The sequence below is a fragment of the Phascolarctos cinereus genome, unplaced genomic scaffold, assembly GCF_003287225.1.
Source record: "Phascolarctos cinereus isolate Bilbo 61053 unplaced genomic scaffold, phaCin_HiC Scaffold_4;HRSCAF=312, whole genome shotgun sequence".
NCBI lineage: Eukaryota > Metazoa > Chordata > Mammalia > Diprotodontia > Phascolarctidae > Phascolarctos > Phascolarctos cinereus.
Genome location: NW_027555847.1, coordinates 295233475 through 295377653, shown reverse-complemented (window position 1 = coordinate 295377653; position 144179 = coordinate 295233475). Strand labels below are relative to the sequence as shown.

The 144179-nt window shown below is 38.5% G+C and overlaps 1 protein-coding gene and 3 long non-coding RNA genes across 8 annotated transcripts in view; 2 read left to right on the top strand and 2 right to left on the bottom strand.

Annotated features, from left to right (window-relative positions):
- Positions 1 to 7373: 7373 nt before the first annotated feature.
- On the bottom strand, positions 7374 to 22284 carry LOC144456668 (uncharacterized). The gene is made up of 3 exons (XR_013485682.1): positions 22195 to 22284; positions 21878 to 22016; positions 7374 to 8010 (listed from the first exon to the last, which is right to left on the bottom strand). It is a non-coding gene; the product is annotated as an uncharacterized LOC144456668 (long non-coding RNA).
- A 29744-nt stretch (positions 22285 to 52028) lies between these two features.
- LOC110223112 (uncharacterized) lies at positions 52029 to 100056 on the bottom strand. Of its 2 annotated transcripts, XR_002328596.2 has the most exons (10): positions 99950 to 100056; positions 99474 to 99677; positions 96384 to 96913; positions 91969 to 92078; positions 91416 to 91681; positions 88503 to 88624; positions 65929 to 66001; positions 59757 to 59832; positions 54462 to 54568; positions 52029 to 52467 (listed from the first exon to the last, which is right to left on the bottom strand). It is a non-coding gene; the product is annotated as an uncharacterized LOC110223112 (long non-coding RNA). The 2 variants fall into 2 exon arrangements; XR_013486103.1 differs by lacking the exons at positions 99474 to 99677; positions 99950 to 100056 and adding an exon at positions 99153 to 99241.
- A 16293-nt stretch (positions 100057 to 116349) lies between these two features.
- NR2F1 (nuclear receptor subfamily 2 group F member 1) lies at positions 116350 to 126654 on the top strand. Of its 3 annotated transcripts, none has more exons than XM_021008476.2 (3): positions 116350 to 117373; positions 119893 to 120420; positions 125592 to 126654. In XM_021008476.2, exons 1-3 carry the CDS (start codon positions 116932 to 116934, stop codon positions 125870 to 125872), a joined length of 1251 nt encoding a protein of 416 aa, XP_020864135.1. In that variant the 5' UTR covers positions 116350 to 116931; the 3' UTR covers positions 125873 to 126654. The 3 variants fall into 3 exon arrangements, with proteins under 3 accessions (XP_020864135.1, XP_020864153.1, XP_020864160.1); XM_021008494.2 differs by lacking the exon at positions 116350 to 117373 and adding an exon at positions 118774 to 119131; XM_021008501.2 differs by lacking the exon at positions 116350 to 117373 and adding an exon at positions 119192 to 119693.
- Positions 126655 to 133399: 6745 nt separating this feature from the next.
- LOC110223193 (uncharacterized) overlaps positions 133400 to 144179 on the top strand; it is a 70310-nt gene continuing 59530 nt past the window's right edge. The window contains exons 1-2 of one of the 2 annotated variants that reach the window (XR_002328617.2): positions 133400 to 133588; positions 135544 to 135606. This is a non-coding gene — a long non-coding RNA (uncharacterized LOC110223193). The remainder of the gene's footprint in view (positions 133589 to 135543; positions 135607 to 144179) is intronic. The other variant, XR_002328615.2, reaches the window with a different exon arrangement.

Below are 144179 nucleotides of genomic sequence, written 5' to 3'. Positions count from 1 at the left end.
GGGTCTAGTGGGTCCAACCAAACTGAAAAGGCCTTGAGTATAGGCCTAATCATGTGTTTCTGCTGTCTGAGGAACAAGAGAGCTAAATTCAGAGATGATTCTCACCATGTTGGCTACAGGGTGACAAAATTTTTAGCCACAGTAACACTTGAATATCATGTAAGAAGGCATAGAAGGGATTCCATCAATGTCATTGAAGAGAATACCTGCAATGATGAAACCATTGATCTTTAAAGGACTGAAATAATAAAGGACTGACATGTTTGACTAATTCCACATAAGAATAACCTAAAGCCTAGAAAAGAACATGAGAATGAGCACCTATTGAAGCTACCAGAAAATTTAAAAATAGGTGACTGAGGGGAAAAGTAAAGGTGGAATATATCCAGAGCAGCAGGACTATTACACATATGTACAAATACATACACACACGTGCACGGAGGCCCAGACTTTTAAGCAACCAAGCAATCAACCAATAAATGTTTATTAAGAATCTATTATGCATTCTTTCTTATAATACTCTGAAAGATGGCATGTCCAACAACAGCGTTTTACCCAATGCTGTGATATATGTGATTTAGAAGTGAAATATATCTATATCTATATACTTATATTTTATCTATATCTATATCTATGCCTAGATATAGATATAGATATAGATATATAGATATTCTAAATCTGTGATTTAGAAGTGATATATGGGGAAAAAGCAACTACCTTAGGAAAACACCAAAACTAGACAATGCAGTAATATTTACCAGGTCTAACGTTCTCTCTGCTTTGAATCCTTTTGAGGCCACTGCCCAAATATCCATGATTATAGAAATTCCCTCTATATTTAACATATCTTTTAAAACTCTCACCATCCTGCTGCTGATACCCTTTATAAAAAGTAATCACTGGTGTTTCTCAAGAAACTGCAATGTTTTCTGCTCTACTGCTTCGAAGCCAGCAGAGTAAACACATGTTAAGTATGGAATTCTATTTCCAGAGCTATGCTGACATCATTGATTATTGTTTTGCATAAACAAGGAAATATCTATTAGGGCTGTGTACTGAGGCCAAATATTAGATTCAAGAGATGGGGTGGGGGTAATAATATAAACCATCAGTATTCAAAAACAGTTTCTCCCACTGCTGCCTCATCATCAAAACTTAATGCAAAACCAACACTGTGTGTATTATTCTAGAATATAAAAATTATTCTAGAAGAATAATATTATAACTTGTTTTTCTATAGGTAAGCCTGTTATTGTTATTTGATGGACCATTATAAAGTGAACTCAAAGAACCTGCATTCTAGCACATTAAGATTAGTTAAGTTCCTTCTAAATTCAATTGTTCATTTTCTTGGTCTTCACTGGAATTTTAAATTAGGGATGAGTGAGTCTGCTTGCATTTGGGGATCACTTCACATCCTGAACTTCTTAGTGTTTGAATTCAACAAAACCCAAAACACATTTTGCCAAAACACTTTTCCTGCTCTTTCAGACTTTGAATCCATGTGTATTTCAAAGGCTATTTAATTCATGTGTTTCTGATTCATTTACACTTAACTCATCAAAAGGTTGTGTCATATGAGTGAGTTAATATCCAAGACATTTTATGAAGTTTGGTTTTATAAGCCTCTTTGAGAGTCTCTGCATTGAAACAGGAAGTCACATTCAGCATTCCTAAAAACTTGCTTCCCAAAAATTAAAATTTGGTTTGAGTCTAGTCTATTCTTGGAAAAAAATATTTCTATTCCTCCACTTAATTATGTTTCATCCATATGTTTCTTACAGTCTCTAAAGCCCATATGCAGCTACAATGTAAATAAACATTATATAGGCCATCTCAGTTTTTTTCCCTATCCCTTTCCTCTTCCCTCCCTTTCCCTATTCCCTCCCTTTCTCTATTCCCCTTCAGATTCTTTTCTTCTTCCCTCCCCAGCTCCACACATCACCACTGAGGAAGTCTCCAAAGTTTAATGAATAGATGCTTTATATAGTTAGTTATAGTTATAGTTATAGTTATAGTTTAGTTATAGTTATAGTTTTATATATGTATATATACATACATATATTTCCTTTTCTCTCTAGCTATGCCTATCTTTATCAGTGTAGGAGTGTATCTAATAAACACATAAATTTAAAAATTCTCCCAATTAGGACTCAGTGAATTCAGTTCAACTCAATTTCAACAAACATTTATTAACCCACTATGTACAAGATATTAACTCAGACACTAGGGATACAAAAGTAAAAATAAAACAATCCCACCTGCCGTCAGGGAGCTTACATTCTTCTGGAGGGATACAATTACATAAAAAATTAAAAGAATATACAGAGAAATATAAAATAACTTCAAGGAGGAAAGCATGTCACTAACAGGAAAAACCTGCAGTCAGAGATGGCACCTGACCTGTGCCTTGAAGAAAGCCTGAGAAAGTATGTGGTACAGTGGAAAGAACATTGAACATTGACCCAGTTGTGGTATAGAATAGATATCATATAGAACTCTTAAGAGAGAAGAAGAAGGACAGACCAAAGATATGAACCAGGGTAAACACAAATTCAAAACCTATGTTGGTATGAATCAGACAATCTAATAAACATCTTAGTATGAAGTAGCCGAGTACGATCCACAAAAGAATTTTGGAGGCACTAATGGACTTCTAAATTACATAAATTGTAAAGAAGACAGTGTTCTTAATGAACTAAAAATCATGGGTCATAGCTGGGTGGTTTTATTATTATTATTATTATTATTATTATTATCCTTATATGAAATATCAACAGGCTGGCTTTTCTCTTCCAGTTAGCATACTTTGGGGTCACTTCTCCCACCATCAACTAGTATGTATTCAGAGAATACATACTAATTTCAATATTACCCTAAGCAAAGCTTTACCCTAAGTAAGTCTGTTGGGGATTTGGAGACAGAATATTGTTCTAAAGCCCATTGTAAATGAATGTTGAAATTATCTGGTGTTCATAAGCAAATTAGAAGAGCAAAGAATAGTCTACCTGTAAGATCTGTGGGGAGGGGAAGAATTCATGAGCAAACAAGATAGAGAGCATTACAAAATGTAAAATAGATAATTTTGATTATATTAAGTTAAAAAGCTTTTGAACAAACAAAACCAATGCAACCAAGATTAGAAGAAAAACAGGAAGATAGGAAATAATCTTTAGGGCAAGTATCTCTGATAAAGCCCTAATTTCTCAGATATATAGAGAATTGAGCCAAATCTGCAAGAATACAAGCCATTCCCCAATTTATAAAAGGTCAAAGAACATAAATGGGCAGTTTTCAGATGAAAAAATCAAAGCTAATTATAGGCATATGAAGAAGTGTTCTAAATCACTTTTGATTAAAGATTTGATTAGAGAAATTTGATTAAAGAAATGCAAATTAAAACAACTCTGAGGTACCACTTCACACCTATAAGACTGGCTAATATGACAGAAAAGGAAAATGATAAATGCTGAAGAAGATGAGGGAAAATTGGGACACTAATGGTGTTGGTGGAGTTGTGAACTGATCCAACCATGCTGGAGAGCAAACTGGAACTATTTCTAAAGGGCAACCAAATTGTGCATACCCTTTGATCCAGCATTCATTTTACTAGGTCTGTATCCCAAAGAGATCATAAAAAAGGGGAAAGGACCTACATTGAAAAAAATTTATAGCAGTTCTTTTTGTGGTGGCAAAACATTGGAAACTGAGGGGATGCCCATCAATTAAGGAATGGCTGAACAAGCTATAGTATAGGAATGGAAAGGAATACTATTGTGCAATAAGAAATGATGAACAGGCAGATTTCAGAAAAATCTGGAAAGTCTTGTAAGAACTGATACAAAGTGAAATGAGCAGAACCAGGAAAACATTGTGTACTGCAACATTGTGTAATGGTCAACTGTGAAAGACTCAGCTCTTCTCAACAACACAATGATCCAAGACAAGTACAAAGGACTCAAGAAGGAAAATGTTATCCACATCTAGATAAAGAACTGATGGACTCTGAATGCAGATTAAAGCATATTTTTTTCTACTTTATTCTTTTTTGTGTTTTTTCCCCCTTTGATCTATTTCTTCTTGCACAATTGTGATCAATATGGAAATATGTTTTACATGATAGCATATACATATATACACACATATATACATATATATACATATATATATGTATATACGTATATATATATATATACATATATATATAAAACCTGTATCAAATTACCTACCATTTTCAGAAGAGGGGAGGTGAGAGAGGGAGGGAGAAAATTGGAACTCAAAATCTTGTAAAAATTGAATGCTAAAAATTGTCTTGACATGCAATTGGGAAAAAATAAAATATTATTTAAAAATTTTTAAAAGAAATTTCCTGGTGTTTTGTATAATCCATGGCATACCGTTCTTCATCATTACTGTAGATAATTGAGATTTCATCTTTGTATACTGTGGATAATTGAGATTCATCCATGTAGAAATTATTACACTTGGGGATTCCTTTATCTTTTCCTACAGGGAAAAAGAAGAGTTGTAATAGAATAGAGGACTTTCTATTCTATGAAAAGACCAGAACCTAGTGAAAACTTTGAAATGTAAACAAAGGAGGCAAGAGAAATTTTAAAAGGTAAATATATTTGAGAAATTGGAAATAGCAAAATGATAAAATGCTTATATCCTCATAGAATGAGAAAAGTGCTCCCATCAGAATCTAATTGTCAATGATTATAGATATAGGTAAATAATACAAATACAGCACCAGGATTTGGGTATTCTCAGTTTTGTTGGGTTTAAGAAAGGAAAGAAATGGACGTGGAAATGAGAGAGAGCAGTATAAGACAGAAAATGGAGTTGGAAAAGGAATAATAACAAACAAAACAAATCTTCATCTTGGATGGTTAATCATAAAGAAGGATTATAGAGTGTAAGAAATAGAAATTAAGGTTGGATTTTTTTGGGGAGGAAAGAGGCACAAAGGAGTAGGAACAGGTAATTTCAATTATATATTATTGATATTGTTCTAATTCCTTCTCTTTCTCCACCCCTTTCTTTTTGATGATGAAATGGTAGGTAGTGAAGAGGGAAAAGTATAAGAAATTGTGATAGAAGAAAATACACAATAAGTTAATGTAAATGGGATGAATTGACCCATAAAATAGAGGAATGTAGTAGAATGAATTAGAAAGAAGACTCCAATAATATGTTGTTTATGAAAAAGCATTTGCAACATAAATGTTCACAAAGTGTTAAATGAAAGCTGGGCCACAATTTATCATTCTTTAGGCAAATTTTTAAAAAGCAGGGGTAATAATCATGATCTCAGACAAGATCATAGGAAAAGAAGAATTAGTCTTAGTTAAAAAAGATAAGCAGGGAAACATGTTGTTTGTACTTCATTCTCAATGTGGAACAGTGACATCACCAATGACATCATCTTGACTTGCACACAAATTGGATTTAAGTGAGGCAGAGCTGTACAAAGTCATCAGCCTCACTCTGTCCTCCAGAGTCCAGCAGAAAAAAACTGTATTATACTTAAAGGCGCCATAGATAATCAAATAGTATCAATGCTTCATATATATGGATCAAATGGCATAGCCTTTGAGTTCTTTAAGGAAAAGTTTGTCAAATTACAGGAAGAAATAGTCAGTAAAAAACAAAATAATTGATCACCTCAATGTGCTCCCTTTTTAGACCTAAGCAAATCTTTAAAAATATAAATAATTTCCATAGTGAATATCAACACAAAATATTGAATGAGATATTTAAAAGGGGTGATTTTTTTAAAAAATGATACACTAACTAGATTGGATTTGCATCAAGAAATTATCTTAGAATCTTAGAAAGAAATCTTAGAAGACTTACACGAACTGATGCAGAATGAAATGAGCAGAACCAGGAGAACTATCTATAGAATAACCACATCAATGTAAATGTAAGAAATTTTGAGTGACTTAAGAACTCTGAACAATGCAGTGAATGACCAAATACAACTACAGAAGACTGATGGGGAAGTATGTCTCCTAAGTCATGGGAGATGATGAACTGTGGGTGTAAAATGAGACATGCTTTTTCAGGTATCGCCAATATACCACCAATTTGTTTTCCTCAACTATACTGATTTGTCACAAGGGTGCGGTGTTGGAAGAGCAGCAGAAATGTTGGAGGGATAGTAGAAGGCAATGACAGCAATGCCAAAAAAAAAAAGAAGAAGGAGAAGAAAGTAGAGTATCAATAAAGCTAAAAATACACAGAAAAGAATAGAAGTTCAGAAGATAACACAGACATGCAGAGCAAAGCAGTATTACTATATTAAATTGTTGTTGTTTGTCCTTTGTTCTCGAAGAGGACCATGATATCAGGAAGGTGATGCCGTGACTTGCAAGTGAATTGGATTTAAGTGAGGGAGGGCTGTGCAAAGTCAGCAGCCTCACTTTCTCCTCTGGAGCCATCTGGTTCCAATGGCAAGATATATATTAGGAAAACTGGAAATGGCCCCCACGTTAAATTATATGCATACATACAGTATGTATTTTTTTTTCAAACATGCATGCAATAGATTAATGACTTCAGATGTGATTTCTCTCTACTTCAATTTTGGAATTCAAATAGACATCAGACTTTAGTCTACCCCATACCTGAAAAAGCATCTGCTGCTGAATATACCAGACAAATAGTCATTCTGTCTTTGCTAAAAGACCTCATATAAAACAAATGATACTCCACCCTGAGGCAATCTATTCCAGTTCTGAACAGTCCTAATTGTTAGAAAGGATTTTTTTTCCCTTACAGTAAGCCTAAGTTTTCTTCTTTTCAACTTCCACTTTTTTCTCCTATTTCATCACCACTTAGGAAATGCAGCCACAAAGCCAAATTCTGACCTATTGTGAGAACAAATTGGGAGACATATTTAAACTATGACTGGTTAACTCAGTTGTCATTGGGTTGATCTCCATATGGACCACTTTTCATTGCTCTGCTCCATACTCAAGTTTGACTCCTTAATCTTGATAAAGGTGTGTTGAAGGTATGACCATTGGTCACTAAAAGAACCTCAGGCAGGTAAAAAAAAAATCTTAAACTATTGGAAAAAGGAATCAATGTTCTTTGAAAAAAATAAACTTTTGCCATTACCTTAAATTTACCTTGCAGCTATCTTGTATGAAAATTAACTCCCTCATTAGAATGTAAATTCCTTGAGGGTAGGAACCATGTTTTTGCCTCTGGCACAGTGCCTGGAAAATAGTTGATGTTTAATATATATTTGTTGACTCACTGTTTATTGACTTGACTCACTGTTCAATGAGTAAAACAATGTTATGTTGAATTCAAAGTGGATTGTTATTTATAAGAATTAATGTACATATAAAAATATAAGATGAATATTTCTTGAAATTTTATTGAGTTTTTTTGCATCCCATATGCTAACAAGGGGAAAGGAAACTGAAAAGTGACAGGTTTCCTCTCCCACCACTGCTCAAACAGAATAGAATGCTTCAGAAATCAGTTTCTCAGAGTAACTGTTCAATTTCTGTAATACATGTTTTTACGAAATGATGTTAGTCCAGATACACTGTAGGAAAAGAGTTTTACTATAAATTCATAATCCTATGGGCTAGAGTACTGGAAATCCATCTTATTGCTCTTCAGTGGGATGTTCATCTGATCCTCTTAGATTGTCTTTGAAAAACTTTTGCCAGACAACTGGAGTTGTCAAACATGTCCATTTAGTTTTCCAAAGTCATTCACAAGTGATCAATTTCAGTGTGTAGTTACCAACATGGGCAAGTCTGTACAGGGCAAATAAAACAGCTATTTCATCTATATCCAAATAAATACAGTTATTAGTAACTTGAGAACATATGGGCTTCAACTTGAAAGAACTCAGTCAAGTGTGCTATAATGAAAAGAACATTGGATGTGAAGTCAGAAGACCTGATTTCCAGCCCAAGCTCATCCACTTCCTAGTCACATGACCTTGGGCAAGGCATCCTCTCTGAGTATGAGCTTCCTCATCTGTGAAATAGAAAGAAACATATTATCTACTTTAGGGGTAATCATAAAGATCAAAGAGCTGGTGAGTTTCAGATCTCCTGAAAAGTATCAGATGTCATACCATTCAACAATCCTTTATCAAGCATCTACTATGGGGACTAGATGTGGATACAAAAGCAGAAACAAAAACAAGTCCTGTTCTCAACAGGCTGACATTCAACATTACTGTCTGATGTAACAACCCTCTATCCCAGAGAATAAAGAGCATCCTTTAGACCCTAATGGGCCCCATCTTTGGACTCAGCACCTAGTTCAGTCCTGTGGTTGCCTGGACCCAAAGGGAGTGGTGGAGATTTTTCTTGTTGCCTCTAGTTCATTACATTCCTACCCAGAACTCCAGGCAAAGTTTCTTAAAGCTTAGGTTTGGCTCATGGCTATCATATCCCCCAAAGGGATTAATAAACTTCCTTCAAATAATAATTAGTAATAGTAGCTAGAATTTATATGGCATTTTAAGATTTGGGGGGAAAAAACACTTTATGTATGTCATCTCATTTGATCCTCTATGAGATAGATACCACTGTTATTCCCATTTTACAGATGAGGAAACTAAGGTAGAAAGTGGTTAAGTAACTTGCTCAGGGTTACAACAGCTAGTAAGTATCTGAGACAGAATTCAAACTCTGGTATTCCTGAGTCCAAGCCCAGTGCTCTATCCACTATGCCCCCTAGCTGCCTAGAAAGGTACTCAATGTACAAAGTAGATCAGGTATCAGAGAGCTATTTATTTCAAAACTCCACCACAAAAGAAACGCTGAAAATACAAGATTCATATGCATGCATTGACAAACACTCAAAGCAGGAAAGAATAACCCACAACTTCTATTATACTTAAAACACTATAATGTGGCGCTGCTGAAGAAGAATTTACCTTCATCTCACCTTTGTACTGTCTAAGTAACTCATCCAAGGTACCTATCTTCTCCAAGCCATGGACATGTCATTGAATCACTCTGAGAAGTTCCTTTCAGAATGCAGAGGGAAGAAATAGTCATGATGCTAGAGAAAAGTTCCCAGCTAATGGCTTTGGGCAAAAGAATGGGTAGTGAAGAAAACGGTGACAGTGATAATGGTCATAATATTCAAGTTACCAAATGCAGAAGAGAAGAATAATCTACTAGTGGGCAGGAGGTAGAATGGGATTATAAAAAGGCAAAACAGAACTATTTGATGGGAGTGGGAGACAAGGAGGAGATATTAGCTGGGAAATAAATGTTGGCTTTTTTTTTTAACCTGCTCTCCATTCCCTCTCTCCAGTATTCTTTTTTTATTCTTTGCCTCTTTTTCCCTCTCAAACTCTACCTTTCCCTATTTCTTTCCCCTTTCCTTCATCTCTTTTTGTTCTCCCTCCCATTATTTTAAATCTCTTCCTCTCTCTTTCCTCTTACCACTTTTCCCCTTAATGACCAATAATATGGAACAAAAGAATTGGTTTTATTATTTCTTGTATTTGTCAAATAAAGCTTTATATTCCCTTTTGATGATAAAACTTTTTTAAATTATTTTTACTTATTTCATTAATATTTCTTATTTGCATGTAAAAAATTTCTTTTTTTGTTTGTTTGTTTGTTTTGGCAAGGCAATTGGGGTTAAGTAACTTGCCCAGGGTCACACAGCTAATGAGTATTATGTGTCTGAGGTCAGATTTGAATTCAGGTCCTCCTGACTCCAGGGCCACTCCAAGCTTCCCCCATGTAAAAAAATTTTAACAATCTTTTTTTTTTAATTCTGAGTTCCAAATTCTCTGCCTCTTTCCTATCCCTCCTCCCTTCTTGAGGAGACAAGCAACTTGATAGATGATAAAGCTTTATTCAATTTATACAAGAAATAATAAAAGCAATTCTTTAGTTCCATATAATCAGATGCAAATGAGTTGAACATTTAGTTTCTCTCTCTCAAGAAGAAGCACTTTAATACAATGATAAGAACATTTGGTTTCTCCTCTGGAGCCTAGACTCAAATCCCAGTTTGGACACCTGATACCTATGTGACTTTAGTTAAGTCATGTCATATTTCTGGGCCTACATTTCCCCATCTGAAAAATGAGAGGGTTGGACTGCATCAGAAGCATCAAATGCATGGCCCAGGGTCCACATGGAGCCCACCTCGCTGCTGAGTACAGCCTGAACCAGATTAAAATACAATTGGGGAAATAGTTAACAAAATGAATAAAAATACAATAAAACATTGATAATACTGCATTTTAAAACTAAGTCAATATGGGACCCACAGAGATCCTTATGTATGGATTAGTGGTCCCAATTTCTATTTGAGTTGACCCTACAGGACTAGTTGACCTCTGAGGTCCCTTTTAGCTCTAAGGCTATAAGAATATAATTAGGTGACCTCTTAGATCCTTGGGCCTCTAAATCCTATGATTGCCACTATCAAAAAACCCTGAAGTAGATTGCACTTTACTTTTAAGTGTTACTCATTGAATTTTCCTCTTTGGATTCAAGAGCCTCAATAGAAAATAGATTCTCTATCCTGGCACAGAACATCACTTGTGGATTTCCCCCATTCCATTCCTTTTCATTCAGAAATAGTTATTAAGTGCCTACTGCATTCAGAATACAGTGCTAGGCACTCCTAACAAATACAGCATCAATATTGTCATGTATTTACTATAAATAATAAAAATGTGAATAGGAATCATTTGGCTATTCCTTTTTGCATCTCATATTAAAGTTATAGCTAATTTTATGCCTCTTCTAGAAGAGTATCTTTTCCTTTATGTTCCCCAAACATTTTTTAAGCAAACCCGAAATATCTTTGATTCTTGATTTCATCCAAAAGGTCAGGAAATAGCAAGTAAACAATCTCAACTAAAATTTCAAGCCTAGGAATGCCCTGCACCTCTGGCTACCTATAGCACTTTTATTGAAGGTAAGAAAGATTAAAATGGTCTGGCAACTCTTGACAGAATGCGGATGTTCATGCACATACACGTTTTTGTTTTCTTTTGTTTTAATAAATGAGTATTAGCCTCTGTGGTAAATGTGTACCATGACTCTTTGATGGACTTGTCTAACAAACCAGCCAAAGCTAATTAATGATCACTCTGAGTTTGTGGGAAGAACCTCAAAATATTTATTTTGGAATTCTTCAAAACCTATAAAATGAAAATTATGGGTATGTAGCATGGTTCACTGGAAAGGGTGCTGGACTTTCAGTCAAATGACCCAAGTTCAAATGCTAACTCTAGCACTATCTGTGTGAACTTGGACCGACTACTTTACCTTTACCACTTTATGTCTGATCTTCATTGTCTTCATCTAGAAAATGAGGTGTTCAGACTAGATAACCTTTAAGGTTTATTCCAGCTCTAAACTTATGAGCATATGATCCTACAAAAGCTATCCGGGGAAGTTGGCTGGGGATTAAAGCTAAAGTAAAATTCATGAAGTTTAAGATTTCTCTCACCCACTGATTTTGAAGAGTACAGACATAGCTATCAAAACATAGAGAGAGGATTTTCTTTTGAAAGAACACCCACAAATGACAAACCATTAAAATGGCCTAAGCATTTCAAATAATAGGACCTATTTTTGCCTAGCTAATGTTCTTAGTCATAGACTATATCCATCCTTACTTCAGGGATGTGTGATTTCATCACAATCTTTTCTGCAATATAGTGAATGAGTACTTTAAAAAGTTGCTTTGGGGTAAAAAATTCTTACTTCTAATTCTGTAGTGATGAACTTTACACAAAGGATATTCTTTCACCAGACCCATAACCAAAGCCTTTACAGCTTGATAATCAGTCAACAAGCATTTATTGAGCACTCACTATGTGCCTTAAAGAGCTTGTGCTCCACTGGCATAAGCTTTAGGAACATAGAATCATTTCTAAAGCATGAGAAGACATCAGACTAAGACTTTGGTGGAGTAAAAAAAAACCAACTAAATAATGAATAATTATAATCACTAGTTATACTTACATATAACTCAGATTAAACCCATAGGTGCAAGTAAATCACATTCATCTGAAAAAAGTCTACATGACTCCATATTCAACACTCTATCCTTTATAACATATTCACTAAGTTGCAAAATCTTACTTATTCCTCCAACAAAAGATCGTTCTCATTTGTTCCTTTCTCTCCAGACGTAATCTTAGTTCAATTGTGACCACTCTTGTGCATGGTTGCATGAGACTACTGACAGGTCATGAGAGTTAATGATGCTAAGTAACTAGACCAGTGATTTCAATGGAGTCAGTGGTTGTGTTGAAAAAGACCAATTACTGAGTATTGAACTTGTTGTGAAGAAGGGAAAGTGAATTAGAAGTCTATATGAAAACAAGGATCCAGACAGGAATAAGTAAGATTTAAAGAAGGAAAGATGGCTTCTTCAAGATGGTAGGAAAAGGAAGGTGTGAAAGTGGCACGAGGAAGCAAGGCAGGCCTAATTCTTCCTCCTGACCTGTACGTCTGTGGCTGTGAGAGAAGGAGCAACCAGTATGAGAGAAGGTTCTGAGAGATGTGATGTCTTCAGGAGAAAGCTCAGTTTCAGGGAGAATCTGAAGATCAAAAAAGAACATGGGAGCAAAAGACCTAGGGTGAATGGGGATTTATTTTAAAATGAAGAAGGGTTCCAGAGGGCAGCAGAAATTAGAAGGTCCTGGATAGGGAAGAGAATGGTAGGGAGAGGTAGTGGAGAAAAAGAGGCTTTGAAAGCACAGAGGAGGCAAGCTGGCCCAACCGAGACAGGCTTATCTGATATTGTCATAGGGGTCAAAGGGTGGTCTACCCCATATGGGGTCATGACCCATAGTTTAAGAAGTGCTGGATACTACCCCATACTCCATTGACCTCTACCATCAATAACCTTGATCCCTCCTTATTTTCTCCCAGAGTGTTCTTCCCTCCACCCAACCCCAACTCCCGCAGGGATATGAGCTGAAGAAAGCCCATAAGATATGAGAAACAAGCAATACCATCTATGGACCACATCAGGGAGCAAGATGCAGCTCTCTAGGATTAAGACCTGACTGCCACATCCTAGTTGCAACTCTAATCTATCCTAAAAACATGCTCAGGTCTCCTCTATGCTAGGAAAAAAAATCCTTTTATTCTGTCATCTCCTTCAGCTATCTCTCCTACACTTCACTGATAAGCTTCTAGAAAAATTGAGTCTATTCAGTACAATTTTTTTTCTCATTTTCAATCACTTCCTAACCCCTTGCCAACTGGCTTCCAGTTTCACTTCTCTCCTCAAGCTGATCTCTAAAAATTACCTCTTAATTCTTAAACAAAATGGACTTGCCCCAATTTCTCATGCTCTTAGACTTTCATGAAGTATTTGACACTAGTGACTACCTCTCCTCCTACATATTCTCTTTCTTTTGCTTCTATAGCATTGGTCTCTGCAAATTTCCTTCCTTCTTATCTGACCAGTCTTCCTTCTCTCACTCACTATTTTGAATGACCCTGTAAGACTATGTCCTCTCTTCTCTTCCCTCTCCAAAGTCTCTCCATTGTGACCTTGTCCACTCCTAAGGCAGATGACTCCCACATCTAAATGTCCCTGTAATTCCTGCCTCCCCAAATCTAAATGTCCATATAATCTCTCCTCTGGGCTCCAGTTCCGCATCTTTAATAACCTGCTGGACATCTCCACCCAGATTTTACAACAGCACTGATATTCAACACGTGCAAAATCGAAAGCTTCCTTCCATAAACTGAGCCTTCTTCTCAATTTTGCTGGGTCTGTTAATGATATTACCAACTTCCTAAGCATCTAGTCTCAAAAATGCTGTCATCTTTGACTCTTCCTTCTCCCTCAGGATTTACCTTCAATCAGTTGCCAAGTTAACTCAATTGTAATATCTCTCCTATATGAAACCTCTTCTGTACTCAAGCTACCATCATTGCTCTAGTTTGAACATAGTTGCATGAATTCCAACTGCATCTCTGATCATTTGGTCTTCCCTTCTGAGTACTACATTTTAGGAAGGGTATTGAAAATCTAGAAAATATCCAGAAGAAAATCAGGATGGTGAATGGTTCATGCCATATAAAGATAATCTGAAAAAAAAGTGATGGTGTTAGGCCCAGAAATGAGAACACTCAGAGGAGACATGAAGTTGTCTTAAGGTATTTGAAGGACTGCCACCTAAAAGAGATATTAGACCTGACCTGCTTGACTCCAAAAGACAAACCTAGAATAGGGAAATAACAGGGAAGTAAACTTGAGCTTAATATAAGGCCAAACTTCCTAACAATCAGAGTTATCAAAAAATGGAATGGGCTGCCAGAAGCAGTGAGTACCCATCAACCAAGGTCCTTATGTCCAAAGAATACTTTTTATGTATAAAGTGGACTAGATGGCTTCTGTTGTACATTCTAACTTTGAAATTTTATATGTAACTTATTCTTCCTGCAAGGCTCAGGCCAGACGCCACCTTTTCTATGATCTTGCCTAATCCCCAGCTGAGACTGATTCCCACCTCCTCAAATTGTCCTAGAGTACTTGGTCTGAATTTTTCCTTTTACGTTCCTATCACATTCTACCATATTGGAGTGCTATTATACTCCATCCCCAATTGGATTATAAACTTCCTGTCATTAGGAACTGTTATTTTTCATCACTTTGTCTCCAGCACCTAGCACAATGCTTTGCATATGGTAGGCACTTAATAAATGTTTCTTGAATTTTAAATTTCTAATTCAGAAACCCCTTACAGATTTGTGTTGGAAGAAGGGCCTATATCACTGAAATAAAACAGACTTGGAAGAGTAAGTATGGATGTTTGACAACCAGGATGAGAACTAAACAAAAAAGCAAAGCAGATGAAATCTGTTGCTCATGTCTACTCCTTCCACTCTCCTCTGCCTTTGACCTCCCCTGCCAGAAGATGCCTAGGACTGAAATGTTGATAGCAAACCAGGGTGCTCTGCTCCAGCCTGGCCTCACCAGGCAGTACACTGTCTTCCTAACCTGCCACCCCATCTACCCTCTTCAAAACTGACCTGTCCTTTCTCCTACTTCCTTAATCTCTACTTTCTTTTTTAACTTCTGTTTTATTTTACTGTTGTAGAGTCTGGCACATCGTAAGCACTTAATAATGCTTGTTACCTTCCTTCTTTCCTTTTCAATGACTGAACATCAATTTCCTCTTGCTCCTACTTCCTTACATTGAAAAGAAAAAGCAGGAGGAGGATAAAGAGGAGGAGGAAAAGGAGGAGGAGAAGGAGAAGGAGAAGAAGAAGAAGGACACAACCCTTGAAACAAATATACCTAAACAAGCAAAACAAATTCCATCATTGGCCATGACAAAAAAAAAAAGGAAGGTCCCTTTTTGCATCTTGAATACATCACCTCTCTGTCAAGAGGTGGGTAGGATGCTTCATCAACAGTCATCCAGAATTAACAGTTGGCCATTGCATTGATCAGCATAATTCCTACTTTCTCAAGGAACTAAAACAATGTTTGTCAATTGATTATTAACTAGATGTGTGGCTTAGACAAGTTACTTGTCTTCTCTAGGCCTCCATTTTCCTAACTATAAAATAAAAGAGGAATGAATAAAGGAAAATCTCTAAGGTACCTCCATATTCTGCTGTCCTGGAACTTTAAGTGTCAGTTAGCTAGCCTGATAAATTATTCTATCCTAAGGTATTAATAGGTGCTAATGGGTTCATGTATTATGCATCCCAGGCAACATATCTGTATTTTAACATAGTACTTCTGTGGACAATACCTCAACTCAAAGAAATGAGTAAGGATAGGAATTTCAAGTAGGTTAGATTATGTAGAGGGTACCCCTCAAAATATGTCATGATAATGGCTATTTATTCTTGTTCAGGTCAGCCCAGGACACAGCCATATGGCTGTACTGCTCCACCTTAGTTTCAGACTAGTAGACCTAATGAAAAATGTTTAACACAAGATAACTATGAGCAAATTTATTTTATTAATATCTGTCATGGTTCTAGAACTAAGCACTGAAGATATTAGTACCTTCCCCAAAGGCCCAGCCCAAATGCCACTTGATGCAGGAAATCTTCTCTGGTCCACCCCAGCTAAACCTAAGATAATCATTCCACCTAAACACTAGCATGGTGTAGAGGAAAGAGCATTGAATTTTGAATCAGAGAAACTAGATTCAAATCCTGTCTCTGCTACTTACTGCCTATGTGACCCTAGGCAAGCCACTTTACATCTGGAACTCTACTCATCTATACATGAGGGGGTTGAACCTAGTGATTTCTATGGTCCCTCCAAACTTTAAATCACATAATGTATAACACTTTGTATTTCTCATGCATTCATTACATTCTCTTCATATTACAATCATGTGGGGGTTTTTTTTGTTTCTTTCCCTCAGTCCTTATGTTAACCTAGGACCTTAGCTCCCTGTGTTAACATATGACCTTACACACAGCTTTGGTATTTTGAAAGGTCTGTGATTTCATTATTGGGAATACTCCTTCCACTTGCTCAAATCATAACCCCTCCAAGTCTTCATAGAATCTTTATGAATTACTGCGGCCAAAAAAAATCATTACCTGGTAGCCAACCTTCTGGAGATGAGACTTTCCAAATTTAGCTATGCTGTTCCTAAGGTGACAGACGTACAATATGTTGCTGGGGCATATTCAGAACCTTGGTAGAAACTGTCAGAGCTTGTGTTCATCTGGCACTGGCTTCAAGCACCTAGCTAGGGTCACCGCCACTATCAAGACATGGCATCAGACATTAGTGGACATCTCACATGTGCTAGGCTTTAAATAAACACTCCTTGAATTTGAATTTTGTAGAATTGGAGATTACAGAGCAACTGAGAGGTGCAAGGCAGAGAGCATTGGACACATATAGTCGGACACATGCCAGCTGCCTGACCCTGGACAAATCACCAAACCTCTCATTCTCAGTTTGCTTATGTGTAAAATGAAGATGGTAATTCTGTCATCTACCTTTAAGAGTTGCGCTTTTGCTGATCTTAAAGCACTATATAAATGTTAACTATCATTATTATTATTATTATTATTATTGTTATTACAGCTAGAATGGACTTCAGAAATCATTTAGACTTATTCCCTCAATTTACACATGAAGGCTACTGAGGCCGCTAGAGGAAAAGTAACTTACTCAAGGCCACAAAGTCAGGCCTTGAAACTCCAAATTCAGTAAGCTTTCCACCATGTCACACTGGCCCTAATTGGAAAGGAGGCTTTTCCAACCCATGTATACTAAGAGCTGACCTCAGGGCAACCCAAGGGAAATCACCATCCTTATGACTAAACTATACTATTTCTTTAAGGTACACTATTCTGACGGTCCCTGAAACATGGCAGCTCAGGTTACCAACCAATCTGCTAAGGCTCTTGGTTGGTCTCCATATATTCAATAGAAAAGATGGCAAGGCTAGAGAAGGATAGTTTGAGTTTATTATTTCCTTGACCAGTTGGTCATAAAAGAGTTTCCAATGCTAGTCAACTGACCTATTTACCCTCACATAGCCCAGGAAGCACGCAAAATCACAGGTCAAAGCCCAAGTGAGTAGCTAATTTGGCTAAAAAAGCCACATTGTTTTCTAATGCATTCCCCTATTGAAATAACTTGTCGCCATAAAAAATAAGTATCTACAGGACAGAAATCTTGAACAACAGTAATAGCAGCAAAATATTCTGCTTTTCTTTTTTACTAACTTGGTGTTAACTTAATGAAATGTGACATTGCTCTCAGTGCAATGCAATAAAAATGAAATGGTGCCCAATGTGCAAAGACACTGTGGAAATTTCAAATGACAATAGCAACAACAAAAATTGTATGTTTCTCTTTCCATTTCTTATGCCCTTTGAATTAACTTAAGAGTATGTGACTTTGCTATTCATGCATTGCAATGAAAATGAAATTGGTTGCCAATGTGCCTAGACGGAGACTTCAGAAACAACTAAAATGAAATTAGGTTTCTTTGCATCATGTAAAAGGTACATAACTTGGGCCCTAGTTTACCTTGCTCCTACATCAAAAGCTGTATAAAATGCAATCACCATCTGACTCACGGGAGTAGCATGTACAGAGTCAGAGTGTGAGAAGTGGAAGGGGCCTTCGAGATCATCTAATAAAATCCTCCCTCATTTGACAGGAGGTGAAACAGAGGCCCACAGAGGGGAAATGGTATATTTACAAACCATACTGCATGCTTTTTAAAATTACAGTTCTTTTCACATTTTAAACCTTAAAATCCATTTCAAAAACAGATTTTTTGCCATTAAATTCATATTGTGTTTTTCCATTCTTTTAAGTGGAATATATTTTTGGTAACATGTTTGTTTCTAATGTTACTCATATAAACAAAAGAATTCAGTCCTTTGGGGGATTAATAGACAGACATCTGCATACAACATTTCTCTCATTAGATATTATTATATTGATGTATTTTTCCAATTTTTAAATCTTTGCTACAAAATAAAACAAGCCCGTTTTTGCCCCCTCTCAAGTTACCTGTAATTTATTTTCCCAACAATATAAATCACCTAATGATCCTATTGCCTTCCAATTGCTAGAAGAAAATAGACCTAAGAAACAAAATCAGTATCTTCAAAATGAAGGTGGAAGTTATTGTTGAACTAGCACACCGGTTACTATTTATACCATGAACATGACTTCTCACCAGAAGATTAAAAATTGTACTGTTGAAAATTGCAGGTGAGATTGTCAATGGAAGCCTTTTTTGCAATCCTTTTCCTAAACTGAGTGCTAAATCAGATGAGTAGCCACTGGGAAAACAAACCATAAACTAATCAACCATTCTAAATAGTCAAGTTGCTTATTTAGAGAGCATATCACCATCCTGTCAGAAAGTCCTACCTCATTAGCTAATCATTACAAAATACAGCATGAAGTAAGGACTGTTGGCAATAAGAGCTTTCGATCACATTGTCACAATAAGAAAATTATCATTAAGGGTCATCTTCAAGCATGCAGGACAATAATATAATGAATCTTTTAATATGCATCAAGCATTTGCAAAGTGTATTTTGCCTGTGTTGACATTTTTATTCTCAACCAAGAGAGGTGTTTACTTAACAGATGGATTCCTACCTGACATGACATTGTTGGCTCATGAAAACAGTGTTTAAATGAACAAAGTGATAAATTATAATCATGTTTAATCTTTTGATCCCATGGTTAATTTAAACAGCCTTTTGATGTGCTAAGGGTCTGTAATGTAGATCCTGGAATCAGTTAAGTCAGAAAAGAACTAGATTGTCAACAGATGTGTCAATACATACAACCTGCTAATTAGTAAACTACTTTTAAGGTATTCTCAAGATCTGTTGCAATCTTCAGAAATTACATCCTCAGGAGAATTCAGATTTCTTATTGAATGTGCCAGTTGATTCATTACTTTATACTGTGGAAGCTAAAATTCATTCTGAATGTTGCTGATGGACATTGGTGGTTCATAAAAGTTAGACGAGGTGGGCATTCAGAAGATGAGCAGGGGGTCCGCCACTACATGGCTATGAGGTCTTGGCCAAGTCATTTTAACTCTCCCTACCTTTGTATCTTAATCTGTAAAATTAAGGGGCTTGGGTTAGAGGATCCCAAGGTCTTTTACAACTCTAACATTCTTTGAAGCTATACGGTACAGTTAATTGTTGGGCAGCAGACTGGTGTTGAATATTAACCTGAAGGTCTGGATAATATTCAATGAGAAACAAAATAAAAGAATCTCCCTCAACACACTCATTCTTGAAATGGGGAGAGTTTAATTTACCAAGTCAATCATGCAATATACATGAAATGTTGGGCATTCAGCCTGTTGTTGAGCATTAGCTAGAAAATATGTGTTTGTACAATTACATATACACATACATAGAATAGACTAAAAATTCATGTACTCACACACAATTTTATTTTGCCCAATAATTCCATTCATATAAAAGATTTAGGAGAGAATGAAAGAGCATTTCTCCATTTTAAAAATTCTTCAACAACCCAGCAATAGAATGAGTTTTAATCCAAAATTTACTTTCCTTGCAAGGGTGTCTTCTGTGGCTCACTGGAGTCTTTCTGTTTGGATATAAATTATTTGAAATCATAGCTACAGTGATTTAAATAATCTGCTAAAAAAAAAAGCTATTAAGTTTCCCTAATGCTAGCCATTTTTAAATGACTCTTGGCTTGATTCACAAACAATGCATGATCAGCACAGGATTCATGTGACCAATCAGTAAAAATGCAATTTTATTAAGAACCTCAGCTGTAAAAGAATATCAAGTTAAGTCAAATCCGTGTGTCTTGTAGCCTTTAAAATAATTTTTTTAATAGTCATGCCTCGGGGGTCAGCTTTTCATAGACTAAAATGGGCAAGGGCCTCAGCATTTCTACAGAAGATCAAGGAGCTAAAATATTATGGAGCTCATTCTGGTGATCCCACTACTGTTAATGCACATGCCTTTGACATTCAGTAATGAGTTAGTATTATCAAAATCCCTAATTCTATTAAAAATATTTATCTGAAAAAATTATGTGATCTAAAATAAATACAAAATCTTTTTTTAAAGGGAATTTACATATATGATTTGTGGGGCCCATAGTGCTGAATAGTAAATAAATCTTAGAATCTCTCTTCTTTATATGTGTTGCTATTGTAATTTGTTACATATAGGCTTATCTAGTGCATACATGTACATGTTGCTTCTAAGAGTTAGGGGAGAGTGTGGCATCATTAAATTACAAACACTGATGTCTGCAGAAGGAAACAAAATCAGGATGATAGATACAGAGCTAGAAGGAACTTTAGAAATTACTGAGGCCAGCCCTCTTGTTTTACAGAAGAAGAGACTGAGGCCAAGAGAGGCTAAGTGACTTACCCAGAGACATACATCCAGTAAGTGTTTGAGACAGGATTTGAACATGTCTTCCTGACTCCATAGTCCAGAGTTCTCTCAAAACTAGCATCAGATCATTACTGTCGATGCAAAACCTTTATTCATTTGAACAAAAAAGTCGTGGCTCCATATTTATGGGTATGCATAGTGCCAGTGTACCAGACCACCTGGTCCATGCTCCCCTTCACACCTATGATAATTAAAGAATCAGGAAGTGCATAGCTACAGCTCCTTTCAAACAGGATATTGCCCTGTTGCATTAGGGATCCGGGTTCAGTCAATATCTTCATGTAATGACAGATTAAATGAGACCCTCTATCTTGATTTTAGTTAACAAATTCTTATTCTTCATGAGAGAACTATAAGCAAACCCAATTCCTGAATGTATTAATTTTTTATCACTCCTGAAGACACCAGCTTCTGTTTGGACTTCAGCTTTAACATATCCTTCTCAGGCATCAGAGAATAGTTCTAAAATGTTTGATCTATTTTCAAGTGTTTGCTGAAAAATCAAATACTTGCAGTCCAGTCAAATCTTAATCATCCAGTCAGCCCTGGGGACAAATTGTGAAGTAGATGAAGCTTGTCTTTAGAGCTCTCCTATCTTCCCCCATCAATGCCCCTTTCCCCCTGGCACCCTAGACAAATACTCTTGTCCCAGGTGCAGATCCTGGTAGCTATTCTTCTTCATCTCTGCTAAACTGTTAACAGGTGACTGAAGCATTACTTAGGGTGGTGGGAGGGGATGCATTTAGTAGAGGACTCTTGCAGAGCAAAAGCTTTCAAGACTTAGAAAAATTAAAGTTATAATGGTAAACTGAGAGCCAGTGGAATTTGGCTAATATTTGGAGAAAGAAGGACCTGCCCAAAATACCCAAAATATCTAAATAGTCAAATGGAAACACTGGCACCGAAATCCGCAAATGGAGACTAGGAAGAATATTTGCATTTGGCTTTGGAATGCACTTCATACTTACATTTTGGTATGGATTTGTCTGGCAGCTGTGAATTCACGATGCTGTAAATGAAATAATGAAGCCATACTATGAAGGCCCACTTGGGAGGCTTGAGAAAGCTGTTGGGATTTCTTCTTCTATCCCTCTACTCATGTCCGCCCTGCTTAGTCAACAGAGGTTTGAGAGAAATGCAAGTGTTCAATCATAGTCCTTTGCCAATATGAGCTTAAAGATTTATCAGGTAAGTCACAAGAAAGCAGTACAGCATATGAGGCGAAGAGGTAGTGTAATATTATATACATATACATATATATGTAATATTTTTTTAAACCACCAACCTGGAGTCAGAGGAGTCTAGGTTCAATTCTCAGCTACTCCTCTGATGACCTGAATGACTCTGGGCAGGTCACTTAACTGAGTTCCAGTTCCTTCACCTATAAAATAGAGACGATAACACCTGCACCACCAATTTTGTGGGGTTGCTAGTGAAGTTTCAGTGATAGAGTGGATATAAAATTTATCTGTTGGGACTGTAAGATATTATATAAATAATAAATTTCCTAGTGAATTTCTAATACTTTTTTCTAATCATACTTAATTTAATAATGTGACAATCATGGATATGTTATCTAAAACCATAAGCATTATTTCTTTTTGTGGCATAAAGATGGGGGATTAGGTAGTTTTGTGTCAACACTCCTTATGTCTTCTGTAAAAATATTTTCAAGTGGTGATATTTAAACTTATGAGCAAAACTTCAAACAAGACCACAATAACATTATTTATTAATGTATATATGACAGGGTTGTGCCAAAATAGAGTTGTGAATAGGTCATATGGAACATATTAAGTTGTTAACTTATTGTCACAGTAGGCAAGATGAACTATACTAATATCTCAATAAATGGCTTCTTCAAAGGCCAATGTTGTACAAGATTACTAATCTTGTCATTGCTACAGGCTTGTACAAGATTTGTGAATAAGTGTGGATCAAAATGTAGCCATGGTAGTCACCAGGAGAGATAAAACAACAGAATAATATGTGGGGAAAGCTTACTGGTATCAGATTGCTCAGGTGCTGTCAAGATCTGTAATGAGAAATGAAATCCTTCAATAAAGTTCAAATTGATTGGACTTGTTGACACATTTAGTTAACATGAAGAGGGTTTACTCCCTTCCACAGTGGTAGCTGAAGGGTTTTTTGGAGAAATTTTATTGTTTATCTAAAATTCTCCTATTCAACAACTTATCTGAGTCCTCAACCTTTCCTGAAGAAAGAGTTAACTGAAGGTTGTGTTTACCCTAAATGAAGTAGAAAATTAAAACATAGTTGTAAGAGAGAAATATGGTTGTATAAATACATAGAGAGTTGTAAGAGAGGGGAGCAATGAAGGAACCTGCTATTGAGGGGAAAGATGGGGTTGGAAGGGCAGGTTGTCAATGAAATATGTCTTCCTTTTTAAGGTTTTTGGACTTCCTTGAATTACTTTGGGAGTTACATGAATCAGCCAGTGCAAATACTTTTGTGGATCAAATTCACCCAATGCATATAATTCTACATTTCACTTTGTTGGCATATATACAGCTACCACCACTAGTGGCATATCTTACTCTGGAAAAGGATGCTATCTTCAGAGTCGAGTTAATCAGCCCTATAGGAGGAGGAACAAGGTATCAGGATACATAAAACATCTTACTAGATAATCCTCTTTGGAATCCACAGTTGAGCTATTAAGTATTCCTTTCACTAATCTCTGTAATCCTCACTTGATATAGGTCAGTAAAACAGTGACTAATGCTCACATGACAAAACGAAGCTAGACTTCTCATTAATTCTTTTTTTTTTTTCCCAGTGATATCTCTCTTAATTCTGTTCTCTTACTGAAGCACACCCACACTTCAGGTGAAACCCTGGACTTATCCAATGTGTAGGCCCCAGGGCAACTCCTCCCTCATGACAGTCATGGCTAAGACCCTGTAATTTCACATCACTACATTAGGCAAGAGCCAAGATTCAGATTTCACACTGTCTGATTACCAATATTACATTAGCTCACTAGTGGTTTCAGTCACTGTATCAACTATTTGGTATTAAATCTTTAGAAGCAATGAAAGTTAACAATGCTGTTTTTATGTTGTGCAAAAAAAAAATCATTCAGACTGTTTTCCCTTTTTGATTACAGTTCATTTAAGGGAAAAATGTTGCTGTATGGTTTGACAATGTTTTATGTGTCTTTGGCTGACAGAACACACAAAATGTTTGAATAGGCCCATTTATTTGAGCAGACATATTAAATAATACTTTAAATGTGAACATGCATGTCATAAATTTTGTAGTCTCTTTAAAGTAGGATAAATCTGTGTATTTAAAATAGTCTTTGTTCAAAGTCATTTTTTTTTCAAACAGTCATAAAGGGACTCTGATTTGTGCTGCATGAACAATGCCAGCATCATCATTTTAATGTTATCCATATGGGCTTCTAATAATAGATAAGAGACTACATTTGTATTGTATGTCTTAGAGACATTTAAAATCTTGATAAGGAAAGGCTGATTTCATTGGCCCCACAGTTAAAGGAAAGCAGACCCTAATTAAAAGAATTCTGTTCTGAATTAACTAGTTTGACATGTGCTAATTGACAGTTCCTGTGAAATGGTTCTAATTAAAGTCAATATGTCTTTTTCAATTAAAAGGAAATTAAGAATATACTAATATACATTAACAACTTAATCTGCCTTCAATATCCCATACATCAGCTGCTTTTTTTTTTCTAATGTTATTGGAGAACCATCTGACATGAATCTTCCACTGTTTGCTTATGGTATCTCATTATTACTTCACATGAACACAGCAGTGTTGTACGTCCCCTTGAGCAAGAAGATAACCTGCATATGCATGCTTTAATTTGCAGAGCTTCCAAACTCTTAGTTCATTAAAGATAAACCCACCTTTTTTGCAGGAAAAAAATAGGGACATTTCTTAATAAGAGGATATCCTTGCTAATTGCAAGCAAAAGCAAGTGTTCTCAATTAGCCAGGGCTTTTTACTAGGGGCCTTCAAGGTAATTGCACACTCCTGGAAAGGAGGCTGGACTATGTTTGCATCATTTAGCCCAAGTAAAGGCAAAACTGGGTTTGAGCAATGTGCAACTGGAAACATATTTCTAATCATGTTCTGTTTCCCAAGTGAAACTTTAGGGGAGATCTCAGGTGGGAATGTTTTTCTTTGTATATACAACAGGAAAGTAGACAGCATGATTGCTCGAGATGCCAGCCCTGGAAGAAGGCCCATCATTGTCGATGAGAACATGGCATTAGAGTGGCTGTTTATAGCAACATAATTAAGTATTCAAATTTACATTTCCAAAGCTATGGTGTTAGCAATTTTAATGATAGAGAAAGCAATATTAAACTCGGGCATCAATACTAATGTACAGAGCACTAACATCATATGGAGAACTATGGAAAAGATTAAAACTATTTGTTTTTAGTAGATCATTATAATTTAGGCATTTTAATTATAACGAATAAACAAAGATTTTTAAAGAAAGTTTTTAAGCCATCAAGATGCTATTTAATAACAGCTTTTTTCATATAGCTATAGTTAATATTTTGACAGGAGTTTCATTATAAACCCCGATTTCCAGAGGTTTATAATTCAACCATAAAATTTGACTGTTTATACAAAGAGAGAATTGTTTTACTTAATTTCACCAAAATTGGATTGTTGGGTCTTAACATCTATCAGGAAAGAAGGAAAAGTCATTTAAGGTTTCTTCCACTTATGCTTATGATTTGAATTTTAAAAGGATAAAATTTGTAACCCCACCTGTGGAATTTTAAATGTACATGTATTATGCACAGAGTAGCCATATTGGAATGAACTCCAGGAACTACCTTTTGCAAGAAGGCATTTCAAATGAACCTTACTATACTTTCCGGAGTGGTCATCAAGAACCTTAATGAAAAACATTTTCATCCAGTCTCTAAAAAGAGAGTATACTCTAATGCATTTCCAGAATGAATAAATGCATATTAACCATTCTTTGAAAAAAAAATCACCTCTTCTTCAAATTCCCAACATGATCAGTGCCTCTAGCCAAAATGTTGTGCTGTTCATTGCCATGTGGAGCCTCCGGTTTGGTTTCCAATCCTAGGCTCTTGCTCCTCAGGCTGGCATAGACTGGAAGTGCTGCAGTCACAGCATGTACTCAGCTTTTTGAAATGGGAGAGAATCCAATGCAATAACTTTTGGGGCCAATTCAAAGATCATTGTCTACAACAGAACTACATGACACACGCCTGCAGGCTGCACACAGCCCAGGGAGCAGTTATCCGTGATCCACCCTCAGCAGATTTGGGGAGGACAAGAGGGCAGAATGAAAGCCAATGTGCCACCCAGGAGGTTGTCCTGCAAAATCTTCCCCTTCAATTTGCATTCATAGTAATATCCAAGGGATCCACAAGAACTGCTGACTGGAAAACAGATCTTTACCCTAGCTTGAGGTATCCATAATGCTCCCCAACCCTACCCAGTGCATGGGTCCCCCAAGGGCAGAGACTACGTGTAAACACAACTTTGTTAACTTCACTGGGCTTAGCTCATTGTCAAATGTGCCCCAATCAACAGTCAATAATAATCAACAGATCTCATAGTTTATGGGTTTTCCCAAGAGCTTATTTTCACCTTCCTCACTCACCCTTTTCACTCATCTATAAGAGTCAAGCAAGCCAAGCTCACGTTCATGAGCCCTGCCCCTTGACTCCAGACCCAAGAGAAGCAAAGCATTCAGAGACGGCAAGGAACGTAGATAACCAGAGGACAAGGTATAATTTTGTTCTGTACACTTCAAGCCAAAAGTGGTAAATAATTTTAAGGGATCCCATTATTGTGTCAATTTTTTTTAACTTGGTCTAAGGTACTTGAAAATCAAGAAGGGGATGTAGCAGGGTGGGAAGAATCCTGAACTTGGAGTTATAAGACCCAAGCCCATATCCCAGATCTGGCCCCTTGCTATCTTTGTGAAATTCACTTAACCTCTCTAGGCCTCAGCTTCCTCATCTGTGAAAAGAAGGGGGTTGGATTAGATGGTCTCCAAATTCAGGGATGTGCTTGGGAAGTCAGATCTCTCCTGACTATCTATGAAACATGCTGCCCTCAAATACTGGGACTTTCCATTTTAAATGCCCATATTCTCAGGTTCTTCCCTCTTTTTGCGTTATATAAATTTACATGTGTCTCTAGATGACTCTTGAACCATTCTTGTCCTTTTTATGTGTATATGTTCTACATATCTGGCCAGATGTGAAATTGTAAGCCATATATTCTGCTAATTCTCTAGCTTCCCTTAAGAAATAGTTTAGTCCTCTGAACACAGTAGATATTCAATGAACCATTTATCGGACCAACTGACTGAGAAACAGCATTCCCTTCAGCCTGGATATTGGGAAATCTGAAGTTGGAAGCATTTTCAGCTAAGTTTGTCTAATACCAGAATGGGTCACTATTCCCTAACTGCTCTCCACATCCCTTTTCATAATAAATATCTGTCATACACATGGGCCCTCTTCTCTTCATTTCTGATATCAGGCAAACCAGGCCTCTTCAGACTGAATCAATCAATAAGTATTTACTGAGCACTTACAGTGCACAGATAACTCATGGATTCCAGCACAGCTGTCCTAAGAATGGTTGACCCCATCCACTAGTGGACACCTCACAGAAGTACTTACAGAAACCAAGGTGAAAATTCCACATTTACAAAAATGGTCTGCTTTCCTTTCCAATATTTTTTCCCTTTTCCTTGAGATTCCATTTTTTGTTCTTCTGCATTAAGGAAAAAGGGAAATTAGGATTATAATTGCCCCTAGCCTAGGCTACTGCAATATCAACTTTCCAAACTATTAAGTTTTAAAAGATCAAAAAAATCAGGTCAATCATAAGGGAAGAAGGAGAGGTCTTTGTGACAGAACACATTTTCCAAGTTGGTGCTTCCAACACTGTTCCAAACTATGTACAATGAGCCAGCCAAGTCTATAGTGTGGCCCAGATGCCTTTCACCTAGAGAAATGAGACCCTAAGTAGAAGTCCAATTAGGCCCAGGATATGCAAATTGGGGGTTACCAATGTTAAAAGCAACCTGAATTCAGCTTGTTTATTTCCATTTTGAAAAATTAATTTATGACTTCAACTGATCTCCATAGATATATGTGATTATCCATGAAAATCTTATTCTAACGTTCTCTTCTCTGTACACAAAGCTGCGTACTAAATGATGGGTGCCTTTTTGTGATAATTTTTAAATATGAAAATCAACTCCTTTCAAAGACCCCTGTATTGTGCTGATCTGCAGAACTCTTCCTGACACCACTGTTAATCATGTAATTAATTTCCTGTTATGATATTCTGAAAATGCTCTCCTCCAGCCCTACTATAAGCTTTTCTCTCCCAATACTGTTTTACAACTTTGAAACGATGAAAAGGACATGCTGCTCTTACTCTGTCCTAAATACATATGTTTCTCAAATCTGAAGATAAAATCACTGCCCATTAGGGCTGTGATCTGAACATCAAGAAAAAAACTCACAACTATAAATACTGGAAGATTAGAAGAGGAAACAAATGAGTGAGTTACCTTTCCCAGGCTGCTATCCAATTGTTTTTCAAAGAACTTGCTGGGTAGCCCTGAAAGTTAGCAAAGTCAGAGGGAGACAAACAGAACGAAAATGTGCAGTTCCATCATTGACTCGTAGGCCAAGCAGTAACATGAAATAAACACAAGAGCCAGATTGCATCTCTCTGTGTCTTTATGTAAATAATTAGCAAAGCATCCTTTCCATTTATGTCTTGCCTCGCTCAAGAGGGCTTGTTTGTGAAGGGAAGAAACTGCTGGGTTCTTACTGCAAGCTAAGCACATCCTATAAATTCTAGAGTCCAGAGAGAATTTATCTTGGCAAGAGGTCTATTCAAAAAAATCAGTATGTGGGACATGGCACACCCTGGCCCTTGAAGAATTGCACTCTGCCAGGACAGCTTTTGATCAAGTACTTACTTCTCTCTTATTACTCCCGGTCTCCCTTTACCAAATTTCCCTGCCTCAAGTGATAGGAAATGGCTATGCATTCTCTCTTAATATATGCATTATGGAAATTGTTTGTTTTTTCTGTTAGAACAGATAAACATATTTTTAGCGTTTATTTGTTCATGAGTTGAAAACAAAGAAATACAGGGTATTTTTAATGTCGCACTGGCTTTGCCATCCAGAGTAATTGCTCCCAGGCATCCTTAATTTACACACCATGACTTTTGTGATTTTTTTTTTTTTGTTGTTCTTGTTAATTGAATATTCATATTTGGCATCTCTGAGCACAACAAACTTCTCTCCTAGTTCTGATCCCTTTTTAGCATTGAAGCTCCCTGGGTGCATGATAAAGAGGAAGCAACTTCCTTGCCAGGGACAGAAAGAAAGACATACTGTATGCAGCTACATGGGTCATTTGGTGAGTGGTTACTTTGGTACCCCTGCCTCTTTGCTGTGAACACAAGCATCTGCATTAATTGGTGCCAGCTTTCAATAAATCCACCCTTAAGTAGGAAAAATTGCATGGGAAGAAGTCCCAGGCTTCTTTCTGAAATGCCCTGCCCAAGTCTGATATCCAGCAAGTCAACAGGCTTCTAAAACTCGGGCCTTCCCAGGAGTTCTCAAACACGTTCATTCAGTAGAGTGCTTATTTGCTGAGACCAAACCCTTCCAAATGCCTCTGTGATTAGTGGTAACATTCCCTTGCCATCCCCAAAGGCTATTTATAAGGAGAAGTGATGTAAGATGACACAAGGCCTTGCATGTTGGTTGAGTTTTTAAAGTATGCAGCGCACAGGGAGTACATCAGGAATGCTAAAGCAGGAAGGGGCTTGGATAGCAGCGGAGACATTCTGCTGTGTTTGTTTGAGTTAGTGTGTGAAAGGCGAGCCCTCCCAGGCCGCCCATCACCAGGACTGTGATTAAAACACTGGCAGCCTAGATCGAAGAACGAGGTGTGCGTTCCCTTGGCCAGCTGTCAATCTTTCAGTTAGCTGGTTTGCAGGTTGTGAGAAAAGACATGCTCCTGTTTTCAGCATGTGAGTGAGACATCCTGCTTTGGCAAATTCGTCCTGGATGGAAAACTGAGCTTTTCCCATGTGTTTATACAATCCTCCTTCCTCTTTGAATTCTACATCCCCATGTGCAGGAATGACAAGCCAAAGGATCTGGGATTGTCATCCTGTTAAACTTTCATTTCTGCTGATTTATTTATATGTGTGTGATGATTTCAGTGTAAAAATACACATGTGGATTTACATTCTATGACAATTGGAAGGCTGGGAAAGGAGGATACAGACATGTGACTCCAGTGGGGTAGGGAACTCCCAGCATGGAAGCTCCCTCCACTGATGCAGTAACTTATCTGTAACTTAGAGTCTTGGGGAATTGCCCAGGGCACTGAGAGGCTAAGTGATCTGTCATACAGCCAGTGAGTGTTAGATGGGAGATTTGAACCCAGGTCCTTCCTGACTCTAATGTCAGTCCTCTAGCCACTCTATCACGCTGCCACTTATTAACTATACACATATAGATACTCAAGATCTAAATGTGCACGTTTGTAAAATGTGAACTCATAAAACTTTGATACAACTGATAAAATGCATGTGTAGGAAGACATGAGAGTTGGCAAAAGTCACCGCTTGAAAATCAGCAAAAGTTAACATCAAGGTTTCATTCAGTCCCTCCCATTCTTCAGGTTTTCAGTAAACACCTCCAATCAAGGGTGTACTGGAACAATGCTCAAGGGCCAGATGTTAAATTTTCAGTGTGAGCATTTACACCTCAGAGATCAGCAAAAGATACAAATCAGGGCTTGACTTAGTGTTTCGTTGATTGTTTTTGTCAATTTCTTACACTGAAGAAAGCAATGGCAAAAAATGTTAATAATCCAGATTCAACTTAAAAGTGCATAGCAGGTACTTTTTTGCTGGAGAACCCATTGTTAAACATTTACTAGCACACCACCGTCTACCATCCATTCTCTACAATAAAAAGGGGTTCTCTCATCATGAAGATTCTATTTCACATTTGCTAACCAATGTTTTACATTTGGTTTTCTAACTTATTAAATACAGAAATTTCTAACTTAATAAATATGGAAATTTCCTAAAATATATGTGTGTGTCTCCCTTATACATAAATGGTGAAGAAGATGGAGGAGAGGTAAAAAATGTGTATCTTGAGGGAAACATGAGACTTCAAAATATTTTAGAGAATTGGAAGGAAGGAATAAGCATGTATATAGCACCTACCATATGCTATATAAATGTGCTTTTGACAAATATGATCTCATTTGATCCTCCTAACAAACCTAAGAGGTAGATGCTATTATTACCCCAGTTTTACAGCATGAAAAACTGAGAAAAAAGGTTAAATGACTTCCTTAGAGTCACATAGCTAGTAAGTGTCTGAAGCCAGATTTGAATGCAGACCTTACCAACTCCAGCCCAGCATCCTAGCCACTGTGCCACCAGCTGCCGGGTCAATGAACTGCTTCCTAACTATAGCTTACTCAGTACCCTGAAATTAATTTATAATATTTTTAATGACCCTCAGTGTGCTTCTTCATATGGAGTTACATGGTATATAAATACTGCACATATTTTGTAAAACAAAACCAAATAGGAATTTGGAAGATTATGTTTACAGTAACTTCAGGGACTTGAAAATGGAATAACAATAATGATGATGATGATGATGATAAATTTCTCAAGGTCTGTTCATTCACCTTTGCTTAGAGATCAGAGGAGAATGATCATCCTGCAAAGCTGAATTTCTCTGAAAGCTAGAGACTGATCTAAATGGAGATTAGAAACATTAACTGTGCCTTGTACTTCCACAAACTTTCTAATATGCCAAGTCACAGAAATAATCCTGGCTATTGAATACTGACATTTACCTTCTTAAACCCACGCAAAAATATGTACTGCAAAATATCTGGTTTCCATTGATTTATGAAATACAAACGTTCCCTTACTTGGCATGCCAAAACCAAATGCAATTTTAATGAAACACCTGCACTACAAACAGGAGAAGAACCTGGAAAAACAAAAAGGAAAAGGGAAGAGGCAGGTAAAGGGGAGATATGAGAGTTAGTCAAATATGAAAAAAAAAATCAGTAAAGATCCTTTTCTTCCATGACTTAAAAGGTTAAATCTCCTTTAAAAGCCTCATAAAATACCCCAAACTAAGAGTGTATGTACTAGTCCCCCATATTATGCAAAGCTAGATTTTTTAAATTCTATCATAAGGAACAAAATTCACATTTTACATTATTAGGTAAGTGTCTTGAAACTGCCTTTATTCTATGCCATTCAAGTTCTCATAAATATTAGACTGGGTCCTTGTGTATTTGCTCTTTTATAAGGAAAACAGGGAAGAGAGAGAGAGGAAGAAAAGAAGAAAATATTCTGAAAAGTCTGAAAAATCACTCCAAAGAAATTTTTCAATTTCTGAAACTGAAGAATTCTTCTTAGCAAGATGGAAAGAGCAAAACTGGGGAGAAGAGAGAAAGGTTATCATTTTAGTTGTAGATGACTACAAGCTTGTAAAATTGCTATTAAGAACACCTTTGATTTTCCACTTTCCACAAGCATACAAGTACCTAAACTTCAGTAAAAGGGGGGAAAGTAAACATAAGAGATAGAAACTGTCCAAGGTATCTGAATTATCTATCTTCAAACACCAAAGGTTTTCAAAATTCTAAGAACCCTAGAAACCTAAACTCATTGACAATTGTAACCAGCCGAAACCAAGAAGGCTACACAATGGTGAAACAAGACAAGATGGGTCTTGCGCATGTGGTTCAGGTGGCTAGCATTTTTAAGGTCATTTTTAAATACTTCTATGAAAATAGGAGCCCTTTCTATGATCAATTATTATAATTATTATCTATTATTGTGATCTATGATCAATTATTATTATTATTATGGTGAGAATTGAGGGGCAGGAGGAAGAAGAGGAAAGGGGAGAAGAAAAAGGAGGAGAGAAGGGAGAGGAGGAAAGAAAGAAGGGGAGAAGAAAGAAGAGAAGAAGGTGGGAGAGGGCCTAAGTTCCAAAGCTGAGAGGCTTGCTTCCTCCAGTACATGGTCTCTGAAGGTTTGCTTCAGCGGGTGCAATAGGTTCCAATCCTGACTCTACTACTTACTGTGTGGCCTTGGACAAATCCCTTAAACACTCTGGACCTCAGTTCCTTATCTGGACTAGATGGTAGCAAATGTCCCTTCCAGTTCTAAATCTATGATTTTATAAGGATGTCTGAGATAGAGCAAGGCAGAGGGCCTATGAGAGTTTATACTTACACTCTCCTCAGTTAATACACACATTACAGGAGTTTGTGGTTTTCTGTATGACTTTTGTGTGTGTTGATTACAAGTCTAGAATTCTTTTTTAATTACAAAAAGTAAACTTTTCCAAATGGTGTCATTGTGCTTTGATTCTAAAGATGATATGTAGAGAATTGAATATGGTAGAAAGATAAGAATTAAGACTAAAAAGAAACCAGCTAAACCTTGGAGGTCAAGACACACAGTCACATGGAAGGGAAGAGCATGAGTCATTTTTTAAAAGACTAAAACTTAAAAGGTTTCATTTCCTTTTTTAAATGAATACTACATAAGCTATTTAGTATATCATTCTTATTAAAACAGATTTAATAATCCACACACCTAAAATCTAGACCCCCATAATCTGCATTTCTAAATCTCTCCTATCTCTTTTCTCTAGCTTTCCATATAGCATAGATGGGAATAAGCCCACGATAAAGTTTTATAATACTTGAAGCATCTTTCAATCATAGATCTCAAAGCACTTAATGTATTTGAGGCTCCTGTGTGATAGGAGGTTTTATTATACTACTCCTTTGCTGTTTATAAGCAGTCTTATTCAGTTCTTAAAGGTCTTGTAATTTCATTAGTATACATGTTCCTTCCAGTGACATAGAGCTCACCCTTCCAAAACTAACTAGTTCAATCTACTCAGATCAGTGAGTAGATTTTCTTTGAGTTGCCAATGCCACAAAAAAGAGAGAGAGATAGAAAGAAAGAAGAAAGGAATGAACGAATGAACAAACAAAAATCATCCATGGGTGCTAGATTTAGAGCTGAAAGGCATTGTAGAGATCATCTAATCTCAGAAGCATGAACCCTCTGGCAATTTGGTGGAACCAGTGTGTTCCTTCTCAGAATAGTGTTTTCGGGTTTTTTGTTTGTTTGTTTTTTAATTTTTTTTTTTTGGCAATTGGGGTTGAGTGACCTGCCCAGGGTCACACAGCTAATAAGAGTCAAGCGTTTGGTCTGAGACCTAATTTGAACTCAGGTCCTCCTGACCTCAGGGCCAGCGCCCTATCCACTGCACCATCTAGCTGCACCCCCCCCAGAATAATGTTTTTAAATGCACAAAAGAAAAAACAGAATTACAAAGGAAACCAATTATATTGAAACATAGTTATCATAATATTTTTGAAGTTCATCTACTGTGGGTTAAGCATTCCCTGGTTTAGCTCTTTTTTCTGGTGAAAAAGAATTGGAAATTGAGGGGATACCCATCAACTGAGGAATGGCCAAATAAGCCGTAACATGTAATTGTGATGAAATACAAATGTTCTGTAGGAAGTGACAAGCAGGATGATTTCAGAAAAACATGGGAAGATATATGAACTGCTGCAAAATGAAAGGAGCAGAACCAGGAGACCATTGTACACAGAAATGGCATTATTATAAATATGATCAACTGTAAAAGACTTAGCTATTCTGATCAATACAATGATTTTAAGACAATTCTGAAGGACTCATAATTTAAAAAAAAATTATTTCCATATACACAAAGAGAACTGTGAAGTCTGAGTACAGATTGAAGAACAATTTTTTTCACTTTATTTTTCTTGCTTGTTTTTGCAACATGGATGATATGAAAATATACTTTGCATGATTTCACATGTATAATTAACATCACATTTTTTGCCTTCTCAATGAGTGGAGAAGGGTTGGGAGGGAGAGAAAGAATTCAAAACTCAAATTTTTTTTGAATGAAAGTTAAGAATTCCCTGATATTACAGGTGAAAAAAATCAAAGCCCAAATAGGTAGAAGTGACCTTCCAAAGGTCACACAGGTACAAAATAAAAGCACTAAAATCATTCTTTAAATAGCTACAATGAATTGCTCTCTGAACAATTACAAGAAGGTAACAATACACAAAAGACACATCCAGTCCTTGGTCCATTATCATGTGTGTGTTTATATCACAAAACAATGTGAAGTTTAGGTTATGAAGAGCATATGGACTCATCACTGAGATCCCATATTTGTCTGCCTGAATACTTTTAATCCATAAAAATATAAAACCCATGCATGTTTCCCCAGTGTAGTTCAATGCTAGTTTCTATGATAATAATGAAAATCATGATGAAATAAGGGGGAAATATTAATCATATATATATATATATATATATATATATATATATATATAAAAAATAGATACCAAAAGTATTAAGTGTTTCAAAGATTTAAGATGCTTTCAAACAAATGGGCAATTTATTCACCCATAGAATTAACTTTACTTATGTCATCATTCCTCATAATTTTTCAATGTTTTTCTTTGGTAGGAGAATAGTATCAAATTTGTAGCCCAGACCAGAGAGAATTTTTTTACTCATGTTCTTGTCTAACGAGGACCATTCTATATCAACTGCTTGTCAAAATTGTGGTTATGCATAGGTTCTTACCTACTGGGGCCAAACCACACTTAATAGTGAATCAGTGATATAGTTCTCTAGCACGTTCCTCTGCATTTCTCATGTGACAAAATTGATTTGAGACATCCACGACCTCTATAGCCTTTGACAAAAGATAGGGAGCCCAAGCTAACAAATTCCTTCTGCAGTGAATTAACTTTGTAAACTTGATTTAAGATTAAAAAACAAACACAAGGAAAAAAACCCAAGGGCTTTTCTTATATGGCATAAGTATTCTATTAAAGAGTGGAAAATGTCAAGATGAGAAGACATAGATACGGGGCTAGAGGTGTTGGACGGAAAAGGAGAAAATTTTCTCTCCTCGAGGGCGGGGCGGGGGGGGTGGAAACACAAATGTGCATGTTTTATAAATTATCTCCATAAATTCCTAATTGAAGTAGTTGACCCTTAAGAAGAACACCATGACCCAAAAGTTGATAAAGAAGATTACAAAGTGTTTGAAGATATATTGACTGTGCAGTCTTTAGGACTCTGAACTCCTTTCCCCGCATTTCATCCCATATACAAGGCCATCATTTTATGGCTAAAAGTGAAAGGGAGGGCTACTTTGAGAGAAACTCAAAAAAGCCCAAGGAAAGAAAGGAAAAATATATATATTTTTTTTTTCTGCTTAGTACTTGCAATAACCCAGTACTGAATATTCAATACTGAATACTAAATTCTCAATAAATTGTTCTTCTTGTTTGATAAATCTAAATTGGAAATGGCCTAGCAAGGGAGAAAAATGAGTACAAGCCGCCCTACCAGTATGATTAAAATATACTGCCTGAGGGCACACATTTTTCTTTCCCCAGCTTCTAACTCACCAAACAAAGACTCTTTACTCACCCCCTAGCACCCATTTAAAAAATTCTGCACAAGGTAGTGTGAGATGTTTCCCTGAACCAAAGAGAGGAATGCTATTGTAAAGTGAGCCTGATCTCTGTTCGTGCCCAAGAAAAGTTGATGTTGAATATACTTTAATAGTACTTCATATTTTCTCATCTACATTTTCAATCATTTATACCCAACAAGAATTCAGATATTTTTTAAATATCTGTTCATTCCAACAATAGTCTGAGAAATAGAGATTCTTTCATTGCAGTGGTGATTTGTTAGGTAACAAATTATATGTCCAGGGGGAAAAAAAGGATATAGCATTATGTTACAGTATCTGAAAAGCCACAATTTTATGAAGAGCTGCTATTGAACAAGTTATGGTATATGAATGTGATGAATATTTTGCTGTAAAAAATTATGATGAGGATGGTTTCACAAAAATCTGGAAAGATGTTTATGGACTGATGCAAAGTGAAGTGAGCAGAACCATGAGAACAATTTATACAATAACAACGTCATGAGGGTGACCAATCATTAAAAATTTATGAACTTTGACCCACACAAAGACCAACCGCAATTCCAAACGCCTCATGATGAAACAGACTATCTGCCTGCAGAGAGAGAGGTGATATCCTGAGAGTACAGATCAAAGCCTATTTTCTTTTCTTTCTTTCTTTTTCTTTCTTGGACATGGCTACTGTTTTGCTTGACTATACATACTTGTAATCTTGTCTTCTCAAGGCAGGAGAGGGAGTCAAGGTGCATAGTGAAGGAGAGATTTTAGAACTGAGAATAAAATTAAATTGAAAAAAGAGACAGAGAAAAAAGGAAATGAAACTCTGGAATTGTCAGCACCAAAAAAATTAAAAAGAGCGACTATCAAGACCTTCTGGAAACCTATGCTAGGCTTGCACTTTTTCTTCTAAAGAGCACAGCAATTTTCTTTGTTTTTCAAGAAAATCGCAATCAATTAATTGAAAATTCCTCAAAAAAGTTCAAAGTCTGCAGTCCAAATGTTGCACAATAAAATTGATAGCTAAAAAGAAAGTGAAATAGATCAATGGTTTTCCTCTGTAGGTTGAATTCTACCAAAAGTAACTAAGTAAAATAATCAATGACCAAACTAATTTTCGAGAAAAAAATCATTTTACGTAACTTGTTTTTATTTCTTAATAGCTAGCATTTATAAAGATCTTTAGGATTTATAAAGTGCTTTATATGTGTCATCTCATTTGATTTTCATAACAACCCTGAGAGTTAGGTACTGCAGTTATCCATATCTTAAAGATCAGGAAACTGAGAGTGAAAGAAGTTCCATGATTTGCCCAGAGTTACATAGCTTCTAAGTATCTGAAGCAATATTTGAGCTCAAGTCCTCCTGACTTTAAGTTCAACACTTTATGTTGTTGTGCTGTGCCATCTGGCTGTCTCTATTCCATTTATTTAGTTTCTTAATATCTTTGGAAAAGAATCTGGTTTTGATCAATTCTGGACCAGGACTCAGAAAATCTGAGCATCAATCCCAGCTCTCCCATTTTCTACTTGTGTGACCTTGGACAAGTCACTTCATTCTCTGAGTCTCGTAAGTTGAGGATAATGGACTAGATGGTTTCTCAGGTCCCACTCAGCTCTAAAATTATATTTATCTCTGACTTTAATCATCATGCTTTGCCACAGAATAGAGATTTTAGAGGAAGCGCCATATGAGGAAAAGAAACATATGTGAAAAGGATACAACTAGGCCTGAGCCCATGATTTCTATAGATTTCTAGTGTATATTGCAAAATCACTTTTTTTTTCTAATGGCCAGGCCAGAACACTCAATTTCTATATTTCACACCATTTTCATAGTCTTTTTCTTTACTGGTCGAAACTGTTAAAAATCTAGATGATCAGAGAAATTATACTCTTCCGAATTTTATTACACACCTAAAAAAAAATTTGAATTCTGCTTGCAATTGCATTCTTTGGCATGAAATGTAAGACAGTTTTAACATTGTGAGAGGATATTAATAGTTGTGTCTCATTACTATTTTTATCATATGCACTAGTGGCCTTATCTGCTTCTGTCAAACATTAAGTAGACTATAGCAAACCAGAAGTCTAATAATGAAAATGTTCTGTCAGATAGAGGACAGGGATGAACTAAATGAGAACTTGCCATGTGTTACATTCAAACAGACATTAGTTCTCACTCCTGCTTTTAATAGCTCTCTACCTCTTAGTTTTACACTGATGGGGCCCTCAATAAATATTAAATTGAATACGCCCCATGACCCAGAGCTTTCATAAAGTGGGATGAGAAGTCTAAAGATGAAAAGTTGTTCACGTGCAACATTTTTGTCAGCTTACTCTGCGACTGCATGGACTGTCATTCAAATCCCACCTCTGACACTCACTACCTGTGCAACCTTGGGCCAATCACTTAAGCTTTCTGAGCCTTAGTTTCCCCATATATGAAAGGAAGAGTTTGGACCAGATGGCTTCTGAGATCCCTTGCCCTCTAAATCACCTTCCTAAAGCACAGGTATGACAATGTCACCACCATCCCCACTCAATAAACTCTAGTGGCCCCCTAGCACCTCCAGGATCAAATATAAATTCTTTGGTCTGCTGTTCAAGGCCATTCCTAACTTGCCCCGCACACACTTGGATACAGTCACATTTGCTGTTCCTAGAACAAAACACTCGATGCCCCAACTCCAGGCATTCTCACCGGCTATCCTCCATTCATGGAATGTTCTCCTTCTTCATCTCCACCTCCTGGCTACTCTGCACTTCCTGCAAGTCCGTTCTAAAATCCCACCTTCTATAGGAAGCTTTTCTTTTTTTGTTGTTGTTTCCTTTTTAGGCAATTGGGGTTAAGTGACTTGCCCAAGGTCATGCAGCTAGTAAGTGTCAAGTGTTTGGTCTGAGGCCAGATTCAAACTCAGGCACTCCTGACTTCAGGGCCAGTGCTCTATCCACTGCACCACCTAGCTGCCCCAAGAAGCTTTTCTTGATCCTCTTTAATTCTGGCATCTTCTCTCTGTTGGCTATTTACAAGCTATCATGACTATTAGCATGTACGTACATAGTTGTTTGCGTGCTATCTGCCCTATTAGATTGTGCAGACTTTATTGAGAACAGGGACTGTCTTTTGTTTTTTATTGTTGTTCAGTCATAACCAACTCTTAGTAACCCCACTTGGGGTTTTCTTGGCAAACCCGATACTGGAATGGTTTGCCATTTCCTTCTCCAGCTCATTTTGCAGATAAGGAAAGTGAGGCAAACAGGGTGAAGTGGCTTACCCAAGATCACACAGCTAGGAAGTGTCTGAGGCAAGATTTGAGCTCAGAAAGATGAGGCTTCCTGACTGTTGGCCTGGCACTCTATCCACTGGGCTTACCTGTCTTCATATCCCCAGCACTCAGTACAAGGTCTGGCACTCAATGGCCACAATAAAAGTTTATGGACTCACCAAATCAATGATCCTATTATCCTAAGCTTTCTGTAAAAGGCTTGAGATAATTAGCACATCCCCAATAACATCAACAACCACTGACAAGTTTAAAGTTCTGCATTTTAGAAATAATGGATACAAATAGGGATGTTGACTGAAAGAAGAATAAGAAAGAATTTTTTTTAATATGTTGACTAGAGGAAAAACAAACATGGGCCCAAATCTCCATGCGATACATGATCAACTGAAACCGGGAAAATAAGGTAATCCATAATTTCCTACTTTTGCTACCTAAGTACACTTTACATAGTGTGGAGATATGTTTATCATTTACTGACAGAACTATGGGTTGTGCAGAATTTATCAGCTCTTAGATACCCTTCTTGGTATGGTGAAGCTTTAAAAGCTCAAAACTGAGACACCCTATACTTTGTTGTGTGGTAGGTGCATGGCAATAATAAGGTAAATGTAGATGATACAGATAGAGGCAGAAGCTCAAGATTCAGTCAGAGTGAAGGGTGGATATTCTCACTACTGACAGACACCACAACCCTTCTGCAGCATAACAGACTGTCTTCCTGAGTTGCTATGGCCAAAATATTCATCACTGAGAGGCCAAAGTGGTGATGAGCCTCTTTGTACTTAGCTAGACCGGTCCTTGAACAACAGACATGCAATCTGTCACTAGGCTGATGTGCAAAACCCTTCAAGTTTTCTAGGACCTGCTAGAACCTTCAAGAACCCAGGGTCAGGGACAGCGAGGTGGCACAGGGAAATACAGCACCGGTCATGGATTCAGGAAGACCTGAGTTCAAATCTGGCATCGGACACATAACATTTACTAGCTGTGTGACCCTGGGCAAGTCCTTTAACCCCATTGCCTAAGCAAAAAAAAAAAAAAAAGAACCAGGATCCTTGGTGGAAGGTGATACACACACATACACACACACACACACACACACACACACACACACTTATGTCACAGAAAGTAGATATGGCTATACATATCAAAGAGGTCTGGATCTGTAATCACATTGTGATAGGGCACTCTCAATGAAGAACCTTCCTCTACCAATGCAGACTAGTGACTGTTCTGCAATTCATACTCCAGAGCACTGAAAAGTTAATTAATCTGCCCAGGGTGACACAACCAGTGTGTATATGTCAGAGGCAGATTTGAACCAGCTCTTCCTAACTCTGTAGCCAAACTTCCATTCGTTACACAATGCCTACCACTCAGGATAAAGTGCTGGGCCTGGAGTCAGGAAGACTCATCCTCAGTTCAAATCTGGCGTCAGACACTTATTAGCTGTGTGATCCTGGGCAAGTTATTTTACCTTGTTTGCCTCAGTTTCATCATCTGTAAAATGAGCTGGAGAAGGAAATGGCAAATCATTCCAGTATCTTTGCCAAAAAAAAAAAACCAATCCTAGATGTGGATCACATGGAGTCAGACAAGACTAAAAATGAATAACAATGTACATATTTGATACCTTTATCTAGATGTTTTAATGTTGTTGTTAAGTCATTCACTCATGTCCAGCTCTTCATTGTCCCATGGAGCATAGCATGCCAGGCCCTCCTATCCTCCACTATCTCTCAAAAGTCTGTCCAAGTTCATGTTCATTGTTTCCATAACACTATCCCTCCATCTCATCCTCTGCCATCTCCTTTTCTGTTTGCCTTATCTAGGTATACCCATAGAGAGACAGACAGACACCTAAAAAGCAAACAGCAACATCAAAAAAGTACAAGTATTTCTATGAATGAGAGTGTGTGTGTGTGTGTGTGTGTGTGTGTGTGTGTGTGTGTGTGTGTAGTCTAAAATCTATTTCTAACTTCTCTCCTGATTTGCTGTTGGATATTGGGCAAAGTACTTCATCTTTGGGGCAATTCCTCTATCTGGGGGAGAGACAGATATAGATATAGAAGATATAAACGTAACAGATATAAATAATGAATGTGATATAGACACAGATTAGACCGAACTATACATGTTACATATGTATATGCACATACTTTTCAGTATATTACGTGCTGATAGAGAAATAGACATGCACACAAAAGAGACAGCAACTTCGGGGAATAAAGTTTTAATAATTCTATGAATGGGCATAAACATTATCTGAGATTAGTTTCTCATGTGCCTCCCAACTTATTATTTTGGACACTGGAAAAAGTATTTAACCTTTCTGGGCTATTCCTTCATCTGAGTACAGTAAAATTTGCCTCTGTAAGATGCTTAAGATTAACAAAGTACTTGAAATAATCATGTCCTTTGATATTCATGAGAAGCCTGTAAAATAAACAGTACAAATTTTATAACCTCTCTGGGTCTCAATTTCCTCCTCCTTAAAATGAAGGAGTTATTAGATTATCTCCAAGCCTCTTTCCATCTTGAAATTCTATGGTCCCCATCTTACAGACATGGTAATTGATATCCAGAAAGCCTAAGCAACTTGTCCAAAACCACATGGCAAGCTAGTGGAAGAGCTGGGACTCACCCACCCACTAGTGTCCTGCCCCAGTAGGGTGCTCCTCCTCCAATGTTGTGTGGCCTATCTGGAAGGAGCCAAGCTTGTACAGTGCTTGGAGTTATTTGAAAAGTACAGAGTATTGAGCCAGCAACACTCTAGAAACTAAGATAGCCTAATCTGACTGCCGCAAAGCCCTATAAAGGGATCTGACTGCTTCATTTAGAATAATTGCATGATGCTCACTGGAAAATGGACTCCCTAAAATCAGAGAATAGGCACTTGCTTATCTCAAAAGGAGAGAAAGTTAGCACCAGATTCACTAGTTTACACATTTAATACCATCCACTCTGTATAGTTTTATTTATAGAATGTGATGGTCTTTTCCCTACATCCCTCACTGATGGAATTTCATCTTTCCAATTAAATTCATACTTTCCTATATTACACACTTTTCCAGAAAGGGATTTACCGCATCTTATTCTTTACCTCTCTCTTCCTCCTCCCCTCCCTAAACCTCTGGAAGCAAAAATCACTAATGTGGATCTAAAATGGAATAAGTAATTGCTTGATAGCTTCTTGCTCCCTCTTCAAAGCGCCGTGCAGCTGTTGGTGTGTGTGTTTGTGCTGGGACTGCAGAGAGGAGGCCTGGGAATACAGAATCTCATTTCTGAGAAATAGGAGCTAGCTTCAAAGGAGAGAGCACCTCTCCCCAGCTGATGGGACTTTTACTGAAAGAAAACAACAATGGAAGTAAGAAACACACGAGTCCTATCTCCTGCTACTCCTCGGCAGCCCTTCTCTAAACTTTCCCCTCGCTTATCTGATTATACCCTTCCGTCTCCAAACTCGCCCCTGTTTTGGTTTTACCTTTTTGTTAGTTTAGGTGTCTGATTGTGGGTGTCAGGGTGGAGACCATATTGCTTCAAAGCACATTATATGAGTTAGTTAAGAAAAAACAAGTCCTATAATTGCAGTGTATCCTCAGAGGTCTCATCAGGAAGGGAAACGAATTTAAGAAATTTGAGGCATGTATTTTTCTTACAGATTAGAAATATAATTAAACAATAATAATTAGGTAACCTAGAATTTGCTTTCACCCATGTCATGAAGTTCAAATGTGATAACTAATCCAATTTATATCCCCCTTTTCAGAGGAGATGAACGAAACAAATTGGTCCCCAAGACTTTCATGCCACAGACTAGAAATGATCTGGTTCATGTGGGAAGAATGAGGTTGTATGGGTGACCTATCACATACTCCTTTTGTGATTTAAAAGTTCACATAATAGCTAGTTTTTATATGGCACTTTACGTTTTGAAAAGCATTCTATACATGTTATCTCATTTGATTCTCACAAAAAAAACCTGGGAGATGGGTGTTATTATTATCTCCATTTTACAGATCAGGAAACTGAGGTTAAGTGACTTTTTCAGAGTTATGTAACTGGTGAGTATCATAGGTTGGATATGGACTCAAGTCTTCCTGACTCCAGACCCAGTGCTCTATCTAGCGGCCTCTAAAACGTTGATTAGCTGTGATTTTTTTTCTAAACTGTTATTATTCACAGGACTTCCAGAGTTCTTTGTGGACATAAAATGACCTTTAAAATGTGGCCTATAGGGGCAGCTAGGTGGCACAGTGGATAGAGCATTGGCCCTGAAGTCAGGAGGACCTGAGTTCAAATGTGACTTCAGACACATGATACTCACTAGCTGTGTGGCCCAGGGGCAAGTCATTTAATCCCGATTATCTTGCAAAAATAAATAATAGAATTTTTAAAAATGTGGCCTCTGAGAGCTTTCATAAGATTGTCTTTCTGTTCATATGATGTCACTGGCATAGCCATCCAGTTTTGGACCAGAAATTGGACTAGGTCAGAAAGAACTCTAATTAAAAGCTGAAAATGTTGTCCTGAGCACCTCCACCAACAAAGACAGCTAACCCTCTCTGACTTGGTAGATGGTCTTTGAGATTTCATCACCCTGAGGCCACCTTGAAGATCAGACTCCCCCACTTAAAAAGAGGGACTTTGGATGAAAGTCATGTAGTGTGTTCACCAGACCTGTACATGAAGTTTTTCCAGTCGAGGAGAAGCTAACGGTGCCTGAATTCCACTAGCAGTCTTAGGAGAGCTCAGGGTCACCAGCAGGTCATAACGAGGAATTGGAGCAGAAGGTAGAGAGACAGAATGTTAAAGAGCAGGCTGGTTGTTACGACTGTTCACTTTTAAATTCCCCCAAAAAATCTATCAGTTCCTAAAATATCAAATATGTGTATGTGTGTATACTCAAACTTGCATGCCCATACTGTTTGGAAATGGAATTTATGTAAGGGTCCTGCTTGCACCCTGGTTGATCCCAAAAGACCAAAAGTGGCTCAGTTTCACATTTCTACCAATAACTGTACTATTTACTATATTTTTTTAGGTCTTTCCTAGCATCTTCCCACAAAAAAACAAAAAAGCAAAAAAACCTTCCTTCACTCCAGTCATAGGTGTTTACATCACTTTCAAAAGGAGACCTCCCAAAATGATGCCTTCTATTCTCTCCAGAATGGTGTGGCTCCAACCTTTTATAAGAGGTGTTCATGTTACTTTTTTTCAGCTTTTCTGAATGCTCAATAAGCAAACTGTCCAAAGTGATTTAAAGAGAAGATGGGAACTTTTACAGGCAAGGGGACTGTGACAGGTGCTACTACAAGTTTATTTTGTCCAAACTGACCCTGTCAAAATATAATTTATTGCTTTTTAAAAATGAGACCAAAATAACATTTGAAAAGTCTAAAAAGGAACAGGGAAAAAAGAGAATTTCTAGAGTTATTACTCATCTATGATGACTAAATACAGTTGACATTTTTGCGAGCAGAGGTTTCGAGAGATCCTTGCTATTTATAGAAAGACGATTTGAGCATTACTCTGTCTGAAGATTTAATTCAGTGCAATGCTTTTTTGGTCTTAGTCACAACCAGTATCATCTTATTAACACCTCATAGCTCCCACTAAATTCTGTGGGAATTAGTAAGTATCAAAAAGAAAAATGTGGTCCTATCTATTTAAAACTATCCTGCAATATGCCAGTATTTTTAAAAGACACAGTCTCTTTGGTGTGGGTATTCCCACCAGCAACCCAGATCTCAACAGCTTCTTAATAGATGATTTTCATGAGTTGTTACAACCCAAAAACTTTGTCATCTGGCAGCTGGCCTTCTATTTGGGGGGATCTCACACACACACACACACACACACACACACACACACACAAAATCACTGAGCCCAAACATGAAGTCTTTCCAATGAAAGGGAAACCTTTCAAGGCCCACACTTTACAAGCCCAGACTCTGAGAACTCAGAGTTAGTTCTGTACCACATCAGGCATCATAGCCAGATTCTACTGGAGAACATTGCCAAGTAATTGTTATTATTATTCCTATAAGTGGTCAGAAATAAAGATTGCCTGAGATTTTCTTATTTTTGTACTTGACCTGATCATTTACTTTTACACATTTTTAGCTCTGATGCATAATATTTTGCTTAACCTTACTTTTAATTTAATGGTCAATTCCATTTTCTATTTCCCATGAGCTAGGACCGCCTCAAGAACTACCTCAAAAACTACCTGGTTAAAAACAGGACAATTTACTTCTTTTTTAGCATGATGTAGAAACATTTCTACTCAAATTAGAGGAACTATTAGAAAAGAAGAATGATCATTAAATTGGAAGAATAATAATCACTCAGGCAGTATCTAAGAATTTACAAAGTACATTCTTCACAGCTCTCAACAGTAGGTAGTACCCCCATTGTTACAGCCATTTTACAGCAGAGAAAACTGAGTTTCAGAGTGGTTGTATTTAGTCTGTGTCTAAAGTAGGATTCAAATTCAGGGTGTGTGTGTGTGTTGTGTGTGTGTGCGTGTGTGTGTGTGCTTAACTTCAAGCCTAACCCTCTTTCTACAATGCTGAAGTTCACTGTGATAAACAGAAAGAATACTAGACTTGGAATCAAATTTCTGGGTTCCAATTCTGGCTCAGACACTTATTAGCTGTATGAATCTGGGTACATCTCTCAACTCTGAGCATTAGGTTTCTTATCCATAGAAGGAACAATGATATTTGTGTTGCCTTCCTCATAGGGTTGGCAAGATGAAAGCATTTGCTAAAGTATAAAGCATGATATGGTTGTCACTGAACTCGTTCATTCAATGAGATTCTACAAGAATCCAATCCAATCCAACCTTCAACAAGAAGAAAAGCAGAGGTTTTCTGATTGGAAAGTGCATTAACCTAAATTAGGGGGCATTTATTCTAACATCTAGAGTCAGATTTTTATCTTATGGACTCTAGGGATATGCACTCATACTTAGACACTCATATAAGTCATATACTGTCCTGTAGCAAAACTCAGATATGTACACATCTCCCAATAAAAGCAAAAGAAAATTGCCTAAAAGAGGACATAGGTGAAACGCCAACTGCAGATATGCAAACAGCCTTCTGGGGAAATATGTAGTGGAAACTAACCTCTTCAGATTTCTCAGGAAACATGTATAAATAACTGCGATTTTCTATACCTCATAACTAAATGAAAGGCCCCAGTGAAAAACTGTGAATCTGGGGATGTCAGATTTGTGAATTACTCTAGGATATCTGGGGGCTATAAACAAGTGAATAGATTATTCTCACCCATATTTGTCATTTTACATTATTAAAGGATTCACTGTGGCCAATTTTGATTAAAGCAGCAAAAGGGGACATATTAGCTGTATTATATACTTCATTCGGCTATTTCAGGATTCAACATACAAGGAATAAAAAAAAGTACTTTCTCTGAGGAATGCTGAAAAATAACACCAGTAGTGAAATAAACAGTACGTCTGGGCAATCCATGCTTTTGGCTTAGAACAATTCAAAATAGGATGTGAGTAATGAAGAGGAAATTTTGTATACATATATTGTGTGTGTGTGTGTCTAACTGTAGTCTTGTTAGACATATGCTGGCTAGGCGGGTTTGGTGATGCTGAAGATTATTTATTTCTCACATAATGCAAATGACATTTGGTAAAACTGCTCTGTTATTACTGCTGGAGAAATAAGGAGGAAAGTCATTCTGAAACAGCCTTTTAAAACAAGGCATTTGGCTAACGGAACCTTTGGATGATGACAAGGGTTAATTGATGACTGAATTTGCCAGGATAAAAAGATAAAAAGTCAAGAAATAGCACTTCTATTGGGGCCCAACATTGACTCAGGCCAATTGGTCCTACTGTTACACAGTGAAAAACTAAGTAAGCAGTTATCCCAAGATTGAGCATATATTCACTGATTGAGGTGATTCAGATTACACCAGTAAAAACAAACAAAAACCCCTTCCTTTTTCCTTAATACATTTTTTTTGCCTGAATTATCAAAAAAGGCAAAAACAAAAACTATCTCAGTTCTCCTCTCCCCTTTCCTTAGGTAGTCAAAGCCAATGTGATCAAGTCAAATCAATAAGCATTTATTAAGCACCTACTATGTGCCCCATGCTGTGCTAAGAACAGGGGATGAAAAGAAAGGCAAAAAGGAACTCATCATGGAAGGGACAACCTGCAAACAACCCTGCATATGCAGCATAAATTGGGGGCAACCTCAGAAAAAAAGACAGTAGTAGCATTAAGGGGAGGTGGATAAATTGCTCAACTGTAGAGTCTCATTCTACTAATCTGGAGTTGTAAAGATTAATTAGATAAGATCAAGATTACTTTTAGTTATTAGGTGATAGTGGATACATACACATGCATCTCTCTTACTTTCTTGGTATACACTCATATGATATTATCATATGTAATTGGTGTCTTGACCTCTGTACCCAGTCTCATCTCATCATTTCCCACCTGGCTACTCTCCTGGACTTCATCACTGTCTCCAGAGAGTCCTCTTCCAGTGAGATCACCTCAGCCATGTGGGAATCTCCTGCCCCGGGGCCATTCCCTCGCTTTCATCCATATCCTCCAGACTTCTCTGGCCCCAAACACTGCCCGATCTAGCCCTTCCCCCTTCGGGGCATCCTCCCTTTCCCCCCTTCTCCCAATGCTTTTCAACTTTTTTTCTGTATTATCTTCTCAAATTGTGAGTTCCTTGAGAGCAGGGACTGTCTTTCACCTTCCTTGTATCCCTAGTGTTTACCATAGTAGCTGCTACATAGTAGGTGCTTAATAAATTTTTATCAAATGACTGTTACCTATGTAGAAGGCTCATCAAAAAAAAATGCAACAAACTGTTTTGGTCTTGGCAAGAAGGAAGTGAAAAGAGTTAATTTTTTAGTTTTTGCTATTTTTGCTTTTAAAAAAGACTGTTATATAAATGCATTTAGAACTTTGGAGGTGGGAAGCATATTTAACAAGATTCCACATCTATAGCATAGTGTTGTGTGGCTCAAAGGGAAGCAGAATAGACATTGCTAGCCTCTCCCCTCCCCAAATACTGCCAGGAAGGGGAGCAAGAAGTTGGGGCTGGCAGCCACTCGGCTCTCCTTAGAAAGAAGGGGTATCAAGCTAGCAGTATCTGTGTTTGCTCCGTTTAATATTGTTGTTTCATCTCAACCAAGAGGGACAGTTCTAGACCTCACCCAAAAGGAAACCCCTGAAGCCTCTCCTGTAGCAAGCTGGACCTAGAGACAAGATGGAGACACCAGCTCCTCTCATGGCTTCCCAGAGTCTTTTCCTTCAGCAACCTGAGTGGGGTTGGTCTCTTCTATATTACCCCTCAAAGCTAGAAGCCAGAAGTGCCCAAAGCAACTTACTGTTTGAGGAGTCTTGAATTATACTTGAAGCTTGTAGAGTCCCAAAGTGGACTGATGGTGGTTGGAGCTCTCTCCACCCTCACCAGCTCATCCCACCCCTCAATGCAGGGCATGGCATTCATCTCCACCAATAAGAAGAGAGTCCTACACCAATGGGCTTTGGAACAGGGGTTACACACCCTAAAAATTTGTTAGAAATTGAATCTCCATTAAAGTCCTGTTGGTGCTTCATCATGGAGGGAAGTTAATGTTGGGTTGGGTTGGGCATAGCTATGCCAGGGGAGCAAAAACTCTGATAAGTCCTACCAAGCTGAATGCCTTCAGCTATGGGCCTTGTGTATCATCGAAGGACCAGCTGAGTCTCTCCTCACTTCTCACCTAGATTATTGTAATAGCTCCTTAGTCACTCTGTCTCAAGACTCTCCCCCCTCCAATCCATCCTTCATAGAACTGCTCAAGTGATTTGTCTAAAGGGTAGGATAGGCCCATGTCACTCTACTATTCAGTAAATTCCAATAGCTCCCTGTTATCTCTAAGATCAGATATAAATTCCTCTGTTTTACATTTAAAGCTCTCCACTACATGGTTCCTTCTTACCTTTCCAGCCTTAATATGCATTACTCTTCTTCATTCACTTTATAGTCCAGCCACTCTCACCTTTTTATTGCTCTTCACGTATGGCATTCCATTTCCCGTCTCTATGGTATTGTATTGTCTGTCCCTATGCCTGGAATGTTCTCTCTCTCCCTCCCTCCCTCCCTCCCCTCTCCCTCTCTTTCCATCTCTCTCTCTCTCTCCTTCCCCCGTCTGTCTGACTGTCTGTCTCCTCCTCTCTCTTCTCCTCCCATCTCTCTCTCTCTCTCTCTCTCTCTCTCTCTCTCTCTCTCTCTCTCTCTCTCTATCTCTCTCTCTCTCTCTCTCTCTCTCTCTCTTTCTCCTTCCAGCCCTTAAATTTCTTAGCTTCCTTCAAAGCTCAGCTCAGGTGCCACCTTCTACATGAAGCCTCTCCTTAATACTTCAACTATTAGTGCCCTCCCTCTAAAATTATCTCTATTTTTGCATATATTTTGTATTGACCTATGTCTACCTTGTCTGATATCTGCCCCAAATCTTGTATCCCCTCCCTATGATATATGTTCTTTAAGAACAGAGACTGTTTCACTCCTTTGTATCCTCACCTAGAAACAGTTCCTGAAACACAGTAGGTGCTTAATAAATACTTGTTCATTGAGTGAGAAACTCCTCACCAGAACATAAGCTACTAGTGATGGATTCAATTTTTTGTGGGGGGGCCTTTTGTGGGGGTATTTTTGTCCACATAAAACCACTAAGACTGTCTTTTAAGGTGTGGAAGGGTTGGGAGCCTTGCTGATAGATTTCCCATAATAACAAAATAAGGATCTTTTGAAGTAATCGGGAATCCAAAAACAGTACGTTATTCCTTACTAAACCAGAGGACAGTGTACTCAAGGTCCTTTAGTGCCCATTAGTGTCCATGGACAAGCTAGCAACCTTTCCAATAGCTTTCTTTCTCCTCCCTTTCTGGGATCTGAGTTCTCCAGACCAATAACCCAGGTTCAAGCTGTCACTTGTAGCAGTAGCAGCAGTAATTGGTACAGGGATAATATCCGCTACAGCAACAAAGAGGTTAGAGACTGCACCAAACCAGCAGAAGTGCAGCTCGGAGAGCATTTGAAATATTCTCTCAGCTTAGATTCTTAAAATCTAGCCACTGCTCAGATTCTTATAATCTAGCCAATAGCTTGCTAATGTTCAGAGTCCTTAAGAGTCTGTCCCATATGACAGATGTTCTAATAAACCATGTCTTTGTCTGAAAAAAGAAAAAAGAAAAGAAAAGAAAAGAAAATAGAAAAAAAAGAAAAGAAAAGAAATATTCTCTCAAAGGGCACCCATAGCCCCAATTTTAATTATTGACAAGCATTCTAACTGATCTTAAGATGACTTTTTATTTAAATTTTACAATCATGGAAAGAGCCCTCAACTAAGAATCAAGGGATCTGAATTGTCATCCCAGTTCTGCTAATAACTAGCTAAATGACTTCTAGACCTTGTTTCCTCATCTGTAAAATGAAGAGATTGGATTAGGTGACCTCTAAGTCCCCTTCCAATCCAACATCTGATTCAACAACCTCTCAGAGCCTCAATTTCCTCATCTATAAAAATGAGAATGGTAGGCTAGATTGTTTTTTAACATTCCTTACCAAAATCCATACTCTGTGATTAGGGGTAGTGTGGTATACTGTCAAAAGCCTTGTAGGCTTGGAATTAGAAGACCTGGGTTCAAGTACCACCCCATATAATTGATTATGATGACAATAATAGCTAGTATTTACATAGTGACATAATGTTTGCAAAGCATTTTACAAATACCATCTATTTTATACTCACGATGACCCTGGGAGGTACAGACTATTATTGTCCCTGTTTTGTAGATGAAGAAACTGAAACTGTGAACACTTAAGTAACTTGCCCAAGGTCACACATTTATTAAGTGTCTGAGGAAGGATTTGAATTCAGGTCATTCTGACTTCAACATCAGTGCTCTATCTGTCGAGCCAGCTGCAGGACCCTGAGAAAGTTACTTGCTTTGTTGGGTTTTTTTTTTCACTTGTAAAGCAAGGATAAAAATATTTGTTTTACCTATTTCATAGCATTTTCTAGATCTTAAAGCACTATGTAAATGTGAGTTCTGAGATGATAATGATAATATGATAATCATTGATTTATAATCTCAGTCCTGCTATATTAGAAGAAAGTTAAAATTTAAAAACTGTCATGCTTTTTAGGACACAGAGAAATGTATGACATGACTGCACTGCAGGCTTGTACTTTTTAAAATGTGAACCAAAAGGGTGACTTGATCAAAATGCCCAAGTTTGAGAACAACAAAAATAATACAGGAAAGGAGCTCATAAATTTCTGCACAAGGGGAAAATTGTTATTGTTGTTGTTGTGTTGTATAATACATTTAATAATAACATAACACTTCAAGATTTACAGAACACTCTACATGCATTATTTTATTAGTAAGATAGAAAAGAAATCTATTTACCAATTTGTCTCATGTAGATATGTGTTCATGCTCCCAAGAAATCTTATAAAGGGAAGATAATGGCAAATGACTTCCATTCTTCAGGTAATAAATATGATTCTTGAGCTTTTCTGAAGAAAATGGATGGGAGCAAACTAGCAAAGGTCCATGAAATGGGAAATCTCCACATAATTCCACTTATACAATTCTATGAAAAACAGAATAGAAGTATTTCATTGTTCTACAAGTAAAAAACAAAAACAAAAAAACCAAGCAAGTGTGTAAACGTCATATAGGAATATTGTCTGCTTCCCATCCCATCTGACTTCCTACCATTGCAGAATGAAGGCTATTAACCAAACTTCAAGTGATGGTTTCTACCATGGTCTTCTCCAATTTTTCTTCATAAAATGTTTTTTCTAATCAAACTCATTTCAGCCTGTGGTTGTGTAATTGCATTAGAGCTATCTTTAAAGAGTATAATTTGTCACCAGATCCCAATCATTGGATCTTCCATTTAATTGTTGTAGTGATGGAAGGGATCTTAAAAGACATCACATCCAACTCCTTCATTTCATAGTTTAAAAACCTAAAGCACAGAGAAGTGAAATAACTGCCCACGGTCACAACCCTAGAAAATAGTTGAGGTAGGTTAGAATCCAGATCTTCCTGACTCAAATTTGGTACCCTATCTACCATGTTGCCTTTCGAACTTTAGCTACCTTATCTTCATCTGAGCAGTACCCATCCTCAAGGATTTCCCCTGCTCTCCAACTCTTCCAATCCCAGTGATGAAAATAACCCATTATCATGGAGAACTACCTAGATATAAAGATCCTTATAGAGGATAAGCAGTTTCTTAGAGTTTCCCTGACATACAGATACAGCAAGTGAATAAGGTGAATGAATAATACTTATGGCAATTTAAAAAATAGCCCTTTAGTGTCACTAATCCCAGAAAAGCCAAATCTAACATTTACTTTTGTGTTTGGTTCTCCTGAAATACATTTTTGTCTAGGAAACCACTTTCCTCCCCCAATAACAACAAAAATCTACAGGGAAATAGGAAAATTTGAGGAAGCCCAATTCTACTTTTCTTTCTGTCATCTCACATACCAGCTCCTAACACTCAAGAGAAGTATGATATATGAGTAAGTGGGCTCATTAGTTGCAATATCTCATTAGACCTTTTAAACCAAAGACCCTACCTCTGAAGGTTATGGGGCAGCAGAGATATATAGCCTCCTACTATATCTGCAACAGCTCCAAGTTAACTGTCAGTATTTTTTTAATCCTCTTAGTTATCTTAATGCATTTTTTTTTTGTGGAATGTGGTTTGCCAACAATCTCCAGTTATTACTTTACATAGTAAATTCACTTTTAGGGGCTTCTGTCCCTAGAAAAGAGACATTATTCTGATTATATTTTGTGTGGGAAATGAATTTGTTTACAGGTTTGCTACAAATACATTTCTTTTTAATTCTCTTCTTTTGGGTACTTTCATAAACCGTCAAAGAATAGAGACAATTTTTGTAATAAAATCCTGCTAAACCGAGCTCTCACAGTAACAAATCCCTTGGCAGGAGGCCTGTCAATGGAGCATTTCCAGGACCTCAGTCTGAACTGCAGCCAGAGGCTCCTCCTAAGAATGGGCCCAAGACGGCTTGTCACCTTTCACCTTTGACCCTTCCCCCAGCTGCCTCATGCTTTGTGAACTTGAAATCTTGTGAGAGAATGCTGAGCCGTCCTGTTTACAAACAGCCTATTTATTCCTCAGGAACAGCTTGGCTGGACATATCCAGGTCACCTGACCCTGCGTTGTCACAGAAACCATGAGCTTCAGACTCTTCCTGTAGTTAAGCCAAAACGGCAGCATTTTTGACTGGTTGAAACTGGTGCTGAATTGTGAAGTCATTCTCACTAAGCGAACTCACTTTTGGGCTTCCGGCACACTCCACCAAAGTCAAGGTGTGAAACGCAACAACTGTCATACTTGAACCATAGGATTTGGGAGTCATGCACTGACTGGGAAAGAACAACACATACCAATTGAACCACCATTTTATAATTTCAACAGCTTCCCTGTCTTAGACCTTGCTAAGTTTACATCTATACAAACCAAATTCATGCACTTTTCTTTAGCTGTCTCCAAACTGTATGTAACCTTTGTTTTAGTCTGATTTTTAAGTGTCAGCCACTTACCTGATGAAATTCCTTGCTTTATCCCTTTTTCTCCAACCTTTGTGACCCACCATCTCCAGGGCTGTTGGCTTGTTCATTATTGGTGATATTTTGCAGGAAAGAGTCATCTGAAATCATTATACATGACTTTAAGAAAAAAAAATAGATGGAAGCTCGAATGTAGAAGACAGGTAAATTAGGAGTTAGTCATTCATATAACAAAAGGTTTTGCAAGTTTATAAATAAGAACATATCTGAGAGTTTCTTTTGTAAGGCTTCAATACATTAAACCAGGATTTGATTACAAAATTCTAAGTACAAACCAACTTTCTGAATATTTGTTGTGTAAAGCAAAGGATGGCTTTAGTGAGCTTTCTTGGGTTAGGAAAAATCCATCATGGTGTCTCATTTCCTGTTGTTCAATGAATAAAAAATGAAGTTGTTGTTGTTTTTCATGTGTTCATGGTACCTTCAAATTGAAATTCACAAATGTTAGCTGAGGAATCTTAAATTTGAGAAAAATATTTCCTTTTTTTGAACCAAGAAGATAATTTGTCAAATGTAAAAGTAAAATATGTGTTATTTGATAAAAACATATGTTTGTGGTATAAATTGAGTGTTTTTCTTATCTTGCTCAGATCTTATCTATTATGACAGGGAAATATTAGACTTTATTCAATAGGCAAGAGGGAGCCATTGAGGGCTGTAGGCAAAGAGACTTTGTCAGAACTGTGATCTTAAAAACTGGTCTGCATTAGAAGGGTGAAATGACTAGAAGTGGGATGATCAGTCAGGAAACTATTGTAATAGGTGGGAAAAAAGAAGGACCTGAACCAGTATAGGAATGAAGAATGGGTATAGAGAGGACAATTAAGGGGGACTTCATGAATAACTGGATAAGGGAGGAGAATTCACAAATGAATTTCAAATCTGGCTAAAACCATTGACAGATACAAGAAAGTCAAGGGGCTTGAGGATGAAGATGATGATTTCAATTTTGGATATGTTGAGTTTAAGGTTTTGGCAGGACCTCCAAGTGAAAATGTCCAGAATAGGGTTGGAAATATAGATGTGGAGTTCAGGGAGAAGTTAGGGCTAGAAATTTAGATTTGGAAGCTATACATACAGAGATGGAGCTGTGGGAATAAAGGGGTCCTGCAAAGCAGAGAGTACAGAAACAAAAAGACTAAGAACAAAACCCTCCAAAAAGGCCACATTTGTAGGAGGAAAAGTGAAAAAAAGGGATTGTGGAAAAGACAGAGAAGAAGGAGCAAGAGAGAGGGGAGAAGGACCCAGAGAATGCAAGATCACAGAAATAAGGGAAAAAAGAATCTTTCAAGAAGAAAGGAGTGGGAGTTAATAATGCTAAATGCAAGAAGAGATCTAGGGGATGATTACTATGAAAGATTGTGAGATTTATCAACTACCAAGATATTGGATGACCTCATAGATGCAGTTATTGGAAACCCACATCCAAATCCTTTGTGTGTATATACAGAATTAATTCCCAAATGTTGCTACCTGTTCATAAAAGCACAAATAAAAGCAAAATTGGAAATTGTCAGTATTTGACTTACTCAATGAGTAAATGAAATAATGTAGGTAAAGTGCTTTGTAACTTACAAAGATATATATCGCACAAAAATAAACTTATATATGTGTGTATGTGTCACCATTTTTTAGTCATGTCTGACTCTTCATGACCCCTTGTGGGGTTTTCTTGGAAAAGATACTGAAGTGGTCCACCATTTCCTTCTCCAGCTCATTTTTTAAGATGAGGAAACTGAGGCGAACAAAGTTAAGTGACTTGTTCACAGTCACACAGCTAGTAAGTGTCTGAGGCTGGATTTGAACTCAGATTTTCCTGATTCCAGGCCTGGTGCTTTATCCACTGCACCAACCAGCTGCCCTTGTATGTATATATGTATATGTATATATTATTGTTATTACTTAGAGGGCCACCTCTGTAAAAGAATTATGAAACCTGCTGTATTCTTCAGAATCTGACCCTACTTGGAATCCTTCCAATGAAAAATACATATACAGCATGTCCCAAAAATCTTTGTGACATTTTAAGCTTTAATTAGTTTGAAACCATACTAAGACTTTTGAAACACCCTAAAGATCATGCCCTATAGATTTCAGTGTTTTGAACTACATGCAATTACAAGATTTCTTCCCAAAGTTCTTTTGATTGCCTACATCATCCTATTTCTGACTGCCAATGTCTCTTTCCTGTGATGAATTCCTAAAACTGAAAATCCCTTTGAAGTTATTGAACTGATAATACAAATTATATAAAGAGATCATCTCACCATTAAGTCTGACTCTGACTCAAGAAAGAGTTGTGATTTGAATAGATTTGCACCCCAAACCTAAGACAAAAGTCCAGCCCAGAAATAATTAGGATTTTTTTCTCTTAAAAGAAGATTGTAGAAAAAGAAGGAGGGGGAAAGCACAAATAGTTACAATTGGGAAGGAATACAACAAAATAATGTATCGCAACCACTTATTTGAGATGAAAGCAAATGGTCATGGGAACACTACCACGGGCAAACCCCTGTTCTAGGGTGGCTGCTAACATGGAGTAAATCACCAGGAAATGACAAGATGATGCTGAGATGCCTGTTCGGAAGAGAAGGTAAGCTGATTGGCACATTAGTAGTCTGGAGAAATTGTTTTAAAATAGTTCCTATAAAAATACGATGTTATTAGTGGTTCTGTAAGAGAGAGAGAGAGAGAGAGAAAGAGAGAGACAGAGAGAGACAGAGAAACATTAAGCCTATAAATACAGGCTTACTATGTGTCAAGCACTGTGCTAAATGCTAGGAAAGCAAATGCAAGCAAAAAGAATGAAAAAAGTCTCTTTTAAAGGAATCTGCGTTTAGAATGTGAAATACTCTATAAAAGAGAAAATGTGAGATCAGATTTGTGGAAATGATCGGTCGTGGAGTCTCCGGAAGTTCAAGAATATGAACAACTTACTGGGGTTTGTACGGTAATTCACATAAGTTATAACACAGGGGTTGTTGTAGGGCTCAAAGAAGATAATATACCTAAAGTGCTTTGCAAAAGTTAAAGTGTTGTATAAATGCCAGCTATTGTCATTATTGTTGTTATCAATTTAACATAAATAATTTAAATGCCATGAAATGAACTAACTATGGAAATATACATTAGCTTATTTTTATCTTGGAGAGAAATGAAACATCCATTCATATCATCCACAAACTTGCCATTAGTTTCCACAATGATCATATTCAGAAGAAATTTATTCATCGTTCAAATGGTAATTATATGTATGAAGTGCTAATAGTCTGCTGCTAACTAGCCCTGAAACTTTAGACAAATCCAAGCCTTCCTGGATCTCAGTTTTCCCAATCTGTCAAATTAAGGATTCTAAGATTTCTTATTCTAAAATTCCATAGTTCTACTTCACATGATTTCCAAGAGAATATTTCAGGAGAATATCTTGAAATATCTTTGTTACTGACAAAGATTCCTTATTTAAAATCTAAAGTAGCCCAAGAAACAATAATTAAATCATTGATGTGTGGTCTAATCCAGTGATGTCAAAGTCAAATAGAAATGAGGACCACCAATCCATACACAAGGATCCTCGATGGCCACGTTCAAATGTAACTATATCTACATTTTGTTGTATTCTTATTTATTTTGTCAAACATTTCCCAGTACCATTTTTATCTGGAGGGGATGACATTGTTGCTAGACACAGGCAGCCAGGGCAGCGTGTCTGAACCTTGTGGTCTAATCTAGTGACCCCACTGCCATCATTGTTCCGTTTATAAATCGTCACATGAAAACTTCATGGTATTTTTTTAGTGTATTTTTGATGCTGAATTCAAAATGCAAACAGAATGTCTCTATCACTCTATCACTATAACTAAGTGACATGTAACTTTTCTTTTAAAACTATTCAGTATGAGTTGGCAATAAAGTGTGGTTTGACTGAGGACAGGCTAGGGGGAGATATAGTGAGAAGTCATTAGGTGGCTTATTCTTTGCATGTGGTGTGAAGTCCCAGTTTAAGTGTTATGTGACAGGGCAGGCTAAGACATGTTCATGAGTGTTCAATCATGTAGTAAAACTCTCAATATGTAACAGCTGTTCTGTCAATTGTGTGTAGGGTGTCATTTTGGTGAACATCGTTATTGTTTCTAATCCTGTTTTCTCAAGTGCCTCGTATTCTGTATATGTTGGCATTTGTTACTTAAATTCTCAATATGACTTATAAGTGTGTCAATCATTCAAAGTAGTTATTGTTAGGTATGCAGGAAGATAACTTTAAAATCTCAGAGACAAAACTTTACTAATTGAGAAATCATGTGAATGCATTTTGGTTGCAAGCTAGATGATGAGGATAAGGCTTGGATCCCTCACTAATGGTGTATCACTGTGTTTCACTACTGAATGGCAGGATACAGAGATCTTGTCACATGATTTGGAGAAAACAAAAAGCCCATTTCACAGATTGCTACTTTTGACTAATAAAAAAATCAAGAATATTCCCTCCAATTCTAAACATATGATACCAAAACCACCAGAAATGTAGAATTGAATGAAGTTGAGCCTGACGATTCAGATTCTACCAATGATGCTCAATGACAAGGTAAGAGAAGAGCAAGGTGGCAGTCTCCCATTTGAAGTAAACATTCTGTCTCTAGGTCTTCATTTAACAACTCAAGTAGACCTAAATGAACTTGTTTGTGATTTTATCCAAAAATTAAGCTAAACATTTTGCTTCTAAAAGGATGGAATATCCTGCAAGAGGGCAACAAAATATGTCCAAAACATAAATTTCTTTTGAGACACATTTCCTATGAAAAGTACTCTTGGCATTTCCATGGGGATCTCAAAATGTTCCCTCTACTACCAGGATTACAACATAGGGATAAGGAATATGATTTCTTTAGTAGTGGGGGCTCCCAGAGAGGAACTTTCTCAACAAATGCAGGTCAGCATTTTCTGCACCTTTTCTGAAATTTATAATCTTAGAGAATTGCTCAAAGCGCTGAAGGGTTAAGCAACTTGTCCAGGGCCACATAGCCAGGACGTATCAGAGACAGAATTTGAACTCAGGCTTTCCTTATACTGAGATTGGCTCTATATCAATTCCATCATTCTGCCTCTTAACATTGCTTGGATGTACCAAATATTGATGTTTTACTTGTGAATGGTACAAGAGAAGCAGGAAAAAAAATGACCACATTAAATAATACTGGCCTCAGAGGGAAAAAATTATTCTGGGAAGAAAAACATGCCAATCATTCATTAGTCCTGAAATTTTTTTCTTACCACCACTGAGCATTCAACTTGATCTATTGAAATATTTTGTCAGGATGAAGAATCAAAATGATGATGATTTCTTTACCTGAAAAATATATTTCCAAGAATCAGTGAGGCTAAAGTCAAAGAGGAATTATAAAGAAAGTGATAAAAGATAAACATTTTGAGGAAGAGTTTAATTAAGTTGACAGAACTATATAGATATCATTTTTTAAAGTGACCAAAAACTTTTGGGAGGGGGACTATAATGCAGAAATTTATCAAGAAATTACTCAAGATCTTCATAAAACCTATAAGATTATGGTCTGTAATTGGTCATTCAAGATCCATTTCTTAGATTCATAGTTGCACTTCTTCCTAGAAAACCTATGTCCAATCAGTAATGAGAACAGGGAATACTTCCATCAAGATATCAATGCAGTGGAAAATGTATGGATGATTTATTGGAGTGAGGAAAGACAAGGCAGGGAGGTCAATTAGAAAGCAATAGTCTGGGAGAATGTTGATAGTTGGTAGCACAGCAGATGGAAAGAAAGGGGAAGAGTGAAAGATGTAGAGAGAGGTAGAAACTTTGGAGGTGGAAATGACAGGCTTTGATAATTGGTTGGCTACATGGGGTGAATAACAGTGACTTTGTGAACAACACTGAAGTTGTGAACCTGGGAGATTGAAAAGGTAGTGGTGCCCTCAACAGAAACAAGAAAGTTTGGAAATGTATGTGTTTAGGGAGAAAGATAATGATTTCTAATTTGGGACAGCTTTCGCTTGGGACACCAGTAAGACGTTCAGTTCAGTAAGTCCAACAGGCAGGACCAGAGTTCAGGGCTGGATATAAATTGATGATGATCTTTTCCCCTACATCATTCCCTCTTCCAAACTTCCCCATCTCTGTTGAAGGTGCTACTATCCTAGTGTCCCAGATCTGTAACCTAGGCATTATCCTCAACTTCTCACTCCATCTTTCTGCACTCCCTCCTTACCTACCAGTCATAGAGTCCATCTCTTCCTTTAAGATACAGCTGAGGCCCAATCTTCTGCATTAAACATTGCCCAAACACCCACAACTGTTAGTTCCCTCCCTCTGAAACTTCCTTATATTCATCTGCTATACTAAATCTGAATCTCTGGGGTACAGTCTATGAATGGTTTGTATACCCCCTTCTCTTATTTCCTCCCACTGTGGTTGCTCAGGAGCCTGAGACCTCAGCTACACGCACTGAGCTCACAAGAGGCCAAGGGCCAGGGTCAAGTGTCCCTCTCCAGAGCTTAGCTACTCAAACTATCCTATGCCACGAGGTTCTAGACCCCCTTTATTCTTTTAAATGAATACAATCACAAGCACTGCCAGAGCCTTCCAAACTTCCCACTTGGGGTAAAGTCCCAGTTGCCCTAACCTGGTTTGATCTCTGATTCATATTGAGCATTTCCCCCTATCTTTTTCAGAAGAACTATTGTCTAGCCACACCTACCCAGCCTGTATTTTTTTGTGCAGTTGACATTTTTAACGCAAGTTCAGGATTTTATGTTTATATTTGTTCAATTTCACCTTATTAGATTTGGACTCAACTTTCTAGCCTGTAAGATAAATGGGAAGGGAAAAAAAGGAGGGGGCAGAAAAGGAATGGGGAGAAAGATTGAGTTATCGCTTCTTCCCTCATTACATCTACCCAGAAAAGATAGAACAAAATCTTCAGGATATGTCTAAATGTGGCAAATATCTCATAGAAACAAATTATATCAGAGTGTCAAGATGCCCAACAGATGACTTTTGATAGTGAGAAGCTCCTACTCACAGGTGCTGTCTTTCCACGTTAGGATAAAAGAAGTTAGGGAACTCACTCTTTGGTAATTTTTGCACCAGCCCCTCTCTCTTTCTCTTAACTTCTCCCACCCCCTTAATGACATTATTACTCCAGAATCAATTCAATTCTTCTTAAGCATCTACTATTTTCAAGGCACTATGCTAGGAGCTTGGGATACAAAGAGAAAAATGAAACAATACCTCCCCTTGAGGGGCTTAGATTCTACAGGGGAAAACATGATGTATGTACAGTACAGTGAAATAAAAGTATTTTGTAGAGGTAGAGAACATTAAAAACTAAGGAAAGGGATATGTACAAAAACAGTCACAGCAAAATTCTTTGTTATACAAAAAAACAGGAGAAGAAAAGGGAGCTAGAGATAGTGATGCCAAAAAAGAAAAGAAAGAAAAGGGCATCTTTGAAGTTTTTCAAAATATACAGAAGAGAGCAGAAGGAAAAGCAAAGGGAGATACAGATCAATGGAATGGCTTTGGAACTAATGTATTATTTGTATACTTTTTTCTTAAAACAGCTATATGTAAGAGAATTGTGGTTACATATAGAGTCTTCTTTTTCTATTCTTTATATCTGAAAATGTTCATTTTGTTGATGTTTTTCAAATTCAAAATAATAATTTTTTAATAAAATTAAAATTCTTATCATTTGGAGCATGGCTGAACAAGTTGTGGTATATGATGGTGCTGGAATATGATTGTGCTATAAGAAATGACAAGGAGGATGGTTTCAGAAAAGCCTGAGAAGATTTATATGGACTGATGCAAAGTAAAGTGAACAGAACCGGGAGAACATTGTACACAGTAATGGCAATATTGTACAATGATCAACTGTGTTAGACTTAGCTGTTCTGATTAATACAATGATCCAAGACAATTCTGAAGGATTTATGATGAAAAACACTATCCATCTCCACAAGTAGAGAATTGATAAAGTTGAAGTGCAGATTGAAGCACAATTTTTTTCACTTTATTTTTCTGTGGGGTTTTTTGCAACATGGCTATAGGGAAATATGTTTTGCATGATTTCACATATATGACTGATATCACATTTCTTGCCTTCTCAATAGATGGGGGACAGGCAGGAAGAAGAGAATTCAGAGCTCAAAATTTTTTAATTGGATATTAAAAATATAGTAATTTTTTTAAAAAGAAAATGGCAAATTTTTTGAAAACTGAAGATGTGGGATCATCAGGGAGCTTCATGGAGGGGAATAGTACCTGAAATTAATCCTGATTAATCCTGAGGAAGATAAGGATACTGAAAAGTAGATGTGAGGAGAGAGACCATTCCATGTATAGAGGAAAGTCCAGAGGCAAGAGCTGGATTGTCAAGTTGAGAGAATAGCTAATGGTCTAGTTCACAAGATCTTAGAGTACATAAAGAAGACTACTGTGACATTAAGCTACAAAGGTAGATGTGAAGAGCTTTAAGTTACTTTGTGATTCTGACCATTCATTTTCTCACTGGCAATATCTCTCCTTCTTGTGTGGGCACTGTTCCTATTCTAGTGTTTTATGTCATCAAGTAATCTGAGTTATTAAATAGCTTTCCTTCTCACCTTCCAGATACAGTATTATTTTCATAGTTGTCAATGGTCAAGAAGCTCAAGGAGACAATTGAGCTGACCAACAGATATCAGGAGTACATGGAGTCCTTGAGCAAAAGCAGGAGACCCTAAGTAGCTGTTCAGTTGTTTTTTCAGTCATGTTCTGACTTTTTGTGACCCCTTTTGGGGGTTTTCTTGGCAAAGATACTGGAGTGGTTTGCCATTTCCTTCTCCAGTTCATTTTACAGATGAGGAAACTGAGGCAAACAGGGTTACTTGCCCAGGGTCACACCGCTAGTAAATGTCTGAGGCCAGATTTGAACTCAGAAAAATGAGTCTACCTGACTTCAGTCCCCTATTCACTGTACCACCTAGCTGCTGACCCTAAACAGACTAGATCTGGAACTAGAGTGAACTTCTGAAGCGATCTAGTTCAACTCCCTCATTTGCAAATGAGGAAACTGAGGTCCAGGGAAGCCCAGTGATTGCCTCAGATCATAAAGGTAAGTATCAGAGCCCAAATCTCTGACTCCAGAAATAATGCTTCATCCACTGCATGGCCCTGCCTCCTTATCATTGGCAGAATATCAGTGGTCTGCCCCTAGGAAGTGGTAGGCCAGGGAATGACCTCAAGGGAGGAAGTAGGACAAATGGGCAGAAGGGTCATATCGATGGAGCCAATGGAAGTAGTGTGTTCCTATGTTAGATGTAGCTTCACACGTTGGGGCTGTGGGTACCTCCGCAACAATTAATTAAAAGATAATTCCTCAAGCTTATTTTCAGGGAAGTCTGTAGTCAAGAGAAAGAAAATGATAGTAAAGTGAATTGTTTCATTGAAGAAGAATATGGTAAAGACCATATTTTTGGAATGTTATTACAATTAATGCAATTATCCTGTTTTGTTGCTGTTCAAGGTTCCCATAATAAAGGGTAATTAGGCCATTTGCCTGGTACACTGAAAAACAATATGTACTCTTTGCCCTGATCCAAGAGGACAATAGTGACCTACTGGCCCTAGAAATTTAGTTTTGTGGCCTGATCTTAGGGAAATGTAACCATTCTGCTCTAGTACTTCAATCTTGGGGCAGCTAGGTGGCACAATGGACAGAATTCTGGATTCGCAGTCAGGGAGACTCATCTTCCTAAGTTCAAATCTAGCCTCAAATACTTACTAGCTGTCTGACCCTGGGCAAGTCACTTTAACCCTGTTTGCCTCAGTTTCCTCATTTATAAAAATAAACTGGAGAAGGAAATAGCAAACCACTTCAGTATCTTTGCTAAGAAAACCCCAAATGGGGTCACAAAGGGTCAGACATTCTGACATGACTAAACTAAAAAAAAAAATGTTCAATTTTGCCTGTCCCAATAGGCATTTGTTAGTTTACACACAGGCACAACATGACTGTGTTTATGTATAATATGCCTCATCATGACATAGGGAAAAGATGGCTCCCACAGTTTCTACCAAGCTGCAAAGGCTTCAGGTATTAGCTCATGATAGGCTGGCATCATTGTCAGAGCTGAAGAGGGAGGGAAGATGCAACATATACATTGATAAGTAAGTAAAAAGCATATACAAAGTAAATCTGGGAGGAAGAGAGAGCATTAACATTAACAACTGTGAGCAAGGAAGATGAATGGCCTTAAACCATTACATCTGAACATAACTCAATATTGCAAGTCAGAGAGGAGACATGACATTAAGAGATTCAAAGCCAACTTTGGAATCAGTAAGACTGGGGTTTAGTTCATATATCTAACACATGCTCATAGGATCAAAAATCTAGAGCTTTACTTTGAAGGGCACAGAGCCTAATTTTACAGATGTGGAAAATGAGGCATAGAGATGTTGAGGGACTTACCCAGAATCACCCAGCTAGGGAGTGCCTGAGGGGAGATTTGAACCTGGGTCTTCCTGACTTCAAGTACAGTAACCTATCCACTACACTACATTGTAAATGAATGGTCATGTCAAAGTCACTTAACCTCTTAGTGTGCTAGGCAACTCCCTAAGAATAAACACTGCAGGATGAATTACCAGCCCACATCAGTGGAGGGAGGTTCTACAATAGAATCTCTCCACTCTAGTAATGGAGGTCTAGATCCCCCCCAAAAAAAATTTAATATATAATGCTACTGCATTTTATTTCATCACCTTCATTCAAATTCAAATGAAATTTCTCATGTTCTACTTGGAGTTCAAACAATGAATGACTGATTCTTACCAGAATTTCTCTTTTTCACCATTCATTACCCTTTAACCATACTGTGAATAAGATAGTCCTTCCCCAGAATTAAATAAAACAAAATCTCATCATATCCCCTCACCACTCCCAGAAAACAGGTAAAGGAATGGGGACACTCTAGGTCCTCAAGTGCTGTCCTTTGACTGAATCCAAACTTCACAGAACAAATCCCCTTAATAAAACAATTTGTTCTGTAAAACTTGGACTCAGCAAAAAGGCCACACCCAAGGTCCTAGAGAGCCACATATGGCCTTGAGGCCACAGGTTCTCCACCCCTGGACTAGGCAATGTATGTTGTGTGCTGTCAGCAGTAGGGCAATCTAGTGTAGGGATATATTATTAGCTTATTTTGTATGTTAAGCAAGAGAGCTGAGGCTATGTGATTTCTCCAATTGCCCAACTTTTACACTGTGTTTACACAGGCAGGATGAACTAAACACTTGAGGGGATAATCCAGATAATTCTTGCAAAAAGAACTGAGGAAGTGAGATTTAACCTAAATTGACTTGTTTATCTATGTTATAGATATTTTGTTAATCTATTTGTTTATCTATGATAATTGAACTCACCAGATTGCTTGGTTCTCTACTGCATCTTGCCAGTGTAGACACTGCCCCTGTGGTTTTCATTAGAAAAATGAACCTAGAAGGGCACACATAAATACATACATAAGCACTAAATTAAGAAATTAACACTTATGTACATGAGATTTGTTGAACGACGTTTCAGAAATGCAAAGCTGTCCTGTTTATTAGGAACTAGAAGGAGGATTAAGTCAGCAGTATAGATTACACATCCCTTTCAGCAGATTTAATTTATACTACATATCTGCAACACACTTATCTAGAAAGACAAATACCAGGAAACTCTTTCTTAGTCCTTTCCTCATAAATTTCATGCTACCCCCTTTTCTCAACTGTCTTTCCAATATACATTTTTGCATAGAAGATACCAAGCCATTCATTCTCTCTCCCAAAATATTCCTGAATATGTACAGCACACAATAGAGTGAAGATTTTTCCACTATTCACTTAGTCCAATTAATATAAATGGCAACCACAGTACAGTTTTTGTCCTGAAGTATGCGGCCTTTAAATTTGCCTCCATTTTTCTTCTCCATCATATCCAAATCCCATGACTAGTTCTTTTCACAGGACCACAGAAAAATGCTGTTGTTGTTGACTCATTTCAATTGTGTTCAAGTCTTTGTGACCCTGTTGGGATTTTCCTGGCAAAGATACTGAAGTGGTTTCCAGTTTCTTTCTCCAGTTCATTTTACAGAAAAGGAAACTGAGGTAAACAGAGTTAAGCGACTTGCCTAGGGTCACACAGCTAGTAGGTGTCTGAGGCCAGATTTGAACACAGGAAGATGTCTTCCTGACTCCAGGCCTAACACTCTATCCACTGTGTCACCTAGCTATCCCTGGAAAATGTACAGAAAAAAAAAAAACAACTGTGCACAGGCCACTCCTAAGATGCTGGCTTCAAAGCATTAAAGACACACACACACACACACACACACACACACACACATATATATATATATATATATATATATATATATATATATCACTTTAAGTTTTGTTTTATAAATGTTACCTAATTTTATCTTCACAACAACCCTGAAAGATAGATGCTATTATATTTGGTGGATGACGAATCTTAGGCAGACAGAAGTTACTTGACTTGCATAGAGTCATGTAACTAGTAAGCATCTAAAGCTGGATTTGTACTGGGGATACAAAGATGAAAATTAAGCAGTCCCTGCCTTCACCTTATTTAGTATGCCCAACAAGACTCTAAGTGATGCCTCCAACTCACTTTTGACTTTGCCCAACTTTTAATCTGTGTCTACACAGGCAGAATAAAATAGACCCCTAAGGCGATTATCCAGCTAATTCTTGCAAAAAAAAAACTGAGGAAAAGGAGATTTGACCTGAATTGCACAAACTGTATACATATATTTTTAAATACACATATTTTATGCACATATATTTTTATGTCATGAGAAAAATTATTCATAGAATTTGGAAGGAGAAGAAAATGGAGAGAGATTTTAAAGTGTGCATACAAAAAAAATTGTTTGGCTATTTATGTTAATCAGAATATACCAAATGTAGCTAACTATTCATTCTTACTCATATTTCATGGTGTGACTTTTATTGCCATTTGCTATAGTTGTCTCTTTTTTATCTGAACTAAACAAATTGTATATGTATATATATATGCATATATATATTTACTAAAGATACAGAAGTGATCAATTCATATATGAATGTATATACACTATATACACATAGATGTGCACAAATATATCTATTCTGAGTGTACAATAATCATGTGATTTCAAGACACACCAAATGGCCAGCCTACAAATAGTATTAGGAGGCCCACTTTGAGGTCTATGGTCATTTCAGAGAACTAAAGTTACAAAAACTTTAAAGTAATATCTTTACTTACAAATTTATTTATCCTTTAGCCACTCCTCAAATCAAGTTCCTAATTCCCTAATTCCAATTATACCAGGGCAGCTTATATTGTTATAAACATCTTTGGGGGATTAAACCTTTAATCACAATTTTTAAATGAATGTAATAGTTGATAATATATATTCATTGCCTAATCAGGAATAAAAATTATAATCCCATAAAAGCTGTTTAATAACAATTTGAACTACTGAGCACATAATTAAGGGTGTTAGGGGATTAGAAATGAGATTTCAAGGTGGCCACAGGGTAAATTCAAGGACTTTAGATACTTTTTTAAAGGGGGGGGCAGGGCGAGAGGAAGAGACAATGCTGGAACAAAGTATCAAGGCTTCTAGAAGGTGCCTATATTTGTGTTTGTATAATTATGCCTAGTGTATAGGCAGTTATAATTAAATTACCAGTGTGGCTTGTGCTTAGTAGAATCTTTTGTTTAAATATACCTCCTTTTTCAGATCATGAAACTCATTAATAAACAATTTAAGGTCTATTTATGAATATATTTTGATTTATAGAAGCAAACCAAAGACCTAAGTAAAACTGCTCTGGGATGCTAAAATGCTAATTATTCTCCTTTCTAATATGCTATGAGAGGGAAAAAGTACAATGACCCAATTCTGTGGTCCTCACATAGGCAGCCCTCTCATTACATTGATATATTTTACCTTTAAGGGTAAAATATATGCCATATGCTTCCAAGTTGCTTTTTTAGTAGAAAGGCCCACAATAGCTCTGGCAGAGAGGAGTGGCCCTACATTTTCTGTGCATTAAGCAATCCAGTAAAGGAACCATTTTCACTAACATAGTCAGTGAATTGGGAGCCAAATTCCCAAATTTTTAATATTACAGTATTAAGCACCCATTATTTCTCTTTTGCTTGAATGGATAAGATAGAAGCAATTTCAATAGTGTGCAAAAAAAAAAATCTGCTGCTTATTGCCAGTGTAGGTTATATGTGGAAGAATTCCTATTAAAGCAAATGGAAACTAAATGTGTTTGAAAGCAGAATTTACCCCCTGGGTTGAATTTCACATACAGAAGAATTAGAGATTCGGCCGACAGAGACCTTACCTATTAAAGACTATTAGAATGCTCAGCATTTTTCAGATGAGGACATCATGACCTTACTGGGCAGTCTGTATTCAATGAAAAGTCTGGTTCATTTCAAAGGACTACATTAGAATGGCAAGATCTACACCACCCCCAACCTCCATTCTCATAACTAACTACAGAGGGAAGAAAATGGGACTTCTTAGGCAACCGAGGCTGTAGTGACTGCCTAAGCCTCCTATAGAACTCATGTCAATAGGAGTTCTGTGTCAAACAGAAAATCCTTCTACTGAGTAAAAAAATCTCAAAAGCTATGTCATGACTATGGATTCCACCCTGAGAAGAGCAGGCGGGAATTACATTGTGCCGTTAAAATGTTAGCAACCACATTTCATTTTTGAAAAGGCAATTTATTTGTCCTGAAATAAAGAGTTGATTATATCTCTTATTACTGTTACAAGAATTTGATATATCACAAAGTGGGAGAGTTACGACATGTACCAACTATCAACCAGGAAAAATGAACCTGATTCATAATTCACTTGGAGAATGTCTAGTTAGTCAATCAAGTGATTTGTAATCATAAAGGCTGCCAGGAATTGAATGAATAATGGGCCACACTAAAATCCTTGGATTTTCGAGTATTCTTATTTCATTATGTGACTTTTATTGCCATTTCTGATAGTTGTCTCTTTTTCAGCTGAACTAAGTAAATTATACATATTTATTTGAAAATATCTTTGACTGTTTATTGGCCAAAAGGATGTATGCAGATGTAGAGACTAGCATACATAACACCTAAAAAGAGACAAAAAATTAAAAGCTTTATACTTTAAAATTGAGGTGGGGGTAAAGGATAAATCATTCCCTCTCCTCTTTTTCGACTATACCAAGTTGTTGCAATTTCACTAGAAGGATCCCACAATAATTCTAGCCAAGAAGCTTTTTCCATGAAGGAGTATATTCAATAATACAGTATCAAGCCAAGCCTGTAATCCCTGCTACTGAGGACGCTGAAGCTGGCAGATGTCTTGATCTCAGGAGATCTGAGATGCAGTGATCTAAGTTGATCAATCCATACTAAGTATGGCACCAATACGGTGAGCCCCTCAAAACAAGGGGCCACCAGGCTGCCTAAGGAGGGACAAACCAGTCCATGTCAGAAATGGAACAAGTCCAAGCTTCCACTGGGATCAGGTACATGAGTGGTCACTGCACATCCAGGCTAGGTGAAATAGGGAGACGTGATCTCAAAAAAAAAAAATTAAATGAAGTAACATTAGTGCTCAGCACTAATAATATTAAGGAATCTTTTCTTAAGCATATATAGAGCACACTATTGAAATTGCTTCTATGTATATGTGTGTATACATATATACATATGTATGTATATATGTGTATGTGTGTACGTATATGTATGTGTATATAGATATACATATGTATGTAAAATAGCATGGACCATATAGCAAAATCCAGTTAATAGCGGTAATCTCAAGGTTCCTTTTCTAGTATTCTAATTTTACAGTATTAAAATTATGAGCACACTATAATCTGATAGGCAAAAGACATTTGACCTCCAACCATAGCAATCTTGTTAAACTACAGAGGAAGGAAGTGTAAAAGCAGCCTAAATCTTAAGTTGCATCTATTAAAAGGAAAATATGATATATACATATTGTTTAAAATGTGGAACTGCTAAAATTATACTTAATATGGTACCTCTTTGCAGCACCTTAGAGTCTGTCATTTTAACTATAGTTACTATCATGAGCATTTTGGTCAGGACACTAGTGGAAAAAAATGAATATGCTGAAATGACTGGAGCATGTTACACACAGTAATAAATATAGAGGCAGGTTCTTGGATTGACTTCCTTAAAATGATTTTCATCCAGAAGGATGCTTTTCAAACTTTATGGACTGATTACAACTATGGCTTTATTGCACAAGAGCACACATGGATCTCCTTATGGAAAGTAATATTGACTTTGCTCAGCTGCTTTCTTTATTTTCTTCTCTTTCTTTTTGATTTTTTTTTCAAGAGACGGCTTGTGGATTAGGAGAAAGGAAGGATTTGTTCAAAAAAATTTGATATAAAAGCAAAAGACATCAATAAAAATTTAAATCTTTAAAAGGAAAAGCAATCTTGAGCCATTCATCAGAGTATATTATAATTCATTGGGGTCAGCAAATGTTTATTAAAAACTTATCTATCAAAGTGTTATGGGTAAATTTCAGGTATTTCATTTTTTCTTTCTGGAGGTAACTCATTGTTGATCACAAAAACATAGCAGCTCCCAAAAGCTAGTATGATTGTAGTTGAGACTCTAACTACTCTGGAAAAGATCTTGCTTTTCTCTATTACAGTATCCTTTGGCAGCAGCCCACACTTCACATTGGTTGAAGTGTCCACCATGGTTACGTCAAGAGCCAGGAGTTCCTTTTCTTACAAAGATACTAACCTACAGCTATCTGTGCAATAAAGGCAAACTGGAACTGGCTGTCTCTCAAAATTTCAACCATCCATGAAATGTCATCATTTTGGCCTCTTACCTCATACTTCCTGTTTAAATATCTTTCAGCAGAGTTATCACACAACCAGCAAAATCCCCAGAAACATCCCAAATGTGGTCTAAACCAGATTAAATTGTAATTGGGAAATATTAACAAAATAAATAAAAATACAATAAAGCATAAATAATGTTAATATTGGTTTTCTAAGTTAATACGTACCCATAGGGATCCTTATGTATGTTTAGCAGTCCTCACTTCTTTTTGAGCTTGACACTACTACGCTACAGGCACCAAAATCTCAGCTCAAGTAAACTCATGGGTTAAGTCTGCTAACTGGCCAGTGGAGATATAGCTTCATGACTACTCAATCAACAAACATTTGTTGGACACATGCTGTTTGCCAGGTACTAGATAAACAAAGACAACAATGAAACAACCCCTTCCTTCAAGCAATTCACCTTCTATCAAAGGAGACAACAGGTATGTATGAGTCTATACAAAATATATATTTAAAAAATACAATATGTTACAGATGAGCCATCAGTCAAGGATGCAACACCAAGTTTCTACTTAGACATACATATGCACGGAGTAGAACAAGCTGTATCAACATGAAGACCACAGAATTAGCTTGGGTCAAACATTTTATGCTATATTCAGCTATAACAAAAACATTTTCAGTGGCAAGTGAATAGAGGCACCATGGTGCAGAGGGAGGGGGGAAGGAGGTTATGAAGGGAGGATTTGTTAAATTCTTACTATGTTCCAGGCACTGTGCTGAGTCTTTTGCAAATATTATCTCACTTGAGCATCACAACAACCCTAAGAGACAGGTACTATTATTATCTTCATTTTATAGTTGAGAAAACTGAGGCAAACAGAATTTAAGTGACTTACCCAGTGTCACAAAGCTAGTAAGTATCTGAGGTCAGATTTGAACTCAGGTCTTCCTGACTCTAGACCTAGCACACTATTCACTGTGTCACCTATCTGGTTCTAGGGCTAAAGAAATTTGGCTAAATCTGTAGCCTGAAGACCTTGGTTTGAATATTGGCTCTTCCACTTCCTACCTGTTACCTATTAAAGTCACTTAACTTGTCTGATCATCAGCAAAATGGTTGGAAGTTTGCACTAGAGGACATCTGAGGTCCTTTTCAGCTCAAGATCAATGATGTCATGAGTATTTGTAGGTATGAAACCCTTTACAGTGTTCATTACTGAAAATTACTGACTCAATGTTCCTACCATTGAGGACAATTAATGACTTATAAAGAAATTCAGACTAAAGCTATTCAAATTTGAGCTTAATTAAATGGGAATGTGTGTAGTTCTGAAAAGTTATGTAAAAATCAATATTTTTGTCTGTCAGCACCTTTCCTCATTGAAAAACTCATATAATATCAGGGATTCCTACTGAAAATACTTTGGACAAAGTCATAATTTTTAAATCCACTGAAGAAAGCAATACACCTTTTAAAAAGAACACATTGAACAAGAAAAACTTCCCCAAACGCATTAAGAATAATATTCAAAGAGTAGCAGCGAGGCATGGGAAAAAGCAAGTCTCATCTCAAATCAGGAATATTGGGTGTTGGTGCACCATCCACCCAAAACAAACATAATTTGCCAAACAGGATGAGGAAGAGAAAGAAGAGGAGGTGGAGGAGGAAGAAGAGGAAGAGAGGGGGAAGGGAGAAGGAGGAGGAAGAGAAGGAGAAGAAGGAAAAGAAGAAGAAGAAGAAGAAGAAGAAGAAGAAGAAAGAAGAAGAAGAAGAAGAGAAGAAGAAGCAGCTCCAAAAGAAAATTTACTTTAGCATCACTGAATCTAATTCAAAAGGGTTTAGTAAGTACCTACTAAAGGTAAGAAACTGTGCTAAGGACTGAGTAAACAGGTCTATAGGAAGGGTCATTAGTCAAGTGGCTAGCAACTAAAGGGGAGATAACATGCAAGAGAACCCATGAGAGAAAACACTATGCATACAATAAGTAAATGCAGAGATATACAAAGTAAATACAGAGTCCCAAAAGTACTGTTTCAAGAACACATATTATTATTGAGTCACTCACAACTTGAGTGTGTCAAGGATTTACAATTTAGCCATTCCCTCCCCCAATATGTTGACAATCCCGTTTCTGACTTAGTAAAGAGTCTTCTAGGGTTGCTTCCACCAAAAAATATATCACCCTGAAACTATGCTGATAATAATTTTCTCTGACTTCCCTAGCCTGGATTAGACATTCCAACACTCAAAGCCAAAGTTTGTGCTCTGCTAACATAGCTGCTGAGAAGCAAGATCACCTGCACACCCTGATAAGGCATCGGGGCAAGGTGTTAGTGGAGGAAGTTGTGTCCTAGATATAATGAAGGCATTATCTAGTAAGTGGACTAAATGAGGCTGACCAATATAGCTGGACACAACGTAAATATAGCACTTGTACTAACATCTGTTTACATAATAGATTTCATACATTCTTCACTGAGAAGCTACAATGAGCAGCAACAATGATGCTCAGTTGATCAGTCATATAAGAACTCATTTCTAGAGTACTTCATGGTAACAAAGCACTTTAAAATATGATCTAATTGGATTTTTACAACATCCCTTCATAATAGCTAGTGCCAATATTATTATTTACATTTTACGGATAAGAACACTAAGATTTTAAGATATTCAATAATTTTCTCCTAGTCACAAAGTGATAGGGAGGGTTCAAACCCCAGGTCTTCTGACTCCACATCTTTCCCATAACCATAGTTCACTACAATACACCTAGAAATGATTGCTACTCCTTTACCTTAAATTAACTCAGACTTAGTACCAATACTGTTTGTCTCTATAACCATCAATCTATTTTACAAGGAGTATTACATAATGTTTGTATCACCTTACATTTCAGTCAGCTCTCGACATTCTCCAAACAAAAAGTTAGCTCTGAGATCTAGACCAGAGCCAGAGGTGAACTGATAAACTTCAGTTTGGCTAGCCCAGCTATGATGATGGATTTACCAATCTATTCACACCCTTTTGTACACTCTACCTTACAAACAAAGGCATGCTGTAAGCTAGCCTGTCAAGGCTATGGTCTGTCTTTCCTTAAACAAACATTGATTAAGCACTTCCTGCATGCACATGATAGGGATACACAATGTTTACATAAAATATAGTCTCTGACCTTATGGAGCGTACAGTCTTGAAGGAAGAAAAATTGCAAACATTACTATGGAGCAAAACAAAGCAAATAACTCTGGTTCCACTCTAACCAACTGAAGCTAAAGAAACACACATATGCTATATATATATATATATGTGCGTGTGTGTATGTATATACATAAACTATATTTATATACATATCCAGCTAAATGAAGCCGAAGAAACACTTTCATGATATTTGTATGTACATATATATACATACACACATATATATATACACATATATACATATATAGAGAACCAACTGAAGTCAAAGAAACGCACACATACTATACATACATATAATATACATACATATTTCTACTATATACTACCTACATGTATAATTGACCAAAAAACTCTTAATTCTTGTGAAAAGTGCTATGAGATCCTTAATGGAACATAAATCATCAGAGTCTGATAGACGCCTAGCTGAAAAAAAAATCAGTTCAGCTTTTTAACTAAAACAAAGATTATTTTTTGACATGTAAAGGCAGAAGCATATAATAATAATATTCAAAACATAAAAGTATGCTGCAGTTTTACATCCCTCATCACCAGGAGCAATACTGAAGAAATTATAGAAATGTTTTTGTTAATGGTAGCAATATTCTCAATAGTGTGAAATGCCATGAGACTGAAGCCAAAACTGCTTTGACATTTCCAGCAGTTCTGAAAAATTATTCTACCTTTAATGAAAAAAAGCCACTTTGGTTAGTTGTCACAGTATTAGTTGTTGTTGATAAAGGCATGGGTTTCATAACAATACCTTTTAAAAGGATCCCCATGCAGAATTCTATCAGTCTCTAATTTTAATTTAGGCAGCTGGGGGCACATGCTAGGTTTAGGATGACCTAAGCTCAGATGTGGTCTCACATCCTGATTAACGTGATCCTGAGCAAATCTCTTCACATCTCTAAGCCTGTTTCTGCAAGGGACATAATAGTAGCACCTATTTCAAAAGGTTATTGTGGGAATCAAACAAGAAAACACATGTAAAGCACTTTGCAAACCTTAAAGCTCCTTAAAATGTGAGCTATTAATCACATAAGGTTTAAAGCAGCAGTGGGGAATCTGCAGCTTCTAGACTACAGTGGCCCTCCAGGTCCTCAAGTATGGCCCTTTGACTGAATCCAAATTTCACAGAATCCCCGTTTCATTCTGTGAAGTTTGGATTCAGGGCCACACTTGAGGACCCCACCCCTAGAAAGAAATGGTTAAGTATTAGTGGAAGATACAACTCAGAGTATTTGTCACACATCAAGTGAGAGCTCTCTGTGTTTCTATTATGGAAAGGAAGGAAGAAACAAGTAACGAGCAATGAGCAGAAAGAGCTGATTTTTGAACAGCTAAAGTCTCTGCTTCTTTTTCCACACATGCATTAGTTTCTAAAAGATTAACTGCTGAATTCTGGACTTGGTCCTGTTCTTACCCATTCTCACTGCTGTTGTTGAACAAGAAAACTGAGGAAGCTTCTAGGGACAGGGTCACCACCCTAGGCCTAAGACTATTCTGGAAGGTCATGGTGAGAAAATTTCAAGTACAACTGAAAACAGCTAACAAAGCCTGTGACTCTGGCTGTCAGCTGAAATGGCCTACTCAAACCTTCCAGCCCTCCCACCTCCCACTTCATCACCCAGAAATGAGCCTTGTATCAGTAACATCTTCCATCTTCATCTGCAAAGCAACGCTTAAGGGAGGCTAGTGTGGATACTTTTTCTGCTATTTAACTAAACCAACAGAATGGTCCCAATATGACTATGAAATATCCAATGTCCAAATGGGCCTTTTTTCAACCTTTTTTAGGGAATGTAAAGTATCTGGATGACTATCAATAATCTCAGATTTGCACCGCCACTATTCCCCTCCTACAAGTGTATTATGTCCATGCTATTCATATATCTGAAATGTCCTTCCTCTCTTCATACTTCAAGATCCTACTGTAATCCTACCTCCCTTCATGAAGCCTTCCTTGATAACTCCAGCCAGCACTGACTGATGAAGGGCTGCTCAGAGCATTAGTTCTCTGCACCATACATTTTGATATTCAATATTTCACTTAACATTTTTAATTTGCTGTCTCAACTGGTTCTCTAAGTGTTTTAGGCATGTAAATTTTATCTCCCTACAAAATCTTAAGCTTATTCAGGACGAGAACAGATACATGGTACAACAGAAAGAATACTAGAGAAGTAGTCAGGCAACTTGGATTCTATTCCTAGGTTGGTCAATCACTTAATGAGTGGCTTAGACAAATCACTTAACATCTATAGGCATGTTTACTCCTTGGTGAAATTAAAGAATTGGATTAAATGATCCATACAGTTCCTTTGAGGTCTCAAATTCTTTGATTCCATGATTCTATGATGTATTTATTGCCCGAGATCCTGCCCCACAAGCCTTACAGTGTCCATTTGCCCCAAAATACACTGCTTTGGGAAAGGAATGCCATAAACCGAGTTGTCTGTCACCCCATACGCCAACATCCAAACCACCAGAGCCAAGAGTTCCATGGATTTTCCACTTTGCCCCTCTCAACTCCCTGTTTCTCAAGCTACTATGCTCAAGAGCCTCTCTAATTCAACTGTCTTCACTGTCCCAACATACATACATGGACATACCTCAACTACACACATGCACGCACACATATACATATATATATATATGTATTTACTAACAAGGATTCTCCACTGAAGTGCAAACTCAGAAGTAGGAACACCACTGAAGAGCTCATACCTCATAACTCAGGAAGTTACCAAGTAAAGAAACTTGATTTTATCTGGATGTGGTACCCTCATGGCCCCAAACATCCATGAAAATGAGAGTAAGTTGTTTATAATTATAACATTCATCACACCTCAACATCCTCTACTGAAGTCTTCTTCTGATGTTCTATCATGGTGTGAGTTGGCCAGAGGCTATCAGTGAAGCAGAAGCTTGCGTGGCTTGAGGTTGGCCCTGGAGACAAACCATGAGTCTATTTTTCAAGTACTAGCCTTGCTCAGGGTGGTGTAATGAGACTATATAATTCCTGCTAATTGGCAGAGGCTGAAGGGTGATGGATCACTTGAGTTTGAAAGCTCCAATCTGCAGCGGGGCTAAAGCCAAATGAATGTCTGTCCACGCTGAGTGTAAAGCCAATATGATGAGCCCCCAGGAGTAGAGAGCCATCAGCTGCCTAAGAAAGGGTATACCACCACAGGTTGGAAAAAACAGAAGAGATTAAAATTTCCATCACATTCAGTACTAGGATCAGGCCTTTAAGGGGTTACTGCACTTCCAGCCTGGGCAAGATAAAAAGACCCAGTCTCAAAAAAAAAAAGAATCAAGGGCCAGTCTTGAAGTATCTAATCCCTAAAAACCTGGTCTAAAGGTGATTAATATTTCAGCCTCAGCAACTTACAAAGACGTCTATCAAGGAATCATGGCAGTATGGTACAGTAAAGAATGTTGGACATGAAGCTATAAGAAATCTGAGTTCAAATCCCTGAATTCACAGTGACTAGCTACGTGACCATGAGCATATCTTTTCTGAACCTTGATTTCCTCATCTGTAAAATAGGGATAATAATGTAACAGAGGCTTGTGGAAGGGATTTAGGTCCATAACTTAGTTCCATTACTATATAGCATAGTCCCACCAAGTTCTGAGTCCAAACCCCCTATGGGTTAGAGCCCCCAGACACTTTGGTTTCTCTGGGCTTTATGGCTTACCTGACCACAACATCTGGCCCAAAATCCGGCAGCTAAGGTCACCTTGATTCCAGGGCAAATGGTCATTCCACTGCCTGCACCTAGAACTGAATAGAACACAGACCAAAACAAAACCCCCAGCCAGTTTCTCAGGGCCACAGGTACTTTATGGTGATAAAGCACTTTGAAGATGTGATCTAATTTGATTCTTACAATAGCCCTATAAGCTGGCTAGTGCAAACTGGCTAGTTCTCCTCCTCCTGAGGGGAAGAGGAAGAGGGGAAGGGAAGGCAGACCTTCCCCCCTCACCAGTTAGGTTCATGGTGCCTTTACTCTTTTCTAGACAATGGAGGGAAAGAGTGAGAGGGTCCCAGTCTCATCGTGTTAAAGATGCAGCCTGTTCTGGCTAAGCAGCCAATTGCAAGAGGCTATACCCTCTCATATAGCAAGGCAATGAAGAATGTCTTCTCCTAAAAGCAGGTCCCTGACAGATCCCACATGCTCACCTCCATTTTAAGTGATCTGGGCATACACAAAAGCAAAGTCCTTATTACAATAATATTTTCACTATATATATGTCACAGGTTTGCTGTAAGTAAAGCACTTTATAAACCTTAAAACCCTATGCAAATATGAGTTATAATTATTAAGAGGGATTGTCATCTATGTTGAGAGAGAGGCATCTACATCATTGAAATAACGGATTCACAAAATAGCCAAAACTCACTGTATCCCAAATAGAATTCACAATTTTCCCCAAATCTTCTGATTCCCCTATTTCTGTCCATGTCACCACCCCTTACTCATGACCTCAGTATCATCTTTGACTCCTTTTATCTCACCTTCATGTCCAGTCACTTAGCAAGACTACCTACAAAATAGTTTTCAAATCTATGCTGTTCTGTCCATTCCTACCACCACTGTCCAAGGACAGGCCCTCCTCATAGCCATTCTCCTGAATTACTGCAACAGCCTCCTATTCTCTCCGCCTACAGAGTTCCCCCTCCAATCTATCTTGCTTAGGCACAAATATGATCATATGAATCCTGTGCTCAAAGCTCTTCAATGACTCCCTATGGTCTACTAAATAAAATCCAAACTTCTTTACCTGGCATTCAATACTTTCAAAAACCTTTTCATCCTTATCCTACACTGTGGTCCTCCATGTCCACCAAGGAAACAAGATGAATTCATTACTGTATGCTTATGTATGTAGTGCATCCTCACATTGATAATGCAAGCTTCTTGAGATCAGGAATCACATTTAATTATCTTTGTATCTCCCCCAATATTTAGAATAGTGCTTTCCATATATTAGGCATCCATAAACTTCTTATAATCCCTATTTCCATTTTATTGGAAAATACATTGAGTAGTTAAGTACTAGAGTAGTGCCCATTAAAAAAAAATACTAGATAAGCTTTTTATCCCCCAAGAACAGACTTGGAGCCCACTTCCACACATTGACCCTATTAGACACACCAACCATAGTGTATTCACACACAGTAGAACTCACTATTAACAGTGATGTCGGAGAACAGGCATAACAGAACTTTATGGAACTTCCATTATCTTGTAAGAGAAAATGTATTCCTTTATACATACAAGGATATTATTGACCTATAGTATAAGAAAAGGATGGTAACTTGAGGAGTAGTGTCTGAGGGTTTTACTAACCATAAAGACCAAGCCCTGGATAATGTTCATGAAGGTAGAGGTAGAAATTCACAAATCATGGTTCTACTGGCCCTACTCTTGGTTTGAAAAGGAATGCTTTTCCAAAGCAAAGCATGGTGGCCTCCACTGAACTTGGCATTCTGTGTCACCCATGTTCAATACTTCTTTATCATTCCACGTGATCAATAAATAAATGGCTAATGTCAAATTAATTAACATTGATTCTGCCTCCATAATATTTTTCACATCTGGGGAATCACAGGAATCACATATAATCAATTAGCTGAATGGCTTCAAATTTTTTCAGCCTCTGACATAGACATGCCCTTAGGTAAATGGAAACTACATACAATTATAAAACCTTACATCTAAAGCTGGAAGGGACCTCAAAAGCCATGTAGTACAACACTTTCATTAAACAGAAAGGGAAACTGAGGTTCAGTAAGCTGAGGTTCAGAAGGGGTCAATTCACCAAGAATTTATTAAGTATCTGCAGTATATAACTCACTATCCTAGAATTGTGGTCCATGAATTTAATGTATCATAAAAAACAATAAATATAAAAACTATTGGAAAGGTTAGGAAGACTGATCCAAAGTGAAATAACCAAAACCAGGAAAACAATATACAAAATGACTAAGTAAATGAAACAAAGTAAATGTAAAAATTTACATAAAAATGTAAAAAAGTAAAGCAAAGTAAATGAAACACAAAACAAAATGCTTTGTAATCATTACCAAACTCGAACCCAGAGAAGAGATGAGAAGATTCACCTCCTACCCCTCTTTGCAGACTTTGGGTGCAGAACATCACATATTCTGCCACCTTCAATTGATGTTTGTTGTATCAAAACATTTTTTTTCCCATTTTAGTCTCTGTCATAAAGAATGGTTTCTGGTTGGGGGAAAAGATATATTTGAAAATGAAAGTGATATAAAAAGATATCAATAATTAAGACACTAAACCTATGTTTCAAGGCCAGCAAATGATTTATTCCTTGGTGTTTTAATCTCAAAATCCTTATTTTCCTCTAAGTATCAGCTGAAATACCATCTCTTTGGTGAAGCTTTCTCAGATTCCTCCAGTTCTTAGTGTTTTATCTATCGTCAAATGCTTTAATGATACTTATCTATGTTCATATTGTTGTTCCACACACACACACATACACACACCTATAGAACATAAGCTTCTTGAGGGTGTGATAAATTCATGAGAACCAGAGAAATCCTCCCCTCCAAAAAAGAGAACTAGCCCAGAGAGAGAAAAGGAAAGACAGAGGAACACCTGACCCCTATAGCCATGCTACTTTGCTGTAACAAAGTCTTACCTATCTCCTCTCTTCTGTCTCCAAGTACAATAAGCATCTGCACATACAGTATAAGGGCTAGTTTCCAAAAATCATCATTGAAAGCCTTGCTTCTCCCAATTTATTTATACTGGCTGCAGGCAGCCCCAGCATGGAAGAAAATCTAGTATACTCCTCAGCACTACTGAGAGCTATTACTACTCCAATTCATCCTATACCCCACTATCAGGTTAATTTTGCTAACATATAGCTCTGATCACATACCTCTCCTATTTGAGAACTCTCAGTTGCTTCTCATTTCCCAGAATCTCAGATAGGCTGAACCTCAGAGGTGATCTAAGCTAATACGTTTGGTTTTACTTTGTGTCTGGCATAGTACCTGGCACAAAGTAATAGCTGAATCAATATTTGTAGACTGAGTGATTGATCCTAGAATGCCTCTACGATATCCCCAATCATTGGTCACCTAGCCTTCAAAAGAAGTATTTGTTCCTTCCTAAGGCAATCTATTCCACTTTAGAATAGCTCTAATTGTGAGGAAGTTCTCCCTTATATCTAATCTCGATCAGATTCTAAAACATTTACCCATTGCACCTAATTTTGCCCTATGTTGTCTCACCCCTTTTCCAAATGGCAATTCTTCAAATACTTGAAGAGAGCTACCACGATCACCTCTTCCGTCCTGTTCTCACACAGCAAAATCCTGAATAATCCCAATCTTATCAATGTTCCTTTCCAAATGGGTCACTCAGAACTGAAGACAATATTTCAGGTGTGGCTGGTCAAGACAGGGTATAGTGAGGCAATAGCCCCTCATATTCTGGGCATTGTGACTTTCAATAGAGACTAAGGTCATATTAGCTTTTTTGACTGACAGGTCACACTGTTGACTCATATTCTGCTTTCAATCCTCCAGAATCTCAGATCTTTTCCAGACAAATTGCTGTCTAGTAACACTTCCTCAATCTTGTACCCATTTTTAACCCAAATTTTAGAGCTTTACATTTATCCCCACTGACTTTCACTTTATTAATTCAACACATTGTTGTAAATCAATAATCCCTCTATATTTGTATTTAAAAATAGAAATAAATTAAACTTTACTATTAATTAATAGATGAATTAATGCTTTCATCCATATCTAGTCCTTACATCAGATGGTCATATTTTAAATTCAGTATTCATGAGTAGGAATTTGATAATGCTTTTGCTACTAGTTTTCTACTAGTAACGCTTTTCACTTTCAAGGGGAGCTAGGTGACACAGTGGATAGAATGCTGGGCATGAAGGTAAGAAGATCTGAGTTCAAATCTGGCCTCAGATACATACTAGCAGTGTGACTTTTTTGCAAGTCACTTAACATCTATCTTCCTCAATTTCCTCAATGGTAAAATGGGAGTAAATAATAGCAAGGTTCTTGTGAGGATCAAACATGGTCATATTTGTAAAGCACTTCGCACATTGCCTGGCACATATCAGGCACTTAATGAATGCATGTCTGCTTTCCCCCTTCAAAGTATTGCAGTTTATATGTCCTTAGCTGTATTTACAAATCATATTATCTAGTTCTTACTAAACTAACTTCTCCCAAATGGACATGTAATTGTTTTTTAGTTCTACAAAGATACCTTGGATTGAATATAATAGTAATAATGTGTGCACAAGAAAACAAGAAAACAGTAGAGTTGACATACCTCCTGCTCAAAAAACAAGTCCTTCATTAGTCATTGTTAAAAACAATTGTGACCTCATCAAATCTGAGAAAACAGATCAAAAATATTCAAAATTATCAAGAAAAATATTTGAAGTTTGGATTTATATGCACTATAATTAACAATGAACCTTGGCCTAAGTGTATACTGTGCATTCTGATATAAACTAATGATAACATGAAGCCATCACAATAAACAAGACATTCAAAAACTAAGCTTTTGTTGCTAAAAAACACTGTAAGCACTAAGGCTATCTATAGCCATATGAAAAAATGTTCCAAATCAGTACTGATTTGAAAATTGCAAATTAAAATGATTCAGAGATTTTTCTTCAAAGCCTTTAAAGTGGCAAAGTTAACCAAAAAAATGAAAATAAAATAATAAGTGTTGAGAGAGTTATAGGAAAATGAACACATTAATGTGTCTGCAAATGAGTACAACAGTTTTGGAAAGGAATCTGGTATTATATACAAATAAGTTACTAAATAGTGCATGCCCTTTGACTCATCTAGGCTTATACCCAAAAGACATCAAAGAAAGAAGAAAAGGTCTTTATGTACAAAAATATTTATGGGAACTCTTTTTTTTTGATAGCAAAAAAATTGGAAACTTAGAGGATGTCCATCAGTTGAAAAAGGGCTGAACAAATTGTGATACATGAATGTAATGAGGTATTATTGTACTGTAAGTAATGAGGAAATAGATGATTTTGAAAAGATATGGAAAGACTTATATGAATTGATACAGAGTGTAGTGAGCAGAACTGGAAAAAAATATGCACTGATATCAATAGTATAAAAGAGAACAATTCTGAGGGCTTTTATAAACTGATGAAGAATGAAATGAGCAAAACCAGGACAATTTATATGATAACAATAACATGTAAACAAAAAATTTTGAAAACTGTAAGAACTTTGAACAATACAATATCACTCATGATTCCAAAGGACCGATGATGAAACCTCAGACCACACAGACATGACAGATTTAGCGTGAAGAATGATATATAGATAAAGATATAGATATACATGGACAGAGACATACACAGTGGTAATTGAGAGAATTTGTTTTGCTTGACTATATATGTATATTGGTTACAAGAAATTTGTTTTCTTTTCTTTTTTTTCCCCCAATAGGGCAAAGAGTGGGAGGGGGAGATAACAGATTTCTACTCATTGTTTTTAAATAGAGAAGTGGAGAGTACTACAAATGTGAAATGTCACAAGCACTTTCAGATGAGATCACTTATCAGTTTTAGTTAACCATTTTGCTTTGTTACCAAAAGATCTCTCCATATAATCTCTCTGAATAATCTATATTTGTAATATAAAACCAAACCATCAATAAAACTTTTTCAAAATATGTGTATCATCTATAAAACTGCTCATATCTACACACTTTAAACATGTAGATAATTTTGACCTGTTTATAAGTTTTCAAAACAAAGAAGATAAGTAGGTTTTAAACCCATTTGTTGAAAATATAAAAAGAAACACCATCTGCTTCATTTGCAAGAACTAATCGAGGAATATAGAAATTGACTAGCCAAATTTCAACAAAAACCTTTGTATATGTAGTGGATGGGATTGAAAAATTAGCGTCACAGACCAATAAGTGCTTAGGTATGGGATGCACTTTTTCCAAGTGGATCCATGTATCTTTTGCAGCTATGACTATCAAGTACTGATGGAAACTAAGCTTAGAATCAGACCTTCAAATCACAGTATCACAAAGTGTTCAACAAAGTTTTTGTAAAATAATGAAACTTATGAAATCACATTTTCTCCCTAAAAAAAGTCATAATGAGGATTTTGTACCATCAATAAATAAAATTTTATTTTTTATTTCTAAAAATATTACTTTTTCAATTTTGTTATTTTTTATTTTTACTTTCTACTTTCATATACATTTTATCATGTACAAAATGTATTGGTATGGTTGCATATGTATGTAATTTATATATATGTGTATATTATATACACATATACATATATATATATATATATATATATGCTTATAAATATGAGCTCAGTGTTTTTTAGTGATAGGGATAATCCTCAAAAAAGATCAGAGACCACAATTCTAGACTGTTGAAAATATTTTGGGATCTCATTCTGTTATCTAATTTGTAACTTATATCTGGCTTTATATTCACTGCAAATCTGATAAGAACACCATGTATTCCTTCATCCCATCCATCAGTAAAAATATTGAACTGTATGGAGCCAAGGACAGCTCCTTGTAATTTTTCACTACAGACCTTACTCGGAGTTAACAGTAATTTATTAATGACTACTCTTTGGGTCAATCTATTCAACTACGATTAAATCAAACTGAAAATATCTAGCCTGAATTTCTCCATCTCATCCATAAGCATAACAAGTGAGGTATTTTCAAAAAGTTTTGCTGGAATTGATATGTAGCACCCAGAAAACCCCTTATCACATGAGGGACACCAGAAAAACACCCTACATTCAAAATAATCTGTGGATCAACCACTTAAAGTTATATGTTACCAGGCCTCCAGTGATATATTTGCCCATGGATCAAAGGATTCATTAGTTCAAAATTAAAAAAAAAATCTAAACAAATAACATAGCAAATAAAGTGACAAAAATCGTCTCCCATGCACACATGAAGTATATAATTCCACACGCTACCATCCTACCACTGAAGAAGAACACATGCAGAGAATACAAGAAGTTTAACCTGGCCTAAAGAGACCTACTTCAGAGCAAGCAGGAGCAGGTCAATGTATAGGAGGCTGGTTAGGAGGTAAGAGTGCCCTGCTTTCCTTGGAGAAGGCCTCGAGGGAAATGAGATGGGAAGAGGTCTTGTCCCCAGAGGACGTCCTAGGGCTATAAATGGTCATCAGTCAATGCCTCACTGAAGCGGAAGGTGGACAGTGAACCCATAGGTTGTGCTTGACAGGGTCACCTAATTTTATGTATTGTTTCAAAAAGGGTTTTGTTACTTATTATTTTAACTCTGATTTTCAGAATTTTTATTTTTGAAATAATTACTTTTCCTTTTTTTAGTTGCATGCTCAGTTAATTAACTCATTCTTTCTTTTGTTAATAAAAAATTTCAAAGATACAAAATTTCTATTATGGACAATTTTGGCTGCATTCCAAAAGTATTGGAATATCATCTCATTGTTGTCTTTCTCTTTAATGAAATTATGTATTGTTTCTATGATTTGTTCTTTGATCTACCAATACCTTATGATTAAGTTATTTTAGTCTTCATTTAAATTTAAATCCTTTATTCAAAGGTCCTTTTATTGCTTAATTTGCATTTATTGATTATACATTTTATTGTGTTATGGTCAGTAACTATATGTTTCATAGTTCTGCTTTTTTGCATTTGTTAAGGTTTAATGCCCTAGCATATAGCCAATTTTTATAAAGGTGTCACAAACTGCTGAGAATATGCATTTTCTTTTCTATTTCCATTTAGCAATTGTCAAAGGACTGTGATGTCTAACTTTTATTAAAATTCTATGCAGATCTTTCATTTCTATATTTTTTGTTAAATTTGACTATCTTAAAAGTGCCCACTGACATCCTTAGCCATTTTAAATTTCTTCTTTTAATTCAATTAATTTTTCCTTCAAGTACTTACATGTTATGCCATTTAATATATATGTATGTATGTATATGTATATATATGTACATATATATGTATCTATAATTACCTGTGGTACCTTTAAATATAAAGCAGTTTACCTCTTTTAATCATCGCTATTTTTACTGTTGTCTTGTCTGAGATGAAAATTGTTACCCCTACTTATTTTGATAAGTTCTTTTCAAGCTCCTCATTTTAGCTGTGTGTAAATCTTTATTTTCAAGTGGTTATATTAGGAAAACTATAAACTTAATAAATATTTTATTAGCAACAAAAATCATATGATGAATAAATGCAAGGGGAAAGCTTTTGGCAAAATACACTACCCCTTTATGTTAAAAACAAAAACAAAAAACCACTACAAGCACAAAAAATACATGGACCATTCCTTAATTTGGTAAATATCTTCTACCTAAAACCAAGAATTATAATTACAGTGGGAAAATGCTAGAGATCTATACAATAAGATCAGGGTAAAGCAAGTGTATCTATTGTCACTATTATTTGATACTGTCTTAGAAACGCTTGCTATGACAATTATGTAAGAAAAAGAAGTTGAGGCAATAATCAGAGGGAAAAGCAAAACAAATGTAAATGGCATTATAGTTTCCATGGAGAAACTAAATCAACTGAAAAAATTGAAATAACATCTTTAGTGAAGTAGCAGGATATAAATTAAACCAGTAAAAATCTTTGGCCTTTATATATTACCAACAAAACCAAAAAAGGAAGAGATACCAAATGCAATTACATGTAAAATAATTACAAAATATATAAAATATCATGGAATCCAATTTTTAAGACACACACAGAAATTATATGAATGCAACTATAAAACACTCAAAAGAAATAAATGCAGACCTAAACAATTGGAGAGATATTGCATGTTCACAACTGGATCATGCCAATATAATAAAAGTGATAATACTACCAAAATTAGTTCACAGATTCAGTGCCAGACCAATCAAACTAACAAAAAGCTACTTCATGAAATTAGAAGAAAAAAGAACAACAACAAAATTCATATGGAAAGCAAACAGTCAAGAATTTCATGGTAATAATGGAAAAAAAGTTCAAAGGAAGGAGACCTAGCAATACCATATCTAAACAATATACTACGAAGTAGTAATAATCAAAACTTTCTAAATTAAAAGTTGATCAGTGGAACAGATTATATTCACAAAATAAACATGTTAGCATAATGCTCAATAAACCCAAAGAATTTACTACTAGGTAAAGACTCACTAATAGATACAATATGTTGGGGAAACTGGAAAGCAGTTTGGCAGAAATTAAGTACGGACCAACATCTCATACCATATACTACAATCAGCTCCAAATGGGTACAAGAATAAAAGGTCACATCATAAACAAATTAAAGGAGCAGAAAAGAAGATATTTTTTACAATTAAGTAAAGAGAAAGAGTTATTAACCACACAAGTATTAGAGGATCACAGGAGATAAAATGGACAATTTTGACTACATAAATTTGCAAAGTTCACATACAAACGAAATCATTGCACTTAGAATTTGAGACAATTAAGTGAGATAATAGATAAAGTGAAAGGACAATATGTAAAAAATATTTATGGCAGCATTTTTGTTGTAGTAAAACAATGGAAATATAGTGGGTCCTATCAGTTGGGGAACGGCTGAACAAAATATAGCATACAATTGTAGTAGAATATTATTGCTCCATAAGAAATGAAAAAAAGAAATGAAGGCATAAAAAGTCATAGAAACTTTAAAAGACTAGTATAATTGATCATTGTGAAGTGAGCAGAAGCAGAAGAATGACTACAGTACCATAAAGGAAAACAATTGGAAAGACTTCAGAACTGTGACCAAGCATGACTTCAGAACACTAAGGATGGAACATGTTTCTCACCTCTTGGCTGAGAGGTGATGATCTAGAGATGCTTCCAATTCATAGAATGGTTTTGTTCCCTGTACTTATTTGTTATAATAGAGGCCTTCTATGGGGAGGGGAAAAACTGGGGAGAGAAGTTGCTGTGCAAAAAGAAGAGAAGAAAGAAAAGAGCATCAGTGAAACAATTTTTTTTACAAGTACACATAAGAAAGTACAAAAGAGTTCAGAAGTGGGCAGAGATGAACAGAGCAGTACTATCACTGTCATGTTCACTATACACTTTAAAAAACAAATTAGATGTAACCGAATTTCATAGTCTCACATACAATCCTTGTTTTCTGTTCTTTGTATATCAAAATGTTCATGTTTGTTGACATGTAATTCATAATAAAAAAAAGAAAAATTAAATTAATAGAAAGAAGATGCTAATATTTGGTAATGTAGTAAAGGGAGTTTGGATGTGTTTTCTTTTTCTTTCAAAGTCTTAATTCAGCCATATTATAAAAAGCATATGAATTCATATATTTAGAGAAAGATATCCAGTTAGTTCAATATCAAATGGTTATATCTGTACAGCTTTAAGTTATTATGCCAATTAATCTATCCACCAACATTTACTAGACACTTACCATGTGCTAAGAATTAGGGATGCAAATACAAAGAATGAAACAATACTTAATCTCAATGATCATACATTCTAAATGTCCTTGAGAGTAGGCACAACTGTTTCTTTGACTGCTCCCCATAGTATGTAGCCCAATGACAATAAGCTCTCAATAAATTGGTTGAAATCAATTGGTTGATTGATTTCCTCTCAAGAACAATAAGCCTAATTTCCTGGAAAGAAAAGTTTCTCCTGGTAATACATTCTTCATATAAGCAAAATAGGAAGAGTTTGGTATTCAAAATACTACATAGAAAAGCATGAGCAAGGTTTACTACATGATAATCTAATAGTGGCAGAGGAAAATTCTCTCCTTATATCCAATGGCAGGTTTGTTCTAAAGTTGTAGATGAAAATTGTTTCCTGGCTGAAACAACAGAAAATGAAAAGCCAATGCTCCATTTGATTTGATTATCTAAACTCCATTTTGTCTAAAGTGCAATCAGTAAAAGTAGATTGAAAATAATGAGGATACTTAAATTATAATCCTGATAGTATCTAGTGGCAAAAATATTCTTTTCTTTTTTTTTTTGCCACGTCCTGATGTGGTTCTTATTTAGACTGTACTAATTTTGTGAAAAGCTAGCCATGATAACTAGAAGACTGAGGTAATACATAAACCAGTTTTTCTTAACCTTTTTTTATGTCGTGAACCCCCTTTTGACATTTTGGTGAAACCTATGGACACTTTCTCAGAATCATGGCTTTTTAAAAATTCATAATTGAAGAAAATGCTAAATTTCAGTTAGAGGCTATTGAAAATAAAGTTGGAATTTTTCTCATCTAGTCAGTCAATAAACATTTATTAAACACCTACTGTGTGCCAGGCACTGTACTAAACTCTGGGCATATAAAGAAAATCACAGTCTAATGGCAGAGAAAGCATGCAAACCATTATATGCAACAAAGTATTTACACGATAAGCTAGAAATCTCCAATAAAGAGAAGGCACTAGAATTAAGAAGGACTAGGAAAGACTTCCTGTAGAAGGTGGGATTTTAGATGTAATATGAAGGAAGACAGATGGGAAAGGATAGCAGGAGGAGGGAGAGCATTCCAGGCATGAAGGGCATCTAGAGAAAATACCCAGAGTCAGGAGATGGAATGTTCTGTTCAAGAAATAGCAATCAAAGGACATGGTAGAGAAGACCCCTGAAATCTATCCACAGACATCCTGGGCATCTGTGAACCCTGGGTTAAGAACCTCTGTTATGGTCTGTAATAGCTTTATGTGATTTCACTAGGGCCTCATGGAAGATTACTTTTATTTTTTCCTGCTGTTTCATGATTCAGATCTTGACTTCTTACCATAATGTTCTATGTTCAGCTTTTGAACAGGCAATAAATATATTCATCACTATCCAGTTTGTTTTAACTATACCCACATTACTGAGTAGCATCTATATAACTAATCAGAGAACATGATAAAAATTCTCTAGGTTACAAACTCCTTCATAAATGGGCTATAGATGTTTTCCCGAGATAAAAAGCAGGCAAAGGTTTCCCTTCGAGGTTTTCATGCAAACATAAAGAGAGAGAGGAGAGAAAAAGGAGAGAGAGAGAGAGAGAGAGAGAGAGAGAGAGAGAGAGAGAGAGAGACAGAGACAGAGACAGAGAGAGAGACAGAGAGAGAGAGACAGAGAGAGAGAGAGAGACAGAGAGAGAGACAGAGAGACAGAGAGACAGAGACAGAGAGAGAGAGACAGAGACAGAGAGAGAAAGACGGAGAGAGAGAGACAGAGAGAGAGACAGAGAGACAGAGAGAGAGACAGAGAGAGAGAGACAGAGAGAGAGAGAGAGACAGAGAGAGAGACAGAGAGACAGAGAGACAGAGAGACAGAGACAGAGAGAGAGAGACAGAGACAGAGAGAGAAAGACGGAGAGAGAGACAGAGAGAGAGACAGAGAGAGAGACAGAGAGAGAGAGAGAGAGAGAGAGAGAGAGAGAGAGAGAGAGAGAGAGAGAGAAATTTCATCCAAATAGAAATGTAAAAGTGATGAAAAAGGACATGTAACCAATAGGGAAATTGTGTATCAGCCAATAGGGAAGTGCATAAATGAAGAGGGGATGGAATTCCTGGAGCTGATTAATCTTCCTTATAACCCATCTTTCTTGCCTCAAACTCTATGGATATTTTTCTATCCAAATCTAGTTCTACTGAGCATATAAGATCATTTGTCCCGAATTCTTCAGAATAAAGTTGGTTCTCTGGTTTGGTAGTTAGAATACAGTCACCTTGAGAATACTCAGAGCATTGATAAAGTTACCTTAAGTAGTTTCATCTTTTCTGCAGACAAGGATTTGTGCTTTATAGTCTTCCAAGCCTCTGCTTTCAGAAGTACGCAAGTAGTTAATTTATCAAATCAATTCTCTGGTCTTGAAACATCAGTTAGAGAGAAGTCATGATTTTACAGCAGTTTGTAAATCCCTTGCCTCCACTGACAGGGCTCCTTTTCCATTGTGCAGCTTGAACATTATGACTCAAGCTTACTCATCTGGACTAAGAATGAATTAAATTTTTCAGAGTAAAAATCTGAAAGAGAAAGTACACACATGTAATTCCAAGTTGCTGTTTTTAGAACAGGGCCTTTCTCTGGAGAGATTTTAAAAATGTCTTGCCATACTTCTCCATAGCTATTCTCTTTACTTTGATGTCCTGGTAACAGTTTGTAGGTAAATATAAAATTTGACATAAAAAATACAAGTAGTTCAATGAGAAGCCATTTATAATCTGACCATAGATTTAAAAAAAATAGGAAAAGGTGAGGTATTAATTTCACTGGCAGACATACAAATAGAGACATACACAGAGATACCCACATGGCAGGCAAAAACACTGGGTTTATCAGGAGGTAGTTTGAATTGAAGCTTTTATGAACACTAGCCATCACACAGGAATCATTTAAACATGTAGAACTTCAATTTCTCATCTGTAAAAGAGGAATGATGATGTCAACACTATCTACATCACAGAGCTTGTTGTAAAGAGGGTCCTTTGTGAAATCTTAAAGCTCTCTAGAAATGTGGATGATAATAATGAAAGCTCTTTGAAGTCTGTGAAGCTCTGTACAAGGTATGTAGGTGGCTCAGTGGGTAGAGCATTGGGCCTGGAGTCAGGAAGACCTCAGTTCAAATCCAGCCTCTCACACTTACTAGCTGTGTGACCTGGGCTGGTCATTTAACCTCAGCTTATCTTAATCCACTGGAGAAGGAAATGGCAAACCTGTCCAGTATCTTTCCCAGGAAAATTTCATTGACGGTATGGTCTACAGGGTCATGAAGAGTCAGACACAACTGAACAACAAAAGGACTTTACTGACATTATTTCAATTAACTTCACAACTCTATAAAGTTATTATCCCCATTTTACAGATGAGGAAACTGAGATTCAAAGAGGTCAAATGACTTGCACATGGTAACTCAGTCGATGAGTGTCACAAGTACGATTCAAACACAGGTCTTCCTGATTCTGAGTCCAACACTTTATCTACTATGTCCCATTTCCTCATTCATTATTATATGTAAGTACATAAGAATGAACAGGCTTAGAGCCGAAAGAGACCTTCAGGATCATTTAGTTCAACTGCCCCTTCATTTTACAGATGAGGAAACTGAGACCTGGGAATATGATATGATTCACCTAAGATCACTGCAGTAGACAGTGGCATTGCTGGGGTTTGAACCAGGTTCTTTAATTCCCAAAACCAGTGTTTTTGTCATCATACTACGGATGTGTGTGTGTGTGTGCGTGCACGTATGCCTTAACCAGAATTAAACCTGGTGGTAGACATGTGTATACATGTATTAAATGTTATATATTCAATATAATGTAATTTTATGCAATTAAAAATGTTTATTGAGCACCTACTATCTGCAAAGAACACATTGTACTAGGCATTCTAGAGAACATAAAGATGCGTAAGAAGATCTACATTTACAGAGTTGTTATGAGGAAAGTCCTGTGTAAACCTTAAATTGCTATATCAACGTGAATTATTACTATTATCATTATTATTATGATTCTATCTGTGCACTCAAGGAGTTTGAGCTTGAAATCTAGAAGATGAGAACAGGATACAGGTCCCCAAAAGCAAATTCCCAAATACAAGATGGGGGTGGGGGTGGGGAGGGTATCTGTGAGAGCACAGCCGGATCTCCACTCCTCTGACCAGCCTGGAAGAAGGGAAGAGTTGGGGCATCTTCTCTGCTTGAAATCCATCAGGCAAGAGAGAAAAAACAGACCTTGCTACTTCATTCTGGCTGCTTAGAAGAGAAGAGACTCTTAATTTAACCCAGCAGCTTTTCTGGTGATCCAGTTAGCAAGGAAGAGAAACACAGGTGAAGTCAAGAGCAAAACTTCCAGATGCCTTACCAACTACTTCAGGTCAAACAAAACTACACATTTCCAAGTCACGTATCTCCTCTAAATCTCAGCCTCGCCTAAAGTGATTACCGACATTGGAAGTTTTGCCCAAGGAAGTAGTATAGCCTGACCTCATTATATGAATGGAACATCATTTCCTCTATTCTAGTTCCCATGAGTATTCAGAGGCCACATTTCTTTTTCAGGAGAATCCTGGAAATGGAACAAAAATGGAAAGTTTCTTCTTTAATCCCACGATCTTTTCAGGAACAGTCCTATTGCTGGAGCTTGGTAGAGGGAGGGCAGGCTATTCTGTTTCTCTCACCACCGTTTAGAATAGGGGGTAGGGGGAAAGATGAGGAATTAGGTTTGTTTTGTTGGACCTCAGAGGATAGAGCTGTGAGCACTAAGTGGAGGTTTCAGAGAGGTAGATTTAAGTTTGACATATGAAAATATTTCCTAACTGTCCAAAAATTAAATGGATTGTTTCTGGAAGTAGTGGCTTCTCAGCACTAGAGCTCTTCAAGTGAAAGCTGGATGATCTCTCTGTTGGGGATGTTTTAGAAGGGACTTTTGTCCAGATACAGATGGGACTGAATGGCCTTGAAGGTCCCTCACAACTCTGCAATTCCACATATGCAAAAACAAATAATATGCAAAGCATCATGAGAAACCACATGAGTGGCACCAAGCATTATGAGAGTTCAGAGGATTCAGGGATCACTTCTGAGTCAGGGTATTGGGGAAAGCTACAGGCAGAATTTAAACAGAAAACATTCCTGTTTGATTCCCAACATTTCTTCTGATGAATTTAAAATGTATAAAGAATATTGCACCCAGCTTATGACAGAGACCATGATTTAATATACACAATAAGAAATAAATTGTTGGATATGTCCAAAGTGAAGATTTATTTTGCTCAGCTATGATTATATGATACCAGTTTCTGACTTTCTTTTGAATGAGTGCAAGGAGATGAGAGGGAGCAAAAAAAATTTAATGTTTGATAATTTTTAAATAAATTAAAATTAAATGAACACCAAAAAAAATCCAAACAATTGGCGTAAAAGATAGCCAGGAAATTGTGATCAGAAAGAGCAGTGGGCAGGTCATTAGCAAAATTAAATTATAAGCAAAGGTGAACAGCCTGAGAGCTATCAGGTTAGCCTCCAGCGTATTGAGAATATCTTCTATGGAGGATTAATAGGAGAATATAAAAAACATCACATTGAAAAAGAAGGCATGGATGAGTTGTGACCTGCACCCATAAGGGGACTATCCATATTCATGAGGGTACAGATCCATTGAAATATAAATTTTTTTTGGCAAGGCAATCAGGGTTAAGTGACTTGCCCAGGGTCACACAGCTAGTGAGTAACATGTGTCTGAGTCTCGATTTGAATTCAAGTCCACCTGACTCCAGGGCCGGTGCTTTACCCCATTGAAATATTTTTAAACTATAGTTTAAACTATTGAACTATTAACTAAACTATAGTATTTAAACTATTGTAATAATTCACATTTGTGGTAGCATTTTAACTTGACATTAGCTACCACTACCTCCCACTTTCACTTGTTTTGAAGACCCCAGGAAATTAACTACAAGACATGGAATCTATCACAAGCATATCCCAAAGAGGGTATAAAGCTTTTCATTCTTTCCAGGAAAACTCCAGGAAATGTGATTTGAGCAGGATGTGGATAAATTCCTTATCTTCATGACCTTCATAGTAACTTCCTGCATGATAGTGTAAAGAGGGAGAAGGGAAAGTCTCTTATGAGAAGATATTTCAGTAATAAAATTTTCTCTTCTAGCTTTCTTAGCTACAAAGTAATATGGATCTATTATACCCACACATGAAAATAACAAGGGGCCCATAAAAATCATAGTAGACAGGCAGTAAGAAGAATAACAGATTAAGAATCAAGAGACCAGAGTTCTAGTCCTAATGCTATTATTCAAGTGCCTTAGTCTTCGCTTCTCTAAATAAGGGAATGGACTATACTTATTAGATAACACTCATTAGAGACACTGCTAGCTCTAAAATTCCATTTCTTCCATTATTTTAAAAGGACCAGTATCTCAGGCCTTATATATGGACCCTTTGAAAAAATTGACTATCTGGCCAAAAGCTGGAACTTAAAAAAAAAAGTTTCCCAGAACTTATTTAAAATCAATCTATGGGGAAAATAAAATTTAAAAAAAGATCAATCTATGGAAAGAGTCTTTTGTTTGGCTTCCAAGATACTCCCGTGTTGTTTAAAATACAAACATGCTAGTGTTGTGTTAAGATAAAGCAAGAAAGTGAAAATAACCACAAACAAAAAAATGTAACTGAGTCTTTCCCATATTTCAGCTGAACAAAATATAAAAAATAAATGACATAAATAATATCGAGTGAATTGTATTTTCTTTTTTAACAATTCACCATGTTGTTCTAACATTATTATTAAGTCAATTTTGGAAGGTATCTGATGATTGAAGTTGTAATCTCAGTCTGCCCCCCTTTAGAAAAACACTTTCAAAAACGAAATAGAACAATCTGACATGTGCATATATACCTCTTCATTGTCAGGTCTTTCTCTCACATAAAACAGAATATAACTAGCATTAAATACCTTGTTCTTAAGACAAAAGTATTATTTTTCTAAAGCTCTATATGAAAGCTAGGAAGAAGAAGAAGAAGAAGAAGAAGAAGAAGAAGAAGAAGAAGAAGAAGAAGAAGAAGAAGAAGAAGAAGAAGAAGAAGAAGAAGAAGAAGAAGAAGGAAGATGATGAAAACAAATTTGGTTCAATGCCTCTAAAATCATTCAAGTTTTCCAAGTACAAAAGTATGGGTCATTCTGCAAACTATATTTACTGTATACTTACATGGCAGCTCTTTAATTGTTATAATTATGATGCAGATATATAATTGAAACAGATGTTCCTCTTCGCTTTCAGAAAAACACAAGAAAAGTGTAAACTTGCTGATATTGCATGGAACAGCTCCATAGAACAACAGGGGAAGAAAAGACGTTAGCACATGACAATATTAGTTTTTACTACACCACTAATTACATAAAAAGTATAACTTGAGAACACTAAATCAATATAATTTTCAACACTACAGAAGGGAAACAAATAGATTTGTATACTGGCCTATTTCACATCTGTAGCTGGGAAAACACTTCTGAAAGAATTAGTATTTGTTTTTTGGGTTGTTGTTTTTTTTAAGCCATTGTTGCTTTCAGAATACAAGGAGAAGCAGAGGACTCTCTACTATGTGCCCATAGAATATGTATTAGAATGATCCCCAGGACGGTGTTTTGCACCAAGCAGGTGTTTAACAAATGTTGATTGATTGATTGAGAACTTTCTTCTCTCACATGTCTAGTTCTTGTCCAGAGTTCCTAAAAATCCTTTGGAATAAAAAAAAAATCATATTAATACTTAGAGACAAATTAATCAGAATAGTTATCTTCACATCATTTAAAGCCTCAAATATGACACGAAAATTGGATTCTTAGTCAATAAAACAGATAAATACAGAAGTTAAAAGGCTGGCAGATGTATCCCCTTTTTTCTGCACTAACCAAGGCCTGAATATTTTGGGACATGATATTACGGGAGTTTTATTTTCCTTAATGATCAGTGTTTGTGTATAAATATGTCCTGAAGTTATATTAAGATGATGGGGTTTTTAAGTTAACAATTCAAAATTGTCTCTTTTTTGAGTTTAAAAATAAATATTTATAAAAAATAAATTACGCAATTCATGGGTTTCCAATGCACCAATAAAAAGTTTGTCATAGCTTTCCTAGGTCTCTCAGATGTCATGGTTCTATTTTTATAAGAACAGGCTGATTTGTCTTAGGCTATTACTGTCTATTACTGCTGGAAGTCTTGGGGAAAGGTGGGAAGCAGCAAATTCTGGCAATCTGCCTAAAGAGAAATCAATGAAACAAATTAATCCTTCACAGGCTGCAGTGGCACAGTAATCCATCACTCAGAGCTGCTTTTATATACCAAATCAGAAAGCAGAGGAAAGAGCCCTGAGGGACATCACAGACAACAACTTACACCAACACTGGGAAAATACAGGGGAATCAGTTTATTTAAAGAGGATAGATTTCAGTTGATTGCCTATTTCATCAAATAAAGAGTTTTCTTGCATAATGTTGTGAACCCAAGGCTACATCTTCAGAATTCTGTACTGCTTTTGTGGCTGACATCAAGAGGGTGTGAATTTTTTTAATTATTAACATCATTAGCAACTAAGAGCAAATATCTACAAATGTGATGTTATTTTTTTTCTATTCAATTTCCAAATGTTTAATACACTCAAAGCTTTCAGTAAAAACTAACTACAAATTTGCCCTCCAGACTACAACTTAACTGACTAGCTTCTGATAAGTCACCTTTGAGATGTCCTTTCATGTTCAGAATGGAATAATTCAAAGTGTATGACTTTCCAAGTACTGTGCTAAGTTTAAAGACTTGAAAAATGCCATTCTACTGCACAGTGTAACTTCCTTTGAGCAAATCAAGCTCAATAAACAAATAACTTTTTTAAAATTACAAAATTTCTTTATCCCTTAATTCACTTAATAATGCTGGTAGATACCCTTTAATCTGTTTTGTTGCTGAGAGAACATACTGCCAAATTTTTACAACTATCAATGCATCTTCATCAAGGTATATAAGTACAGCATATTCATAAGTGTAAACATAGATCATAGCAATGTTTGCATATGTGCCTATTCAACCACATGCATACAGTTCCACCCCTGAGGACTATCTTTACGCAGAACAATGTGCTCTAAATGACAGTATATTCCCATGATGAAAAACAGTGATTGACAAGAAATATATGATCCATATTGCATCACTGTTGTCAAACATATACCTCATTTGTGGAGTTCAGTGTAAATAGTAATCAGAGGGAAAGAATTTTCAAAACTTCAGACAAACCTTGCTGTCCAGGTTCTGGCCCAAAGAAGAAAGATAAATCTAAATGGTGCTAACTCAACAATCCCTAAATAGCATGTTTGACCATATGATTGCAATTCCTCACCATGCTGATGCATTTTTAATTCAATGCATGGACCTGGAATTTATTGATTTAATAAGGTTAAGGGAATGTCACAGTAGTTGATACTGATGAACCGTCAGAAATTTAATTTAGTGAAATTCTTAGGTAAGAATATGCATTTGTAGGGGAGAAAGACAACTAATATAAGTTGGAGAAGACAGGTCCCAACACACAAGTTCCCCTTTCAGCTGAAAAGATGCCTGAAGGAGATCCTGAGCAGGAGAAGTTTTCCTGATCTACTGAAAGTACACCCATTGCAGCCCATTGCAAGGCTTCTTAGCCAGCCTACTTGGCCCTTCTGATTTTCTGAAACTAAAGGTGGTGCCAAAGGGGCAGTATAGTATGTATACTGCCCTTCAGAAACTTTTTAGGCTTCAGACTGATGGTTAATGGCCTTACTATCATCATGGTCTGAGGAATCAAGATAGTTTCTGCCATATCAGAATGAGTATATACAATCCAGACTAAGTCCCTACCCACCCCGACCCCCCCCACACACGCACCCTACACTGACACACCTTTCTTTGCCTCAGGAAGTCTCCCCAGTCCCAGACATGCTCCTTTACCTTGACGTCTAACATGGTTTCAAGCAGGAAGACAGCAAATTATCCCTGGGCCCTGGCCCTTCCCACAGAACCATCAGGGCAGGGGAAGGAGAGGCAGGAAATGTGTCTTCCTGGAAAGGATTCTGCCCAAACATAACAACCAACGTGGAACCGGGAGTAGGGTGGGAGGAGGTGTAAGAGAAAGTATCAAAATGAGTAACGACTCGAATGAGGTCTTTGGTCAGGAAAGGGAAGTAAAATCTCTACATATTTCTGCAGCATCTATCTTAAGGTACCACTACCGAGAGGCGAACTTTTTTTGTCAGAACCAGAATGGCTAACCTGTTTGTAGGCTCGTCTCCTGCCTGGCACACCTGGGAAGCATGTTTTCCTCCTTTTTCCCGGGACTTTGAAGAAGCGGATAATCTGAGAAGCCAGCGCTGCTGTTGCCCGGGTCAGTAAAACTATGCTAATTGGTGAACCTAATTGCTTCAAGCAGTCTTGTCTCTAAACAGGGAGAGCCCAGTTGATGGAGTCAGTCTGTTCCTAATAAAATGAAGAAGCACTGAATTAAATTCCCAAGGAAGGCCCTATAAAAGTTTCCACCCTGTAACCAAATGACTTCACCTATGCTATTATCCCTCGAATGACATCTTTGAAAGAAAGCAGACCCCATTCGGCCTTCATATTCATAAATTGGCTCTGCTCAGACCAGTCAATCTGGATTGATTTAAAAAGGCTTTTTCATCCTTCCAATCAAATGAAGTCATTGTTAATTAGATGCTTTCTGTTAACAATGTCACTCTTCCCGGAATTACCTGCTCACACTTCGCAAGCCGGCTAGAGCAACATCTGGAGCAGCAGTTTCTTTCAATCAGTCCTCAGCACAGCTTGGCTGCACAGTGGTGGTATTTCCTCTTCTCAATTCCTGTTTGAAGGAAGATACTATTCAGTGTCCTGGTGACGATCTCAATGCCAGTGCTATAATTTGGAGAGATGAACTCCTTAGACTATACTCTCTCAAGACTTGTTTCTGCAAAACACACAGTTTCTCAGCTTTGGAGCTGCCTTGAAGAGAAATGTTTCTGAATTTGAGCGCGAACAAAGTTGCTTTCCGAGAGTTTGCACCCACTCAAAACCAAAAGTTCACCCTAGAAAACTGGGCTTAGGGGTCCCCCTCCACGCTCTGGGACCTTCTCCCTGACTCTCCCAGGTGAACATCTGTTGAAGCTGCAACTAACTATGTGTGTAGCACAGACTGCTTAAGCGTCTACTGGCCTTTGAAAGGAAACGCTTTTTCGAAGCACTAGAAAGTTTTCAGCTATTGAGAATAGGGGAAGAAGGAAGGTGAAGTTGCAGACACCGTTTTGGTTTGTTTTTGTTTTTTGGTTGGTTTTTTGGTTGGTTTTTTGTTTTTGTTTTTGTTTTGCGTTCTCGATCTTTCACCACCACGTTCTTTGTAGCCTGGGGCAAAGTGCAGATGAAATCCCAAGCTGCATCCCTGACTGCGCCTGGCAAACTGCGCACAGGAGAGGAATAGAAGAGGTCTAGCAGGACTGACGCTCTTCCTGAGCCACGGATGAACTGCCCAGAGGTAGAGAGCAGTCTATCTGGTTTGCTGCGTTGGGCTCTGGGAGCTCCTACAGGTTAGGACTGATAAGGCCTAGGCCTTCGAGCAATGAGACTTGGAGAAGAGTTGAGAAGGGAGTTTTGCCCCTCCCCCAGGCCGGGTTGGCCCCACTTCCCCGTCTTGCTGGCCACATGTTCCACCTCCGCGTTCCTCTCTGCCTTAACCAACCCCATTGATTCTCTGTTCTTTTTACTACAAAAACTCATCCCAATCTTACCCTTCACAGAAAATATGACCCAAATTTCCACACAATCTTTCTGCCTCTACTGCCCACTATGCAGCTGCAGTTCTAAGAAGTTCACCCTTTTGGTCAAGTTAATGTGTCTCTTGCTGGACCTAACCACTCTCATCTTACTTTCCCTTCTTTCACTCTACAACACCTCTGTAGAAAGAAAACCAATGCTTTCTCAGAAAACAGAGCCCTGGCACTTGCTTCCCTTCCTCCTAGAGTCATATCATCCTCTAAGCAAAGGGGTTTCATGTACCCCATGGTTCCTCCCAAGATGCAGTCTCTAGCAAGAGTGGTAGGATAAGAGTAGTAGCAAAGGGACTTCTACAGAATAGGATTTCATTTAGATTTCCATAAATTGGTGATTCATTTGGAAGGGAACTTAGGTTCATATGGAGGTAGAAGACACTGTTATGTGACTTGAGGGAAAGGGGGCAGATACACGGTAGAGATCAGACCTGTGATTTCATTGATTAAGGAACTCTCAGGTAAGCAAGCTCCTCTTCCAGTGCTGTTGGGCACCTTCTCTACTACTTGTAGTCTAAGACTACTTATAGTCTTAGAAAGTTACCTAGAGCTCTGCGAGATTAAGTGACATGCATGTGCAAAGTCACAGCAATATGTCAGAGGCTGAAATTGAATTCAGGTCTTCCTGGCTTGAAGGAGGTTTTTCTATCCACTGGGCCAAGATGCCTCTTGGGGCAAACATCAAAGTAAAAGATGGCATTTGGGGCCTCCTGCCTACTAGTCAATCCCATGGCTTGATTGCCCCGGGAAAGTGCGCACATAGGTATATAAAGGAAAACAAATACTGGGTTCTGAGGCTGTAGACCATCAAAGACTTAAGACTTTCTTGCCTCTGGCTTTGTTTTCAGATTGATTGGATGAAGGGGCTTCTTGAATAGCTCTAATGAAGGGACCTTGGCCAGGAAATCTTTAGTGGGGGAAAAGGTCGAAGGGGTGTAAAAGAAGAGAGTCTACTCTAAGTGTCTGTGATCTGACCTTTGTAAATAGGAATGATCTAACAATGACATGTATCAGGTATCTTGTAGGCTAGGGGATCTGCCTATTCATCTAAAGCCTTCCCTCCCCTAATTCAGACTGCAGAGTAGGTAGAACACACAGGAGCTAACCAACATTTAAATCCTGATTTCTTAATGATACAGCATTGAAGGACAAATAGATGTTGATGTGGCAGTAAGAACAATAGGCTAAAAGATGGATAGGTAAATGGGTAGATAAATCTGAGGAATTCAGAATTTTAATCTCAAAATCCTTGACTCCCAGAACTTCTGGAACTATTGATACTCTGATGCTCCTCAGCTCTTCAGAAGGTCAAATTAACTAAGTTTCGTGTAGTTGTATCTCTCTTGTTGGGAGCTTTGGGAGGGAAGAAGACAATAGCAGCTGAAACACCTGCGATCTATCATTGCAATAAAATATGTACAGTAATGTGGAGTCATTTCTCTTTCTGCTTCCAGAGGGAGCTCAAACCTGAAAAATCAAGGTTAGCATTCTCCAAACGTAAACATTTTCAACAGGAGACACAGCAAAACATGAAAGGAAAGCTTTCAGCCCTAACCCCAGAGAGCACTGACAATTTCGCACCGAAAGGACGTCCTGGTTTCCGTAAGATTCTGTTGCCTTTTTATATAAGTGTTTATGTCAACCTAGAATAGGACATGCGGTTGGGAAGTGCCTCTGGGGAACAGGGTTTGGAGACTGGTGGAAGAGAAGAGAAAGAAAAGCTGGAAGAATGGAGAGAGAGAGAGAGAGAGAGAGAGAGAGAGAGAGAGAGAGAGCATTTTAAACACCTACTATGCGCCAATCACTGTGCTTAAGTGTTTTAATCTCATTTGAGAGACCTCATTATCGATGGGTAAATCATAGTTTGAGTTGAATTGGGAGGATGGTTTTTAAAACGTGAATCTTTATGACTGTTTTGTAGTTATAAAGTTCATGTAGCTCTAAGAAATCTTTGTGTAGCTATGTCCACGTACTTAAGCGGTTTGTCGCAGTTCTTGTATGTTTCAAGGGAGGTCTCATGCCACACCCACCCGTGTGTGGGGGCCTCTAACCAATTCACATACCTGTCTCTGGTTGTCTGTACAGTACTCTACTTTTTGTTGTGATAGATCTAAAGCAATACAATGTTTCAAGTCACTGATATCTGAATATGCAGTAGGATTCCATGCAAAGTTGGTGCTTCTTCCTCCGCTCCCAAACCCGACCCAAGAGGCGAGAAGAGGTTCTGTGCTGAAAGGACAGAATATGTTTGGAATCTAGGGTTTGGGATTTGAGAAAGGAATGGATTGTGGTTAAATTCTAGCCCCTTTGAAAGTGTAGCTATTACCCCAAGGTCAGCCCTGTCCCTCGAAACTCCAGCTCCCCACCCCACCCCGAAATCCACTAAAGACACACAGCCATTCTGATCACCTGTTCTGCCTGAGTTCCCTCACCTTGGTCCCGCCCCCACACTCCCCGAGGGTTGTCCCCAAAGCCCAGCGCGCCTAACTTCCCCTTTCTGTTAGGAGGAAGCTCTGCCAGGCAGACGCTCGATACTCTATGCCCGAGCCAACCACAGCCAGGACTCCCAGCAGAAAGACACAGCCAAGTACTAGATGATCAGGTACCAGTCGCAAACGCTCTGCCTTCGGAATACTTAGATCTCTTTCTCCCCCAATCCAACCCGACCCCTTCCCAAGAAATAACAATGCCACTGTTTGGGTTTGTTGTTGTTGTTTTTAAGTACATTAAGGGATCATTGTGGTCTCCCTAGTCAAGTCATTATGCCCTTATACCCAGCAGTTAACCATACCTCACGGGGCTGCTATTAAGAGCTAAATTGAGCTTAAAAAGTGAGGTATCCCATTTCATACATAAGTTGTAATCTCCCGCAGATAATCGCGGAAGACCGGCAGAAAAATATTCAAGGTCAGGCCGAGCTCGCTGGTTCTCTCCGAGCTAACATCTGGGGACCTAGGGAACTGGTGCGCAGGGAGATCAGTTACCAAACTCTGGGCGAAGTGAGGCTGAATAAGCTGGCTGCTTTAGAGGCTGCTGGGTGGTGAGGGCTGGTGAGACAGGCATGGAACTGAGGTAGGGTCAGAGAGATCAAGGGCACCCAAAAAGGAAGTCTCCTAGGTAGTGCCACAGAGCCCAAGAGCGAGTTGTGCGTTTTTACGCAAGAAGTTGAGCTTGAGGCTACAGAGTTAGGTAAGCGAAAGGTAGTGCAGTTTTGTCCTTGCTCTTCCCTCGGGTTGCCGGAGCCTTAATTAGGGAATTTGACTGGGTGAAAATCCAGAGAGTTGGAATGTTAGCCCACTATATGCCTGCCACTTGTTTTTCTTACCAGATTAGTTGAGTCTCCGCAAGCAGGGCTGAGAACTGAGAAAACTCGACACAGGCAGGGAGTTGTAGGACGGGGCTCGGGGTGTTGGTTGGAAGCAAACTGAGAGGACTGCAGTTGCTCAAGAAGTAAATGGAAGAATGTGGAAAAGTGGCGCTCGGAGTTAAGAGGATTCACCCAGAAAAGATGTGAGCGGCCTTGTTGTAGCGATTCTTATCCCAGCCACGGTCCTGATCCAGCACCACCACCACCCCACCCCACTCCACCCCCGCCCCAGTAGCTGCACCTGGAGGGATCTAGGACTTCGGGTGTCAAGATCTTCCTAAGAGGGTCTGCAGAACTCTGCTCCTTGACCCTCAGAAAAGGACTTGAGCTAGGGCGGGCCTGCAGGAGGAGGAAGGCTCCTCAGTGTATCCCTGCATTTGGTGACTTAGGTTTCACTCTCAATGTTGGGTGCAACAAATTTAGTCAAGCCTAAAGAGATTAATTTTCCAGAGTAATCCAATTAAAAGATTTCTAAAGTAATCTTTTGCAAAGAAAAAGAAAAAAAGCGCAATGCCACTAAAGAGGGCTTGGTGACACTGATTTATCTCTGGAATGAAATGAGTGGGCAGGACTTGCTCCCCCTCCCCTTGACGGAATTTGACCAGTACATCATCTCACTGCCTCCAGTGGAAAATATATTTGCTTTTCGGAAAGACACCCATCCATCACGCCAACCTGTGCATCCTATAATGTGGAGGAGAGTTGGGTTGCTTACAAGCACCAAAGACTTTTTAAAGTGCTAATAGATTTATGGTCTCTTTTTCGACGCCCATCCAGAGTAATTAGCACATATGTTCTAAATAGATGATAGTTTTGTGAGCAATAAAGCAATTACCCATCGTTGGAGCTGACAGTTCCTCCAACTAAACTCCAACCAGCAGCTAATTGGAAAAGTCATTTCAGCTCCATTGTCTGCAATTAGTCCTGCTAAACTACTACACCCCAACTAGCTGGTTTGAGGTTAATTTATTCCCTCTTTTCATTTTCATTGGAAGAGCCTTGCCAAAATAGGACTTTCCTGTCGCCCTTCAGGACGTTGCCCTGGGACTGAGTGGAGACTTGAGCACATTGGGGGTGGGGACGGAGGAGGGGAAGGGGGGGGCACTTCCTGGGTTCGCTTGCGGCCCGATAATCTGTACCAGGCTGAAGAAGGGAGAACCTCTTTCCTAACAGTTTCTGTGTCCAGCAGCCTAAACTCTGAGTCGAAATAAAATCTCTTCCCTAGCTGGCAGCAAGTAATTTGGTTAAGTTTCAAGCTTCTAAAAGTCGTTTTTCTTCCTTGGCATTAAAACTAGTCACTGAGGACACGGACTCTGAAAGTGTCCCCTGCCTCCGCACTCCTCCACCTCACCTCCTGCTAGTCCCTAAGGAGAAATCTATGTCTTCTAGGCAGCACCAGACCAGCAAGAGGAGCAAAGCAAACCTAAGTTACACTTGACTCTCCTTTGGTCTGAACTCTCAGTGGGGGAGAAGAGGAAAGGATTTTATTGTTGACCCTTCAAATTGAGGGGGAACCTCAGAGCTCTTGGGACAGTGCCACACCCCACAGCTTCTCCCCTTCTAAACGTAGGAGGGTTGGTTTTTTTTAATTGTGTTTGTGTGTGTTCGTGTGTGTTTGAAACCACACAGGTCTAGGGCTTGTGCACAGTGAGTGGAAAAAATGTGTTAAACGGCTGTTTGATGCCCCACCGGAGCTTCCAAATATCCAGCGGCCGGGATTCTTCTACTTAATTTAATCTTTATTGGACGGGGCGGCTCCTTCGATCCTATTCACCCGGAGTGCGGGAAAAGTATCAGTTGGGGCTGGGAATGATGGGGGAGGGCACGGAGAAAGTGGATGGTAGAGAGGTTGAAGCTAGAGGTCTTGGGACCTACATACTCTAGCAGGTACTACTGAGAGAGAGAACTCGGGCAGAGCAGGTGATCTAAGTCTCCGAAGGATGGCGGAAAAAATCCCTCCGTCTCCCTACCCTGGTATTCCAGGGTCCAAGAGGTCTGGAGGAGGAAGAAGGAGGGAGATTTGTGGGTTGGGACGAGAACTTGTAGCCCTAGCAACAAAGCATTCCCTTAAAGGAATTTAAAGAGAAATGTCCCCAGGCTCTGAGATCAATGAGAATATTACAGGGAGAGGAAAAGAAGGGGCAAAGCCTTCGGGAAGGGAGGGGGGAGAGGAGGCGGTAAAGTTGAAGCCCCTTCAGCCCTAGATATCAGCATCCTTTTTCGGACAGTCGTCCGCTTAAAGTCCTGTGGATTCCCGCCCCCACCCACCACCCCGAAGTAAATATAACAATAACTAAAGAAAACAATTCGGGTGAGATTTTAGTCAGCACATGAGACTTGCTGAAGTAATTCTGATTTCAATAAATTGCTGCTAATTGCTCAACTTCAAGGAGACGGCGTTATGTATTTATAGCGAGAAAAGCTAAATCCGCCTAGTGCCAGATTCCCGTCTGTTCTCCACTTATTTAATGTTTTAACCAAATTAATAACTAAGGGTGCACACAAAGAGGAGAGCGTATGGAAAAATTACATGCAGTTCTTTGCATGCTTTGTACATCATCTCCCACCTGTCTCTTACTGTCCCTGCAAATTTAGGAGAAACAATTCAATCCAAGTGTCCTTTGCAGTTTGTAATGGAAACGGTCGCAATTTTAAATAAGAGATCTTCACTAAAGTCCCTCCACCAAGCCCCACACTCTTCCGATGGACCATTTGATCTTTTAGTGATTTAAACATAACATCCCAGAAAGAAAATAGGGATGGAGTTGCCAATGGAGCGCATCACCTGAACTTGATAAAGAGAGTATAGAATCTCTTCCTCCCTATTTGTGACTCAGGCAAATTATCATCTGCCCAAGGATACACATGTAATATGTAATGTGAATTGGATAGGTTTGTATATATGTGCATAGAAAGATAAATAAGGACAGATGGAAGGGGGAAAGCTCTACATTCTAATGGGGTCTACTCCTATACATTTATTCACTTCTAGGATGAAGGCATTTTCGTTGCTCCCATAGTTTCTTTCCATTAAGAGCGATTAGATGGTGTCTATTCAAAGTTGCTGATCCAGAGAGAAAATAGGAGTGGATAAAAGGAGATTTCAAGTGACCTCCTCGTCCCTTTCACACCAACCTGAGCCCCAGAATAGCCAAGGATCAGCTAACACAAAAGCTTTTCCCTTTTCCTTTCAGCCTCAGAAGATTCCGTGCAAGGGGTTAACAATAAAACATAGAACTCTCCCCTGGTTTGGTTAGATCATGCCATTGGAATACTTTATTAACTGCCCCGTTGAGAGGCTGCTTTTTTTCCCTAACCTCTTCTGAAACGGGTAAATAAAATATATGTAGCATGGTAAAAATACATAATTATTTACAGCTGTCTATGGTTTGCTTGAGCTATTTGTTACGTTCATTCTATTTAAACTTTATAGCATCTACGTTCGCAGTGGTAGAAGATGCTGTAATAAACATATCTTAATACTGACAGTTTAAAAGAAAATGTTAAGGTTTATTATTTAGATCAACCCTTATGATGAAGTAAATTGTGTTACATCACTGCTGTAGTCAACAGCAGCAGATTTACTGGGTTTGAGAACCCAACACTTTTCATAGGCAGAGAAGAAAGTGATATGCAATACTTAAACATATTCTAGCGATCTAAAGTCAGCGAAATGTCCAACTCAAATTTACTCCTGATGGACTAATCCCTGTAGTAAAAGAAATAGGAGCTGTGACAGGTAACTATTAAGGGAAATGATTATATAGTACAGTTGATTGTATTGTCAGGACAATCGAACAACCTTCAAACTCACTTCAAAACTTCAGCTTTTCATCCAAAACCAGCCCATTTTCCTTGAGAAGAATAACCAGGTAGTCATTTTTCACAAGTCAGGTATTTTCAAATGTAAGAGGCTGGAGGGTTTTCTTGGGGGGAGGGGTGTTTTTAATTCTATAAACAAGCTTTGGGGAAATGGCTTGATTTTTTTTAACTTTTACTCTACTCCAAAGTAAATATTTGGTTCTAGATTTACCAATATGCTGGAAATTATTGTCACTGCTTTCTAGTGTAAGGTCTGATTTGCATAAAAAGGTCATAGCTGTACCCTCTTGCAAGTCACCCCCAGAATGGTACTGATTCTCTGTTCTCTAAGGGAGGTAGGAAGGGGGAGGATTTCACTTATCTTTCTTGTTCCCAAACACTTATTTTAAATGCCTAGTTAGGGGTAGAAAATGAAGCTGTTTATTAAGTTAAAGCAGGTCTGCACTCAGTCTCTGGATGTTGAAACTTAAAGGTGACAAAGAATAAAGGGTCAGATTGACAGACTGATAGATGTCATACAGAGATCTATGCTATAACTGCTCAGACAGAATTGGGGCTAGACTGATAGAAGCAAAGCTGCCAAGTTATTCATTACACCCCTATTTTCCCGGTGACAATAAGAGGCAGAACTTTTTTGTAGCTCAAGAACTACAAGCTTAGCTTAGACTTAGAGACTAAGGTTCCTTCTGAGAGAGAATAGTATTTTTTTAAAATAACAAAACTATAGACATTTATATGTCTTTCTCCCTTTTGCCTCCAGAAGTATTAAACTTAATACATAATTGTAAATATGTCTTCCTCATCTCCACTCATTTCTGGCATTAATTCCATGATAAGAAAGACTAATTGATTCAGCACCTTTAAAAAAAAATAAGCCCTTCTATAAAGGTCTGCAGTGGAATCAGAGAGACTGACCTTTTCTTTTTTCCAGTGGTTGCCAGTATGTTCATTTCTCTAGATATACTTAATAACACACTGTTATTCCTGTTATCTGGTCTCCTAAAATAAATAATGTAGTTTTTTAGCAGAATGAGAAGAATGGGATAGGAGAGAATTTTTCACAAGAATCTGGTCTCCTGAAGGGCATCAAAGCTCTTGAAATGGATTTAGAAAATGTTTTTACAAGGCCACCTTTGTTCAGTGTGTTTTACCAAAAGGCCAAAATTAATGATTTGACTGGGTGGGTTATGTGAGGAAAAAAAATACCAATATCAAAACATTCTCAAGGATTAATGAAGAATGATTCAACAATCAGTTAACTGTGGGGGGGGGAAAAGGTTTTGGGAACATATTTAATCATACTCCACTGTGTTTAGAACTCAGGAATCAATCTCCTGATCAAAAAAAAAAAAAGTACATCTTGTATAAACATAAAACATATTACCAGCGCTCGCGCTCTCTCTCTCTCTCTCTCTCTCTCTCTCTCTCTCTCTCTCTCTCTCTCTCTCTCTCTCTCTCTCTCCCTCTCTCTCCCCCTCCCTCTATTTTTCTTTCTCTCTCGGTGCATCTATCATATATACTTTCTCTAACACAACACTTTACTGGGATCTGATTAGGGGGAATTCAGTATTCTCTGGAAGGTTTGAGTTTGTTTTGTTTTGTTTTGTTTTGTTTTAATTAATTAACACTCCCTGGTGATACCAGCAGAACAAATGTTTGGGGGCAGGGAGGGACAGGGCATTTTGACCATTTAGATACTATCTTCCACCTCACCACTGGGAAAGGAAGTCTTCTTTTCCTTTGCCCTTGGAGGTGACCACACAAGGGGCCATCTCTTCTCCCAGCTGAGTTCAGAGGAAAGGCCTATATGGAACTGGAAAGAAGACAAGGACACCATGGAGGATGATAGTCAAAGGATTTTCAAGACAAGAATGGGTATATTTCCTCAGAGAGGCCTAACTTGACAGAGCTCATAGAGAGGTTCAAGTTCCATGTGAGGTCAAACAATGTCTCAACAGTTGACCCAGTTGAGAGTCATGGTAAGTTCATAGTAGCAATGAGATAGATGGAAGGGCACTGTAGAGAAGGGAATGTCAGGGGTGGGAGGGAGCAATCAGGTTCAACTGCACATAGAGACTAGTCTGGACAGGAAAAAGGAGGGAGACAAAGGACAATTGGGTTGTGACTCAGTTTCAGACTCTGGGTGAGAAGAATAACGGGAAATTAGACTTGATGGGAGAACCCAGGGGGAGAGGAGCCTAGGAGAGAGTCTAATGGATGATTGAGAAATGGGGTGCCTGTGTAGATCAGTTCTGTGACTCCAGTTGTGTAACTGGAGAGGTGTTTAGAGTTTTGTGGAGTTTATTAACATAGTTGCATTCTTAAAATAATGGCTTCCACTATATGACGCAGGCAGGTCTTATACCCTTTAATTTAACTACTGTGATTGTTTAAACCTAACAGGCTCAAGACTTTGGGGATGTTAAGTTGAAAAAGTAACACTGGACTGGGTTTCAAAAGCCCCAGCACCACTGCCTCTCCCCAGGACCTAAGCTGCTGCTTTTATCTTCCATCAGCTGGTGTCCTTGTCTGAGAGAGGCTGGGGCCGTATGAGGGCTGTTGGAAAGTGTTTCTGCATGGGGAAGATGGAGAGGAGCAGGTGAAATCTGGGACAAAGGGTGCTAGAAAACAGAATTAAAGGGTCAGTTGAAGTGGGCCTGTCTGGCTCAGCAGTGTTTGGGCTGGAGCCATGCTAGGAGAAAATCAGTGCCTCTGGTTGCCAGGCCCTCCCTCTCCTCTCCCCATCTCAACCCCCCCAACCTTCACATTGAAAGGGTTTTTAAAAGTTGATGCAGATGCAACTTGAGAATGCGGATGGTATGATGGTTATACTCCTCTTGGAAGGAGGGAAGTGCAAACAGCTGCTGAGAAACAGGGCTGCAGCCCTGGGGGCCAGTTTCCTGTCTGACACACAAGTTGAGGCCAGTCTTGGGCTAGGAAAATCTTAAGATTGCTTCCAATACAAAAAAAAAAATAAAAAAGGAATGTCAGATCTAGGATTTGGTGAACATGACCCCACTCGGCCATGAGTACATTTCCACTCACTCCCCACCCCCATCTACAATTCTTTTTAAACTGTGAAAGGCGTGAGCACTTATTGTCATCTCCCAGTTTCTAGACCAAAAGCCAGTCTGAAAGGAGAGTGAGAAATGTCGTATTTGGTGAGATAAGCTGGCCCCTTGGAGGGCTGTACCCTTCCTGGGCCCTTCCTGGTTGTTGTTTTTTTTTCTAGTGTTGCTGCATAAGGAAATCAGGTTGGCAAGGGTTATCCCACCCTCACCGAGTGAAACATTGAAATTCTGTCACCAAACCAATGCCCTAACATATTGAGTACTTGTTTTGCCATCCCAAACAGCATTAGCAAAACAACCATTCTTCCCTCTTTGCCTTTTTTTCTCCTCTGACTCCAGGCTGTGCTTCTAAAGCTAGAAAATGTACTTAATTTTTTTAATTGATGATATTCCTTTCTTATTCCCTTCCTCCATACCTCCAGTTCATTTTCCACCTTGGCTTTAATATCCCTTTCAACCTTCCCACCCTTCATTACAACTTCAACAAAGGAAGAATGTAGAAGGGGCTTCTGGCTCTGACACAGGATAGTCTGAGTTTCTCTCCCCCACTGCTCATTGCAGCTCTTTTCTCAGTTCCTGGGGTGGGTCTGATAGAAGTTCTTTTAATCTGTTGACACTATCACCCAGATAAAAGCAAGCTACCATCGATCTCTTCCATTAGGTGGTCACATAACAAACAGGACAGGTGACTGAACAGAGCATTCTCCTGTTTATCCTTCTTTGCTGACGACCTGGCACCCTCATAGTCACCACTGCAAATCCTGCTCAGTAAATTAGTAGAAGTTTATATCTTCATTGCATCTGTATGTATAGCAAAACGTATGGCTCTACGTGTATAATGCATCAACAGATGTTGTATAGGGTGTGTGTCTGTATCTGTGTGCGTGTTTTGAATCTGGACAGATGCTACCGTAACACTCTCACATCTAGAGGACCGATATGTGGAGCTTTACTTTAATACCCATTAAATTACACAGACTGAAAGCAGTAAAAATACTGTATAACTGAGTCAGTCCCCCACCATTCAGACTCCCCAGACACTGACCCGAGACAAGAGCAACCCGAATTGGTATCAAAAGAAAAAAAAAATAAAAAAAGTTCCCTCTACAATCCTTCTACGATCGGAAGGCAGCGGCATTCTAAGGAAATAGAGATAGAGGATGCAGCCCTTTTTGCCCCCCCCATTAGCAACACAGAGTTTAAGGGGGTGGGGTGAGAAGCAGTACTTGCCTGGTGCGGGGCAGGGCTTGGCCGGGTCTCTCTGGTGCCAGCTGTGAGCGATCCAGGATTCTGGGGAACGTCGGCAAGGAGAAGGATGGGAGCTTGCAGGGTCTGTTCATCACTCCTTTCTCTCTCTCTCTCTTTCTCTCTCTCTCTCTCTCTCTCCCCTTCCCCTTCCCCTCCCTCCCCCCTCTCCCTCTCTCCCTCTCCTCTCCCTCCCCTTCTTTTTTCTTCTCCTCCTCTCCCTTCTTTCATACACTCTCTCTCCCCATCTCCTCTGTGTGTTTCTGTCTTGCTTTGCTTCTCACTCTCAGGCTCTTCACAGTCTGAGTTAAATCTAGATCGTATACATAGAGCCTGCTTTTTTTTTTGTCTGATTTAATCTTGTTCGTTTCACCTTTTCACTGACCAGGAGACATGAGTGAGAGTTTATTTGGGGAGAGGGAGAGAGAGGAAAGGAGCCCACTGTTGCATAGTCAATAACATCCTTTTTATCAATGCAATATACAATAGGGGCGGCTTGCCCCAGAGAACCCATTGAAAATCTCCTCATTATTCGGGTTGGGGGGGTTTGTAGGGACAGACAAATAAAACCGTTTATTCTGCTATTAAGAGTGATCGGTTCTACTCATCGCCAAACCATCCCACTCTTCCACTATTTGAAGGGGAGCAGAAACATTAAACTCCCATCACACCAGAAAACATCATAAATACACCTCTGCTGGGAATTTAAAGAGAAAACAAGTGTAAAAGAAAAATCCATCTTTATCAATAAAACGTGGATACTTTACATCCACTTTTACCTGAGATGGTGTTGGATTTCAGAATGCTTTGGCTGAGACAAACTTTTACATTATCCCGAGTGGAGCGCCTACTCTTTGCTTCTGCTTTGTCAGACACACACAAATACACTAGAGCCTCTTTGAACACGTTCTCAAAGGTGAGGGGGCTGGGACTGAGGCATTGGAGAATATTCAACTAATAGAAATATTCTATTCTCCCAGTACAATCTCTCAAGTACAAAAAAAATCCATTGAAAGAAATTTCAAAGTGTTGTCTTTGGTTGCAGTAAAGGCACAGGCTCCATGAGGGGGCGGGGGAGGGGGGTGCCGCGGTAAGTGAACGAAGCTGCCCTTTCTAGGCTCCATGTCTGTCCGCTAGATGGCAGGCAGCTCCAGCTATTCTTCCAGGCAAAGGCGGCAGGGGAAGAGCCGAGCTTCCCCTTCTTCTTCTAACCAATCACACTCACCACCACCACATTTTTTTCTCTCTCTCTTCTCCACCATCTCGCTCCCTTTCTCCCTCCCCGCCCCCATCTCTGTCTCTCTGTCTCTCTGTCTCTCTGTCTCTCTGTCTCCTCTCCCCCTCTCTCCGTCTCTCCCTCTCTCTCTCTCTCTCTCTCTCTCTCTCTCCTCTCTCTCTCTCTCTCTCTCTCTCTCTCTCTCTCCCCTCCCCCTTTTCTATTTTCCTGGGAATCACTCACTTGCGCGCATTGATCCTTCCAGACAACAATTCGAGAACTTACTTTTGTTTTATTAATAATTATTGAAGTGTTGCCGTTTGGCAGAGCCTAGGGACCAAAAAAAAAATCAGAAAGAAAAGAAAGAAAGAAAAAATAGGGAAAGCAAAAAAAACCGATTGAAAAGCGTAAATTTTTTTTAAATCACACACGTTTTGAGAGGAAAAGGTGTAAAGGAAAAGTGAATTTCTGATCTCATTTTGTGGCGGGGAGAATTTCATGAGTGTGATTTATCGTAATTAAAGCTATAAAACCAAGACATCACTTTGGGCAATAAAATGGGGCACTCTTCTCATTGCAGCTGAGGAAAAAATAAAATGAGCAAGGGTTGAATTGGAAACCTGTTTCTTAGGTCATGCATATATATGGGAGTGGGATCAAAATTCACTTTATTACGCAAATCATTAAAATGGTAGGCTTGTTCACTCCCAATTAAAATATTCTCTTTTCACTTAATGGCACTCTCATCACGCTCATAAAATCTAATATATATATATATATATATATATAACTTTTAAGACGGAATCAAAATAATTTCCTTCTAATCCTCTCCCCCTAACGCAGTGCCTTCTCCCCACCCCCACCCCCTCGATTCTCTGTGTGTGTGTATGTGTGTGTGTGTGTGTGTGTGACCATAGACGACCCATACTAATCAGGTCTCAAAGTAAATAGCAACGCAGGGCGATCTCAATGTAAATTGCGCTTGTCAGAAGAACACCCCCTCCCCCCAAACCCCCGCCCCTCTCTCTTACTTTCTCTCCTCCTCCCTTCCCCATCCCAGTCAGTAGGTAGCAAAGGGAAAAAAAGGGGGGAGGGCGGAGGGGGGAGGGCGGAGGAGGGAGGGGGAGGGGATATTCAACCAATGGAGTGAAGGAGGCTTGGCTAACCTTAGCCTCCCATTTTCTCTCCCCCCAATTCAGGGCTCTGACCAGTCAGTCGCCTTTGATTATCAGTTGCCAGCAGCCCTTCTTTTGGCTCCTTGACATGAGCTCCATATAAGGCAGCGATCTCCATAGAAACGTGTCAGTTTCAATAGTAGTGTCAAAGTTCACTATATACAGACATTCGCGCAGATCCCCCTTTCGGAAACATTGCTCTGCTAGTCCTCCCGTTTAAACGCATTCAATTTTTGGGTCTCTCTCTCTCTCTCTCTCTCTCTCTCTCTCTCTCTCTCTCTCTCTCTCTTCTCTCTCTCTCTCTCTCTCTCTCTCTCCCCCCCTCTCTCTCTCTCTCTCTCTCCTCTCTTTCTCCCCTTTCATCTCTTCTCTCTCCCCCTCTCTCCTCCCTGTCTCTCCCCTTTCTCCTTTCTTGCATATTCTATTAGTTTTTTTCTTATCCTTCTTCTCTCTCTTTTTCTCCTTTTTTCCTTCCTCCTAGTCTCTTTTACTCCATTCTGGTTGGAAGAGAGAGGGTGAAACTTTAAAAAAAAAAAAGGAAACTCTCCCTTCGTAATCTTATTGTTATTATTATATAAATATATATACATATATATATATATTTAGAGGGAGGGTGTTGGTTGCCGGCTGAAGAGGACTTACTTAAAATACTAAAAAAAGAACATTTTTGGGCGATCTCCAGTGTTTTTTAATCAGCTCTGTGTGTTATAGCAGAAGAAACAGAAAGAAGAAGCAAGAGGAAAAGAAGAGGATTATTTATTCGACCTACTTTGGATGTCTTTTTTTTTTTGTAAATTCTTATTCCTCTTATTTTAATTTTTTTTAACTTCGCTGTGAAGTCGTCTACGGCGTGAATTTATCCTGTTTTTCTTCTTCTTCCATTACCTTCCCCCCCCACCCCAAAAAAGGGCAGAATCACCAGCACCGCCACCACAACAAAAAAAGAGCAAACTGTGTAATCTTCATCTCCTGAATCCCGCTTTCCAGGACTGGTTTCCTGAATGGCTGGCTGCGTTTTACCCTGGACCTGGCCCCCGGACACTTTCAAGCCTTGATCATCCTGAGGCTTTTCCTCTCTTCGATCCTTCTGCTCTCCAGTTTACGCACCTCCAGAGCCCGGAGCACCCGCCCCGGCAGCGGCAGCGGCAGCGGCGGCGCGGCGGCGGCGCGGCGGCGGCGGCGGCGGCGGCGGCTGCACCAGCGGCGGCAGCTACAGCAGCACCACCGGCCCCAGCCTGGGCAGCAGCGGCGGCGGCGGCAGCGGCGGCGGCGGCGGCGGCGGCAGCCCCGACCTCCTCCTCCTCCTCCTCCACCACCACCTCCTCCTCCTCCTCCTCCTCCTCCTCCTCCTCCTTCCCCTGCTTCCTCTATGTCTGCACATCCTTTGCACTCCTAGCACTCGGCCGGTGGGTGTGTGTGTGTGTGTGTGTTGTGTGTGTGTGTGTGTGTGTGTCTGTGTGTGTGTGAGAGGGAGAGAGTGTGTATGTGTGTATGTGTGTGTATGTTGTGTCCGATGTTCGTCTCCCCCCCGTGTAGCTCTGAATGCCTCTCCCCATAGCCTTATTTGCCGTTTCTGAATTTTCAACTTGAAGAAGAAAAAAAAGCCAAGGGGGGTGGGGGAAGGGGAAGGAGAAATCAACCCCCAAAACGAGAACCGGAGAGGGGGAAGGGGGAGAGAGAGAGAGAGGAGGGGAAAGACGGGGGAGGGGGGCTGCAAAGAGAGAGAGAGAAAGAAAGAAAGAAAACGGCAGGAACAACAAACCGCACCAGGGCAGCAGCGGCAGCGGCACCCGGAGCCGCTGAGGCAGCAGCCGCCGCCGCCGCCGCCGCCGCAGCAGCAGCAGCAGCAGCATCGCCCAGGTCCCTCGCTCCGGCTCCTCTCCCCCAAACCCGAGCTACCCACCTCCCCCTCCCCCTTCCCCCTTCCCCCTCCCCCTCCCCTTCCCCTCCCTCCTCTCTCTCCCCGGCAGCCCTCTGCGAGAAGCTCCGCTCCCCCAGCACTTTCTGGGCCCTGAGATATGGCAATGGTAGTTAGCAGCTGGCGAGATCCGCAGGAAGACGTGGCCGGGGGGAACCCAGGCGGCCCCAACCCCGCAGCCCAGCCCGCCCGGGAACAGCAGCAGCAGGCGGGTTCGGCGGCCCCGCACACCCCCCAGACCCCGAGCCAGCCGGGACCTCCGTCCACCCCAGGCACGGCGGGGGACAAGGGGCAAGGCCAGCCCGGCTCGGGCCAAAGCCAGCAACACATTGAGTGTGTGGTGTGCGGGGACAAATCGAGCGGGAAACACTACGGCCAATTCACCTGCGAAGGCTGCAAAAGTTTCTTCAAGAGAAGCGTCCGCAGGAACTTAACTTACACATGCCGTGCCAACAGGAACTGTCCCATAGACCAGCATCACCGCAATCAGTGCCAATATTGCCGCCTCAAGAAGTGTCTCAAAGTGGGCATGAGGCGGGAAGGTGAATATTTCTTCTCTTTTACTTCTAGCTTTGCTGTGTTTTTCTTTTGCTTTCTCTTGTTTTTGCCTCCCCTTCATTCGAAAATACCACCTTATCCTCCACTCTGACCCTCTCCCCTTTCTCCTAGCCATCTCCCCCAGCTTTGCAACCCAGGCTTCGCTTCTGCTGACACCCCCCCAACGACCCCCGTTCTCCACCCACCCCACCCCCCGCCGCGAAATCCCTTTCCTGTACACCCCTCCTTCTACTTATCCTGATGAGGATTTTTTTTTATGATGAGGATTAGAAGAAAAAAAAACCCTCACTCTCAGTTCTGCTGTGTCTTTTCCCCACGCGTGTGTGTGGCTGCTTTAGTATCTGTTGGCATGATGGTTGGGGGGGGCGTGTGGTGTTTTGTTTTGTTTTGTTTTTTGTTTTTTGCAAAGCTATATTTTCTCCATTGCCCCTTTAAAACCTTTATTAAATAGGGGAGGGTAGGAAGGTGGGAAGGGGATCACTTTACAGTAGATTCATTGCTGTCATCATCTTTTCTGAAGCCTGGCTTGCAAAAAGAAGATCGAGATTTATTGCACTTGTAGGTCTTGGGGGGGGGGAGTAAGGGGGAAGGAAATCTGCTCGCATTTAATGGTTCCCTCTCCTATCCAGTGTGCTGCAGTGTGCTTCTCTCCAGATCTGTGGCCTTGTTTTCACTCCTTCTACTTTGAAAGGAAAGTTTGTGACTGATCCCTTCTTTTATAGTTGTGTCATTTTTTAAAAAGCATGTTACTTATTTTATTTCTCCACCAAACTCTACCCTCTGCTTAAATACTCCATACAAATGACAATTTACAACGTATTTACCGTTCCTTCTTATTTCACCATAATGCCTATTCTGCAGCTGGCATGAGCTTCCACACCATTTAAAGCCTGGTTTTGTCAGCACAAGTTTGGATGTTGGATATGCCTCAATTTCATATGGAAAGATATGCTGCACTCTTTTGTAAAGAGATTTAGCAGTTTACAGTTAAAGTTTATCTTCTTACTGTCGTTAAAGATGTCTTATAGTCAAATAAGATAACCAGTCAATTTTGCAGAGTGAAAATTACTCTTTTAATTGGTTTTAAAATTATATTTTATATGCCACAAGAAAAGAAATTGAATTCCCTCAGATCTGGAAGAGCTGGCAAATATGACGACTTCATTTCGTAGCTCCAGGGAGCTTTTTGTAGGCATTTGAAGAAGAAGGGAAAAAAAACCTTTGAATTGTGCTCATTTAATTGAAAAATAACTGCCAAGTTCAAAACTATGCTGAAGTGGGGAAACTATTCTAGCTCCATTAGATTTTAAGGGCTCAAATTGCATTTATTACTTGCACTGAAATTGAGACAAAAGTCAAAGTTAAAGAAACTATGAATTGTTAAATGGTAAAGTAAAATTGTAACTATATGTATATATAAATACACACAAGCATATCAAAATGCATGTGGGGAGGGGGAGCAACCTCAACTTCACTAAAGTTGCCTTTGTTTACTTGACAATTTCAAACGCTGAGACTGTCGAAGTCAAACATACACATACTTTAAAAAAAAAACTTTGTTCAGCTTTAGGAACTCAAAGCATGCTTACGTTTTGCATTCAGATGGTTAATGAATCCAGGATTTTTGCAGTTGCAAGCTAGTGCACTCACTGGGCAAAAGCTGTCTGCAGGGTTTAGCAGTGAGACCGCACAGGACAGACATAAATTATATTTCCTACTTTTTTCAATAATGTTTGGCTACTGTAAGTTCGGATATTTTTTATTTTCATTGAAAATATTCAATCTTTTTGTTGTTTTTAACAGTAAGAACTTTGTCTAATGTGGTGGGTAGGAGACGGAGTGGTACTAGAGATTCACTCTGCTTAAAAGTTGAAAGTGGTTAGTAAGGGTATGTAACATGTATCTATTTTAAAGACAATTTTGTAGCATTTGAGGGTGCTCTGGAAACACTTTATGAGCAAAACACTGATAGTTTGCATATCAGTGTACTTAGGGCACTTGCCTTAGACCGCAACCATTTCGTCTGTTTTTAACCCTGGTTTGTTGAAGTCTGGAGGGGTGAGTGGGGTTTTATTTTCTAAGCATATTTTCTTGGTTATCTTTTCTGGGGTTTGGACAAGTGGTGGTTGAGGTGTGGGGGCAGGACGATGGCTCTTCCTATGAGGTCTTCTTCGGGATTAGTCTGTACTGAGTCTGCAAAGAGAAGAGAGCAGAACGATTGCCGCACTTTTCAAGATTCTGCAGTTGGATGGATTGATACCTGTCTGGATCTATAGACCCCTGTGTAGGACTGCGTGTTTATGTGTGAGTCTGAAAGTATGTGTATGTGTGTGTGTGTGTGTGTGTGTGTGTGTGTGTGTGTGTGTGAGTGTGCGCCTGGGCGTGTGTGTGTCTGCGGGGAGAGGCATTTGCATTGTCTCGGGACCCGCCGCACCGCGTTGAGGAGATGTTTGCAAGCCCCTTGGATGCACATTTCCTCTTCTTTTCTCTTTCTTTTTGTCAGCGGTTCAGCGAGGAAGAATGCCTCCAACCCAACCCAACCCAGGCCAATATGCCCTCACCAATGGGGATCCCCTGAATGGTCACTGCTATCTGTCTGGATACATCTCACTGCTGCTGCGGGCCGAGCCCTACCCTACCTCCCGCTACGGCAGCCAGTGTATGCAGCCCAACAACATCATGGGCATAGAGAACATCTGCGAGCTGGCCGCCCGCCTACTCTTCAGCGCCGTCGAGTGGGCCCGCAACATTCCCTTCTTCCCGGACCTGCAGATCACAGACCAGGTGGCCCTGCTGCGGCTCACGTGGAGCGAGCTGTTTGTCCTCAACGCAGCTCAGTGCTCCATGCCCCTCCACGTGGCCCCGCTGCTGGCCGCAGCGGGCCTGCACGCCTCGCCCATGTCAGCCGACCGGGTCGTGGCCTTCATGGATCACATCCGTATCTTCCAGGAGCAGGTGGAGAAGCTCAAGGCCCTGCACGTCGACTCTGCGGAGTACAGCTGCCTCAAAGCCATCGTCCTCTTTACATCAGGTGAGGGGTGGAGGAGAGAAGGGAGGAGGGAGAGGAGGAAGGGGTGGAGGGAGATGCACAGAGGGAGGGTTGGAGAGGCGGGGGAGTTGCGAGGAGGAGAGGGAGCAAAAGTGCCTGGTAAGAGCGAGAGCCAGCTTGATGCCCCCCTCCCCCGTCACCTCCTCTTCCTCCCCAACCTCCTCACCCTCACCTCCGGTCCGACAACCAGATTGCTGGAGTGAGGGTTGGGGAGGGGGTCGCTGCTTCCAGGTTTGGAGTGGATCTAGGGGTGAGTGGGCCTCTGCTGCTGCTGCTGCTGCTTTCTCAGTTACTGCCGCAGCTTACTCTCACCAGCCCAATCTGGGCAGGAACAGAGGATGTGATGGTCTGGTTAGGGGGTGAAACAAACCAGGCTGACTATCTCTACCTCTGCTCTGTCGGCGTCTGAGTGAGCTTAGGGATCTGAGAGAGAAGAAAAGAGGAGGACTTGAGAATGTTGGTTTCTCTTGTATGGTACTTTAAACTGGATGAATTTCTTGACTGAGATTGTTTACGCGCGCACACACACACACACACACACACACACACACACACACATTAAAAATAAGAGGATAGAGAGAAATAGGGAAATCAGTCCAAATAAATCATAAACAATATCGCTTTGTTGTTGCCAGATTTCCCCTTATCGGAAATCATTCCGATGCTTGCAGTTGCAGATGTTATTGGGATCTTAAAAAAAAAAAAGGATTCGATATAAACAAGAAAGATAAAAAACAAAGCAATACCGTAGAACTCACAAGGACAGTAAGATTGCGCCGGCCCAAAGATAAATCTTTTTACTATGCAAACCCCACCAATATTGGAAATTTAACAGATTGCTGGGGGAAAATATCAAATTAAGTGTAGGCGGTGGTAACTTGAATGTTAACAATCCCTCTTATGATAGATGGTTCAAATTAACTTGTAAGAAAGCGAATTAACATGGCTTTGAAGTGTTCTCATTTTAAACTATGTGAATTCTATACATCTCTTATTATCATATCTTGCAAACAGCAAACATATAAACACCAAAGACAGCAGGTAATAGGGGGAAGTGTAAACAAAGCCAGAAAAGAAGTCATATATATGCATGCAGGGCTGTATAGAGCTTATGTGGTCCTTTTCCACTTACATATTTAGCAGTGTTAGCATCACTGCTATGCGTGTTATTTTTAAATTCTTCCATATAGAGAAAAATAGATTCCTAATAAATCTATCCTAGAGTCAGAATGAGCCAAATGAAAACCATTCTCTAGCAAAGATGGCAAAACCTCCCAAGGCCTTGTTGAACAGTAAGCAATTTATAATCTATCAATATTTGTTGCCTTTCATGTGTGAAAAATAGTATTTACATTGTATTAAAATGACGCTTAAATTTGCACAATATTGTAATGTAGCAAATGGAGTATTAATATCGATTTGAACAACAGATAATTTATTTAGACAGGAGCCCCTAATTTGTATGCAGGGTGGCCAGAGCCATGTACTTTGACTGCCCCCTTTTACTTTCAGTGCAAATGCAGGTCTGCTAGTGGGAGAGGAGTTATTCTTTGCAGGAGGAGAAAGTGCGGACCTTAAAACAAATGGAAGATTTATTGAATAGCCACCTCAATGGTTTGAATGCATTTTATCTTAATAAGTCTTCTTGATGGAAACATGTTTTTCAAAAGTGACAAAGAGGCTTGAAAGCATAGAGCAGGCTGATTTAACTCTGGAGCATGCCTGTAGACTTACCTACTTTTTACACTCATTCACTGTGGAGGTTCCATCAATAAATAGGCCAATCACAGTGAAGTTGATTTTTTTAACCCTATCTAGTGAGGTCCTAGGAAATAGAAATGTGACACTGTGGTGTAGAATGGTCTACTCAGGAGAGATCTCCCCTCCCTTCTTCCACCCCAAAGGCATTGGTTCTACCCATTTTCCAACTCCCTTGAATTTTCTGTTCACATGCCCCTTCTCCGTGTAGCCTAGAGAACTATAGAGTCTACAGTGAAGTCCCTGTAATTATTAACTCTTTTATTTCAACTTTATATTCCTAAACAACAGCGTTAAATCTTTCTTTGCAAAACAAAACAAAAGTTTCCCAAAGAGTTTGCTTGGATGATAACTTACAGGCACAAAGGGTGTCTAGTAAGTTAATAATATTATTACTTTGTTGAGAAAATGAAAGCAGAATATCTGAAAATGGAAATACAGCTGTAAGAAGCAATTCACCCCCTCCCCCATACACACATTTCCACTTTTGACTAAACTTGTTTTGATTGCTAGCCAGAAGGGAATTCATGGGAAGCTTTCTCAAAGTCATCCAACTTTTAAGCAAACTTTGAGTGATGGAAAAAAACACTTTTAGACATTGTCCAAAGAAGTTTGCTAAGGCTAAGTATTTAATGCTGGCAGGGGGGTCCCCTGTTGTGGTTTTTATATTTGGGCCCTGGATGGTTTGTTTAATCCTTAATATTCTGGACATCATCCAAGGACTGAGTCATGACCTGAACTTACTTAGGAAAAAAAAAACTATTAATTCACACACCTAAATATTTCTTCAGATAAATGAGAGCTTTTCTGAAAGCCGTCGTCTAGTTAACATAAATACAATAAATCCATTTTCAGTACAATAATAACTTTGATTTCTAGTTATGGCAGCTGATTACATCTATATTTTCTAAACACTAAACTCTCCTGAATGCACCACATGAAATACATTCTTTACACGACAAAGGCTAAGGCTGTAGAGCCCTGAACAGTAATGGTTATTTATTTACATAATTTCTTTTCCATACAGTGTAGAAGAAATATTGAGCGTCCCCATATTGACACTGCCATATAAAAAGAGAGACACGGATTTTGCACATTATGCCTCCTTTTCTTATCTGAGATATAATTCATGTAGTGTAAATATGTATTGCATTACACTTGCCCCAGCTATCCAAGAGCTGTGGATGCAATAACCTAATCGATCTAAAAGCCTATTCCCTTCTGTTCTCCATTGGTGAAACCCTCTTTCCAGTGAGAAAAGGAAAATTAACTTCCAAAGTCCTAACCCGAGTACTGATCAAGCCAAATCCTTCTTTCTTCAGGAGGGATAGGAGTGCATATCTAAATGGCAGCCCCAGTCTTCATAAAAAAGAAAGCAAAATCGAAACCTAGTTGAGGGAAGGATGCAGCGTTCAATGCCCAACCTTTCCACTTCCTTCAGTCAAGGGTAATAGATGTAGGTTAGCGTCCAGTGACCCTGCACTTTGGCGGGCACTTATCGTAAATATCTGATAAATATTTTACAGACCTTAAGGGGATGACATATGGGTCTTATAAAAAAAATCTGCTATGGTGTTAGGGGGAACCTTTTCATATCATATTGTCTGGACTTGAATAGAATCCTGGGGCATAATAGGGAGATAATACATGTATTGCAATACATGTAAATATGAGCCTGCTTGGTGGCAATCACTGTAGTCTGTTTAGATTCAAGGCCAAGAACAGACCTATGTATTCTTTAGCTAAACAGGGTGCATGTGTTTTGTGTTTGTTTGTTTGTTAATTTTTTCCCAGTAAATCAACTCTATCCTGGATTTTGGTGTTAAAGAGTATGGATTAGCAAAGTAATCTGGCTTGGGTAATTATATATCTGAATATCTGAGAGCAACCTAGTCTGGATCTCAGGTCAAAGGATTCCTTTCTCAGAAGTTCTTGAATTCTAGCTGGTTTTATTTGTGTTTTTTGCTCAAGGCCATGTTCTTGTAGATGAAGGAACTCACAAATCTTTGTATCCAGTTCTTGAAATATAAAGACATAAACTTCAAAAATATAGCCACACCCGGGTTTTGATTTGAATCATTTGTTGTGCCTTTTCAGGGTCATTCTTCTACAGACACAATTTCCCAGTGTCCTTTTGGGGCTATTATCATGCATTAAGACATACATAGATCTATATAGATAGAGTATTAGCAAAGTCTGGCTTTGATCTCTATTAAACCTTCCCACTTAGTAATGGTTCCTCTATGATCCTTATGTTTTAAAAATATTTATTATTGCAATAAGAAACAATGTGGATATTTGAACTATAGGAGTGATTGTGGCTTCCCTTGAAACCACTTTTCTCTACTAAGGAGTCAGCATTAAGTAACCTGATGTTCTGCAATATTATTGTTAAAATAAGGACTCTAGTTGATGTGAGATCAGCAGATAAGGTTTAAGATTATATCATTCTTTGAAGTGTTTTCCTCTCTTCCCTTCTTCAATAAGAATCTTCTCTATGTCTGCTACATTTTAGCTGTTGTTTAGGCACTGCAGCCTTCCTAGCTTTGTGTCTGATAGCTGCAGATGTCTCCTTAGCACACAGCCTGGAGTAACTGAGCCATATTCCTCTAGATTATTGTACAGCTTACAAAGATGTGACCAATTTTCAATTACTTGATCTAAGATACAGATAGAAGTGTGAGCTTTCACCTAGGAATTGCTCTGCGAATTCTTTACATAGGAACCTTAAACCCTATATTGCTGGATGCATTGGACTTGATCTAATTCCCAGCATATCCACAAATGACCGCCTTCCCTCCCCACCCCCCAACCTCCAGCCCTCTACGTGTTTATTTGCTACTCAATCAAGGTTTGGGTCTAGGATTTTGGCTGCTGTTGTTTTGGCTTCTATTGGCTCCAAGATCCATTTAGTTCTTTTTCTGACTGAACATTTCGCTAAGGTTGTTTAACCTCCCCACACACACACACACACACCCGCCTCAAATCAACCGCTAAAGCAATCATTTTAATGAACTGAATACCCTGAAAGATTCTGCCCTTCAGGCTGAAGACAGGTTGCTGTGTGTAGAAAACATGGCTTCAGAGTCTTACATTATTTAATCTAAAGGTGAAGGAGGAAAAACAAAGAGAGGGAGAGGTTGATGTCGTGTGTGTGTGTGTGTGTGTGTGTGTGTGTGTGTGTGTGTGTGTATCTAGATTCTCTAGGCTTGGTGGGGGTTTGATTTATTTTCATATTGTTGGAGGTAGAAAAAAGGAAGAAGGGAGTTGGGGGAGGCATAAGGGAGAAGGATTTTTTTTTTTTGCTTCTGTTTGTGACTCTGCTGCTCACTGTCCTAACTGTTTGCACCCCCCTCCCCCACATGTCTCCTCCCTGTGTGTGGCTGCTCCGGCAGACGCCTGTGGCCTGTCAGATGCCGCCCATATCGAGAGCCTGCAGGAGAAGTCTCAATGCGCCCTGGAGGAGTACGTGAGAAGCCAATACCCCAACCAACCGAGCCGCTTCGGCAAACTGCTGCTGCGGCTGCCTTCTCTGCGCACTGTCTCATCCTCAGTCATTGAGCAGCTCTTCTTCGTTCGCTTGGTAGGTAAAACCCCCATTGAAACTCTCATCAGAGATATGTTACTGTCTGGGAGCAGCTTCAACTGGCCTTACATGTCCATCCAGTGTTCCTAGACCTGAGACAACACCGCCCCTGGTCCCTCAGCCCCCAGTAGAGACACAGAGGACGAGGCTTTGGCCAAGGACACCAAACGCAGACAGAAACTGTTGAACTTGTTAACGCCGGGGTGCAAATGGTGAAAGGTGGGAAGCGAGGGAGGGGAGAGAGGTGAGGGATCGGAGCAGAACCAACCCAGCAGAAATATATATTAAAAAAAAAAAAAGGAAAAGACTCACTTAGGATCAGATCTGTGAACACATTGAAAAGGAAATGAAAAGGACCTTGTGTCTATGGGGGAAAAAATGAAGAAAGGACCATGGGGATTTTAATGAAACAGAAGGAGAATAATGGACCTTCCAGGATTTATTGTGGACTGATGTGTGGATATATTCTGTACAGAAAAAAAAAAAACATCGAAGCGAACTGAAGCCTATGTAGAAACACACAAAAACACTTACCACGAACATTGTTATTCATTTTGTAAAATATTAGTCTTTATTTTCATTTTTTGTAAAAATTTAAAACATCGTATGCGCATAAAGAAAAACAAACAACAATTAGGGGGAAAATAACATTTTCCAAATAATTATAAAAAAGTTGTCCTGTGTCTATGTATCTATATCTGTTTTGTATTTTTTTCTGGTTCCAAACCAGGTTTCCTGTGATTCTATACTAATAATTTTTGATATAACCCTTTGCTTCTTATAATGAGTGCGATATATGTTGTCGAAGCTGTTCTTCAAGAATTAAAATTGAAGTGAGAATTTAAACAAAAATAAAAGATTTAGCAAAAACACATGTCTTGTTGCTTGACACATTTCAAAAGGTAGAGACAAACTCAAAATTACTTTCAGATCTAATTGTCATTAGAATAGAAGAGGAAAGATGTGGGGGTGGGGTTTGAAGAGGATGGACTTTATTAAAGATCCCAGCAAAGTTGAATGGAGACTATACAACTGAAATAAAATCCACTCTGTTGTGTAGATTTTAGAACCAAGCACCCAGGTTCGACAAGTGACTTCAAGGCCAGTGTAAGCTTTTTCACAGTAGTGAGACGGATTTATTCTCTTCATGATTAGCTTATGTTGGTGCCTGGAGGTTTGTAGGCTTAGAGAAGCAGAGAATGTCCTGTTCATAGCACATTTCCACGAAGGGTGCCTTGGAATAGATCTTCGTTTATTGTCCTTTGGCTTGGCGGCAACTCTTGGTAGTTCTACTACTATTGGTGGTGGAATTCGTGGTTGTTCTGGGGGGTCGAGAAAGGTTGTCTATTGCTTTCTGGGAAGGACGGTTTCTCAGGAAGACAGATGGTTGTCCTAGTGCCTTTGAGAGAGAACCTCGAGGAGCTTCAGAAGAATTGGGGACCCAAGGCTGTGTGCTCAGTTACTGCTACACTTTTTGCTGAAAAGATCGGCAGTATTTGTTTTCCTATGTAGTCACGAGTATTGTCATAAAATTATTCCCAGTCTGTTCCTAGGAAAATCTATCGGGAGGATTTCTCTTTGGGTGGCAGAGATGGACCCTCCCTGCTTTCTCTCATGGATGCTTTATGAAATGAGAATTGGAGAGGTGTGCCAAAGCCCCGTTTTTAATTTAGAAACCATTTCCATCATGGTGCCCCTTTGAAGGTAAAGGCTTCACAATGCTGCTTGCTGGTGATGCAGATCTCTGTAACAGCTTTCAGAGCATGAATGTTTTATAGAATCTGAGACAGAGCTGTAAGAACACATACTGCCAAGGGAGCTCTTGCTTAACGTATTAATAAAGCCAGATCTTTAAAAATAACACCCCTCCCCCACCCCCCCATACCCATTCCCAAACATACCCCGATGAGGCAAGAGCTTTCATTTCAGGAGCCAGTAGCAGTGTTTTGCTTTCAAATTACTGTCTATAGTCTCCAGATTTTTTTCTTTTTCTTTTTTATGCATTAACAAGATCCTTCACTCACTTCAACCCACTTGGGGTGTTTAATATTCTAGGTGCAATAGAGCCTGGGCAAGTGGAGCTCTATACAGTAACCAGTCACCAGAAAACTATGGATCAACATCTGGGGGCAGATGTTCTATAGGCTTGTATTCAGTATAGAGAATTTGAGTGTCAACTCAGTAGCAGTTGCGGATGTATGCAGGTTTGTGATTATAAACCAGAACTCACCCAATGGAAATTAAGCACAACTGCCTCTCCCTCCCACTCTTCTCCCACCCCAGGCCTTAGCCCTCAGCCCAGATGCCAGGGCAATAGCTTTGTCCTTGAATTGACTCCCAAGGCAGAATGAGGAGAAATGGAAGAATTGGGCAGGAGGGGAGAGGGGAGATTTAACTCGTAAATTCTGCTCCAGGCAATTTTAAAGAAATGGTTCTGGGCATGTAGTTTTAAAGGTGGAGAAGAGATGAAGCAAGGGGCATGGGGGGAGGTGAGGAGTGGGGAATTGGGTCTGCCTCTAAGCACATACACCCATATCTCCTGATTTTAAAAAAATGAGATGTAAATATATTCATTACAATGGAATCCCTCTGATGAAAACAGATAAACATTTTTGTAGATCAAAATGTATTTTTCTATTAATTTAAATTTGGAGGTTTAAGAACTGTGTGCCCATTGTGAGGTAAAGCATGAGAGCTGTTTTTGAGTTGTGGCATGGGCACTCTTCTCTTGGGGAGGGTGAAGAAGAGGTTCTGACAGTGCTGGAAGTTGGCTCTTGTAGAGGGTTAAGTTCCAAAGTATTTGAGATCAATATATGTTGTACCCTCAACACTTTTCTAAACCCTGCTTTAAGTATATAGAAATACATGCTATTTACCTATGGGAAGAAAGTTTTCCCATATGACCACTGATCCCCTTAGATCATGAGTTTCTTAGATGCAAAGAGAGTCATGGGCCTCTCAGAAGCTTGTGAGCATATCCTTAGTCATAAAGTCTGGCATGGGGCCATTGAAAAATGGAAAGTGAAGTGGGAGAGCAATAGGTCATGGGACTGTCACTTTGTTTCCATTATTGGGGAGTAAGATATTAGTCAGGCTCTCTCTTTCTCTTCTGAGATACTTCTCACTGTCCCCTTCCCTTGCCACCATGGAAATGAATGGTTTAATCTTCATGCTGGAACAAAAGTCCAGAAAATATTTATAACAGTTAAATCTGTTCAAAGCCTCTTGCAAAAATTCTTTTTTCTAGGGAAAAGGAAAGAGAGGACATTGATCCAGTTGTGTGTGTGTGTGTGTGTGTGTGTGTGTGTGTGTGTGTGAGAGAGAGAGAGAGAGAGAGAGAGAGAGAGAGAGAGAGAGAGAGAGAGAGAGAGATTTCTGTATGTCACTATAAGGTTTTAAGTTTTGGAAGTTTTATAACTCTCAGACAAGTAACTGGAAACATAGAACCCCCATGTGCTAATGGAGGGTTTAAGATTTGAGAAAACAACGATCTAAATAGAAAAAGACAACTAAATGAAAGGGTTATGCCTTTTGACTTCCTATGAACTACCTGATCTTCTTCCCTCCTCTTCCAATTAAGTCTGATCTAGTCAATCTAAATATATATCAAGAGGAGTTGACCAATGACAAGTCTTCATCCTCAGTTCGTAATTCTTATCCTCTCAGATTAGCAACAGGGAGAGAGATGGGAGTGTGCTGGCAATGTAGGTGTTAGAAAAGAAGGTGGGGGTGAAGTGAGGGAAAAGATGGGTCTGTAGCCACCTAGCAGCAGGGAAAGGTCAAGGCAGATCTTTTAAATTATTGGCCAAAATTACTGGGATTGTCTTCTTTCATCTCCTTCCCCTTGCTTCTGGGACTCCTCATTTCACTGTCTACCTCCCTATCTCTCAATTCTCTCTGCCTTCCTGGCTAGCTGTCTCAGCGTCATGCTAATTCCTGTTTTCATAATTTCTAGGACACACCCAGCAGTTCCCAGCAGGTGACTGGGCAGAACAGGTGGAGAGCTCCTTCATACTAGTTAGAGTTGAGAAATGTTCAGAAGTTCTCATTTCCCATGCCCAGTCAACCTCTCTAGTGGATCTTGGGACATAGAGATGTCTGGGATAGCATATGAGTGGGGGTGGGGGGGCATGAAATGGGAGATAAAATAAGGAAAAGAAGTCTGCTTGCCCTTCTGAACAAAACACAAATAAATCAAGGGAAATTATCGTATTAGAATGGGGCTTCTTAGGAGGTGTGAACTTAAGTAAATGTAAACAGATAAAGTAAAGATAGTTTAATGTAAAACAAAATCCACTTGCATCCCTCCAGAAGTAAGGAGGAAATGCACCTCCACTGCTGAAAAGCACCCAGTACTAGGTGACAACTTCTCTCTTTAAATAACCTGTGACACGAGAAGGAGGTCAAACACTCCCCTTTCTAACCAAACGCTTGCATAGAACTTTTGTATTAAATAAAAAGAAATGTTCTCAAGATATTCTCTCCCAGGAAATGAAGGAGCTTTACCTCACACTTCCAACGGTCAGATCAATCCTACCCTGAAGGTAAGGCGGGAAGATTCATCCTCCCCCCCAAAAAAACCCCTAATAACTTCTCTTTTGAGGCTAAGGAGGATTTAAAAAGTTTGTCCTCCTTCAAATTTAGTAATAACCAAAGACTTCTTTGACTCCTAGCTCCCTTTCCAACATGAGAGAGCAAGCTCACCAGGCTTCTCTTTTGCGACCTGCTACAGAATGGTCCTTGGATATTGCACTTTCTAAGGCAGAGGCAATCCTTAACTGTTCAGTGTTTTACAGGCTTTTTAAAAAGCTTATTTTAAAACTCATCATCTTCATTATTATCGTGTCACCTTTTTGTTTTTTGAGACTGTGGTTTGATACTCACGCTTGGGGTGGGAGTAAGTCTCCAGGACTAAAGATGTGATGATTTCTGCTATAGGAAACGATGGTAAGGAGTGAAAACAGTATGTGTGTTGGGGAGGGGGCTGGAATCTGGGAACACAAGTGGAAACTAATAAAACTCTTGTTAGAGTGCTTGCTCAGGATCTATGGCGTCACCGGGTCTTTTACTTAGGAAGCCAAAGAGTTTTATTCTTAAATGAGTTAAAGAGCCATTTACCTCTGTCGTGTTCTATTCATCAAGCCACAAGTTGAGGGTTCCTAACATGAAACTATTTGTTTGCTTACACAACCAGCTGGGCGCAATTTCACGTCTGAGATATCTATCTGAAAGCGCCTCTCATTTATTATCCCTCCTTGTCAGCGAATCCATTTTCCAACTTCCCCCTCCTTTTTTTTTTTAATTTATTTATTATGGGGCTTGTTTGCTGGAAGGACCTGGGGCTGAAATCCTCCCCAGAGATTGTCGGTTCCCCTTCCTCAGGACCTTGAGCACCCACATCTGGAGAAAGGAGGAAGCCGCTGGCAAGATCACAAGGGCCACCGCTGACCAAGGTGAAGTAATATTGAAGCTCTTTCAGCAGCAAGGATCTCGTGCGATGGATTCCTTGGGATGTACATGTCTCTGCCTGGGCATTTTTCTACTCTCTAATTCTGGCTGTGTAAGGGGCAACCACCTGTATGGAAGGGAGGGAAAGAAGGAGGGAAGGAGAAAGGGAATTCAGAAAAGAATGAGTGTTGGGGAGGGCATGTTTCATGTGCTTAAGACTTTTTTTTTAAGGCTTTGAGGAATCTTGACCTATTAGGTTCACTTCAGCACAATTGATTTTTTACGGGAGCTGCCGACCTGTGTATCTAAGATGTAGTTTAAACAGTTATGAGACTGGGGGTGGGGGAGGGGGCTCTACATGTCTGTGTGTGAAGAGGGGAAAAGAAGGCTGCATGTGATCTCAATTTTTAAGCTCAAAGAAATAATCGAAGTAGAAATAGATTTACAAATATAATTACAAGAAAATAAAACAATTGACATGGCACAAGGTTACAAACTCTTGCCCCCCCTTTCTTCCCCCAACCTAAATTTTGAGAAATACGCATGATGTGAATAGTGTTTCTATGCGGTGGATCAGACTGACAAGAGAACCACTGTTAGTAATCTCAATGATGGCTGTATAATAGCGTATATACATCTACTTGTCTACAGAACCCCTCCATCAAGCTTAAAGCAATGAATCAAACCCCAAACTACAGGGTATAAAATATCCCCAGTTGTAAAGAAGGGAGGGAAAGAGGGTGGGCTGGTAGGCAGCAGGAGTTGGGGGGGGGGAGGCGGTGGAGAGATTGTGAGGCATTTCTTTTAGAAAGACCAGCCTGGTCGCTACAGGCTATCCTCTTTTTGGTGATTTAGAAAGACACCCGCCATACATAACGTTTAAGACTGATAATATCATTGCACCGCCAGATAAATACAGCACTGGCCAAATCGTTGGGTCAGCTATCGATCTCCATACTCACAGAGGAAAGGGGAGAGAGAGTGTGATTGTCCGGGTATGCGTCTCAGTGTGTTAGCAGAGTAGCATGTTGAGTGTGTGTATGCACGGGTCCTTGTGTGTATGAGTATAAGAGTCTACCAGAAATCCAGCCTTCAGCTGCGCAAAGGCTCATTAGCATTCTTTGCCCATGGACCTGCACTGACAACTAACAGAGATATCCAGCTCACCACTAGGCCTCCTCTCCTTTTGTCTTCACATCTCGAGGAGAAGCAGATTTATGTGGGGAAGCTGTAAAGTGAAGTTCCATGTGGTTTTTGGAGATTCTGCAGTAGAGAAACATTGCCAGCATTTCCCCTCGGGTTTTTTCATTTGCTTTAAAACTTCACTGCTGTAGAGGAAACTTTGATTCTCTATACAATATATGTATGTATGTGTATGTGTGTATATATACATATATACACACATACACACACATATATACATTTCTGTGTCTGTGTACACACACACATATAGGCTTAAACTGTAGAGAAAATATTAGAAAATTTTGTGCTACCTTTATTGATGACTTGCAGATATTTTGTGTATTTTATGCCTCTGTACCTGTTTTGGTGTACTTAAAAATGTATAGTAACTACAGTTGGGGCTTTTTGTTTCATTCTTTATTTTATTGTTAGTGTTATTGTTAATAATAATATATAATATAATATAATATAATAATAATATTTCCAACTTAAAACTATATACTGGCCATTATTATGGTGGTATTGTGTTTACTCATTTTCCCATAAAAAACTATAGTTAGAAAGGAAACATTTTATATCAAGTTTCAGAAATAGATGCTGTTAGTCTAAAACATTTTTTAAAAAATCCTCATTAGTGTGCATGTTTTTTAAAAATATTAATTATAACCCTTTGATACGAAATTATCTTTCAACAGTATTTCAAAGGCATAAAGTTTGAACTCTCCTTGCAATACTAGGTCGTGCTCCTTGAACTTGTATAAAACTGGTCAGATAGTTTTACACTGAGTATACAAATTATCCCATGTTGACAGATGTTTGTCACTTAGTAACTTCTTTCCAAGTTTTTCTCCCCCTCCCCTAAGCCTTCTTTCGAGCGTGCTTTGTTGTTTTAAAATATGCATGTCTCTCACTGGAATGCCAGTCACGAGTGCAAACTTTGTGTCCAACCTCCCACATGAAATGATCCTTTTATAGGGAACTCGATATGTCTCAATCTGCACTTCACTCAAAGCCTCTGGATATGGGGCACTCACTGGTCCCAGCTCCAAAATAATTCAGCAGAAAAGAGTTTTCACCTAAAAAAATCCCCACGAATATCTCCCAGGGAAGAATTATAGCTCCCATAATTAAAGGAGGCAGCGGCCAGAGGGGGAATGCAGCCGGCAACCAAAAAAAGTAAGAGTTTTATTTATTTGCTGATTGAACTTGGGTTGTCATTAACAGCAGGTTCAGCCACACCAAGCGCTTGGAGTTAAGCGTTATATGTTTGCAGGATAGAGGTGCGAGTCTGTGAAGGAAAGGGAGGAGTATAAGTTAAGAGAAGAAAGAATGAAAGAACCCACTGAAACTTTGTGAAAGAAAAAAGTGATCTCTGTAAGACAATTCAGGGAAGTTTCCTTGCATTGGTTTTGCATAAGTAGTTGTAACTCAGGAATTGGCAGGTGGTGGTGTTGGTGGTGGTAGAGAGAGCATTGAAAGGAGGGGTGGAGAAATAGGAACAATGATTCCATGTGATCACTACAAGGAAAACTAAAACTTTCTGCTTCTCAGAAGAAATATGACAGCAGGAAGATTCTAAGTGGGGGGGGTGAGGGGGTGTTGAGGGGCGGAAGCGTTGGTGTAGATCTCCACTTGGAGAGAACTCTAAGAAAAGTTAAAGACTGACAGAACAATTTCACTTAGTTTAGGAGACCTACACCCACGTTGGTAAAAGTTGCCAGTTGGATGGAAACGTGAACTCGGAGACATTTTTTTAACCGTATTTTAATGAGTTTCAAAAATTTAAATCGAGTATGGCACGGGATGCACATTTCTGGATTAGGGAGAGATACTGCAGGCTGCTGAACGACTAACAACCTAAAGGCGTTACAGAGGACTAAATAGGAGTACTCGCGCTGCAGTGTATTTCTATTAAAAAGGCGAAACTTCACAACTGATGGAAAACATGAATTTTTTTTCTCCCTCTCTCTGAAACAGTTACTCTCTTTTACTGATGCGGAGTGACGTCACCAATTGCTTGACCTATCATCTTCGGATAGAGAGAGAGAGAGGAGGAGTGGGGAAAGGGGGAGGGGGAGTGATGGAGGAGAAAGCAAAGAAAGAAAGGGATGGGGGGAGAAAAAGACACAGTTAAGAGACAGTGACAGAGAGACAGAGAACACGAGAAGAGACTTATTAGGAGAGAATGTCCTGTTACTGGGTTTTTGGTGGGCTTTTTTTTTTCCTTTTCTGGCCGAACTTCCGTAAGAAGTGTGCAAAACAATGCTTGAAAAGCTCATGATTGATATGACACCTTTCCCCACTTTCCACTCTATCTACATATTCTAACATATGGAAAGCTTGCAGGCCCTGTGCACTTATAGAAGCTGATAATGCATTAGCTTTCAGCAATATTTACAGCACCACTTTTAATACACACCAGATGGTTTTCGACTGTGCCACCCCAGCCAGCTCGCTCCTAGATTTTACTCAGCAGCATTTTGTTGCAATTATACTCCATGCTGAGACCAATTTTATTGGTGACCTATTTTTCATATTTGCAGTATTTTGTGTTTAAAATCCCCTCCATGGCCTTTTGGGAAAGGGCAATGCTCAGAGAGGAACAGTCTAGGAGTAGTGAGCATAGTTTTAGTGATACAAATTATACCTACATTTCTCCTAGTATAAACAACTATGTATACGTTAATTTTGATCACATAACATATATATGTATAAAATTTTAAGCAGAAAAATACTATGAACATATGTATTCATGGTCCTTGTATTTGTTTAACAACCTTTTTGTTATATCTCTACTGGCTTCATTTGTTTTCCTGAATGTAGATAAATTGGACCATAAATATTGAATACAATTAGTTGTTATGCCACTGACTTAGTCTAGGCACTGGATTACTCAATTTAAGGCAAAAAGAAAAAAAGAAAAGAAATATCCTAGGTGTGTTTCTATGGTAAGAAAGTAGCTAAAAATATTTTTAGTGAGTTGGAATTCCTAAAGGCTGGGTATTTACATCCAGTTAGTTATGATATAGGTATTCAAAAGGAACTCTGTATTTTCTAGAGAAGGTTTGCATGAAAAGAAATCACCCCCAAGACAGAAAATAATGCTCAGTACCTGTTATCTTCCTATGCAGAAGGCCACAGTGAGAATCATATTTGGCATGGAGGGGCAGGCTTTCAACTTTATTTCACACAAGGTAAATAATCTCTAATGTACTACAGAGGGACTTTGTTTTGCATAGAACAATATAAATGCCCAATTTACTACATTGCAGGTGTGTTCTTCCTACACAAACTCTTTTCCCACTTTAATAGGAACTCTTTAATTTTTCCTCTCTCCTGGTAAAACCACAGATGTTTATTTTATTGATATAACCTATACCATAGTTATGCTGAGAATAATATGCCTCAACTAACAGTCATTTAGCAAATAATAGAGGCGTTCTGGATGCTTTCCAACGTTATGCATGTACTTGGTCATAAAATGATACGTGAAAAAAATTAACATCTGCTTTCCTAAAATAAAGTGTGCCAAGCAGCTTTTTATGAATGCTTCCCTCATTTTAAAAAGAAATATGTAGAGATAAACTGGCATCCATATGTATAGCATATTTATAATGGTTTTAGGATTTAAAGGTAGCTATTCATTGCATAAGCTATTTAAAACTGACGTTTTAAAAGCTACTTAACCTCAGACATCCTTGAGTGTTGAAGAAGTATTCCAAATGATATTATTTAAAGAAGAATTTTCTGTAATTTAATTGCATATCAAGGCAGAACTGTGCACGAGCCATATACCTTCTCCTGAGCTTAATAGCATTCTAACTTACATTTTATTTACCTCATTTCTCAGCACGGTTCCCAGGACCTTCAGAAGGCAGAGCTGGAAAGTTTAGTTGGGATTTTTTTGTTGTTGTTGCTGTTTAATTCTACCATTAGGAAATGAGGCATACCTTTGAATTATTTCATTAAGCTTTGGCCTTTTGGGGGAAGGGGTGGGAACTATAATCATTAGTGCCTTTTTATTATTTCTACAATAAATGGCTGGATTCTTTGCTGAATAAGCTGCTTGAATGTTTTGCAGATGTTCCACTTAGACCAGATCTGACCCTCTATTTCCTCCCAAATAAGTCTCTTAAACTCTCCCATCAGTGCCCCTACTCCAAGTCATCCCACCTCAATTCCAACCCCACCCCCACTTTGGCAGGTTTCTAAGTGTGAGACATAGTCAGGAACTCTATGCTATCTACACACACACACACACAACCTCCCACCCACTGAGTATGACAGAACAAGGGAGGGAGGGAGAAAAAGAGTGAAGACATGAGGAAGAAAAGGGAATGGAAGGGGAAACTAGGAAGAACTATAGTCTAATGGTTTATAACTTTAATGTGAAAACTGAGCCTTAACTTGTCCTTCTTTTATTCCAATTGTGACTTTAATCTCCAACCTCTTGGTGTGTCAGAATCTCTTTCTGCAGACTGGAAATGGAAATGTTCATTTGCAAACTGTTCTGAACATCTTTGATGAATGGTGTTAGTTTTGTGGCTTTTCCGTGACAAGGCGAGTTTGACTGGAATAGTTGTGTAGGATACACATATATTTAGAGATTCTGTTAAATACCTAAACTACACACCCACTCTTGTAAACATACATGGGTGTGGGCTTGTGTGTAGTGTAAAGTCTTCATTAACAAAGGACTCTCCTAATAGCAAGATATGTAGCCACGTGACTATACCATATATTGGAGGGAGACCATTTATGACCTTTTTGAGCTCCCCCACACCTGTACACCGGTGAACGTTCAGGCTCTGTGGATGGAAGCCATCTAGTCTTAATGTAAAATGTAGCTTCTTGACTTAAAAAGAATGATCCTGGCCAGGCGGATCCTCCAGTCAATAACTCGCTCAGCTCCAGCTGGAAACTAACGCTCTAGGGAAGACATTATGAATTGCTGGTTGCCGCTTTGTGGCCTACTCTTATTCTGATTAGAGAAGTACTTCTCTGGCTGGTTAGAGAATCAACATCTCTAATCTTTATATTGGTGACTTAAAAACATCTTGGATAGAAATGTGAATTTGGTAGGGAGGGGCGACTTGGGAAAGAGAAGGAAAGAGGGGAGGGGACTCTGTTGTGTATGTGAAAGCTGTCTTGTGGGTGTATAGGAAAGAGGTTAAAGAAATGCCCCCTTTCTGAGTGACAGGACCCCTTCTCAAAGGCCAAACAGGAAAAAAAAATTGTTCCTGATATGAATAGGAGAATTTTCAAGGTTTCACAGATTTTTTTTTGAAAGACCTTTTTTTTTTTAATGGGAAGTAGGAGACTGTACTTGCATAAGTATTTTCATGGGAAGTAGAAAAAGTATTGTCCATTAACTTGCGTCCCCCCTTCCCCCTATCCACTCAGGTTGGTAAAATCAATTAAAATATGTTAAGTGATTTGAAGTTTGGATTTGTGTGGAGTCACTGGACAAACAGTGGAAAAGGCAATTGGGGAGTAGTCGTGCTTTAAGATAGGGGGTCTTTATTTAAAAGTGGTGTATTTGTGGGAAAAGAAAGGGTATATTTTACAACGCTCTCACTATGTCCTGATTAAAAAAAACTCACATTTTTTACTTCTTTCTAGAAAAGAGATAGTGTCCTCATATAAACATCTCTGAAGTGATTATTAGATGCTTCTGTGAGAAATCAGTTTTGGGGAAGGAAAGCACATGGCACACATTTTTAAAAGCCCTGCCCACATCTCAAGTTAGAGAGATTTAATGATATCTTAACCCAAAATCGATCCTTCTGTGAAATATCTGATTGTTTGCTAATTATTTTATTTAAAATTTATTTCCACAGAGTAACATTATTATTTTATTATGAGCTCTCTTTGGTTTTTTTGCACTTGATCAAAAAATATTTTTAGAGAACATGAAATGAAGAACACAAAGACAGTCTCAGTAAAAATAAAAAAGTGGTTCTTTTACTGGGAATTAAAGAAAAACAAAATGTAGATGAAGTATATTGTGAAAACTACTTGAAAGTCTATCCTAATTCCTTTGACCTCAGATATCACTTATATTTGATAATTGGAAGCTTACTGCACAGAGATAAGGCAGACATGATCTGAGAGCCACCCAGATATTTTCCCCTTTGCTAAAACTGGAACTATGCTTGGAGATGGACTCAGCAAAGAACTTAGCGGTTTCACAGATTTTAGACTTAGTAGCAATACAGTCTCTATGAATCTAGAATGTTACCTGCCCATGAAAAAATAGAGATGACTTTTCTCTGCCCTCCCTTAGGGACTACTCCAGGCATCAGAAAGGAGTTCAGATGAGGTTTTCAGCAAGCAACTATATGCCAGGCCATATTCTGAGATTTCCCTGCTATTTGCAAGTCTGTGTATGTTTCATTTGCTATTTACTTTCTGACCTTAGCCTTTCTAGATTACAAAAGTCCCCACAAGTAACAGTAATAAATCCAAACAAAAATAAGACAGATTTCCTCATCGATGTGTAATAAAGTTAAAGGACATTGTTTTGTCAGACAAGCGCTAAGTAGAAAATAAATCTCGGGGTCTGGGGAAACAAAACGGAGCGCTGTTGGCATGTGTGTAAATTTACTTTTAAAAGCAATAAATCAATGTTAAATTAAACAGCTGGGTACCCTATCATGGAGGAGATTTCGTGTTTAAGAAGTACTTGATGGGGAAATGTGCTATTTAACAAGACACCAAAAAAAGCTAAACCTTTACTAGGATCTCAGGCAAAGCATGCCTGTGAACTTCTTCAATGAACTTTAGAAGGAAAGGAGTATGATGGAGTGGGGGGTGGGGGGTGCTCCGTTTTCAGTGCAGGATGGATGGTATGCACAATCCAACTTCAACTCTTTACATGTTTCCCAGGCATAAACAGGCATGGGAGACCTCACAAAAATGCCTTAGATGTTTTCCAAGGTGGTGTTTGTGCAAGCTCTGAAGTCTCTTGCTTTTATTGGCTTAGTTTTGGTTGGGTGTCTTTATTTTTGTAAATACTAAAACCTGTGGAGATGTTTTAATGAGCATGTTGGGCATGTTATTATATGGAGACTCCTTTCTTCTGAGACATCATTGTGCTGTGCAGGAAAATACCAAACTGTGACTACAAAGGGATCTGCTATTTCATATTTATTTCACTGACATTGGAATATCTGTTAACCTCAACTCAGATATGCCAATATTTCCTTTCTCAAGAGTTTAGTTAAGCTCTTGCTTTTCTAAAGGAGAGGAAAAACCCCAAAACAATAGGAAATCCAAGGCTCTGGCATCGTATGCAAAAGCAATATACACCAATAAGTTATCTCATAGGTGATCTTGAATAGCAGGAAATCACAAGCCATTTTGAGATGCATGTGGGTGGAAAGAGAGTATTTCTGACACATAAAATGGAATTTCCGATAGATCTGACACAAAGATTTTAGGAAATTGGTGTAAAGTGTGATAAGTTATTTTCCTCCTTCCTATGCAGATTAGTTGGCCAGAGGGAAATGATGGGAAACTCCTTCAGAGAAAGTATTGGAAAAAGAATCATATTTTACCTCCATTTTAATTCACAAACACAATTGTTTTATTTGCAGACACATAATTAACATAGTTGCAAAGAATATTCCTATCTTAAAGAAACTTTCCTGGAAAGGTTTTCCCTTTTTCCACCTACCCCAAGCTACAAAATAATATAATTTGGACCCTGTCCTTGCCTTCCCTTCAACCAAAGGTAGTAAGGATCTAAAGGGAAATTTCCCGAGAAGACAGAAGCAGTATCATTTGCATTTAGAACATAGTATTTTGTGTTTGCTTATTTTTTTTCAAAGTAAACATATGTATCCTGTCCAGAAGAGAGATTGGGCTACCTGGTAAATTTAGAATTATCTAAGTTCATCTTATCTGTCTCTGCTGTCCCCCAATCCCATTACCATGCATGCACAAATATATATGTGTGTGTATATGTATGTATGTATATATATATATATATATGCACATACACATATTCACACACACATATGTATATATATATAAAATGAGATATATAATTATAGATATGATGGGGGAAACCCAAAGATAGATTATTTTAGTTAAAAAAAGGCAAAGGACAATGACTAGAGGTTGTTTAGGAAAACAGAGCAAAGAGGATATGATCTCATCACCAAAGTGAAATTTATCAGAAAGGGCTTGGAGAAAAGAATATGCCTGTGAGCACTGAACCCAGGTGAGGTTGAGTGGAGAGTGCAAGTTTCCAACAATTGAGTATTAAGTCACCCCTCCCCCTCCCCGTTCTCTCTTTCCCCAGTTCTTTTGGTACTCAACTTTTCTTTGGTGCATTTTGATTCTAAATTTGCTTGCTAGATGGCGCTCTGTGTCTCAGGACTTTTCAATTCAGAATTAAAGCAGCTTTTTGGCATCCTTGCTCCCAACCAGTTGTGGGCATTCTATTTTCGCAACATTATTATTATTGTCATTGTTTTTGCTGTTCTTATTATCATTTTAATTCAAGAGGTATGTAGGCTGGAGCAGCTCATGTTAATCATCATAATAAAAAGTACCTTTCAATACTGAACACAGCTATATCAAACATTTTTATGACTGAGATAATATTCTGTTGCATTTCAGAAGACATTTCTTTCCCTCAAATAACCTACTTGGGTTTTAGAGAAGAGAAAGCAGTACTGTCAGATTTTCTTTATAATCTTTGTGTTTCACCACAACATTCCCTTCCCTTCCTCTTAACCAACCCCCCCCCTTTCATTTCAGGAAAAATTAAGCATGTGTTAGAGAAGTGCCTTGTATTCTTAAATCTGACTCATTAATTGATCCAAATTCATATGGCTAGTTTATAGCCTAAATATTGTAATATCTCCACCTTATTCTTTAAGTACGAAGAGAGATTGGAAGGAAAATATCCATACCATAAATAATAAAAACCCACAGCAAAGCTTGCTTTACATGAGAGAAGAATTACGGTTTGTAGATTACATTTGCTTTAATCACTGTGATCTTTCTCTTTGGAATTCAACATCCTTTATTTGTGTTCATTTTCTTTAAGGAGCTAGAGATATTAAAATGAAAGTTATAAGCTTCTGTTGGGAAAAAAAAGAATGAACAATGTGCAGTAAGCTGTCTGACGAAGATGCCAGTTTCACAAAACACACCACTCTTATTCATATGCCCTTAAAGAAGAGGTTAGGGATGGGTGCTGGTAAGCACCTATTCATTATCAGTTTATAATCACACAAAACAGTATTTTACAAGTTATTCAGGTTTTATTTTTGCTTTCTGTTTGTTTTTAACTGGAGGGTGACTGTACTACCCTTAGAGGAGAGAGAGAGAGAGAGAGAGAGAGAGAGAGAGAGAGAGAGAGAGAGAGAGAGAGAGAGAGAGAGAGAGAGAGAGAGAATAGCATTCATAGTTTTTGGTGTGTTTGGAAAGTCTTTTCTTAAAACCTAGCTGCTGAGAAGACGGTCTCCTCAAAGTTGCTCTCTAGGTGTTAGGCAGAAACTAGGAGGCGCTGAAAACCTAAGGCGGAAAATTTACAACTTGATCAGCCCCAGCCACACACCAAAAACCTGCTACTGTTGCGAACATATGTTCTGGATTAAGTTAAGCAAATGGCTCTCGTTTTCGCGGGGTTGAAAGTTGATCACGAAAACTTAAATCCGAGGGAGTCTTGCTTTGGTTGGAACTCCAGATCCTCAAACACTTACAAATCCCTTTCAACTCTCGAATAAAATACCCGTTTACTTAAGAGATTTCCCGCATTTGTTGCATTTCAGTGTGATTCCAGTTTACAACCTTACATGAATTAAATACTATTAGGTATTAATTTCTGGAAACCCACATGAAAAAGCTATGCCATATCTAAAATTGACTTCTAAGTTGAAAACTGGCACGTATATTTTCCAACTGATTTTTATTCTATTAGCAGAGTGCTGTACAAACTGCAAGTCTCTAAAATGAGTTGATCCAATATTTTTCCTCTTTCTTTTTTTACACTTGCCCTTCAACCAATATGTAGAATTTACCTTAATGTCTCTTTAAAATTTCAAGCACCAGAAGACCAGGTTATTCTTTTTTTTTCACAGCATGAAACAAAATGGAGAGTTTTATTCAAGCCTTTAATTATGCCAAAAAATGAAAGTGCCTCTTTTACTAAGGGTAAACTAACTGTTTTTTCATACCTCACTACAGTTGTCCTGCAGTCTCCCAACCCTTTTTATCCTCATACCAATTTGGTGTCTAGTTTCTACAAACTGCAAAAGTGCTATACAAGTTAAGAATTAATCTTCCATTCTCAACAATGCTAATAATAATAAGATTCGCTAGGTAGCAACCGGAGCGACTCTTCTTGATATCAGTCGGCTGAGTTTTTTTCCATCTTTTTTGAGGGTTATGATGCTCATCTGGCAGATTTTAGCCAAAATTGTCATACTGAAATTTCATGTTAGTATTTACACCTCATTTTTCTCTTAAAGGATCTTGGAAAATTGTGGAGAGATTATTGATTTCCAAGAAACCAAATAAAGAAATCTGCTCCTTGATAAGATATGAAATACACACTTTTCTTTGACTAAATAGGCAGTGTACATGTGACATTGACAAACGACCGAAGGGCGAGGAAAGTCATTTTAGAGAGACTTTGAAGGGTTACGGGGGCCGCGGGGTGTGTGGGGGGGAAGGGTCGGGGGGAGAGAACAGAATGGAAAGGATTTCACAATCCTATATCAGAATAGGAAAAACTCCGATTAAAGGAAAAGTTATCTTCGAACTGGAAAATAGTTTTGTCTTTAAAAATTTTAAATTAGCATGCTCCCCCGAGGAACCAGAACGTGGATAATTATAGCAAAGAATCTCCGCTAGAATGTTCTGTACAATTGAAATTATTTGAGAGAAAAGCTTCACCAATTTCCTTTCTCGATTTCTTCACGGGACAAATGCCAGTATGCTGATACTGTAATATCTACTGAAGTGAAGGCATGCCTGATTCTTATCGAAACTTATTCATTCCCCTGTCTGGGACTCAGGAATAAAATTTCTCTTTTTGAATAACATATTCCTAAGAAAATAATTGAACAAACAGAGATATAGAAGAGGATCTTCATTCCGCCCTCCAATCCCCAAGATATAAGCAAAATCTCCAAGCAGAAAAGAGATTCAAGGAAGCTGGAGTTAACAGTAGCTTGACAAGGAATTCAGGAACGATTTACCTGTATAGCCTCAGAGACATTCGTTCCCCCTTATCATTAGAAAAACACTATAGCCAAATACCAAACGATTCATCTTCTTTTTCCTCCGTCTTCCATTTTTAAAGTTACCTTTCCTTCCCGTAATCTCAAATACCTAAAACAATTATTTCATTACCGGAGAGCAAGAACTATACCGGATGGAATAAAATGTGCCCAAACAGATTTCCTAACTTGTCCTCTGCTAAAGTGACCTGACTGTGACCAAATCATCTGAAGAGTACAGTTGGATTATGCTAAGCGACCTAGTCTTAACCTACCAAGTATTGCAGTTTACTATTCAACAGGTTCGACTTACTGTCCTGAAAACTTTAAGCTGCCTGAACTGCAGACTTGAATCTTGTTATCTATTTCAGGGAATCGACTATTTAAATAGCAGGGTCGAACCCAGGGCTAAAATAGCTCCTGTCTTGGCTGAGTTCTGAGCAGTTAGACTGAAACAATTTTAGGCATTTGTGAACAACAAAAGAGTGATTCTCAAAAAAAAGAAAAAAGAAAAAAGAAAAAACCAA

Bases quoted from the DNA above. Each gene is read 5' to 3' on its own strand.
- NR2F1 (XM_021008476.2), top strand. From the start codon at position 116,932: ATGGCAATGGTAGTTAGCAGCTGGCGAGATCCGCAGGAAGACGTGGCC. The intron at 117,374-119,892 runs GTGAATATTTCT...TCTTTTTGTCAG, and splicing joins AGTGGGCATGAGGCGGGAAG to CGGTTCAGCGAGGAAGAATG. The intron at 120,421-125,591 runs GTGAGGGGTGGA...CTGCTCCGGCAG, and splicing joins CATCGTCCTCTTTACATCAG to ACGCCTGTGGCCTGTCAGAT.